The 117,830-nt window shown below is 46.9% G+C and overlaps 6 protein-coding genes and 2 non-coding genes across 10 annotated transcripts; 4 read left to right on the top strand and 4 right to left on the bottom strand.

The window, feature by feature from the left end:
• Positions 1-22,820: 22,820 nt before the first annotated feature.
• On the top strand, positions 22,821-22,893 carry trnat-ugu. The gene has a single exon. It is a non-coding gene; the product is annotated as a tRNA-Thr (tRNA).
• Positions 22,894-24,324: 1,431 nt separating this feature from the next.
• Positions 24,325-31,052, bottom strand: ino80c (INO80 complex subunit C). Its single transcript, XM_047050134.1, has 7 exons — positions 30,694-31,052; positions 27,336-27,377; positions 26,357-26,580; positions 25,962-26,078; positions 25,744-25,855; positions 25,597-25,664; positions 24,325-25,461 (listed from the first exon to the last, which is right to left on the bottom strand). The coding sequence occupies exons 3-7, from the start codon at positions 26,576-26,578 to the stop codon at positions 25,330-25,332; spliced, it is 651 nt and encodes a 216-aa protein (XP_046906090.1). The 5' UTR covers positions 26,579-26,580; positions 27,336-27,377; positions 30,694-31,052; the 3' UTR covers positions 24,325-25,329.
• On the top strand, positions 24,759-24,831 carry trnat-ugu. The gene has a single exon. It is a non-coding gene; the product is annotated as a tRNA-Thr (tRNA).
• A 266-nt stretch (positions 31,053-31,318) lies between the features above and the next one.
• On the top strand, positions 31,319-77,007 carry galnt1 (UDP-N-acetyl-alpha-D-galactosamine:polypeptide N-acetylgalactosaminyltransferase 1). 2 transcript variants are annotated; one of them, XM_047050132.1, is made up of 14 exons: positions 31,319-31,684; positions 44,643-44,754; positions 55,497-55,636; positions 55,854-56,022; positions 63,477-63,643; positions 64,343-64,470; positions 64,593-64,672; positions 67,511-67,681; positions 70,357-70,474; positions 70,685-70,865; positions 71,420-71,559; positions 74,003-74,101; positions 74,355-74,489; positions 74,767-77,007. In XM_047050132.1, exons 3-14 carry the CDS (start codon positions 55,498-55,500, stop codon positions 74,911-74,913), a joined length of 1,674 nt encoding a protein of 557 aa, XP_046906088.1. In that variant the 5' UTR covers positions 31,319-31,684; positions 44,643-44,754; position 55,497; the 3' UTR covers positions 74,914-77,007. The 2 variants fall into 2 exon arrangements, with proteins under 2 accessions (XP_046906088.1, XP_046906089.1); XM_047050133.1 differs by lacking the exon at positions 31,319-31,684 and adding an exon at positions 42,017-42,058.
• Positions 77,008-80,543: 3,536 nt separating this feature from the next.
• On the bottom strand, positions 80,544-93,987 carry tmem245 (transmembrane protein 245). The gene is made up of 17 exons (XM_047050160.1): positions 93,242-93,987; positions 92,437-92,554; positions 91,830-91,925; positions 91,543-91,653; positions 91,060-91,248; positions 89,630-89,799; positions 86,411-86,515; positions 86,107-86,189; positions 85,731-85,821; positions 85,441-85,539; positions 85,039-85,173; positions 84,642-84,764; positions 84,413-84,558; positions 82,448-82,548; positions 82,200-82,374; positions 81,925-82,119; positions 80,544-81,820 (listed from the first exon to the last, which is right to left on the bottom strand). The coding sequence occupies exons 1-17, from the start codon at positions 93,827-93,829 to the stop codon at positions 81,769-81,771; spliced, it is 2,577 nt and encodes an 858-aa protein (XP_046906116.1). The 5' UTR covers positions 93,830-93,987; the 3' UTR covers positions 80,544-81,768.
• Positions 93,988-94,010: 23 nt separating this feature from the next.
• On the bottom strand, positions 94,011-97,464 carry LOC124487818 (DOMON domain-containing protein FRRS1L). Its single transcript, XM_047050161.1, has 5 exons — positions 96,889-97,464; positions 96,254-96,338; positions 95,922-96,060; positions 95,361-95,607; positions 94,011-95,060 (listed from the first exon to the last, which is right to left on the bottom strand). Exons 1-5 carry the CDS (start codon positions 97,091-97,093, stop codon positions 94,888-94,890), a joined length of 849 nt encoding a protein of 282 aa, XP_046906117.1. The 5' UTR covers positions 97,094-97,464; the 3' UTR covers positions 94,011-94,887.
• Positions 97,465-109,043: 11,579 nt separating this feature from the next.
• On the bottom strand, positions 109,044-112,276 carry alg2 (ALG2 alpha-1,3/1,6-mannosyltransferase). 2 transcript variants are annotated; one of them, XM_047050152.1, is made up of 5 exons: positions 112,106-112,276; positions 111,610-111,781; positions 111,347-111,484; positions 111,081-111,248; positions 109,044-110,568 (listed from the first exon to the last, which is right to left on the bottom strand). In XM_047050152.1, exons 2-5 carry the CDS (start codon positions 111,778-111,780, stop codon positions 109,828-109,830), a joined length of 1,218 nt encoding a protein of 405 aa, XP_046906108.1. In that variant the 5' UTR covers position 111,781; positions 112,106-112,276; the 3' UTR covers positions 109,044-109,827. The 2 variants fall into 2 exon arrangements, with proteins under 2 accessions (XP_046906108.1, XP_046906109.1); XM_047050153.1 differs by lacking the exon at positions 112,106-112,276 and adding an exon at positions 112,003-112,094.
• A 300-nt stretch (positions 112,277-112,576) lies between these two features.
• sec61b (SEC61 translocon subunit beta) lies at positions 112,577-115,914 on the top strand. The gene is made up of 4 exons (XM_047050159.1): positions 112,577-112,722; positions 113,324-113,421; positions 114,326-114,430; positions 115,416-115,914. Exons 1-4 carry the CDS (start codon positions 112,720-112,722, stop codon positions 115,501-115,503), a joined length of 294 nt encoding a protein of 97 aa, XP_046906115.1. The 5' UTR covers positions 112,577-112,719; the 3' UTR covers positions 115,504-115,914.
• Positions 115,915-117,830: the final 1,916 nt, after the last annotated feature.

Genomic DNA, 117,830 nt, shown 5'->3' with positions numbered 1-117,830 from the left:
TGCCTAGGAAGGCCCTAGAGGCCCCAAAGTTGGCCTGGCCTGTTCATCAGGGTCCCCCCTACGGTCATATTTTCCATTGGATTTGGACTTTTTTTGAGCCATATTCGCCTTGCCCTTTTGCAAGGCCCATAACTCTGCCTAGGAAGGCCCTAGAGGCCCCAAAGTTGGCCTGGCCTGTTCATCAGGGTCCCCCCTACGGTCATATTTTCCATTGGATTTGGACTTTTTTTGAGCCATATTCGCCTTGCCCTTTTGCAAGGCCCATAACTCTGCCTAGGAAGGCCCTAGAGGCCCCAAAGTTGGCCTGGCCTGTTCATCAGGGTCCCCCCTACGGTCATATTTTCCATTGGATTTGGACTTTTTTTGAGCCATATTCGCCTTGCCCTTTTGCAAGGCCCATAACTCTGCCTAGGAAGGCCCTAGAGGCCCCAAAGTTGGCCTGGCCTGTTCATCAGGGTCCCCCCTACGGTCATATTTTCCATTGGATTTGGACTTTTTTTGAGCCATATTCGCCTTGCCCTTTTGCAAGGCCCATAACTCTGCCTAGGAAGGCCCTAGAGGCCCCAAAGTTGGCCTGGCCTGTTCATCAGGGTCCCCCCTACGGTCATATTTTCCATTGGATTTGGACTTTTTTTGAGCCATATTCGCCTTGCCCTTTTGCAAGGCCCATAACTCTGCCTAGGAAGGCCCTAGAGGCCCCAAAGTTGGCCTGGCCTGTTCATCAGGGTCCCCCCTACGGTCATATTTTCCATTGGATTTGGACTTTTTTTGAGCCATATTCGCCTTGCCCTTTTGCAAGGCCCATAACTCTGCCTAGGAAGGCCCTAGAGGCCCCAAAGTTGGCCTGGCCTGTTCATCAGGGTCCCCCCTACGGTCATATTTTCCATTGGATTTGGACTTTTTTTGAGCCATATTCGCCTTGCCCTTTTGCAAGGCCCATAACTCTGCCTAGGAAGGCCCTAGAGGCCCCAAAGTTGGCCTGGCCTGTTCATCAGGGTCCCCCCTACGGTCATATTTTCCATTGGATTTGGACTTTTTTTGAGCCATATTCGCCTTGCCCTTTTGCAAGGCCCATAACTCTGCCTAGGAAGGCCCTAGAGGCCCCAAAGTTGGCCTGGCCTGTTCATCAGGGTCCCCCCTACGGTCATATTTTCCATTGGATTTGGACTTTTTTTGAGCCATATTCGCCTTGCCCTTTTGCAAGGCCCATAACTCTGCCTAGGAAGGCCCTAGAGGCCCCAAAGTTGGCCTGGCCTGTTCATCAGGGTCCCCCCTACGGTCATATTTTCCATTGGATTTGGACTTTTTTTGAGCCATATTCGCCTTGCCCTTTTGCAAGGCCCATAACTCTGCCCAGGAAGGCCCTAGAGGCCCCAAAGTTGGCCTGGCCTGTTCATCAGGGTCCCCCCTACGGTCATATTTTCCATTGGATTTGGACTTTTTTTGAGCCATATTCGCCTTGCCCTTTTGCAAGGCCCATAACTCTGCCTAGGAAGGCCCTAGAGGCCCCAAAGTTGGCCTGGCCTGTTCATCAGGGTCCCCCCTACGGTCATATTTTCCATTGGATTTGGACTTTTTTTGAGCCATATTCGCCTTGCCCTTTTGCAAGGCCCATAACTCTGCCTAGGAAGGCCCTAGAGGCCCCAAAGTTGGCCTGGCCTGTTCATCAGGGTCCCCCCTACGGTCATATTTTCCATTGGATTTGGACTTTTTTTGAGCCATATTCGCCTTGCCCTTTTGCAAGGCCCATAACTCTGCCCAGGAAGGCCCTAGAGGCCCCAAAGTTGGCCTGGCCTGTTCATCAGGGTCCCCCCTACGGTCATATTTTCCATTGGATTTGGACTTTTTTTGAGCCATATTCGCCTTGCCCTTTTGCAAGGCCCATAACTCTGCCCAGGAAGGCCCTAGAGGCCCCAAAGTTGGCCTGGCCTGTTCATCAGGGTCCCCCCTACGGTCATATTTTCCATTGGATTTGGACTTTTTTTGAGCCATATTCCCCTTGCCCTTTTGCAAGGCCCATAACTCTGCCCAGGAAGGCCCTAGAGGCCCCAAAGTTGGCCTGGCCTGTTCATCAGGGTCCCCCCTACGGTCATATTTTCCATTGGATTTGGACTTTTTTTGAGCCATATTCGCCTTGCCCTTTTGCAAGGCCCATAACTCTGCCTAGGAAGGCCCTAGAGGCCCCAAAGTTGGCCTGGCCTGTTCATCAGGGTCCCCCCTACGGTCATATTTTCCATTGGATTTGGACTTTTTTTGAGCCATATTCGCCTTGCCCTTTTGCAAGGCCCATAACTCTGCCTAGGAAGGCCCTAGAGGCCCCAAAGTTGGCCTGGCCTGTTCATCAGGGTCCCCCCTACGGTCATATTTTCCATTGGATTTGGACTTTTTTTGAGCCATATTCGCCTTGCCCTTTTGCAAGGCCCATAACTCTGCCCAGGAAGGCCCTAGAGGCCCCAAAGTTGGCCTGGCCTGTTCATCAGGGTCCCCCCTACGGTCATATTTTCCATTGGATTTGGACTTTTTTTGAGCCATATTCGCCTTGCCCTTTTGCAAGGCCCATAACTCTGCCTAGGAAGGCCCTAGAGGCCCCAAAGTTGGCCTGGCCTGTTCATCAGGGTCCCCCCTACGGTCATATTTTCCATTGGATTTGGACTTTTTTTGAGCCATATTCGCCTTGCCCTTTTGCAAGGCCCATAACTCTGCCTAGGAAGGCCCTAGAGGCCCCAAAGTTGGCCTGGCCTGTTCATCAGGGTCCCCCCTACGGTCATATTTTCCATTGGATTTGGACTTTTTTTGAGCCATATTCGCCTTGCCCTTTTGCAAGGCCCATAACTCTGCCCAGGAAGGCCCTAGAGGCCCCAAAATTGGCCTGGCCTGTTCATCAGGGTCCCCCCTACGGTCATATTTTCCATTGGATTTGGACTTTTTGAGCCATATTCGCCTTGCCCTTTTGCAAGGCCCATAACTCTGCCCAGGAAGGCCCTAGAGGCCCCAAAGTTGGCCTGGCCTGTTCATCAGGGTCCCCCCTACGGTCATATTTTCCATTGGATTTTGGACTTTTTTTGAGCCATATTCGCCTTGCCCTTTTGCAAGGCCCATAACTCTGCCCAGGAAGGCCCTAGAGGCCCCAAAGTTGGCCTGGCCTGTTCATCAGGGTCCCCCCTACGGTCATATTTTCCATTGGATTTGGACTTTTTTTGAGCCATATTCGCCTTGCCCTTTTGCAAGGCCCATAACTCTGCCTAGGAAGGCCCTAGAGGCCCCAAAGTTGGCCTGGCCTGTTCATCAGGGTCCCCCCTACGGTCATATTTTCCATTGGATTTGGACTTTTTTTGAGCCATATTCGCCTTGCCCTTTTGCAAGGCCCATAACTCTGCCCAGGAAGGCCCTAGAGGCCCCAAAGTTGGCCTGGCCTGTTCATCAGGGTCCCCCCTACGGTCATATTTTCCATTGGATTTGGACTTTTTTATTCGCCTTGCCCTTTTGCAAGGCCCATAACTCTGCCCAGGAAGGCCCTAGAGGCCCCAAAGTTGGCCTGGCCTGTTCATCAGGGTCCCCCCTACGGTCATATTTTCCATTGGTTTTGGACTTTTTTTGAGCCATATTCCCCTTGCCCTTTTGCAAGGCCCATAACTCTGCCCAGGAAGGCCCTAGAGGCCCCAAAGTTGGCCTGGCCTGTTCATCAGGGTCCCCCCTACGGTCATATTTTCCATTGGATTTGGACTTTTTTTGAGCCATATTCGCCTTGCCCTTTTGCAAGGCCCATAACTCTGCCTAGGAAGGCCCTAGAGGCCCCAAAGTTGGCCTGGCCTGTTCATCAGGGTCCCCCCTACGGTCATATTTTCCATTGGATTTGGACTTTTTTTGAGCCATATTCGCCTTGCCCTTTTGCAAGGCCCATAACTCTGCCTAGGAAGGCCCTAGAGGCCCCAAAGTTGGCCTGGCCTGTTCATCAGGGTCCCCCCTACGGTCATATTTTCCATTGGATTTGGACTTTTTTTGAGCCATATTCGCCTTGCCCTTTTGCAAGGCCCATAACTCTGCCCAGGAAGGCCCTAGAGGCCCCAAAGTTGGCCTGGCCTGTTCATCAGGGTCCCCCCTACGGTCATATTTTCCATTGGATTTGGACTTTTTTTGAGCCATATTCGCCTTGCCCTTTTGCAAGGCCCATAACTCTGCCCAGGAAGGCCCTAGAGGCCCCAAAGTTGGCCTGGCCTGTTCATCAGGGTCCCCCCTACGGTCATATTTTCCATTGGATTTGGACTTTTTTTGAGCCATATTCGCCTTGCCCTTTTGCAAGGCCCATAACTCTGCCTAGGAAGGCCCTAGAGGCCCCAAAGTTGGCCTGGCCTGTTCATCAGGGTCCCCCCTACGGTCATATTTTCCATTGGATTTGGACTTTTTTTGAGCCATATTCGCCTTGCCCTTTTGCAAGGCCCATAACTCTGCCTAGGAAGGCCCTAGAGGCCCCAAAGTTGGCCTGGCCTGTTCATCAGGGTCCCCCCTACGGTCATATTTTCCATTGGATTTGGACTTTTTTTGAGCCATATTCGCCTTGCCCTTTTGCAAGGCCCATAACTCTGCCTAGGAAGGCCCTAGAGGCCCCAAAGTTGGCCTGGCCTGTTCATCAGGGTCCCCCCTACGGTCATATTTTCCATTGGATTTGGACTTTTTTTGAGCCATATTCGCCTTGCCCTTTTGCAAGGCCCATAACTCTGCCTAGGAAGGCCCTAGAGGCCCCAAAGTTGGCCTGGCCTGTTCATCAGGGTCCCCCCTACGGTCATATTTTCCATTGGATTTGGACTTTTTTTGAGCCATATTCGCCTTGCCCTTTTGCAAGGCCCATAACTCTGCCCAGGAAGGCCCTAGAGGCCCCAAAGTTGGCCTGGCCTGTTCATCAGGGTCCCCCCTACGGTCATATTTTCCATTGGATTTGGACTTTTTCTGAGCCATATTCGCCTTGCCCTTTTGCAAGGCCCATAACTCTGCCTAGGAAGGCCCTAGAGGCCCCAAAGTTGGCCTGGCCTGTTCATCAGGGTCCCCCCTACGGTCATATTTTCCATTGGATTTGGACTTTTTTTGAGCCATATTCGCCTTGCCCTTTTGCAAGGCCCATAACTCTGCCTAGGAAGGCCCTAGAGGCCCCAAAGTTGGCCTGGCCTGTTCATCAGGGTCCCCCCTACGGTCATATTTTCCATTGGATTTGGACTTTTTTTGAGCCATATTCGCCTTGCCCTTTTGCAAGGCCCATAACTCTGCCCAGGAAGGCCCTAGAGGCCCCAAAGTTGGCCTGGCCTGTTCATCAGGGTCCCCCCTACGGTCATATTTTCCATTGGATTTGGACTTTTTTTGAGCCATATTCGCCTTGCCCTTTTGCAAGGCCCATAACTCTGCCCAGGAAGGCCCTAGAGGCCCCAAAGTTGGCCTGGCCTGTTCATCAGGGTCCCCCCTACGGTCATATTTTCCATTGGATTTGGACTTTTTTTGAGCCATATTCGCCTTGCCCTTTTGCAAGGCCCATAACTCTGCCCAGGAAGGCCCTAGAGGCCCCAAAGTTGGCCTGGCCTGTTCATCAGGGTCCCCCCTACGGTCATATTTTCCATTGGATTTGGACTTTTTTTGAGCCATATTCGCCTTGCCCTTTTGCAAGGCCCATAACTCTGCCTAGGAAGGCCCTAGAGGCCCCAAAGTTGGCCTGGCCTGTTCATCAGGGTCCCCCCTACGGTCATATTTTCCATTGGATTTGGACTTTTTTTGAGCCATATTCGCCTTGCCCTTTTGCAAGGCCCATAACTCTGCCTAGGAAGGCCCTAGAGGCCCCAAAGTTGGCCTGGCCTGTTCATCAGGGTCCCCCCTACGGTCATATTTTCCATTGGATTTGGACTTTTTTTGAGCCATATTCGCCTTGCCCTTTTGCAAGGCCCATAACTCTGCCTAGGAAGGCCCTAGAGGCCCCAAAGTTGGCCTGGCCTGTTCATCAGGGTCCCCCCTACGGTCATATTTTCCATTGGATTTGGACTTTTTTTGAGCCATATTCGCCTTGCCCTTTTGCAAGGCCCATAACTCTGCCTAGGAAGGCCCTAGAGGCCCCAAAGTCGGCCTGGCCTGTTCATCAGGGTCCCCCATACGGTCATATTTTCCATTGGATTTGGACTTTTTTTGAGCCATATTCGCCTTGCCCTTTTGCAAGGCCCATAACTCTGCCCAGGAAGGCCCTAGAGGCCCCAAAGTTGGCCTGGCCTGTTCATCAGGGTCCCCCCTACGGTCATATTTTCCATTGGATTTGGACTTTTTTTGAGCCATATTCGCCTTGCCCTTTTGCAAGGCCCATAACTCTGCCTAGGAAGGCCCTAGAGGCCCCAAAGTTGGCCTGGCCTGTTCATCAGGGTCCCCCCTACGGTCATATTTTCCATTGGATTTGGACTTTTTTTGAGCCATATTCGCCTTGCCCTTTTGCAAGGCCCATAACTCTGCCTAGGAAGGCCCTAGAGGCCCCAAAGTTGGCCTGGCCTGTTCATCAGGGTCCCCCCTACGGTCATATTTTCCATTGGATTTGGACTTTTTTTGAGCCATATTCGCCTTGCCCTTTTGCAAGGCCCATAACTCTGCCCAGGAAGGCCCTAGAGGCCCCAAAGTTGGCCTGGCCTGTTCATCAGGGTCCCCCCTACGGTCATATTTTCCATTGGATTTGGACTTTTTTTGAGCCATATTCGCCTTGCCCTTTTGCAAGGCCCATAACTCTGCCTAGGAAGGCCCTAGAGGCCCCAAAGTTGGCCTGGCCTGTTCATCAGGGTCCCCCCTACGGTCATATTTTCCATTGGATTTGGACTTTTTTTGAGCCATATTCGCCTTGCCCTTTTGCAAGGCCCATAACTCTGCCCAGGAAGGCCCTAGAGGCCCCAAAGTTGGCCTGGCCTGTTCATCAGGGTCCCCCCTACGGTCATATTTTCCATTGGATTTGGACTTTTTTTGAGCCATATTCGCCTTGCCCTTTTGCAAGGCCCATAACTCTGCCTAGGAAGGCCCTAGAGGCCCCAAAGTTGGCCTGGCCTGTTCATCAGGGTCCCCCCTACGGTCATATTTTCCATTGGATTTGGACTTTTTTTGAGCCATATTCGCCTTGCCCTTTTGCAAGGCCCATAACTCTGCCTAGGAAGGCCCTAGAGGCCCCAAAGTTGGCCTGGCCTGTTCATCAGGGTCCCCCCTACGGTCATATTTTCCATTGGATTTGGACTTTTTTTGAGCCATATTCGCCTTGCCCTTTTGCAAGGCCCATAACTCTGCCCAGGAAGGCCCTAGAGGCCCCAAAGTTGGCCTGGCCTGTTCATCAGGGTCCCCCCTACGGTCATATTTTCCATTGGATTTGGACTTTTTTTGAGCCATATTCGCCTTGCCCTTTTGCAAGGCCCATAACTCTGCCCAGGAAGGCCCTAGAGGCCCCAAAGTTGGCCTGGCCTGTTCATCAGGGTCCCCCCTACGGTCATATTTTCCATTGGTTTTGGACTTTTTTTGAGCCATATTCCCCTTGCCCTTTTGCAAGGCCCATAACTCTGCCCAGGAAGGCCCTAGAGGCCCCAAAGTTGGCCTGGCCTGTTCATCAGGGTCCCCCCTACGGTCATATTTTCCATTGGATTTGGACTTTTTTTGAGCCATATTCGCCTTGCCCTTTTGCAAGGCCCATAACTCTGCCTAGGAAGGCCCTAGAGGCCCCAAAGTTGGCCTGGCCTGTTCATCAGGGTCCCCCCTACGGTCATATTTTCCATTGGATTTGGACTTTTTTTGAGCCATATTCGCCTTGCCCTTTTGCAAGGCCCATAACTCTGCCTAGGAAGGCCCTAGAGGCCCCAAAGTTGGCCTGGCCTGTTCATCAGGGTCCCCCCTACGGTCATATTTTCCATTGGATTTGGACTTTTTTTGAGCCATATTCGCCTTGCCCTTTTGCAAGGCCCATAACTCTGCCCAGGAAGGCCCTAGAGGCCCCAAAGTTGGCCTGGCCTGTTCATCAGGGTCCCCCCTACGGTCATATTTTCCATTGGATTTGGACTTTTTTTGAGCCATATTCGCCTTGCCCTTTTGCAAGGCCCATAACTCTGCCCAGGAAGGCCCTAGAGGCCCCAAAGTTGGCCTGGCCTGTTCATCAGGGTCCCCCCTACGGTCATATTTTCCATTGGATTTGGACTTTTTTTGAGCCATATTCGCCTTGCCCTTTTGCAAGGCCCATAACTCTGCCCAGGAAGGCCCTAGAGGCCCCAAAGTTGGCCTGGCCTGTTCATCAGGGTCCCCCCTACGGTCATATTTTCCATTGGATTTGGACTTTTTTTGAGCCATATTCGCCTTGCCCTTTTGCAAGGCCCATAACTCTGCCTAGGAAGGCCCTAGAGGCCCCAAAGTTGGCCTGGCCTGTTCATCAGGGTCCCCCCTACGGTCATATTTTCCATTGGATTTGGACTTTTTTTGAGCCATATTCGCCTTGCCCTTTTGCAAGGCCCATAACTCTGCCCAGGAAGGCCCTAGAGGCCCCAAAGTTGGCCTGGCCTGTTCATCAGGGTCCCCCCTACGGTCATATTTTCCATTGGATTTGGACTTTTTTTGAGCCATATTCGCCTTGCCCTTTTGCAAGGCCCATAACTCTGCCTAGGAAGGCCCTAGAGGCCCCAAAGTTGGCCTGGCCTGTTCATCAGGGTCCCCCCTACGGTCATATTTTCCATTGGATTTGGACTTTTTTTGAGCCATATTCGCCTTGGCCTTTTGCAAGGCCCATAACTCTGCCCAGGAAGGCCCTAGAGGCCCCAAAGTTGGCCTGGCCTGTTCATCAGGGTCCCCCCTACGGTCATATTTTCCATTGGATTTGGACTTTTTTTGAGCCATATTCGCCTTGCCCTTTTGCAAGGCCCATAACTCTGCCCAGGAAGGCCCTAGAGGCCCCAAAGTTGGCCTGGCCTGTTCATCAGGGTCCCCCCTACGGTCATATTTTCCATTGGATTTGGACTTTTTTTGAGCCATATTCGCCTTGCCCTTTTGCAAGGCCCATAACTCTGCCTAGGAAGGCCCTAGAGGCCCCAAAGTTGGCCTGGCCTGTTCATCAGGGTCCCCCCTACGGTCATATTTTCCATTGGATTTGGACTTTTTTTGAGCCATATTCGCCTTGCCCTTTTGCAAGGCCCATAACTCTGCCCAGGAAGGCCCTAGAGGCCCCAAAGTTGGCCTGGCCTGTTCATCAGGGTCCCCCCTACGGTCATATTTTCCATTGGATTTGGACTTTTTTTGAGCCATATTCGCCTTGCCCTTTTGCAAGGCCCATAACTCTGCCTAGGAAGGCCCTAGAGGCCCCAAAGTTGGCCTGGCCTGTTCATCAGGGTCCCCCCTACGGTCATATTTTCCATTGGATTTGGACTTTTTTTGAGCCATATTCGCCTTGCCCTTTTGCAAGGCCCATAACTCTGCCTAGGAAGGCCCTAGAGGCCCCAAAGTTGGCCTGGCCTGTTCATCAGGGTCCCCCCTACGGTCATATTTTCCATTGGATTTGGACTTTTTTTGAGCCATATTCGCCTTGCCCTTTTGCAAGGCCCATAACTCTGCCCAGGAAGGCCCTAGAGGCCCCAAAGTTGGCCTGGCCTGTTCATCAGGGTCCCCCCTACGGTCATATTTTCCATTGGATTTGGACTTTTTTTGAGCCATATTCGCCTTGCCCTTTTGCAAGGCCCATAACTCTGCCCAGGAAGGCCCTAGAGGCCCCAAAGTTGGCCTGGCCTGTTCATCAGGGTCCCCCCTACGGTCATATTTTCCATTGGATTTGGACTTTTTTTGAGCCATATTCGCCTTGCCCTTTTGCAAGGCCCATAACTCTGCCTAGGAAGGCCCTAGAGGCCCCAAAGTTGGCCTGGCCTGTTCATCAGGGTCCCCCCTACGGTCATATTTTCCATTGGATTTGGACTTTTTTTGAGCCATATTCGCCTTGCCCTTTTGCAAGGCCCATAACTCTGCCCAGGAAGGCCCTAGAGGCCCCAAAGTTGGCCTGGCCTGTTCATCAGGGTCCCCCCTACGGTCATATTTTCCATTGGATTTGGACTTTTTTTGAGCCATATTCGCCTTGCCCTTTTGCAAGGCCCATAACTCTGCCCAGGAAGGCCCTAGAGGCCCCAAAGTTGGCCTGGCCTGTTCATCAGGGTCCCCCCTACGGTCATATTTTCCATTGGATTTGGACTTTTTTTGAGCCATATTCGCCTTGCCCTTTTGCAAGGCCCATAACTCTGCCCAGGAAGGCCCTAGAGGCCCCAAAGTTGGCCTGGCCTGTTCATCAGGGTCCCCCCTACGGTCATATTTTCCATTGGATTTGGACTTTTTTTGAGCCATATTCGCCTTGCCCTTTTGCAAGGCCCATAACTCTGCCTAGGAAGGCCCTAGAGGCCCCAAAGTTGGCCTGGCCTGTTCATCAGGGTCCCCCCTACGGTCATATTTTCCATTGGATTTGGACTTTTTTTGAGCCATATTCGCCTTGCCCTTTTGCAAGGCCCATAACTCTGCCCAGGAAGGCCCTAGAGGCCCCAAAGTTGGCCTGGCCTGTTCATCAGGGTCCCCCCTACGGTCATATTTTCCATTGGATTTGGACTTTTTGAGCCATATTCGCCTTGCCCTTTTGCAAGGCCCATAACTCTGCCCAGGAAGGCCCTAGAGGCCCCAAAGTTGGCCTGGCCTGTTCATCAGGGTCCCCCCTACGGTCATATTTTCCATTGGATTTGGACTTTTTTTGAGCCATATTCGCCTTGCCCTTTTGCAAGGCCCATAACTCTGCCCAGGAAGGCCCTAGAGGCCCCAAAGTTGGCCTGGCCTGTTCATCAGGGTCCCCCCTACGGTCATATTTTCCATTGGATTTGGACTTTTTTTGAGCCATATTCGCCTTGCCCTTTTGCAAGGCCCATAACTCTGCCTAGGAAGGCCCTAGAGGCCCCAAAGTTGGCCTGGCCTGTTCATCAGGGTCCCCCCTACGGTCATATTTTCCATTGGATTTGGACTTTTTTTGAGCCATATTCGCCTTGCCCTTTTGCAAGGCCCATAACTCTGCCTAGGAAGGCCCTAGAGGCCCCAAAGTTGGCCTGGCCTGTTCATCAGGGTCCCCCCTACGGTCATATTTTCCATTGGATTTGGACTTTTTTTGAGCCATATTCGCCTTGCCCTTTTGCAAGGCCCATAACTCTGCCCAGGAAGGCCCTAGAGGCCCCAAAGTTGGCCTGGCCTGTTCATCAGGGTCCCCCCTACGGTCATATTTTCCATTGGATTTGGACTTTTTTTGAGCCATATTCGCCTTGCCCTTTTGCAAGGCCCATAACTCTGCCTAGGAAGGCCCTAGAGGCCCCAAAGTTGGCCTGGCCTGTTCATCAGGGTCCCCCCTACGGTCATATTTTCCATTGGATTTGGACTTTTTTTGAGCCATATTCGCCTTGCCCTTTTGCAAGGCCCATAACTCTGCCTAGGAAGGCCCTAGAGGCCCCAAAGTTGGCCTGGCCTGTTCATCAGGGTCCCCCCTACGGTCATATTTTCCATTGGATTTGGACTTTTTTTGAGCCATATTCGCCTTGCCCTTTTGCAAGGCCCATAACTCTGCCCAGGAAGGCCCTAGAGGCCCCAAAGTTGGCCTGGCCTGTTCATCAGGGTCCCCCCTACGGTCATATTTTCCATTGGATTTGGACTTTTTTTGAGCCATATTCGCCTTGCCCTTTTGCAAGGCCCATAACTCTGCCCAGGAAGGCCCTAGAGGCCCCAAAGTTGGCCTGGCCTGTTCATCAGGGTCCCCCCTACGGTCATATTTTCCATTGGATTTGGACTTTTTTTGAGCCATATTCGCCTTGCCCTTTTGCAAGGCCCATAACTCTGCCTAGGAAGGCCCTAGAGGCCCCAAAGTTGGCCTGGCCTGTTCATCAGGGTCCCCCCTACGGTCATATTTTCCATTGGATTTGGACTTTTTTTGAGCCATATTCGCCTTGCCCTTTTGCAAGGCCCATAACTCTGCCCAGGAAGGCCCTAGAGGCCCCAAAGTTGGCCTGGCCTGTTCATCAGGGTCCCCCCTACGGTCATATTTTCCATTGGATTTGGACTTTTTCTGAGCCATATTCGCCTTGCCCTTTTGCAAGGCCCATAACTCTGCCTAGGAAGGCCCTAGAGGCCCCAAAGTTGGCCTGGCCTGTTCATCAGGGTCCCCCCTACGGTCATATTTTCCATTGGATTTGGACTTTTTTTGAGCCATATTCGCCTTGCCCTTTTGCAAGGCCCATAACTCTGCCCAGGAAGGCCCTAGAGGCCCCAAAGTTGGCCTGGCCTGTTCATCAGGGTCCCCCCTACGGTCATATTTTCCATTGGATTTGGACTTTTTTTGAGCCATATTCGCCTTGCCCTTTTGCAAGGCCCATAACTCTGCCTAGGAAGGCCCTAGAGGCCCCAAAGTTGGCCTGGCCTGTTCATCAGGGTCCCCCCTACGGTCATATTTTCCATTGGATTTGGACTTTTTTTGAGCCATATTCCCCTTGCCCTTTTGCAAGGCCCATAACTCTGCCCAGGAAGGCCCTAGAGGCCCCAAAGTTGGCCTGGCCTGTTCATCAGGGTCCCCCCTACGGTCATATTTTCCATTGGATTTGGACTTTTTTTGAGCCATATTCGCCTTGCCCTTTTGCAAGGCCCATAACTCTGCCCAGGAAGGCCCTAGAGGCCCCAAAGTTGGCCTGGCCTGTTCATCAGGGTCCCCCCTACGGTCATATTTTCCATTGGATTTGGACTTTTTTTGAGCCATATTCCCCTTGCCCTTTTGCAAGGCCCATAACTCTGCCCAGGAAGGCCCTAGAGGCCCCAAAGTTGGCCTGGCCTGTTCATCAGGGTCCCCCCTACGGTCATATTTTCCATTGGATTTGGACTTTTTTTGAGCCATATTCGCCTTGCCCTTTTGCAAGGCCCATAACTCTGCCTAGGAAGGCCCTAGAGGCCCCAAAGTTGGCCTGGCCTGTTCATCAGGGTCCCCCCTACGGTCATATTTTCCATTGGATTTGGACTTTTTTTGAGCCATATTCCCCTTGCCCTTTTGCAAGGCCCATAACTCTGCCCAGGAAGGCCCTAGAGGCCCCAAAGTTGGCCTGGCCTGTTCATCAGGGTCCCCCCTACGGTCATATTTTCCATTGGATTTGGACTTTTTTTGAGCCATATTCGCCTTGCCCTTTTGCAAGGCCCATAACTCTGCCCAGGAAGGCCCTAGAGGCCCCAAAGTTGGCCTGGCCTGTTCATCAGGGTCCCCCCTACGGTCATATTTTCCATTGGATTTGGACTTTTTGAGCCATATTCGCCTTGCCCTTTTGCAAGGCCCATAACTCTGCCCAGGAAGGCCCTAGAGGCCCCAAAGTTGGCCTGGCCTGTTCATCAGGGTCCCCCCTACGGTCATATTTTCCATTGGATTTGGACTTTTTTTGAGCCATATTCGCCTTGCCCTTTTGCAAGGCCCATAACTCTGCCTAGGAAGGCCCTAGAGGCCCCAAAGTTGGCCTGGCCTGTTCATCAGGGTCCCCCCTACGGTCATATTTTCCATTGGATTTGGACTTTTTTTGAGCCATATTCGCCTTGCCCTTTTGCAAGGCCCATAACTCTGCCTAGGAAGGCCCTAGAGGCCCCAAAATTGGCCTGGCCTGTTCATCAGGGTCCCCCCTACGGTCATATTTTCCATTGGATTTGGACTTTTTTTGAGCCATATTCGCCTTGCCCTTTTGCAAGGCCCATAACTCTGCCTAGGAAGGCCCTAGAGGCCCCAAAGTTGGCCTGGCCTGTTCATCAGGGTCCCCCCTACGGTCATATTTTCCATTGGATTTGGACTTTTTCTGAGCCATATTCGCCTTGCCCTTTTGCAAGGCCCATAACTCTGCCTAGGAAGGCCCTAGAGGCCCCAAAATTGGCCTGGCCTGTTCATCAGGGTCCCCCCTACGGTCATATTTTCCATTGGATTTGGACTTTTTTTGAGCCATATTCGCCTTGCCCTTTTGCAAGGCCCATAACTCTGCCCAGGAAGGCCCTAGAGGCCCCAAAGTTGGCCTGGCCTGTTCATCAGGGTCCCCCCTACGGTCATATTTTCCATTGGATTTGGACTTTTTTTGAGCCATATTCGCCTTGCCCTTTTGCAAGGCCCATAACTCTGCCCAGGAAGGCCCTAGAGGCCCCAAAGTTGGCCTGGCCTGTTCATCAGGGTCCCCCCTACGGTCATATTTTCCATTGGATTTGGACTTTTTTTGAGCCATATTCCCCTTGCCCTTTTGCAAGGCCCATAACTCTGCCCAGGAAGGCCCTAGAGGCCCCAAAGTTGGCCTGGCCTGTTCATCAGGGTCCCCCCTACGGTCATATTTTCCATTGGATTTGGACTTTTTTTGAGCCATATTCGCCTTGCCCTTTTGCAAGGCCCATAACTCTGCCCAGGAAGGCCCTAGAGGCCCCAAAGTTGGCCTGGCCTGTTCATCAGGGTCCCCCCTACGGTCATATTTTCCATTGGATTTGGACTTTTTTTGAGCCATATTCCCCTTGCCCTTTTGCAAGGCCCATAACTCTGCCCAGGAAGGCCCTAGAGGCCCCAAAGTTGGCCTGGCCTGTTCATCAGGGTCCCCCCTACGGTCATATTTTCCATTGGATTTGGACTTTTTTTGAGCCATATTCGCCTTGCCCTTTTGCAAGGCCCATAACTCTGCCTAGGAAGGCCCTAGAGGCCCCAAAGTTGGCCTGGCCTGTTCATCAGGGTCCCCCCTACGGTCATATTTTCCATTGGATTTGGACTTTTTTTGAGCCATATTCGCCTTGCCCTTTTGCAAGGCCCATAACTCTGCCCAGGAAGGCCCTAGAGGCCCCAAAGTTGGCCTGGCCTGTTCATCAGGGTCCCCCCTACGGTCATATTTTCCATTGGATTTGGACTTTTTTTGAGCCATATTCGCCTTGCCCTTTTGCAAGGCCCATAACTCTGCCCAGGAAGGCCCTAGAGGCCCCAAAGTTGGCCTGGCCTGTTCATCAGGGTCCCCCCTACGGTCATATTTTCCATTGGATTTGGACTTTTTTTGAGCCATATTCGCCTTGCCCTTTTGCAAGGCCCATAACTCTGCCCAGGAAGGCCCTAGAGGCCCCAAAGTTGGCCTGGCCTGTTCATCAGGGTCCCCCCTACGGTCATATTTTCCATTGGATTTGGACTTTTTTTGAGCCATATTCGCCTTGCCCTTTTGCAAGGCCCATAACTCTGCCTAGGAAGGCCCTAGAGGCCCCAAAGTTGGCCTGGCCTGTTCATCAGGGTCCCCCCTACGGTCATATTTTCCATTGGATTTGGACTTTTTTTGAGCCATATTCGCCTTGCCCTTTTGCAAGGCCCATAACTCTGCCCAGGAAGGCCCTAGAGGCCCCAAAGTTGGCCTGGCCTGTTCATCAGGGTCCCCCCTACGGTCATATTTTCCATTGGATTTGGACTTTTTTTGAGCCATATTCGCCTTGCCCTTTTGCAAGGCCCATAACTCTGCCCAGGAAGGCCCTAGAGGCCCCAAAGTTGGCCTGGCCTGTTCATCAGGGTCCCCCCTACGGTCATATTTTCCATTGGATTTGGACTTTTTTTGAGCCATATTCGCCTTGCCCTTTTGCAAGGCCCATAACTCTGCCTAGGAAGGCCCTAGAGGCCCCAAAGTTGGCCTGGCCTGTTCATCAGGGTCCCCCCTACGGTCATATTTTCCATTGGATTTGGACTTTTTTTGAGCCATATTCGCCTTGCCCTTTTGCAAGGCCCATAACTCTGCCCAGGAAGGCCCTAGAGGCCCCAAAGTTGGCCTGGCCTGTTCATCAGGGTCCCCCCTACGGTCATATTTTCCATTGGATTTGGACTTTTTTTGAGCCATATTCGCCTTGCCCTTTTGCAAGGCCCATAACTCTGCCTAGGAAGGCCCTAGAGGCCCCAAAGTTGGCCTGGCCTGTTCATCAGGGTCCCCCCTACGGTCATATTTTCCATTGGATTTGGACTTTTTTTGAGCCATATTCCCCTTGCCCTTTTGCAAGGCCCATAACTCTGCCCAGGAAGGCCCTAGAGGCCCCAAAGTTGGCCTGGCCTGTTCATCAGGGTCCCCCCTACGGTCATATTTTCCATTGGATTTGGACTTTTTTTGAGCCATATTCGCCTTGCCCTTTTGCAAGGCCCATAACTCTGCCCAGGAAGGCCCTAGAGGCCCCAAAGTTGGCCTGGCCTGTTCATCAGGGTCCCCCCTACGGTCATATTTTCCATTGGATTTGGACTTTTTTTGAGCCATATTCGCCTTGCCCTTTTGCAAGGCCCATAACTCTGCCCAGGAAGGCCCTAGAGGCCCCAAAGTTGGCCTGGCCTGTTCATCAGGGTCCCCCCTACGGTCATATTTTCCATTGGATTTGGACTTTTTTTGAGCCATATTCGCCTTGCCCTTTTGCAAGGCCCATAACTCTGCCTAGGAAGGCCCTAGAGGCCCCAAAGTTGGCCTGGCCTGTTCATCAGGGTCCCCCCTACGGTCATATTTTCCATTGGATTTGGACTTTTTTTGAGCCATATTCGCCTTGCCCTTTTGCAAGGCCCATAACTCTGCCTAGGAAGGCCCTAGAGGCCCCAAAGTTGGCCTGGCCTGTTCATCAGGGTCCCCCCTACGGTCATATTTTCCATTGGATTTGGACTTTTTTTGAGCCATATTCGCCTTGCCCTTTTGCAAGGCCCATAACTCTGCCTAGGAAGGCCCTAGAGGCCCCAAAGTTGGCCTGGCCTGTTCATCAGGGTCCCCCCTACGGTCATATTTTCCATTGGATTTGGACTTTTTTTGAGCCATATTCGCCTTGCCCTTTTGCAAGGCCCATAACTCTGCCCAGGAAGGCCCTAGAGGCCCCAAAGTTGGCCTGGCCTGTTCATCAGGGTCCCCCCTACGGTCATATTTTCCATTGGATTTGGACTTTTTTTGAGCCATATTCGCCTTGCCCTTTTGCAAGGCCCATAACTCTGCCCAGGAAGGCCCTAGAGGCCCCAAAGTTGGCCTGGCCTGTTCATCAGGGTCCCCCCTACGGTCATATTTTCCATTGGATTTGGACTTTTTTTGAGCCATATTCGCCTTGCCCTTTTGCAAGGCCCATAACTCTGCCTAGGAAGGCCCTAGAGGCCCCAAAGTTGGCCTGGCCTGTTCATCAGGGTCCCCCCTACGGTCATATTTTCCATTGGATTTGGACTTTTTTTGAGCCATATTCGCCTTGCCCTTTTGCAAGGCCCATAACTCTGCCTAGGAAGGCCCTAGAGGCCCCAAAGTTGGCCTGGCCTGTTCATCAGGGTCCCCCCTACGGTCATATTTTCCATTGGTTTTGGACTTTTTTTGAGCCATATTCCCCTTGCCCTTTTGCAAGGCCCATAACTCTGCCCAGGAAGGCCCTAGAGGCCCCAAAGTTGGCCTGGCCTGTTCATCAGGGTCCCCCCTACGGTCATATTTTCCATTGGATTTGGACTTTTTTTGAGCCATATTCGCCTTGCCCTTTTGCAAGGCCCATAACTCTGCCTAGGAAGGCCCTAGAGGCCCCAAAGTTGGCCTGGCCTGTTCATCAGGGTCCCCCCTACGGTCATATTTTCCATTGGATTTGGACTTTTTTTGAGCCATGTTCGCCTTGCCCTTTTGCAAGGCCCATAACTCTGCCTAGGAAGGCCCTAGAGGCCCCAAAGTTGGCCTGGCCTGTTCATCAGGGTCCCCCCTACGGTCATATTTTCCATTGGATTTGGACTTTTTCTGAGCCATATTCGCCTTGCCCTTTTGCAAGGCCCATAACTCTGCCTAGGAAGGCCCTAGAGGCCCCAAAGTTGGCCTGGCCTGTTCATCAGGGTCCCCCCTACGGTCATATTTTCCATTGGATTTGGACTTTTTTTGAGCCATATTCGCCTTGCCCTTTTGCAAGGCCCATAACTCTGCCTAGGAAGGCCCTAGAGGCCCCAAAGTTGGCCTGGCCTGTTCATCAGGGTCCCCCCTACGGTCATATTTTCCATTGGATTTGGACTTTTTTTGAGCCATATTTGCCTTGCCCTTTTGCAAGGCCCATAACTCTGCCTAGGAAGGCCCTAGAGGCCCCAAAGTTGGCCTGGCCTGTTCATCAGGGTCCCCCCTACGGTCATATTTTCCATTGGATTTGGACTTTTTCTGAGCCATATTCGCCTTGCCCTTTTGCAAGGCCCATAACTCTGCCTAGGAAGGCCCTAGAGGCCCCAAAGTTGGCCTGGCCTGTTCATCAGGGTCCCCCCTACGGTCATATTTTCCATTGGATTTTGACTTTTTTTGAGCCATATTCGCCTTGCCCTTTTGCAAGGCCCATAACTCTGCCCAGGAAGGCCCTAGAGGCCCCAAAGTTGGCCTGGCCTGTTCATCAGGGTCCCCCCTACGGTCATATTTTCCATTGGATTTGGACTTTTTTTGAGCCATATTCGCCTTGCCCTTTTGCAAGGCCCATAACTCTGCCTAGGAAGGCCCTAGAGGCCCCAAAGTTGGCCTGGCCTGTTCATCAGGGTCCCCCCTACGGTCATATTTTCCATTGGATTTGGACTTTTTTTGAGCCATATTCGCCTTGCCCTTTTGCAAGGCCCATAACTCTGCCCAGGAAGGCCCTAGAGGCCCCAAAATTGGCCTGGCCTGTTCATCAGGGTCCCCCCTACGGTCATATTTTCCATTGGATTTGGACTTTTTGAGCCATATTCGCCTTGCCCTTTTGCAAGGCCCATAACTTTGCCCAGGAAGGCCCTAGAGGCCCCAAAGTTGGCCTGGCCTGTTCATCAGGGTCCCCCCTACGGTCATATTTTCCATTGGTTTTGGACTTTTTTTGAGCCATATTCCCCTTGCCCTTTTGCAAGGCCCATAACTCTGCCCAGGAAGGCCCTAGAGGCCCCAAAGTTGGCCTGGCCTGTTCATCAGGGTCCCCCCTACGGTCATATTTTCCATTGGATTTGGACTTTTTTTGAGCCATATTCGCCTTGCCCTTTTGCAAGGCCCATAACTCTGCCTAGGAAGGCCCTAGAGGCCCCAAAGTTGGCCTGGCCTGTTCATCAGGGTCCCCCCTACGGTCATATTTTCCATTGGATTTGGACTTTTTTTGAGCCATATTCGCCTTGCCCTTTTGCAAGGCCCATAACTCTGCCCAGGAAGGCCCTAGAGGCCCCAAAATTGGCCTGGCCTGTTCATCAGGGTCCCCCCTACGGTCATATTTTCCATTGGATTTGGACTTTTTGAGCCATATTCGCCTTGCCCTTTTGCAAGGCCCATAACTTTGCCCAGGAAGGCCCTAGAGGCCCCAAAGTTGGCCTGGCCTGTTCATCAGGGTCCCCCCTACGGTCATATTTTCCATTGGTTTTGGACTTTTTTTGAGCCATATTCCCCTTGCCCTTTTGCAAGGCCCATAACTCTGCCCAGGAAGGCCCTAGAGGCCCCAAAGTTGGCCTGGCCTGTTCATCAGGGTCCCCCCTACGGTCATATTTTCCATTGGATTTGGACTTTTTTTGAGCCATATTCGCCTTGCCCTTTTGCAAGGCCCATAACTCTGCCTAGGAAGGCCCTAGAGGCCCCAAAGTTGGCCTGGCCTGTTCATCAGGGTCCCCCCTACGGTCATACTTTCCATTGGATTTGGACTTTTTTTGAGCCATATTCGCCTTGCCCTTTTGCAAGGCCCATAACTCTGCCCAGGAAGGCCCTAGAGGCCCCAAAGTTGGCCTGGCCTGTTCATCAGACTCCCCTCTACGGTCGTGTTTTGCATTGGATTTGGATTTTTTTAAACCATATTCGCCTTGCGAATGGAATATGAAATGCAATACAAAATGGCTGAAAGGGTTGTATTTATGTAAATCTCCTCATTGCCTCAATATCTTTGTGTCAATAAATACAATATCATTTTGACTGATGGTTTTCAAATCTTCTTGGGTTCGAGATGACATCACTCTGAAGTACCATCAACAATTTAACCTTGGTATGTCAAAATATGATTGAATTTGAGTAGTTTAAACTTTGGCTGAATCTAACAACTCTTACTACAGAAGAAACAGCTTACTTTTTTACATAGTAACTGAACAAGACAATATTCAACATTGAGAATAGCTCAAAGGACTGAGACAGTGACCTGCAAAGTATAAGGTGATAGATTTGAATCCAGCCACAGTCTTTTAGCCTGTCTTAAATTTGAATATCTGTTAAGTTAAACAGGATGACATCATTATGAAATACCATACGTAATTTCATGCAATTCCACTTTGAAATATCAACCATTTCCTAACCTTGGTCCCAAAGCTGACCAAAGATAATGGTTTGCCCTTTCTACTTATATGTCCAACAGTTTGTGTGTAGCAGCGAGGATAGAGAGGCTGCCTTGTAAACTTATGCTCGTGAGTTCAAATCCCCATTCAGCCTATTGAACTTGTCCCATCATGAAGTAGTTTTGCTCTCTTGTTGTCCAACTCTTGACCTTCTACAATGTACATTTTTATAATATTTTGCCATTTTGCGGAGGAACCCGCATCGCTGCTTGCAGCTATATTTTCTGATTAATTCTTGTTACAAATGCTTTCAATAAAGTGAAATTGTGTTACAGTATTACAATGTATGACTATGTTTATCCTGTGTTCTGCACTTATGTTTTGCCAACCGTCTCTGGAAGAGGGGATCCCTCTTTTTTCACCTTTTGGTTATAATTTTCAAGTACTATATTCATACAAAAAAATGAAACTATGATTAATTCTTGATACAAATGCTTTCAATAAGGTGAAATTGTGTTAGAGTATTCTATATGAAAAACTGATTTATGTGGAAAATCATTACAATTTAAAAAAATGAAAGTTAATCAATTATGTAATGCTTCTTGTTGTTAATGTTTTTCAGTTCAGTATGTTATCAATGAAATGTGTGTTTCCTGAATGAGAATTGTTGCCAGTGTTATGTTGGTCTGAGTGAGTTTTGTAGGTGAGATTAATTGTTTGGCCAACATTCATGCTGGTAATGCAGACTGTGTGGAGAGTTTTGAAAATGTGGTTTCAGTATTGAACAATGCATGTTAGAAACTGGAAAAACACTTTCCTGTTGTATGACTATGTTTAGCGTGTGCTCTGCACTTCTGTTTTGCCAACCGTCTCTGGAAGAGGGGGTCCCTCACTGAATTTCTCCTACCAAGGTTTCTTACATTTTTTCTCCTCTAGTGAGTTTTTCTGGGAGTTTTTCCTTGTCTTCCTTGAGGGTTTAGGTTGGTTGAGGGGCAGTTCTATGGGCGTATGTAAAGCCCTCTGTGACATTGCTTGTAAAAAGGCCTATACAAATACTGTGCATTTGATTTGGTTTGAATATATTACAGTAACCATCACAACTTAGTACTGTCAACAAAGAAAAATGGGGTAAAAACCCTCTGGTGTGCTGGATCCAGCCTTGAAAACACTCCACACCTATGTCACCACAGGCCAATTCCATTGCCTGTAGGAGATTTACCCTGGTATATGGGTTTCGGTCATAAACCTTTCACCGCCACACAGAGAAAAACTCTTAAATTGGGTTGAGAAAAGGACTGTATGTTGGAAGGTAAACATTTACAGTAAAAAATGCTGGTTTATGTTGAACTATTCTTGTATATAGACACCACGGTGAAGGCTGACATTGTCCCAAACCACCATTAGGAAACAAGTGTGAACAATTTTGAGTCATTGTGTTTTACAGATGACAACTGTATTGTAGTTGTGTTTACTGTTTGCCCTCTGTGTTTACCATTTTGCAGCACAAGTACATCACAGTGTAAAAAGTGTTTAGTGAATGAGAATGGGTTTAGAGTTTTGCCAAAGAGTGTCTGATTTAACAAATTGGCTTAGTTCACCGAACATTTGATTCAGAGAATGGGGTTTAGTGTTTTAGCAATTGTGAAAAACTGTAAATGGTGGCAGATTACGTAAAAAATTGCGACAGTCTTGTTTTGTGCTCTACACAGTCCTGTACATATTTCCAACCATGTTCTTATTTTTGTAATGTTGCTCCGCTAACTTTACATTGCTGATTTGCACAACAGTCCCGCATTTTTCTGATTAGCCTTGAAAGGCCTCCATGCATGTCTACATTTTTTACTAAATTCGATAAGCAGCGAATTTCGTTATCAGTACATAACATTACTTGGTTTGGAGACATCGATCTACGTAACCGTAACCAAGTGGTGTCTCATTTAATAGGGTTATGTAGCCCGTGCCATAAACATAATAAAGAGTACACGCCGCATTGGGTGCTGAGTGCGAGAAACGCAGCCGCCATCTTGGGAAGGTCAAGTTCCTCGTTGCTTAGCATCAGAATAAACAAGATGCCAAATCGTCGGACAATCGCAAACAGGGCTCGGGGGATTACTTTTCACAAGTAAGATTTAACATGACCATACTATTGTTTGTATTTTGTGAAAATAATAACCATGTCCTGTATTATAGCTACATGTATGACCTTTGCAGCAAAGCAAACCGCGTGAAAATCAGTTTAGTATGATTAATTAAAGGCGCTGACAGCTCATTGCCCCTGCCAAACAGATTATAATGAGTGGAGCGAGTGACCTTTCCAAGATGGCGGCCCCACGGCTCGTCAGCGCCAGTAGGCAGTAGCGGTCGATGAGGCGTCTACTCTTTATTATTACTATGGCCTGTACCCCTCAGTTTCGAGGGACAAGGGCTAGGGGTAAACTACGCGGTAGGGATATATCAGAGTATTGGGATTCGGCCAAAGAATGGATGGCTGACGGAATGCATGACGATTGCATAATGATCTTTTAGTAAGCTACTATCAGCCATGTTTCGCACGGAAGGCTCCATAGCTCAGTGGTTAGAGCACTGGTCTTGTAAACCAGGGGTCGCGAGTTCAATTCTCGCTGGGGCCTTGGATGGAATTTATACATTTTGATCCGCAAGATGAAATCTGTAGTTATGATCAATCTAATATAGATAGTTCAACATTGAAAACAACTACATAATTGCACACAAAAAGCAAAATGAATCATTCAGACAAATGCATTTTATTAATGTGTTTCTATTGCCAATGAATCTTGGATAGCAAAACTCTCAATAACCAGTAGTCTTATAATTAAAAAGCAATAGGGATTATCAGTCATCCAGTTGTCCCTTAATGTAGATGGGAATGTAATCTAAGAGCGTCGGCTAAATGCTCTGGATAAAAGCGTCGGCTAAATGACTAAATGTAATCTTGCGAGTCTGTTCAGTTGAACACATTATCACGAGGAACTGGGAACAGGACATCACAGTAAAGAACAGGTACTGCACATTTAGAGTGGAGAGTGTGCAATCACAACTGCTTTTACAATGTAACTGTCGCCATAAATGACCTAAGAGTACTTACTCTGTGCCGATGTGCAAAGTACCCCCGTCAGAATCAAACACATCCTATACCAGTTTGTGGTAGCTGTTGTTCTCACAATGACAAAGGCTTCACTAAGCTGGAACACAGAGCCAAGAGCAGGAGAGAACTGCCCAGTTGCAGTTCTTTAGGGTTACAGTTCTTGCACTTACTATGTGTAAATTGCTTGTTGAAAAGGGAAGTGCTGTCTCTCAGTTTATAGATCCTAACACGTTCCTTATCTGTCTCAGCCTCAACTATTTCTGTTCTCTCTTTAGTCTGCTCCTTATGGCTTTACTCTGTTAAGAGTTTTTCACAATTGTTAACACACAAAGCAAAAGTTTGGCACAATTTTCACAACCTTAACTTCATGTACCACTTGCTCGACCCAATTTGGCCCTACTTCACACTCCTTTATCTGCATTACTTTGACTTTCCTTACACTGTCAATTACACATCACCTTGTTGTCAAAACACCACACACAATGTTCAGTTGTTGCACACACTTCTCAAGTAAAGTCTCAAAGCATCAACCTACAACACACACATATTCAAATCTCTAAACACTCAGGTCTGGTGAGCAATTTGCAATCAGGACTGCAGCATAAAAAGGGCCTGGAGCCTCTGTTTTGTTTGGTGAACAATGGAGAATTTACAGTAAGAACATATTGACAACCAGAAAAGGAGAGGGCTAAGAGTGAGAGGAGGACAAGAAGGAGGAGGACAACGGTGAGGAGGAGTAGCAGGTAGAGGAGGACAAGGAGGAGGAAGAGGAGGAGAAGGAGGATGAGGAGGAAAAGGAGAAGGAGGAGGGGGAAGAGGAGAAAAAAGGAGAATGGTTGTCTATAATGAGATTCGGGCCACCATGGTTGACCATGTGCTCAACCATGGTTTGAGCATGAGAGAGGCTGGCCAGAGGGTCCAACCAAATCTCAGCCACTTCACAGTTGCTGCCATCATTCAAACCTTCAGGATGGAGAACAGGTATGAATTATATTTGCGTTGTGTACTGAAATACTGCATATCAATGGACTAGTGTGCTCATTGTATTTGCATTTTGCAGAATTGAAAAAGAACCACACCTAGGAGGAAGAACATTCACTTTCACAGCCGAACAGGACACTGAAATTGTGAAAATGGTTCGTTTCATGTTTGTCACTACAATTAAGTGTCAGTGGTTCACACCTCTCTCATATTTTATGCCGGTTGGTTGTTTCCGGTAACTGTTAATGGTGGGGTGTAATGGAGACCGTAGACCATTGTTATCTCCTTTTGGGTCTTCTTTATTCTAGGAATGCAGAAGGTGCACTGCCTCTATGTAATATCTTGTGACATGGGTGTGGTTTTGTATTTAGTTATAGAACTCTAATAATAAATCACCCAAGCAGGTTGGGCTCCATAGCTCAGTGGTTAGAGCACTGGTCTTGTAAACCAGGGGTCGCGAGTTCAATTCTCGCTGGGGCCTGTCACACATTTTTGGGCTAGTAAATCAATTCCAGTTAGCCAGTGACGTATGTTGACACCCATCAAGTTTAATGGCAACTGTCAAAGCCAGCAAACATCTGTGTTAGATGATTTCTCTTGGACAGGATTTTATTGAACTAAATAAGGTGTATGATCCAACAGTACATGAGGCATTTAAACATTGGGAATGCTGAATATTACATGGAAACATGACAACTGCATGGGTTGTTCAAAAATTCAAATAAATTAGTTCCAAATGATATCTTCCCATGCGTCAGATGGGGAATGTACAAGTCTTACTATGATGCCTGGAAGGCTCTTTGTATTGACAAAGGCACTCCATGAGTCCATGCTGTCAAACACAGTTCATCCCTGTTTACGTCTCCCTCTTCTCAGGATACCATCAAAACGAGAAACGGTCCTTGAGCACTGATGCAGTGCCAGGCCTTTGGATTGGAGGTGGATGAGCTGGTCCCAGATCAGGTCCTAGCAAGAGTTGTCAGGGAACCACGCAGGTGGCCTTTCGGAGCGCCAGGTAGCCAGTGACCACGTCAGTAGGGAGCAGGCGGATGTAGGAGAACTCCTCAGAGGATGTGAACCGCAGCTTGGTCTGAGGGTCTGTGTAGTTAGCCTGCAGAAACACACAGGTCAAAACAGCTCACAGTGCCTCTATTGTTCCTCCAACCTGTATAATGAACAATATATGTCATGGCACAATGTGTTTGTTTAGGTTTAGGTGTAGTTAGGGTTAGGTGTAGTTACTAACAGGGAGTCCAGAGATGTCTGAGTATTTCTTGGCTGGTTTGAAGGAAGGAAGAGCATCAATGCTGTAGTCTGTGAAAACAGTAGTGGATCAATATCAGACAGTAAGTTATGGACATGGTGCACACATTAAAGAGGGTGAGAGACTCACAGTTGGGATCATTCATATTCCAGGGTAACGTCCGTTCCACAGCCAGAATTTGTTTTAGATTTTTCCATGTCCGGTTCTTTTTCCCTGCTGCTGCACCGCCAATCCCTGAATGCTGCAGAACAGAGTAGGCGATCGGAAAAAGATTTAAGATATTGGATCTCACCTTACTTATTAAACTTGGTTACATTAAAATGTCTTAAAAAATGTGTTCCTTTTACCGTAAAATTAGGATCTTTAAAAGTTAGGGGAATGGTAACGGGCTCCGTGGTGGTCGGTACAGCCACGTCTACCGCACTCGGTGCTTTCCCCTCGGATTGTGGCTCCATTGCTACAATCTAGGATTTAAAAAAAAACATTATTACGAGGCAACTTCAGTTGTTAATCTTAGGCTAAACGGTGGACCTGTGTCTTGACACAAAAATATATATTTTAACGTAAAATGTAATTATTGTAAATATATAATACAATCAGTAGATATCCATCAGCCTTGTCATTGTTTACCTCCTCTGTAACCTCAAAGGGTTAGACGTGCAGTAAAGTTTACATAACTACAAGCTAGCTCGAACAATGGTGCATTGTTTAGACATTTGTAGACAGCTTCACCTGAAAGTACCTGTGCTTGTGTTGGAGTTGTAACAGGTGTTGCTTTTCTTTTTTTGCTGTTGTTTCCACTGGCCTGCGTCACTGGGAAGGATGCAGGACTGGTTGGCCGCTTCTTCCTTCGGAACGTTACGGGACTTGCAGCAACAACACTCTGGGCTCGAGCTGCTGGTGTGGTCGTTGCAGTTACTGCTCCGGCTCTGCTCACTGTAGAAGCAGTGTGCTGCGAAGCCATGTCTGTGTAAATGGGTTAAATTGGGCGTTTAAGATGTGAAACGTAAGCAGTTTTCAAATAACTGTTAACCAGGTTACGGTTTACACACGTTGCCAAATAGCGGTATCAAACTGGTAAATATACGTTTGACCCGGAAATGGAACAGAGGAACGCCTACAATGTGGCGTCATCTCCCGCTGACCAAATTAGAACGATAGATTATTCTTTAAGATATTAGATAAGATAATATTACTGTACATGTCCCCCTAAAAATTGTTAACGAACAAGATACTAAATAATAATTTTGTATGGAGAAATAGCTCATAAAAAATCTAATAAAAAAAGAAACTCAAGATCAGGAAGGTATAAATGTTCTTCTTTTGAATAGCCTACTTCTAATATTATTTTTGAAACCAGATGGATAATTTTTTGGGGGATAGAATTTGAATTTCAGCACAAACTTGTTAGGGTTGGAGTTACTGAATTACTATTGAAATGAAATTTAGCTTTGCTTTGCAATTCTGACTACCAAAAGCAAGCATTGCTATCCCGGTGAGCTAGCATACTTATTCTCCTTGTAAGTGTCTGATTTTGAACAATTGAAATTATAAGATTTATCTATTCTTTATGGGAGGACAATGGAATTTTGTTGGTCAAGCAGTTATTCTATGAAAGTGGACAGGTGTTTGGGTAATACAGATCATTTAAACAAATATGGGATACCAGTGACAATAAAATAAAATAAATAAAAAACATGTTGTTGTGTGTGATACTTTACCTACTGAGAAGTTCCGTTGTTCTCAAGATCTGGAGTCAAGATCTATGACAAATAAAAGGTAGTGTGACCTTAGTTTTTCTAGATAAAAGGTTGTGTTTTCTAGATAAAAGGTAAATGATCCCAGGCTGTGTGAACAGCATTGAGTGTAAGAAAAAGTGCATGCAGTATTCTCCCTGGAACAGGGAGTGTATCTGTAAATATACTTTGAGCCTTGTTCAACAGAGAAGAACAAAGTGACTTCAACAACAAAGTGAAGGAGCAAACAGTGATGCAGTGGTATGTGAAAGAGCAGTTATGAAGAGGGAACATCCTATTCTAGCCTACTGGGTTTGTGTTTGCGTGTTTAATTAGAGTGTGTAGTTTTGTCCACAGTAAATCTAACTGCATAGATAGAACCAAGCAGGACCATGCAGCACAAGCCACATCATCAAAGCTGAGCACACATTTAACAGAACACTAAAGTAAACATCTAACCTGCTATCAAGGGCTGGTGTTGTAATACCTTTTTAAAGAATGGAGGGCCAGATAATATTCTATAGACTGTTGGTGTTGATAAAGATTAGAGAACCACCCAGTGCCCAAGGAGATACATGTGTGCACTGTAATTATTCAAACGATCAACTTTTCACAAACAGCCTGCAAGCAAAAGCCTCCAGCACATCAGTTCACTCTAGAACTCCGGGGAGAAGCCCACAGAGGCCTGTCATTAACACAGCCCAAAGAGGCCTGTCATTAACACAGCCCACAGAGGCCTGTCATTAACACAGCCCACAGAGGCCTGTCATTAACACAGCTCACAGAGGCCTGTCATTAACACAGCTCACAGAGGCCTGTCATTAACACAGCCCACAGAGGCCTGTCATTAACACAGCCCACAGAGGCCTGTCATTAACACAGCTCACAGAGGCCTGTCATTAACACAGCACACAGAGGCCTGTCATTAACACAGCACACAGAGGCCTGTCATTAACACAGCCCACAGAGGCCTGTCATTAACACAGCTCACAGAGGCCTGTCATTAACACAGCTCACAGAGGCCTGTCATTAACACAGCTCACAGAGGCCTGTCATTAACACAGCCCACAGAGGCCTGTCCATTACGTGTTTTTTTCCTGTCAAGCTCTGTTTAGGGACTGGGGTTAACGTGTGGGGATGTTTACTGGGGAAACTGCTGATTCAGAGGAGGGCTTCTCCTGACATCTCATCCATATTTCAGCATCCGGCTGCTGCCACGAGCTCCACATAAATAAAGTATTTCTAGAGACTGTTGCAGCTCAATTGCAAGCAGGTATTATTGTTTTATGAGTGGAGTTAAACTGTGTGCTGTAACTATGGGGTATTAGACCTCAGCAGTCTTTATAAACACATCACCTGTCACACTACCTTTATAAACACATAACCTGTCACACTGCCTTTATAAACACATCAACTGTCACACTACAAATGGGAACAACACAATTCCATATTTTGTTTAAAAATAATCATCCTGTTGAAGTATCATCCACATGCCGGGAATATCCACAGCCCAGGGTTCTATTGGCCCAAGACCCTTACACCCGCTGTCCACACGTGTCACCCGTGCTGCCCACACGTGTCACCCGTGCTGTCCACACGAGTCACCCGTGCTGCCCACACGTGTCACCCGTGCTGTCCACACGTGTCACCTGTGCTGCCCACACGTGTGTCACCTGTGCTAAATGGTTTTTGTTTTAATCATATTTAAAAGAGGGATGTGCCACACAGCATACATGCAGTCATTTTCCCTAAAGGTTGTAATTGAGGTTTTGATGATATAACAGATAGGCTTTAGTGTTCTGCTGTAGTCAGTCCCCCTGGAGAGTGCCCCATGATAGATTCATTTAATTTTCTCCTATGACATTCCTACATCTTCATCAGTTCTATAGGAGTAACACGTGTGATTTCCTTGCATCTATTTTAAGTGAATAATCGTATCTGATAAATATGTGATAACAGCAATATAACTAGATTGCATGTGCACCGCAAGCTAGCAGACACAATCTACCCTCACACACTCTGTTTCCACATTGATTACGTTACATTTACATTTAGTCATTTAGCAGACGCTCTTATCCAGAGCGACTTACAGTAAGGCAAGTAGGGTGAAGTGCCTTGCCCAAGGACACACCATCATTTGACCCGGCGGGGAATCGATCCGGTAACCTTCTGATTACTAGCCCGACTCCCTCACCGCTCAGCCATCTGACTCCCTACATTGATCAAAAAGGTGCTGTAAAACGACCCTTCTGTACTGAGTTCCATCAGATGTAATCAACCCTGGCTGGTAAGGGAGACAGACCTGGAGTGGTAATGCATACTATAGTTATGGATATGGCTCAAACAGCCAGACCCACTCATTTACTATGTATACAGCTGCTATGAGTGAAACGATGTTCCAGAGGCCAAAGAGATGCACGCCATAATCAAACCACCTTCACTGAGGTGACTTGTACGATGCTAGAAGATGATGGTACCAAGGCTAACATACAGGGTGGTGACGGATGCCAGACAGATCTAACATTTTCACCGACCCTATTTGACAAGCTCCAGACAAAAATGTTTTTGGAACAGAACGTTTCGGTGCAACATTAAAGTTATTGCCATTGAAGTGAAGTTCACGTCACGTAACCCGCTTATAAAACTGCATTTCTGGAGAAGCATATGTCTGTGATTGGAGACCTATAAGGTCAGTAACTCGTAGCTCAAAACAGCTTGAATTCAACCAATGTATCTGCTTCGCGACCACGTCGACAGCATTCGCTACACTGACTTTGTGATGACTATTAGGTTCCTCAAGCCAACTCATTTTAGAGTTGACGAAGTAGGCTTGTATAAATTCCCATAGATCTGCTGATGATTTAAGTAACAACTAGCTAAGCTTCCTTATAAAGGACCAAAAGCTAGTTCGAAAGATGTATGATCCCGCTGTTGTCGTGCCCGTCTAGGATGACGTTGTTTGCAGAATAAGTGGCCCAGTAATGTTGGCAGCAAACGGTACCAGTGTAGATTTCACTAACGTCGTTAGATGTACGGTAATACCGTTAGCTAGCCAACAAGCTATAACGGTGCTACAACGTCACAAAATGTAGCTGCTGTCGCCCTCTCTGCCAACAACAGCGAACCAAACCTTCTTCAGGATTGTACAGACAATATTGCAACTAAGAAAACTGGAACTCGATTTACCAGCAAACTAGCAGTGACACCAACCAATGTGTCTTTTGGTCGCGATAAAACGTATTTTCGTGATCTAGCTAGACTAGCTAGCTACGTACTATGGTATGGAGTGGTCCTCCAATCGAAGCTTGTCTGTTCTGAGATCAAGAGCCAACTGATACCTTACCTCAAAAATTAATCCGAGAATAGTGATGACAGCGAACCAAACCTTCTTCCATCCAGAAGTCTGACATATTGATGAGTGTAAGGGGGGCATCGACTAGTGCCAGGTGTGTGTGAAACACATCATGGATGTGTATGTGTGTGTTTTGGATGCTGTTGTGTGTGGTGTTATTTTATTTATATCAGATAGTGTGTATTATTGTGTATGACACTATAGTTGTTTAAGTGTAAAATCAGAAACATCATTATTGTGTGTGTGTGTGTGTGTCCTTGCCCTTGGAGTATAGAGCAGGCTCAGAAGATCATATTTCACTTAACTCTGCCTTTAACTCATATCAGTAGTGTTCTGAGGAAGACACATCTGTCCCACACAGAGCTGTACACTGCATCAGGGAGGGTATGACAAGTTCAATTAGAAATGTGTGAACACATTAAAAAAAAACTAGAATTGTATGGTTTGAGAGACTGAAAATCTATTATTAATTCTCAACCTACATTTCATTAAGGTAATGCTGTGACATGATGAGAGAGCGTACAGACAGATAGATTACCAGATTATATGAAGACTAAATAATGAAGATTATCGATGTATTGGAACATCCTCACATGAACATCCCATAAATCATTCTTAGCGAAAATGTGAATATATTTGATATGGTCGTTAAGGCAACCCTATGGATCAAAGAGACTATGCAGGTCTTATGTATTTCTTCCGGGTTGGGTCTGCAGAGGAAGGTTAGTATGGGATGTGGCTCTGATCTCAACCGACAGCAGTCAACGCTCTCGCAGCCAGCCCCTACCGTTGTAAACGGCCGCACGGAGATCTCTTCTACCAAACAGCGCGGCACGGAATATCTCCTGGGCGACGCAGAGGGACAGCAAAATATATTTTCAATGGACGCCATCTCGTATGACATATTTTGACCCAATTACGCTGTCCCCTTCGCTGTCTCTCACTGTGGAAAATCATCACTATTCTCGGATTAATTTTTGAGGTAAGGTATCAATTGGCTCTTGATCTCAGAACAGACAAGCTTCGATTGGAGAACCACTCCATACCATAGTACGTAGCTAGCTACAGTAGTCTAGTTAGATCACGAAAATACGTTTTATCGCGACCAAAAGACACATTGGTTGGTGTCACTGCTAGTTTGCTGGTAAATCGAGTTCCAGTTTTCTTAGTTGCAATATTGTCTGTACAGTCCTGAAGAAGGTTTGGTTCGCTGTTGTTGGCAGAGAGGGCGACAGGAGCTACATTTTGTGACGTTGTAGCACCGTTATACTGTAGCTTGTTGGCTAGCTAACGGTATTACCGTACATCTAACGACGTTAGTGAAATCTACACTGGTACCATTTGCTGCCAACATTACTGGGCCACTTATTCTGCAAACAACGTCATCCTAGACGGGCACGACAACAGCGGGATCATATATCTTTCGAACTAGCTTTTGGTCCTTTACAAGGAAGCTTAGCTAGTTGTTACTTAAATCATCAGCAAATCTATGGGAATGTATACAAGCCTACTTCGTCAACTCTAAAATGAGTTGGCTTGAGGAACCTAATAGTCATCACAAAGTCAGTGTAGCGAATGCTGTCGACGTGGTCGCGAAGCAGATACATTGGTTGAATTCAAGCTGTCTTGAGCTACGAGTTACTGACCTTATAGGTCTCCAATCACAGAGATATGCTTCTCCAGAAATGCAGTTTTATAAGCGGGTTACGTGACGTGAACTTCACTTCAATGGCAATAACTTTAATGTTGCACCGAAACGTTCTGTTCCAAAAACATTTTTGTCTGGAGCTTGTCAAATAGGGTCGGTGTAAATGTTAGATCTGTCTGGCATCCGTCACCACCCTGTATGTTAGCCTTGGTACCATCATCGTCTAGCATCGTACAAGTCACCTCAGTGAAGGTGGTTTGATTATGGCGTGCATCTCTTTGGCCTCTGGAACATCATTTCACTCATAGCAGTTGTATACATAGTAAATGAGTGGGTCTGGCTGTTTGAGCCATATCCATAACTATAGTATGCATTACCACTCCAGGTCTGTCTTCCTTACCAGCCAGGGTTGATTACATCTTATGGAACTCAGTACAGAAGGGTCGTTTTACAGCACCTTTTTGATCAATGTGGAACCAGAGTGTGTGTGAGGGTAGATTGTGTCAGCTAGCTTGCACATGTGTGCGTGTGCTTGCGGTGCACATGCAATCTAGTCATATTGCTGTTATCACATATTTATCAGATACGATTATTCACTTAAAATAGATGCAAGGAAATCACACGTGTTACTCCTATAGAACTGATGAAGATGTAGGAATGTCATAGGAGAAAATTAAATGAATCTATCATGGGGAGTGAAAGGAGGGTGGAGTATTATTATTCCTCTGTGCCTGTGTGTGTGGCCTCTGGCTCAGATAATAGGATAAAATGGTTAGGGTTAGTGGTGCTGGAGGGAAGCAATCCAGTACTATCTGTATGGTCGGGCCCTGATACACACAGCTGCAGTGTGGCCAGAGGGCACAGATAGCTCTGAATACGTCCAGCAGTCAGCTGTACAGAGCAGTCTGCTGTACAGAGCAGTCTGCTGGACAGAGCAGTCTGCTGTACAGAGCAGTCTGCTGTACAGTGCAGTCTGCTGGACGTCTTCTGTGTCCTCTTGCCACACTGCAGCTGCACAGCAGAGAACACCGGAGAGAACGAGCACAATAGATAGTGAGAGATGGAAAGAGAGAGAAAGTGAGAGAGAGAAAGTGAGAAGAGTGAGAGTTGTTGCCTTTCAGCAACAGATGACATGTCTCCCTCCCCATCTCTAAGTGTGTGTGTGTGTGTATGAGTGTGTGTGTGAGTGTGTGAGTGAGTGTGTGAGTGTGTGAGTGAGTGTGTGAGTGAGTGTGTGAGTGAGTGAGTGAGTGTGTGAGTGTGTGAGTGAGTGTGTGAGTGAGTGTGTGAGTGAGTGAGTGAGTGAGTGAGTGAGTGTGAGTGAGTGAGTGAGTGTGTGAGTGTGTGTGTGAGTGAGTGAGTGAGTGTGTGAGTGAGTGTGTGAGTGTGTGAGTGAGTGTGTGAGTGAGTGTGTGAGTGAGTGTGTGAGTGAGTGAGCACAGAGGGCTGCCTTCAGCCTCTCCATTCTCTTGTTTGGATAGGTTAAGTCATGATTTGAATCGTCTCTCCGTCATCTTAGTAAGCAAGACGCTGTTCTAGACCGTGACAGTCCAGCATCGACAGGAAATGAATCATGTTCTTCCATCCCAGGCCGGAGAGGTCTGGGTGATGTGTTTCCTGTCCTGCTGCCTGTTGGAGTCCTCAGTCAGCAGATGTGCCCCTGGTTCTTCTGGAAGTGTGACAGTGTGTGTGTTTGTTTTTGTCTTGAGTTCAGGTTCAACTTGTGTGTTTTTTTTTGTTTCTGGGTCTGTGATGTGTGTTTTGTGCATTGTCTATGTGGTGTGTATGTGTGTGTGTGAGGGAGAGAGAGAGGGGTTGGGTTTTAGTGTGTCAGTTGTTTGGAGTTGCCCTGGAACAATAGCTGTATTCTGTCCTCGGTCTCAGGAGAGGCAGCAGTGCTCCCTGTGCCAGGTTAGGGTTAGGAGGCTTGGGTTAGGAGGCTTGGGTTTCCACAGCCACCTGGAGTCCAAAGCACAGGAATGTTATTGTTTCTTCTGCCCACAACCGGATCACTCACACTCACACACTGCACACACACTGTACACACACTGCACACACACTGCACACACACTGCACACACACTGTACACACACTGCACACACACTGTACACACACTGCACTCACACTGTACACACACTGTACACACACTGTACACATTTACATTTTACATTTAGTCATTTTGCAGACGCTCTTATCCAGAGCGACTTACAGTAAGTACAGGGACATTCCCCCCGAGGCAAGTAGGGTGAAGTGCCTTGCCCAAGGACACAACGTCATTTGGCACGGCGGGGAATCGATCCGGCAACCTTCTGATTACTAGCCCGACTCCCTCACCTCCCACCACCTGTACACACACTGCACACACACTGCACACACACTGTAAAACACTGCACAGGCCAGCAGACTGGGAAAGAGAGTTCACACCATGCTTCCTGGAAGCGCAGACATGTGTATCTCCTACTGTCCACAAACTGGCAGAGTAGCTGTGCCAACCTGCATGCCTGTGTTTACTCCCCCAGACCCAGCACCCAGGCCTGAGACACAGGGTCTTCTCAGGTTAGATGTGATTGGCTGGCACCATCAAGGATGGCACCATCAAGGATGGCATAGAGAAGTCATTAGAGACCTGTAATGACCAACCCTATCCCTGTAATGACTGGCTTGTATTTCCTTTTTACTGGGTTTGTACTGGTTTTACGGATGCTACCTTTTTTGGCTGCCGACCATTGATTCTTAGCGGTGTATTGTAGCTATCAAACGGCCCAAAAATATTTCTCATTTTTGCTCTCTCGGTCTTCACTTCCTCTGGTATGGCCACAGTTATGGGTTTCTTGTGATGTGCAGGCCAGCCAGACTCCTTCATCTGAGACACTCCGGATGTTACTGAGCAGTGATATCAGATAGCAGCGCTAGCTACCTCACAGAGAGGGAGGGAGGATTATGTAGGAGAGGAGGCAGTTAGGTGTCAGCACCGTGTTGTAGAGTTTATTAAGTGTCTGAAATTGTCCTCAACCTTATAGCCTAGTCCTCCACCTTTGGCCTAGTCCTTTTAGCCTAGTCCTCAACCTTATAGCCTAGTCTTCAACCTTATAGCCTAGATGTTATAGCTTAGTCTTCAACCTTATAGCCTAGTCCTTATAGCCTAGTCATCAACCTTATAGCCTAGTCCTTATAGCCTAGTCCTCAACCTTATAGCCTAGTCCTTATAGCCTAGTCCTTATAGCTTAGTCCTCAACCTTATAGCCAAGTCCTTATAGCCTAGTCCTCAACCTTATAGCCAAGTCCTTATAGCCTACTCTTCAACCTTATAGTCTAGTCCTCAACCTTATAGCCTAGATGTTATAGCTTAGTCCTCAATCTTATAGCCTAGTCCTTATAGCCTAGTCCTCAACCTTATAGCCTAGTCCTTATAGCCTAGTCCTCAACCTTATAGCCTAGTCCTCAACCTTATAGCCTAGTCCTTATAGCCTAGTCCTCAACCTTATAGCCTAGTCCTCAACCTTATAGCCAAGTCCTTATAGCCTAGTCCTCAACCTTATAGCCAAGTCCTTATAGCCTAGTCCTCAACCTTATAGCCAAGTCCTTATTGCCTAGTCTTCAACCTTATAGTCTAGTCCTCAACCTTGTAGCCTAGATGTTATAGCTTAGTCCTCAACCTTATAGCCTAGTCCTTATAGCCTAGTCCTCAACCTTATAGCCTAGTCCTCAACCTTATAGCCTAGTCCTCAACCTTATAGCCTAGGCCAGGGGTCTCCAACCCTGTTCCTGGAGAGCTAACTGCCTGTAGGTTTTTGGTCCAACACAAATAGGGAACTTTAGGGACACCTAATCTGTTGCCCCGCTTTAGCTCTGAAGCTCTGATTGGGCCGCCATGGGTCAGAGATAGCTAGCAGCACTAAGGAGGAGCAGGGCTACCAACTTTTCCAAAAACGTTGGCGTGAGATTTGGTAGCCCCCCCCCCCCCCTTCATTCCCCCCCAACGCGAGTTTACACGGCTGTTTGCTCGTCAATGTTGCTTCACTCGGTCAAGCAATGTTGCTTCACTCGGTCAACCTTCGCGTCCTCCGTTACTGTTTACAACGTTAGCTTGGCTACTTGTTTGGCGTTGTCTTTTCAGCATGAGATATACAAGGTGTGGCGTTAGAGCGTGAAAAATGGTTGAAATGCGTGTGTCACACGGCGAAACCGTGAGAGTTGGCAGCTCTCACGGAGTATGGCAAGTGGTGGCGACCCACGAGAGATGGAGGACCCGCCGGTCTCTTTAAAATCGCAAGTTTGGAAAACTTAGGTTTCCCATTCAGTTCCAGTAGTACAGGCGAGAGAGTGGTGAATAAGACAAGCACTGTGTGTCGGCGTTGTTCAGCAGTTGTGGGGTATGTGAGTGGAAATACTTCTAACATGCTAACACACATAACACATCTGGATAAGAGCGTGTGCTAAATGACAAAAAATAGCGGACGCCATCACCCAGGTGTGCCAATAACTGGAACGAGACCAAAAAACTGTCCAACTTCTCCTCCCTACAGTGCTTAACCAGCCGTTAGATACAAATAGGGCCAAAGAAATCACTGACGCAATTGGAATTTACATGTCATCTTCAATGCGCCCGCCCGTATTCACTCTTAGAGGAACCTGGTTTGTTTTGCTTTTCCCTCCGTTGTACCGAACTCGTACCGAACCGAGCAAGGCTCTCAACGACAAGCCATTCACGTCTCTCCAGTCACTTTCAGCAACATTATTATATTGTCACTTCAACCAGCTGTTGGCTGTGTTTAACCCGTCTACTCCCAGCGCTCCCTAATGTGTTCCTCCTCCAGCATCTACTCCAGCAGGAGATGTAGCACCCCCACAGGAACAACATGGTTTCCATGGTAACTGGCCCCCACACCCCCCGGCAGGCCCCCACTTCTGCTGTAGAGGAAATGGAATGTGTCCAGTTTCTGCTGACACATGGATTCTCACTCTCTCTCTCTCTCTCTCTCTCTCTCTCTCTCTCTCTCTCTCTCTCTCTCTCTCTCTCTCTCTCTCTCTCTCTCATACACCTGTATATTGAAGTTGTTGTCTATATTTAATTTCCAGTTCTCTGTGTGTTTGAGGGCATCTGTGTCAACAGATAATATGTGAAGGTGAACCATGTGTGTGTGTTGGCTGGTTTCCCTGCTGAGCTCGTTAAGTTGACATATTTGGGCGCAGACAGGATTTATAGGGATAACTGGGAGTAGCGATGTACTATTCTACTCTCACTCTTGATAGGGATAACTGGGAGTAGACATGTACTATTCTACTCTCACTCTTGATAGGGATAACTGGGAGTAGAGATGTACTATTCTACTCTAACTCTTGATAGGGATAACTGGGAGTAGAGATGTACTATTCTACTCTAACTCTTGATAGGGATAACTGGGAGTAGAGATGTACTATTCTACTCTCACTCTTGAGATCAGAGGATAGACGAGGCCTTCGCACACCAACACACACAGATGAAAATATGCAAAAAAAAAACTATATGTAGAGGGGGAGAAGGAGAGGTAAAAGAAAGAGAAAGCAGATGTTTGGGTAGACCATGATCCTGAATGAAAGCTCCACTGTGCTGTCTAGGTCTGTAATCAGAAGACATGTTCAACCAAGGAACACCCCCCAGCCCTGGGTAACCCTGACCCAAGAACACACCCCAGCCCTGGGTAACCCTGACCCAGGAACACCCCCCAGCCCTGGGTAACCCTGACCCAGGAACACACCCCAGCCCTGGGTAACCCTGACCCAGGAACACACCCCAGCCCTGGGTAACCCTGACCCAGGAACAGTCCTTCATGTAGGACTGGCTGCCTAGCTGGTTTAGAGTCATCCATCTCTGGATGTTATCTAGAACCCTGCCTCTGTTTGCTGCCGTACTAGCCTGGCTACCAGCTAAACTTAGCCCCCACCAATTTTTTTTGTGTCGGTCTGGAGTTGCTCGGTACGGGAAAAACTAATGCCCGAACAAGAGCTGTTCGAACCAATCCAATTGTCAGGGCGGGCTTTATAAAATGATGGACAGATGATCAACAGTAACGTAACCAACCACGTCACCAAAGAGCGCTTGGGTTGAATTTGTTTTCAACAAACAACATATTACGCTGCTCTGATTGGTTGTAGGTCTATCCAATTTAGCGAAGAGGCATTTTTTTCCGGGTTCGGTTGAAACACGCCCCATAGTCACAGCCCAACGGAGCGGTTTCAGACTCATATTCTGACTAGAATTATGAGTATGACAACGTCAGGCTACTGCCGTACAGCTTCCCCACCCAGTGTGTGGGGGTACTTTCTCTGAGAGAAGTTGTCTAACCCGGCTGTTACAGCAGATACAACATATCTACCCTCACTGCTGGTGGACTGCAGAACAACGGGGCCCATTGTGCTTGTGTGTCAGTGTGTGTCTGTGTGTCAGTGTGTGTCTGTGTTTTTTAAGCCATCAGAAATCCATTCTGTGTGCCACAAATGTCAGACTCGCTCTGTGTACGTTGTGTTTGGGAGGCGCAGAGGGCACGGTGTGTGTGTGCGTGCGTGGGTGTGTGTGCGTGCGTGCGTGTGCGTGTGTGTGCGTGCGTGCGTGTGTGTGCGTGCGTGCAGGCCTACTCGTAATCTGCTCCTTGCTCAGATGTGGGTCAGCAGCCTAAATTTGAGGGCAGAGAGAGAAAGGGGGGTCGGAGAGAGGGGGGGAGGTTGAGAGAGGGGTTAGCGTTAGGTAAAGGGAGAGGGAGAGGAGAACAGAAGAGGGAAGGAGGATGGGGTACATGGAGAAGGAGAGAAGAAAGGATATGAAGGAGGGAGAGAGGAGGGAGGACAGAGGGACAGTTGCTGTCACTGTGAACTGGCTGGAGATCCACAGTCTAACAACCTATTAGTCCATTCCGGGCTTAGTATGACACAGCAAGAATGTATTACAAGGGTTAGGGTTAACCCAACATTGATTGTGGCTGATTTAACCTAAAGGTCTATCCACACTAAAACTAGAAACTATAAAATTAATGGAAAAATGTGGATATTTGTTGTCAGTTACAGTTGTCACAGTGTGGGCGCTCCTTCAGTCAAGTCTTGGAGAGAGCTAGAATTAGAAATGACAACTTCCAGAACAATATTTATTGACTAGTCTTTAAATAAAAAGGGTACAAATAGGGGTCAGACAATCGTTTGTTATTGTGTGTGTGTGGAGCTTATGACATGGTGAGAAACAGCTAAATGAAATATTGATACTGTTCTAATGGATGGGTTGTGAAGTGTGTATCTTTCCCTCTGACGTATATATGTCTATGAGGCTGACTGTAGCATAGACATAATGTCTATGGACTGTGACGTATATATGTCTGTGAGGCTGACTGTAGGCCCTGATCCTGTTAGAGAAGGGGGACAGAGCACAGGGGAATATGGCAGCAGGAACAAGACTGTTCAGTGCCAGATGTCGGGGAGGGGGGGGGGGGGTTAGGACTGTGTATGCAGGATACAGACAGGGCGAGTGTGTGTGCGAGTGTGTGTGTTGTCATCAGTGTCATGGCGGTTCCAGTGTCTCTAGCAGCTTGCTTCCTCTGCTCCTCTCTCCGTAAACAGGAAGCACATTTCTCTCTCTGTCCATCTTTCTTATTGTCTCTGTCTCTCTCTCTCTTTATCTCTCTGAGGTCCCCCTTGTCCAATAGGAAGATGGTCATTATTACCAACATATTCCAGGGTCCACCCTCCAGGACAGAACATTGATCTCCCTCTCTCTCCCCTCTCTCTCCCCTCTCTCTCCCCTCTCTCTCCCCTCTCTCCCCTCTCTCTCCCCTCTCTCCCCCCTCTCTCTCCCCTCTCTCCCGTCTTTCTACCCTCTCTCTCCCCTCTCTCTCCCCTCTCTCCCCTCTCTCTCCTCTCTCTCCCCTCTCTCTCCCCTCTCTCCCCCCTCTCTCCCGTCTTTCTACCCTCTCTCTCCCCTCGCTCTCCCCTCTCTCTCCCCTCTCTCTCCCCTCTCTCCCCATCTCCAACCCTCCCTGTATTCCTCTTGCTGTTCCCGATCTCCCTGTTAGACCCCACAGGGAGCTTTCCCAAGATGCCTTGGCAGGATTACTGACTACTGCTCTCCCTCTTTTCTCTCCATCTCTCCCTCTCCATGTTTCTCCTGTGTGTGTGTGTATATATGGTGTGTGTGAGTGTGTGTATGGTGTGTGGGAGAGGCTAGGGTTACTAACACTAACCCTCTAGCTACATACTAGCTCCATATATGCTGTGACATTGTGGTGACTTCCTCATGGGCAGACAGCTGCCTGAGGCACTCCCTCTTGATTCCATGTATCGCTCTCCTGCTTCCTTCTCTCTATTCTCTCTCTCTATTCCTGCTTCCTTCTCTCTATTCTCTCTCTCTATTCCTGCTTTCTTCTCTCTTGCTCTTTCTCACATTCTATCTCTGTCTCCCTCTGGCTAATTGTGTAAAGAGTCCAGTTTGGTATACGTGTTAACCTCTCCCCACCCTCCTCACTTTTATCCAGACTGAATGGAAACCGGCCTATGTGAGGGAGGGATGGAGTGATGGGGGAGGAGAATGGGGAGGGGAGGGTGTGTGTGCTGCTGTGGGAATTCTTTGTTGAGTAGGCAGAAAGTGAGAGGAAAGGAGGCAGAGAAGGATGGATGGAGAGAGTTGGAGGGGGAGAGAGAGGGGTGGCGGAATGGAGAGAGGGATGGGTGGAAGGAGGGAGGGAGCTATGGGTTGAGAGAGGGAGGTAGGAAGTGCTGTCATGGAGACAGAGTGATGTCACAGGGTGAAGGGATGTGTTTGACTCAAACACAGTGAACACACAGCTAAGGTCAGTAAACATTGCCGTGGTTTGGTTTTCGCTCTAATCTTTTTGCCTTCAGTTCAGCTTGGTGCTCATGGCCTAACCCTAACCCTTACCTCTGTGTGTTACTCTGATCCTCATCCCCATGTTAGGGTTCTGTCAGTATGTCATCACTGTGTTGCCGGTCCGCTGGGCTGGGCTGACTGGGCTAGGGTCACCATGCCTGTCTCCATCCATGAGTTGCAATATGTCTGGTTTGTCCCAATGAGTGTGTGTGTGTGTGTGTTGCATGATACAGATCTGTGTCTGTCTCATAGTATAGATCTTCATAGATAGATGTCATACTATAAATCTTCTCTCGCTTGTACTCTTGGGTTAGTATCCTCTGAAACTGTAATTTCTCTCAATACCTAGTGTGTGTGTGTGTGCGTGTGTAGCCATCCCAGTGAGGCTCCTGCATTGCTGCATGGTCTACTACATTACTACATAGTAGCCATGGTGACGCCAGGGATACATACTGCCAGTGTTCTGTTTTTGTTTCTAACTCACACACATTCACACACACATACATACACACACACACATACACACATACATACACACATTCACACACACACATTCACACACATATACATACATACACACACACACACATACACACACAGGCTGGCAGGCTAAAGCCTCTCTATAACAGACTGATGTATTGGCAGTAAGCAACTCACACATACACATATTGACTCTCTGTTGGATTTTTCAGAAGCCGCTGATTAATCCTCTAAAATGAGCAGTGTTGAGAATCTCTGAAGTCGTCTGTCTCTCTCCCTCCCTTGCTGTCCATTTCCTCTATCCCTCTTCCTATAGATAGATGGACAGATGGATAGATGGACAGATGGATAGATGGACAGACAGACGGATAGCTAAATAGGTAGGTCATATTTTCCCTGAACATAGGGTGTTGTTTAGTCTTGTATTTGTCTGCTCCCCAACTCTGAAAGACGTTGAATGACGCGTTTCCTGTCAGAAAGGGAAGTGGACCAGTGTGTGCATGGTAACCTGTGTAGTGACACTGGCGTGTGTGTACGTTTGTGTGTGTGTGTGTCAGGGTTGTTCAGGAAGTGGGTGTGTGTCAGGGTTGCTCAGGAAGTGTGTGTGGGCCTGTAGTGACACAGCGTTCCTCCTCTCTTCTTTCCCTCCGTGGTCAGGTGTTGGCTCGCTGGCTCGTAGAGAGAGAGAGAGAGAGAGAGAGACAGAGACAGAGACAGAGACAGAGACAGAGACAGAGACAGAGACAGAGACAGAGACAGAGACAGACAACTACTGGTATTGTGTCTCATGGTGTTGGGATTCACAACTACAGAAGGCATCTCTTTCTAACTTCCTGTTACTATCGGTAACAGTAGTAATACCGTTAAAACCTTAAGGATACCCATCCCTGGTGTGTGGCTAGTGGGGTAGGAAAGAGTCAGTGGAGGATCATCCTCTTCAGTGACATTTCTTAAAATGATAAATTTTGACATAACATAACATTTTGAAAAGTTACACATTATAGATAAAACAATACTAAATATATTAATATGTCACCGATACATTTATAAAAAATACAAAATATTGACCTGAAGGTCTTCGGTAAGTCAACAACACTGTCTGTGACAGAACCATGGTACATCCTGAGGGTTAGGGTAAGAGGGTTACGGTTACAGCTAGCCTCCATCCTCCTCTGGCTGCATTGACTTCAATACAAAACCTAGCGGCTGGTGGGCCGAACCACCCGTCCATAGACATGCATGGTAAATAATACTACTTCCGGAGGACGTCCTCCCACCAATCAAAGCTTCTGCAGTTTTACATTTAGTCGTTTAGCAGACACTCTTATCCAGAGCGACTTAAAGTAAGTACAGTGACATTCCAAAGAGCATTATTGGGGGTGAAAGACTTTGTGACATTTGTTGTTTAATAGCGACTGAGAGAGGAATAGCTGAGCATTTTAGTAATATTATTCAATTAAAATGAGGTATTCGGTGTTACAAGAGACTTTTGTATTTGCGATTGGTGTTCTGTGACTGAATTAAATTTGCGTTGCCATCATCATTAGCTGCGTGTGCAAGACCAAGCCCTTTTCTCCTCCACCATGACTAACCCTACCGAAAATGTGGATTTTCAAATGAACAATCCTTTTAGTTTCTGGGCTACACGGAATAAGTGAGAATGTTAGACTATAAGTGTTATAAGTATGAATGATCGAGGAGTACTGTACTGCGACCTTAGGAACATTGGGAACAGCAGGTAGCTTATAAATGCCGACATAAGATTCAAGCTTCTGGGGGAAAACCGCATTGACCTAATTTGCCTACCTGGTGATTAATAGAGAGCTATTGGCCGGGTTTCCCACATTCGTTAAGAAGCTCTTAACGCTAAGAGTGTCATAAGAATATTCTAAGGGCGCTCTAGAACGCTCTTAGAACGTTCTTAAGAAGATCTTAGCGTTAAGAGCTTCTTAACGAATCTGGGAAACCCGGCCATTATCTGTATCTTGTTTTTCCTTTTTATAAACAGAGGGTTTTGTTGTGTAAAATTTTCCAGAAAACGTCTCCCTTTTGGCATACAGCTTTGTGCGCCGTTTATTCAAGTAGGCCTGCAAAGACTAACCCTTTTGAACAGAAAACTTAGCAGGGTCCGGAGCGTTTTTTGTCTGGAGCCCTGAATAGTGTGTGTGTTTGTATACTAGTGTGTGTGTGTGTGTGTGTGTTCTAGGGTGGATGTTTGATGTGTACTAGGGTGGATGTTTACTAGGGTGGATGTATACTAGGGTGTGTGTATCTTTGTACAGACTGTAGACTAAGGCCAAATACTCCCCCTTAGTCCTTACCCTTAACCCCTTGCCCTTAGTTTACCCCTAGCCCATGGCCCTCGAAACTGAGGGGTTAGGGTTACCTATCCCTAAGAAATGGGACGCCACTTGGTTATGGGTACGTCATCTAGCACGTATCGATATCTCCAAAGCAAGTAGTGTTATGCACTGATATCAAACGAAATTTGCTGCTAAATGAGTTTACTTAAAACTGTAGACATGCTAGTCAGAGAAATGCGGGACTGTTGTGCAATTCAGCACTGTAACATTAGCGTACCAAACTAGCGAATTTTAGAAACGTTTCAATTAGGAAAATGGTTGCAAATATACATGTACAGGACTGTGTATACCACAAAACAAGACTGTAATAATTTTTTTATCGATTAATAAAGCCGAAAATATTACATTTTTCGTACTCTCTGGATGATCTGGCCGCCATTGTTGCCGGTCGCACAGTATTCACATAGCCCTAGGTTTCAAGTAATCTCCCGATTTTACTTGGTTTTAAGGGGTGTATATCCCTTAGTCTTAGCCCTACCCCTAGCTCAAAAAGAGTATTGGGACACCTCTAGCTCTCACGGGAACGCGCAAAACTAAGGGGGAGGGGTAAGGGGTAAGGGGGAGTATTGGGATTCGGCCTAAACCTTTTATCTATTTCCAGGGAAAATGTTTGATTGACAGACGAAGGAGGAAGTGGGATCTCTAAAGCTCCTCCCCCTGCTGGTGGAGCCCCTGCACATCTGGATCGGAGACCCCTTTTCTCTGCTAAACAGGTACCACATCTCTGCTGCAACTTGGGACTTGTAGTCCTAAGCACTCATGGCTCACTGACAGACTTATAGTCCTATGGTGGACATGTAGGCTAACTCATGTTGAAGCACCTGTCGAGTATTGACCTGTGGGCACAGGCCTAATTGGCAGAGATGTGTTGGTAACTGAGTTTGGTCGATGTGTGTGTGTGTGAGAGTATTTGTGTGTAATTAGTTTGATGTCATTCATTCCATTAGAGTGGCTGAGTGACCTGATGGCCTCTCTGGTGTCTGCATGACGCACTGTGTGTCCATGTGTACGTGCGTGTGTACGTGCGTGTGTATGTGCGTGTGCATGTGTGGTTATGCATTTTGCCAAAGCCCTGAGAGACACACTGTGGCCCAATTAGGAGTTGTTAAAAGAGCAATTATACTGGCGTCATGGAGACTGGGGGGAGCGGGAAGAAAAATAAGCTTTATAAGGGCTGAATGTGTGTGTTTATGGCCTGGTCTGTGTGTGTGTGTGGCCTGGTCTGTGTGTGTGTGTGGCCTGGTCTGTGTGTGTGTGGCCTGGTCTGTGTGTGTGTGTGGCCTGGTCTGTGTGTGTGTGTGTGTGGCCTGGTCTGTGTGTTGGTGGCCTGGTCTGTGTGTGTGTGTGTGTGTGTGGCCTGGTCTGTGTGTGTGTGTGGCCTGGTCTGTGTGTGTGTGTGGCCTGGTCTGTGTGTGTGTGGCCTGGTCTGTGTGTGTGTGTGTGGCCTGGTCTGTGTGTGTGTGGCCTGGTCTGTGTGTGTGTGTGGCCTGGTCTGTGTGTGTGTGGCCTGGTCTGTGTGTGTGTGTGTGGCCTGGTCTGTGTGTGTGTGTGTGGCCTGGTCTGTGTGAGTCTGCGGGTCCCCCCCCACTACATTGGTTTGGCATTGGGTTATGATTGGATATTATATATTGATTTGGGGCTAAAATGCCAGAGTGATTGAAGTGTTTCATTCCTCTATGAACTGGCCCAGCAAGTCTCTACAGTGCGAGTATTTCACTCGCTTTTGCGCCTAAAAATAGGTATGTGCGAACTTGAAAAATAATTTACGAGCACAGTGCGCTTAACTTCCTGCAAATGAGAGCGACGATTCGCAACCAATGGGCCAGAGCCATATAAAAAGAGAGTGACGACACTCTTTGATATCGCCAACACGTGATCACTTGGTTCAAGTAGCTCGCAAAATAAACACTGCTGGCAACCTGTTTGAATGGTTTTTGACGGGACAGATAGCAGCACCATCTCGATTTACTGACATTTTCGGTATATTAACACATTTACATTTATGCATTTAGCAGAGTCTTTTATCCAAAGCGACTTCCAAGAGAGAGCTTTACAAAAGAGCATAGGTCACTGATCATAACAACGAGGTAGTCCCAAACATTGCAAGCTGCCAAAACATGAAGCTAAAAACTAAGTGCCAAAAGGGAAGACCCATAAGAGCATGCAGGTATATTAACACATAATATCAATTGGTTACTGGTGTGTTGTATATGTCTGATACTTTATGTATTACATTAACTTATAACACTAGGCAGCACTATTGTCAAGCAGAGCTAGAAATGGCTATGCTAGCTACCATACTGTAGCTCACACCAGCTTAATTTAAGACAAGAAAGGAGTTTGGTAAATAGAACAGAATATACAAGGCAACCAATTGCATTCAATAAAACATTTTATTATACAATATGTCCAGTGAGAGGGTCTTTTGTTTTTGGTGAGTGGAACTGAAATTCTTGCCGAGCGTCGACAGCTAGCTAGACGATAGGGGACCCCTTAATCTGCAATTCATTGTTGCTAGCTCTAATCAGATGTACTAACGAGGCTAATAAGAGAAGACTTACTTTGTACGCCAACCAACACCAATAACTCGAAATAATTTGACAGACTTTAAACCAACGGACTTCTGGTTATGATACACTTGCTCTCAAGCTACAGTCTGCTAAATCCATAAATGTACAGTAAAGTGTAGGGCTGTCCCCACTCAGTCGATTAGTCGATTTTCTGGTCAATATGCTCTTGGTCGACTAAGATTTTTTCAGTCAAGCTGCCGTATGGCAGTGTGAGATCGATTTACATTTACAAAGTACCGGGTGACTCGAAAAACGTTGAATGCAAACTCTGCCAACAACGGTTTATTTTTCATAGTTCGACGTCGAATAGGATGTAGCCTACCACCTGAAAAACGCAAGTTGGCCCTTACAAAAAAGTTTATTTTGTAAGTATACTTAGTATAAAAGGTATACTATTATCATGTTACTTAAAGTGTACTAACAGTGTACTTATTTATATAGTATTTTTGTACTAAGTAAACTGAATTGGCCCACTTTTTAGGTCATTTAGTACACTTTAAAGTACACTTATAGTGTATTTCAAGGTTTACTTTTGAATACTGTAAAGTAGTCTGTATAGTGCACTTTCAGTTCATCAAGTATACTTCCCAAGGTACTTCAAAGTATACTTTGGAATACTCTAAAGTAACCTGTGTAGTGCACTTTCAGTTAATGAAGTATACTTCCTAAAGAGCCTCAAAGTATACTTTGCAATACTTTCAAGTGCACTTTCAATTAATGTAAGTACCTCAAGAACTAAATGTAATAAATTGAATTTTACTATGATTTACTATTAAATAAAAATGCTTATGGACGGTTATGCTTAAGCATAACCGTTTCATGACTCCAGCTCCTCTCATGAAACGTAACAGTCATTTTAACTCATGGTTACAATGGTAAACCATCACAACAATGACAATTACCTCGCAACAAAACACTACATTCTAAGCAGACACATTTAAAAAACGAAATTCATGAAGTTACATTTGTATTTCAAACAAACGGCAAACTTATCAGCACATTTTTACACTATTTACCGCCTTGCATCATGGGAATTGACTAGCCAATGAGCCACACTATCTTCATTATTTCGCGTCGTTATTTCGTTCTTCAGTCAGTTTGACAGTATAACCTTCAAATTCTCAAGTAGCTTTTTCGTTTTTTTCCCAATAATACTCCAATTGATAATATATATATAAGAGGATAGGGCTTCAGAATGTTTTGGCAGTAATTAAGGTTACAGCTTCAGTAACAAAAAAAGATTCAATGTGCAATGCATACATTTTCATAGACATGAATAATTAGAATGAGATGGATCTAAAAAATGTAACCTATAATGTACTTCAAAATTATTTTGACTGCTTAACTATTTTCTAAGCATACTTCTTAAACGTATATTATAAGTGAACTAAAAGTGTTCTATCCATATTTTAGTATACTTATAGTATACTTTAATATACTTCTTTTTTGTAAGGGGGCCTAGCCCTTCTTCGCTCATGCTAACGCACTGGGTTGAAAAATGAATATGCCTATTATAAGAATCACGTCCAAATCGAATGACATTATCTTCTCCGGCCATGACAACAAAATCTTTCTCTGTTGCACCGTTCCCCACTCAGCTTCTACATAAGTTCGCATGCTGCAAGTTTTCAGGCAGTGATAAGCGCGCTCTGATGATTCGCATGTTAAACAAACAATATTTTGTATTTGTAGTACCTTGTAAGAGATACTGAATACCATCGGCATTCGGTCACAACAGGACTGGTGATACGGGTCTTATTATTAGTAGGCTATGAGCCGCTGAATCTGCAATGTCCAGCAGCCATTGAGTCAGATCGGGAAAATGTTTGTATGTTTTTTTTTTTTCGGAAAAAAAGTGTTTCAAATTTCGATTAATCGATTTTCAGACGTTTTAGTCGAGTCTTGGTCGACCAAAGAAAATATTAGTAGGGGACAGCCCTGGTAAAGTGTTTCTTACGTTACATACTAGACCTACAGTTTAGCTCTAACTGCATTTAGAATCTAACAAGCTATATCTTAGGATAAACTTTAAGTAAACTGGCTATATAAAATATTACTAATGACAATTGATAAGAGGTCCACAAATGTGTTGAAATATGAAAAAAATGCAGTAATTTGATCAAAATACCGGCTAACTTGTTTCGTAAAAGACAACATGAATGGGGTTGAACGTTGGAAAATACAATGTTTGGAACTATAGGTCGCGTATGACACGATTTACTTCCGCATTCTTCGATTACAGTGGAAGTCTATGGAAGTGTCCGAACTGTCTTTTTAAATGGCTATGGGTCTACCTAGCTTTGACTACAGTGGCGATTTTAGACCCTTTTAGGGGTGCTCAAGCAATGTTATCTCAGCACCCCGAAAAATAATAATAACAAAATAAAAATTATTATTGTTTATTATAATTTGATGCTGGTACTTCATGAAGAAAGGGACATCCTTAGTTTTTTCATTCATTCAATATTTTTCATAATAATACATAAATGTATTAATGGTTATCCAGTGAAATTAGGGATTTATATTAGCAAGGGGGTTTAGCACTTTTGCAAAGGCACTGTATTCCTGTCACATCTCATTGGGGGCTGAGCACTCCTAAAGGTCTGATCCTAGAATCGCCCGTTTGACTACCAAGCCTTTTAATCCGTGGCGTGCTTTAATATACATCTATAATGTCCCAGTATTTTAAGAAAATATTATAAACCATATACATGTTTCTTAAAGTAGCCTATTTGTTTTAGTTCTATCAGAGTGAAAGTTGTTAGTTGTCTAACAGCATTAACTGTTAAGTTATGTTTAATAAACAAATACAATAAAATAAAATAAACACTGTGCTCCTAAATGTCTTTGTGTGCTCTTAAATTATTTCATTTAGGAGCACATGTACTCCTTGGGGAAAACATTAGCGTAGCGCCCTGCCCAGGCGTTGTATTGGTCATCCATCTACTTTAAGGCTCTTTCAGCGTCTGTGGGCATTTTTTCTCATGCGTTCTTTTACTCAGTGACTCAACAGAAACACACACTCTCTCTCTCTCCCTCCCTCATTCTCTCATTCTCTCTCTGTCCCTCTCTCTCTCTCTCTCTCTCTCTCTCTCTCTCTCTCTCTCTCTCTGTCTTCATAGAGAGAGGACACACACCCTGTTTCCCTTCAAACTACATAGAGGCTGGTGTGTGTGTGTGTTTGTGTGTGACTTCAGCTCCTTGGCCTTGACGTCTTCCTGTAAAACTTGTTGAGCCTATTCTAGGTCTAGTGACACACACATGCTGTGCTTTGATGTTGGTGTTGTGGCAAAGTTATGTTTTATAGCTCATCAGACTGAATATCTGGCAGGTAATATGAGGTGTTACAAAGCCATTTCCGCACAAACACACACCCACACGCAGACACACACACACCCACACACACACACTCACACACAGACACTCTCACAGGCAGAGTCAGAAGGGAGGTTCCACTCTATAAATTGTAAAACTCTTGTTTCTCTCCGTCTCTAAGCAGTTCTGCCAAGTGGTTGGGCAATCTCTCTATAGAGAGGGATAAAGTCTGTAGAGGAGGATAGGACATAGAGAGGGGGAGCTGGAGGGAGGGGGAGATGGAGAGAGGGAGGGAGGGGGAGAGGGAGGGAGGGAAGGAGGGGGAGAGGGAGGGAGGAAAGGAGGGGGAGAGGGAGGGAGGGAAGGAGGGAGGGAAGGAGGGATGGAAGGAGGGAGGAAGGGAGGGAGAAGAGCGATGTGAAGGGGGAGTTGTGTTCTCGGAGGGAGGTAGTGATGGCAACCGCTCTTGAAAGGAGAGGACGTCACTAAAAGAGAGGGGGGAGGGGAGTGTTCACAGGGAGATTAAAGAAGGTATGGAAGAGTGAGTGGTAAAGGCACAGATAAAATAGTGTTTCTGTGCTGTGTCAGCTTGTTTTTAAACAGACTTAAGTCACAGCATAAAGTTAACACAGCTCCCACTAACAGTGAAATTGAGACACGGAATAAATTAAACACGCAAACACACACACACGCAGAGAGAGAGCCTGAAGCTGGCGTGAGTGGAGAGAGCTCCTGGGTGTCCTCTGCCATGCCTGATTAGAAATGCAGTGTGCAGAGCAGGAAAGCTGAGAGACGCGTGTGTGTGTGTGTACACGTACACGCATGTACATCGACTCTTTGTGCTGTCTCCTCAGTTAAAATCCCTCTCATCTCACATCACCCAGAGAAACCTTCTGATGACCATATGAACAGAAGAGTATGTGTGTGATCATGTGTGTGTTCAAGTTCAAGTCTTTTATTGTCAGGTACACAGAACAACACAAGGTTAGACTGGGCACTGAAATTCTTAGGACAAGACAACGCAAGCACCTGGCATAACATAACATATAAGTACACGGAACACAATTTACATCAATGCTGAGCTTAAATAAGTGAAACTTCCTACATATACAGATAGCAATAAATATCGACTATACTAACCCTAATACTAAAACTTCCTAAATTACAGATAGCAATAGATAGTACACTATACTAACCCTAAATGCACAAGAAACCTGTTCCAACCCTATAACCTATTTTAACCTAAGTGGAGTACAGTACAATAGTGCCACGTCAATGACCATACAGGAGCCTGTTGGCGAGGTACAGTAGTGCAAGTTACTGATAGAGAAACCAGTAGCTGAAAGTGACAGTGTATAAGTGACTAGTGTGCAGAAAAACAATGTCCATATCAGTGTCCATTCAGAAGCCTGATGGCCCTTGGGTAGAAACTGTTGTCCAGTCTGCGTGTGCGCGACCGGATGCTGCGGTAACGCCTGCCAGAAGGCAACGGGGTAAAGAGACTGAAGGATGGGTGGGAACAGTCTCTTAGAATCCTGCCGGCTTTCCTTAGGCAACGTGTGTGGTAGGTGTCCTGTAGGGCTGGGAGCTTCCTGCCGATGATGAACTCAGCAGAACGGACCACACTTCGTAGGGCCTTGCGGTCCCGGTCTATGCAGCTCCCATACCACACTGTAATACAACCAGTCAGAATGCTCTCTATAGTGCATCTGTAAAAGTTAGTGAGGATGACTGAGTCCATACCAAACTTCTTCAGTCTCCTCAGGAAGAAGAGGCGCTTACTGGCCGCTTTGACCACCTTGTCCGTGTGAACAGACCAGGTGAGGTCATTGCTGATGTTCACCCCGAGGAACTTGAAGCAGCTGACGTGTGTGTGAGTGTGTGTGTGTGTTAGGGCTGGGTGATATATTTTTTTATCGATGTAATGACTTTCCTCAATAAAGATATCGTAACATTAATACATTTTCAATAATGTCGATAGAGAATAAATAGGAACAGCAGTCCTTTTAATTTCTGTGATGCAGCAGGATGTTGCAGAGAAATGGTAGCCTACGCTCACTAAAATATACTGACTGAGCACCTCGAGTGGAGTAGCTAATGTTAACCGCGGAAAATGAGTCTTATTGTCAAAAAAAGTGGCAGCGAATAACCATGGCGAGGGAGCAACTTCCAATGAAGAAATTATTGATAAAAAGGGTTTGTCTTCTTCAGTTATTTGGAAGTGGTTTGGCTTTTTGAAATCCAAGATAGAGCAGAGCAATGTTCGGTGCAAATTGTGTAGTAAACAAACAGGTGTCTACCAAGTCTGGTAATACGACAAACCTTTTTTACCACCTGAAGCAGAATCACTTGTTGGAACATGCAGAAAGTGTGAGTTTGCGCCAAGGTATTGATAAAAGTTCAAGTCAAGTATTTTATTTGTCAGGTACACAGAACAACACAAGGTTAGACTGGGCACTGAAAAAGCAAGTTACTTGACCCCAGGTACGTGCTCCCTGGCCGCAAACATTTCTCTCACACTGCTCTGCCTAAACGTTATGCCGAGTGTAGGGAAAAAGTTGAGGAAGAGACTTATTTTGCTACTACTACGGATCTGTGGTCTATCGTCTTAATTATTGTTATCGAATGGAAATATAAATATCTATCGTGATAATTTTTTACCCATATCGCCCAGCCCTAGTGTGTGTGTGTGAGCATGTGTGTGATGTTTGTGGTTAGGTAGCACCAGTCAGGTTACCATGTGGAGGTCAAGTAAGGTCTGTCACATACAGTTGAGTCAGAGAGAGTGGGGGGGAGAGGGAGTCAGAAAGAGAAGGAGAAGAGGAAATCAGAATATAGTAGTAAGATAGAAACTGAGAGAGAGAAAGGTAGAGGGGAGAGAGGAGGGGGAAGAGGAAGGGGGAGAGGAAGGGGGAGAGGAGGGGGGAGAGGAAGGGGGAGAGGAAGGGGGAGAGGAGGGGGGAGAGGAGGGGGGAGCTCTCTGCCCACGCTCCTACACCAACCTGACAAGAACAGGCAGCACAGAGAGAACACAGAGAACACAGGTGTGAGCAACACTCCATCTCAAACACACACACACACACACACACAGACTCACACACACTCTCTGACACACAGACTCTCACAGGACCCAGGGTTACTGGAACAATGCTCCAACATATGGGAGACAATATCAATCACTTTATACTCCTGTGGTTTCTCTACTGTTTTTGTTAACCTCATTTAGAATCTGCACACAAAAACAAAGTGATTCTTTCAGTCATTGTGACAGGGTTTTGCGCAGTGTGTGTGTGTGCGCGCGTGAGTGCACGTGAGTGTGCGTGCGGAGACTCAAAAGAAGAGAAGCTTAATCTTCCTTCATACAGTCAATCACACCTGGACAGACCTGGACAGATCTCCCACTTGGTCCCCAGTCTCTGCAGGGGACATGAGAGAGAAGGTGATCGAGCGAGAGAGGAGAGGGAACACTCAGTCTCTCCCCCCCTCTCCTCCCTTTACTACCCATCTCCTCACCAACTAACTGGGGGGGAGGGGAGGGTGGTGTTTAACATCACACCTACTCCCCAATAAAGTTTCCCCTAGATTAGGTAAACCTGCTCCTCCTTAGTCCTGACACTCAACAGCCATGTTGTCAACAGTTGTCCTCCTCCAAGACACATCTCTCCTCCTCCTCTGAGACACATCTCTCCTCCTCCTCCAAGACACATCTCTCCTCCTCCTCCTCCAAGACACATCTCTCCTCCTCCTCCTCCTCCAAGACACATCTCTCCTCCTCCTCCTCAGAGACACATTCCTCCTCCTCCAAGACACATCTCTCCTCCTCCTCCTCCTCTGAGACACATCTCTCCTCCTCCTCCGAGACATATCTCTCCTCCTCCTCCTCCGAGACACATCTCTCCTCCTCCTGCGAGACACATTCCTCCTCCTCCGAGACACATCTCTCCTCCTCCTCCTCCTCCGAGACACATCTCTCCTCCTCCTCCTCCAAGACACATCTCTCCTCCTCCTCCTCCAAGACACATCTCTCATCCTCCTCCTCCTCCTCCGAGACACATCTCTCCTCCTCCTCCTCCTCCAAGACACATCTCTCCTCCTCCTCCCAGACACATTCCTCCTCCTCCGAGACACATCTCTCCTCCTCCTCCGAGACACATCTCTCCTCCTCCTCCTCCAAGAGGAGGGAGGAGGGGCAGGGGAGAGTGAGTGAGTGAGAAAGGGAAAGCAGAGGGAGAGGGGTGTAGAGGAATTCTAATGTGGTTGTGTCTGACTCTGTCTGCCTGCCAAAGAAAAGCAATTACTACCACACCTCTCTCTGTGTGTTCTGTCTCTCTCTCTCTACCACAGCTCCCCCACCTCTCTGTCTGAGTGTTCTATCTGTCTCTCTACCACAGCTCCCCCACCTCCCTCTCTGTGTTCTGTCTGTCTCTCTCTACCACAGCTCCCCCACCTCTCTCTCTGTGTTCTGTCTGTCTCTCTCTACCACAGCTCCCCCACTTCTCTCTCTGTGTTCTGTCTGTCTCTCTCTACCACAGCTCCCCCACCTCTCTCTGAGTGTTCTGTCTGTCTCTCTCTACCACAGCTCCCCCACCTCTCTCTCTGAGTGTTCGGTCTGTCTCTTTACCACAGCTCCCCCACCTCTCTCTCTGTGTTCTGTGTGTCTCTCTCTACCACAGCTCCCCCACCTCTCTCTCTGTGTTCTGTCTCTCTTACCTCCCTCACTATATATTTATCTGTCAACAGATAACTCAACCCTCCATCTCTCTTTCTTTTCTCTGTGTGAATAACATACTGAAACCTCACTTGCACACCAAACAAGAGGACAGTGGGAGTATGAATGATTGTGTGTATCTGTGTTTGTGTTTTGGGTGTGTTAATCCCCAGAGTCACATGATACAGAGAGACTTGCACACACTCTTCTTGGACTGTTCAGATTTATTAAGGTGACCTCTAGAGAAGGCATCTGATAAGAAATGAAACAAACAGATAAGGGGACAGAAAGATAGAAACAGACCAGATGCGAGAGAGAGAGAGCAAGAGAGAGAGCAAGAGAGAGAGCAAGAGAGACAGAGAGAGAGAGAGACAGAGAGAGAGAGAGAGAGAGAGAGAGAGAGAGAGAGCAAGAGAAAGAGAGAGAGAGAGAGAGAGGGGGGGGGGGGAAACTCAGAGATCTCCGCTGAGTTGCAGTAAAGCTTGTATTTTTTTGCACTATTGCACAGTACTCCACTTAGGTTAGAATAGGTTATAGGGTTGAAACAGGTTTTTTGTGCATTAGGGTTAGTATAGCGTACTATTTATTGTTATCTGTAATTTAGGATAGGTGCTTGCGTTGTCTTGTCTTAAGAATTTCAGTGCCCAGTCTAACCATAGGTTGTTCTGTGCACCTGACAAATAAAAGACTTGAACTTGAACTAATTGTGTTTTGAAGCTTTAGAATTTACAGACAACTCAAGATCACGCTTCAGAATTCAGCTTTGCTATTCAGTTACAAGAGTAATGGATTGCTTCTTTGTGTTTGGCTTATCTTAATGCTGTCTCTTCCCCCGTGTGTGTGTGTGTGTGTGTGTGTGCAGCATGCGGAGGTTTGCCTACTGTAAGGTGGTCCTGGCCACATCACTGGTGTGGGTGATGCTGGACATGTTCATCCTGCTCTACTTCAGCGAGTGTAACAAGTGTGACGACAAGAAGGAGAGAGGACTGCCAGGGAGGGACGGTGAGTACACACACACACACACTCTCACACTCACACACACACACACACATGCACAGTCACACACACACTCTCACACACACAATGTTGTGTGTATAGACATACACCCCAACACACACAAATACCCCCCCCCCCACACACACACACACACACACACACAGTATCCTACAAACACTTGCACACACTTCTTCCTCATCTGACATGTATGTGTGTGTGTCAGATGTGCTGGCGAGGCCTCGGGATGGGCCTGGTGAAGGGGGAAAGCCGGTGGTGATACCCAAGGAGAACCAGGAGAAGATGAAGGAGATGTTCAAGATCAACCAGTTCAACCTCATGGCCTCTGAGATGATTGCTCTCAACAGGTCCCTACCAGACGTCCGTCTGGAGGGGTGAGTCTCCCGCCAAACCTCAATAATCTATCTCTTATATCCCACTACAGATCACTGAGTCAGCAGCTAGCTAGACCTCAATAATACATCACTCATATCTAAGTCTAGATCACAGAGACAGATTCTCCAGATCTAGATATCTAGTATCTTTCATATTGCATGGTAGATGAGTCTGTAGCTAGACCTCACCCAACACAAAATGGTGGGAGGACAGAGGTATCAGTAACAGGAAAGGTAGCTCCTGCACCACCTCCTAATCCCTCCTCCCCTCCCTGTATCCATCGAATACCAGTAGAGGTTTCCAGAAGCTCACCACAGACACATAACATCCGGGGACTCTAAGACAGACAGAAGATAAGAAAAGCTGGTTCCCTGTATGACTTGTGGTCAGCTTGCCCGGACAAAACCCTATATGGTAACCACATACCTGCAGTGTGTGGTGACACATCCCTGTCTATTTAGATTTGTCTCATCCAGCTAGCTCCATTCTGGCTAAACAGGGCTAAGCTAGCATGAGTTAGCATTGATGGCTTCCAGACATATTTTTGTTTCTTCACGGAAATGCAGACTAGCTAGGTGTTCTCTTTTAACGCAGAACTGATATCTGGCATTTGTCTGTCTGAACACCTGTAGCTAGTTAAACTGTACCAGGGTGTCCAAATCTGATACCTGTCCCTGTCCATCATTTTAACGTTGCAGAGTAATTGACAGGATATTAGACAGACAAATGTGCGCACGCACGTCACACACAGACAGACTTCAGAACAGGCAGGAACATTTTTACATTGATGCTTGAAATGAGTTTGAGTGCTGAGCAGGAGTTAATTACAGGTGTGTTTACCAGGTGTGTTTACCAGGTAGCGGGTTTAGTGAAAACTTTGAGTTGTTTAACCATGAACATGGGATATCCTTTCCTGGTTCAGCCGAACAATCTCAAACAAAATTTAATTTGCTTATGCTGGGGACACACTATACGATTTTTTTTATCTTTTAAGATTTTCAAACTGTGAGAGACCACAAACATGAGAATTTAGCCGTTTTGCTTCTACAGTGTGTGGTCACTCTTAACACACCTCACGCCAAGGGAACATCTGATAAAATAAATTGCGGAACCATCAAGATAATCGGGACATATGTTACCTAGGATTGTCGGAAGGGCCGAAATCGGCCCGATTATTCTGCGGTGTGGCCCCCCTAACCCTAACCCTAACCCTAACCCTAACCCAGCATTAGTTATAAGCCGGGAGAGGTCTTTAAGACTGTGATTCGATGTGCTTTAATTCCCTGAAGAATACCTAAGTTAACGTTACCGTTTCCCATCACAATCTGTAATTTATTTTAGCAACACTCTCAGCCCTTACATTGCTAATATTACACACCATGGATGTGCACTTAGAACCGACCAAATGCTTTTTGGCACTGAAATAAAGACAAATAATTGAAATTGTATTTGGTCTTCTTCATTGCCTACAAATAGAAATGCAACAATTAGTATTTTTATCAGCTATTGTTCCTACAATGAACATGATTCACCTGTGACCATGTACCGTCCTGTAACTGGTGTTTCAGCAAATCAATTTCAAGATTATAGGGGGTCAATATTGGCCAAACAATCAAAACCAATTCCCCTATGGTTTGAAGGAAGATGGGAAACTGAACAATGTATTAACATCAACCAAATAATGGCAATACCAAGGGATTTAAAGTTATTTGACTCTATGGGTTAAATCAGAGCAGGAATGGTCAAAGTAAGGTTAAATAAAATAGTCATTTAATCATATTGCAAATTTCTGAAATCAATGAAGGTTAACTCTTACCTACTCTACCATGATTATTGTAAACCAGACATAGAAATCAAGAGGTGAGGAAGGAGGAGTAGGACAAGCTAGAGCTGTGGAGAAGGTCTCAAGAGATCAAGAATCCACAGATCTTTCACAATTCCTTTTATACCCAAGAACAACTAATCATGTCACAATCTTGACCCTTACTTATCAACATGACCAGCAATGCTACAGTAAGTTACAAAATGAGATGTGAGAGCCATCAAGTTCAGACTCCATCCAGTAACTCCAGATTTTACCATATGAGAGGTGGGGGCAGGTTGATAGCCTTACAAGCTTTATTCTTCTGCCCAAAGTACACCATCTCTTGGCCAAAATAGAAATTCAGCAAATTCAACAATAAGTATTCATATAGGCTATTGTTCCTACAATTAACATCACCTGTTACCATGCACCCTACTGTAACTGGTGTTCCGGTAAATCTTTTTCAAGATTAGGCTTTATTCTTCTGCCCTAAGTATGCTTAGGTGATGACATGAAGTATGCTTCATGTTTTGGTTACCCGCGATGTTTGGGGCTATCTCGTTGTTATGATCAGTGACCTATGCACTTTTGTAAAGCTGTCTTTTGGAAGTCGCTTTGGATAAAATGCATAGATGCATTTAGGCTAAATGCATAAATGTAAATGTAAGTAGGCCTACACCATCTCTTGGTCAGTTTTTGGCACTTTATTCATGAGATGCAGTTTGTACAACTCATTTACTTGTAACTGGGAATACATGAGATTACATAAAATTTCACAGTTCCACATGCAGAAATTACCTGCCAATAAATGAACATCTCACTGTATACAGCATCCATGCTCTGTTCAAGAGGATCAGAATGTGCAAATCGTTTTTATATTCATTATTCTCATCATGTCAGTGCAACTGACGATTCCATACAAGCCTGTAAATAAAAGTAGATGGGGAGAGAACTACCAGTAGCTACCATACATCATTCTCTGCATCCATTTCTGCTGTCAATGTCTCTTCGTCATCGTAATCATCATCATCATTCTGTGATGAAAAGCATTCTGTTGGAGGTTACTGCTACTACAAGTTGAAATATGCAACAACTGATATTTACTTTGTATCATGTTGAATATGATTCAAACCAAGGTGACGTCGAGGCTACAACCACGAGCGTCTAAGCCTAAGCAAAATATGCCTAAACTGTTGGTAGTATGTTTTTATATTTAAAATAACATTGAACATGCTTTTTTATTAAGTCATTTTATTAAGTTATTAAGTAGTGGAGTCAGGTGGCTGAGCAGTTAGGGAATCGGGCTAGTAATCTGAAGGTCGCCAGTTCGATTCCCGGCTGTGCCAAATGACGTTGTGTCCTTGGGCAAGGCACTTCACCCTACTTGCCTCGGGGGGAATGTCCCTGTATTTACTGTAAGTCGCTCTGGATAAGAGCGTCTGCTAAATGACTAAATGAAATGAAATGAAGCTTATCACCACTTTTTCTCCTGTAATATTAACGGACAGTGGGGTTAAATGTTCAATGTATGGACTGGCTATTGCATTCAAATGTATGCATTGATTCGGCAGCAATTGTCTCCCACGCCAATTGTATACGCTGCTACAGCCGTGTTGCTTTTTCCCTTTCCCTGAATAGGCTCAATGTGCTCAGATTGACCATAAACACGTAATAAAACTTATATCTGAAGTGTGGTGAAGTAGGACAACACTTTTTGTCGCTGGGTGCAGTGGCGAAAATTATATACATTTTGGGGGGAACAATTATATGACATTTTCTCAAGAGCAATTCCTGAGGGGACACCAAAATTACTGCTGTAACACATAGCCTACATTGTAATATGTTAAATGTATATTATTAATAGTATTGAAATGTCCTTATGTTTACAGTGATTTATTGGGAGGGGACAAATCATATTTTTCAAAGGATGGGGGGGTCGTGTCCCCGGGGGGGGGACACCTCCCCAGGATTGAACCCGCTGGCCGGGTGCCATGGTGGATCCTAGTATCGGAGCTCCATTGATGTTGGCTTTTAATAGTTCTCATGCCCGCGCTTAACTCAGAGTGGACGTACTCTGAGTTGACTTAACAAATTCAAATCAGCTTTTCTGGAACCGAAAAGTCGGAGTTTCCCATTTTAGAGTAGATCAACTCAGAGTTCAGGGTTAGGCTCACAGTTTGTTAAACCCGCTACCTGGAATACCCCCCAGGTGTGTTTACCAGGTGTGTTTACCAGGTGTGTGTACCAGGTGTGTTTACCAGGTGTGTTCCCACAGAGGCTTGTTTTCCTCCTCTGCTTTTTCAATTAGGAGATAAAACAGATTCAATACCAGATGGGCTATGCCTGACTGTGTGTGTGTCAGTGTGTGTGTGTGACTGTGTGTGTGTGTGTCAGTGTGTGTGTGACTGTGTGTGTGTGTGTGTGTGTCAGTGTGTGTGTGACTGTGTGTGTGTGCATAATGTATTAATCTGTAAGGGGGTGGAGGGGGGTTAAGGTGTAGTTCAAAGACAGACTGACAGGATAAATGTATGCATGTGTTTGTGGGCGGGTGTGTGTGCATGTGTTTGCGTGTGTGTGCGTTGGGTGTACCAGACCAAACCCATCTTACTGAACAGTTTCCATGACCACACCTCTAGTCTCTGACTCAAGCTTTTTTATGTGTCCATATGGGTTAGCCAGCATGTTGTGTGTGAGAGGGGAGAGGATGTGTGTGTCTCTGTGTGTGACTCGGAGAGAGACAGAGAGGAAGACAGTGGTGTGTGCGGCTTTAATCAGGACCAGTCTGCTGTCCAAGCTGGCAACTTCCTCACAAACAGCCTGCTAGTCAGATCTTCCATTGTTCACGTCTCTACACACACTTGCACAAAAACATACACACTTATGCACACAATACACGCACACACGCACCACGCACACGCACCCATCACAAACACATCTCTCTGTCTGGATGTGTACACTGCAGATGGAAAGGTCAGGCTTTTACTCTCAGGAGCATTGATCATGTCTGGAAAGACCTGGTGTGTGTGTGTGGGGGGGGTGTCTGTGTGGGGGGGGGGGTGTCTGTGTGGGTGTGTGGGGGGGGGGTGTCTGTGTGGGTGTGTGGGGGGGGTGTCTGTGTGGGTGTGTGGGGGGGGGGGTGTCTGTGTGGGTGTGTGGGGGGGGGGTGTCTGTGTGTGGGGGGGGGGTGGTGTCTGTGTGGGTGTGGGGGGGGGTGTCTGTGTGAGTGGGGGGGGGGGGTGTCTGTGTGTGTGTGTGGGGGGGTGTCTGTGTGTGTGTGGGGGGGGGTGTCTGTGTGGGTGTGTGGGGGGGGTGTCTGTGTGTGTGTGGGGGGGGGGTGTCTGTGTGGGTGGGGGGGGGGTGTCTGTGTGGGTGTGTGGGGGGGTGTCTGTGTGGGTGTGTGGGGGGGGGGTGTCTGTGTGTGTGTGGGGGGGGGGTGTCTGTGTGGGTGGGGGGGGGTGTCTGTGTGGGTGTGTGGGGGGGTGTCTGTGTGGGTGTGTGGGGGGGGGTGTCTGTGTGTGTGTGGGGGGGGGGTGTCTGTGTTAGTGTGGGGGGGGGGTGTCTGTGTGGGTGGGGGGGGGGGGTGTCTGTGTGGGTGGGGGGGGGGTGTCTGTGTGTGTGTGGGGGGGGGGGTGTCTGTGTGAGTGGGGGGGGGGGGTGTCTGTGTGTGTGTGTGGGGGGGGTGTCTGTGTGGGTGTGTGGGGGGGGGTGTCTGTGTGTGTGTGGGGGGGGGGTGTCTGTGTGGGTGGGGGGGGTGTGTGTGGGGGGGTGTCTGTGTGTGTGTGTGGGGGGGGGTGTCTGTGTGGGTGGGGGGGGGTGTCTGTGTGGGTGTGTGGGGGGGGGGTGTCTGTGTGTGTGTGGGGGGGGGGTGTCTGTGTTAGTGTGGGGGGGGGGTGTCTGTGTGGGTGGGGGGGGGGGGGGTGTCTGTGTGGGTGGGGGGGGGTGTCTGTGTGTGTGTGGGGGGGGGGGGGTGTCTGTGTGAGTGGGGGGGGGGGGTGTCTGTGTGGGGGGTGGGGGGGGGTGTCTGTGTGTGTGTGGGGGGGGTCTGTGTGTGTGGGGGGGGGGGTCTGTGTGGGTGAGTGGGGGGGGGGGGTGTCTGTGTGGGGGGTGGGGGGGGGTGTCTGTGTGTGTGTGGGGGGGGGGTCTGTGTGTGTGGGGGGGGGTGTCTGTGTGGGTGTGTGGGGGGGTGGTGTCTGTGTGGGTGTGTGGGGGGGGGTGTCTGTGTGTGGGGGGGAGGGGTGTCTGTGTGAGTGTGGGGGGGGGGGTGTCTGTGTGGGTGTGTGGGGGGGGGTTGTCTGTGTGGGTGTGTGGGGGGGGGGGTGTCTGTGTGTGGGGGGGGGGGGTGTCTGTGTGGGTGTGTGGGGGGGTGGTGTCTGTGTGTGTGTGTGGGGGGGTGGTGTCTGTGTGGGTGTGTGGGGGGGTGGTGTCTGTGTGGGTGTGTGTGGGGGTGGGTGTCTGTGTGGGTGTGGCGGGGGGTCATATACAATGTGTTTGATTGTATATGACTGTGTTTGAGTAGATATGTGGACCCGAGTAGAAAGTTAGGGTGTTACTAGGGGTGTAACGATACACTCAGCTATACGTATCATTCGATACGTATCACAATACTGGGTGTACAATACAATACGTATCCCAATATTTTTTACAAAATTTTAAATTAAACTGAAATTCAATTAACAGATTTATTTCCAAAACATTAAACATTTTCAATAATCTTCTTTTTGTACATACAATTTAGTGAACTCAGTTCAAGCAATTTCTGTAAATGCAATGAATGCACGCATGACGCAGGTGCAGAGTAGGTCTCTTGCTGGTAGCTCAACAATAGTATCAAACGTGACGTCATATTGAAAAAATATTGCCATAACTCTACGATACATATTATTATACATATTATTGTATTGCGATATATTGTTCCACGATTTATTGTTACAGGTGTTAGGTGTTACTGTTTCTGAGTGAATCATTTGATGCCTTGGAATTGCTCACTCACTGAGATGCCCTCACGCACGCACACACACACACACACACTCACTCACTCACACACTCACTCACACACTCACTCACACACTCACTCACTCACTCACTCACTCACACACTCACTCACACACGCAGGGTAATGGATTCCAGAAACAGAGCACCGCTGAAGGAGGATAGATCCATCACTACATTCCTACTCTTCTGGGAAATGCAGTGTGTGTGTGTGTGTGAGGGGGGGGGGGGGGCAGTGTGTATATCCTGAGGACAAGGTGACATCCTGGCCCAGGGATCTAGGGTTAGGGTTAGGGTTAGGGTTAGGGTTAGGATCCAGGCTGTGCTGGCCCAGGGATCCAGGCTGTGTCCTGCCCTGTGCTGGCCCAGGGATCCAGGCTGTGTCCTGCCCTGTGCTGGCCCAGGGATCCAGGCTGTCAGAAATATGACTGTCCAGCCCTGATAATGACTCAATGCTGCCTGTAGGGTTAGCCCTAACCCTGTAACAGGATGTTATACTCCTCCCTCTATCTGCCACCCTTCCCCAATGCTCTCTCATTTCTTTCTGTTTCTCTTTCCCCTCTCTCTCTCTCGCTCTCTCTGTCTCTGTCTCTCTCTGTCTCTCTCTGTCTCTCTCTATCTTTCTCTCTCTCTCTCTCTTGCTCTCTCTCTCTCACCCAGATGTAAGAACAAGCTGTATCCAGATGACCTTCCTCGTACCAGCGTGGTGATCGTCTTCCACAACGAGGCGTGGACCACGCTGCTGCGCACCGTGCGCTCCGTCATCGACCGCTCGCCACGCACTCTTCTGGAGGAGGTCATCCTGGTGGACGACGCCAGCGAGAGAGGTGTGGACCACACACTCACCCACACATGGCTGTAGGACAGGAGGCTGGTAGAGGCTGGAAGCTGGTACAGACAGTAGGGCGGGAGGCTGGTAGAGGCAGTAGGGCAGGAGGCTGGTAGAGGCTGGAAGCTGGTACAGACAGTAGGGCGGGAGGCTGGTAGAGGCAGTAGGGCAGGAGGCTGGTAGAGGCTGGAGGCTGGTAGAGGCAGTAGGGCAGGAGGCTGGAGGCTGGAGGCTGGTAAAGACAGTAGGGCAGGAGGCTGGTAGAGGCTGGAGGCTGGTGGAGGCAGTAGGGGCAGGAGGCTGGTAGAGGCGGGAGGCTGGTAGAGGCAGTAGGGCAGGAGGCTGGTAGAGGCAGTAGGGCAGGAGGCTGCTGGAGGCTGGTAGAGGCGGTAGGGCAGGAGGCTGGTAGAGGTGGAGGCTGGTAGAGGCAGTAGGGCAGGAGGCTGGTAGAGGCTGTAGGGCAGGAGGCTGGTAGAGGTAGTAGGGGCAGGCTGGTAGAGGCAGTAGGGGTGGAGGCTGGTAGAGGCAGTAGGGCAGGAGGCTGGTAGAGGCAGGAGGGAGTTATTTGGTAGAGATTAAAATCTATCCAGGAAGGGGGTCCCTCATTTTAGAGAGCCATGGAATATCCAACTTATCCGACTTATTATGTGTGTGTGTGTCTGTCTGACTGTGTGTGTCTGTCTGTGTGTGTGTGTAGACTTCCTGAAGCGTCCGTTAGAGCAGTACGTGCGGAGGATGGAGGTTCCTGTCAGAGTGGTACGCATGGAGCAGAGGTCAGGACTGATCCGAGCTCGTCTGAAGGGAGCCTCGCTCTCCACTGGACAGGTGTGTGTGTGCATGTGAGTGAGCGCATGTGTGCGTGGGTCCAACTTTTAGAGACTCATGGGTCTGATTTGCCTTTAAGTGTCGTCTTATTTGTTCCTGTATGTGTGTGTGTCTGCTCACAGGTGATTACGTTTCTTGACGCCCACTGTGAGTGTACAACTGGCTGGCTTGAGCCCTTACTGGCTCGCATCAAACTGGACAGGTAACATGAACCAGGGCTCTAAAGTGCGACCAATTTGGTTGCATATGCGACCAAAATTTGTACGGGTGCGACTACAATTTTTCCTAGGTCGCAGGAATGAAGCGTTTGTTTTTTCTTTGACGGAACTCACACTCATCATATCGTGGTTTAAACTAATCGGAGACAGAGATGGGGAAGGTCTTTGCCTCTGATTGGCTCTGCTCCAGATATACCTGTAGGCCTACACAGAGCCATAGAAAAAGATTTTATTTTTATTTATTATAAATATTTTTTTTTCTATGGCTCTGGGCCTACACTGCACCGTGCTGTGTGATTGAAATTACGACCTGAGCACCAGAGAATCAGTTATGGCAGACCTGGGCATTGTACGGCCCGCGGGCCACAACCAGCCCACAGGCTGTCCCAATCCGGCCCCCGTGAGGTAAATCAAAAATTAAAAATAAATACATGTGTTGAGCGGTAGTAAATATGTAGTCCTGAAAGACTAGTGATCAGGCGATTTACATATGTGCGCTTGCGCAACCTCACAGACAGGAGGGTTAGCTGTTGGTTAGCCCTCGAAAATGAAAAACAAAAGGTTGATACAGAATGTCGAGTTTTTAACAAGACATGGACTTCTAAGTATCTATTTACTGAGGTCAAAGTCAAAGCTGTGTTCTTAGTTTTGGAGGTCGCCGTGTTGAAGGATTACAATTTGAATCGGCACTAAGGGACTAAAGAAAAAACTAACGCAGACATAATAAGAACTTGACTGATTCAGTGGGCGCGGGCTGATGGTTTGCTAGTTTAACTGCAGACCCTGATCGTCACCTGTCAGCTGTCCTTCACATATGCACCTCAGACATTCAGACAGACTTCAATGCACTTGTTCAAGCCCACTGGATTTCTCTCACAGAACAAAATTAACTGAAAAAAACTATTTATTTTTGTATAAAGTTGATCAATTGCATATCTTTAACATAATGAAAAATAACTTTTTAGTGTTTGTGAAGATTAACTAGTTATAAATAAAATGAAACACTGATGTAATGATTATTTTAGTTTTTACTGTTACTTCGATAGTCTTTTCCTTGTTGACCAACAAGTAAAATATTTATATAAATATTTACAGAACATCATTATTCTTCTGATAACCAGTTGCAACTAATCAAAATATATACTTTACTGCTTTTTACAATGGGTGAAAATGAATAGTAAGCAGAATTAAGTCCAAGTTATCGTTGATGCGGCCCTCTAACACATTTCAGGTTTCTCATGTGGCACCTTGTCAAAATTAATTGCCCCCCCTGAGTTACGGAGCTGGGCCATGGAGCTAACCCATGGAGCTAGGATTTTGATGCTAGAGAGTGTGGCAAGCTGGTTTAGCCAAGGCCAAAGGGCAAGAAAGCCAAATTACAGGTGTTGGCCATCTGAAGGGCATGCGACAGCAAGGGGGGACCCGCTATAAGACTTTGAGCCATGAAATGTTAGGTCTCAGTTCAGGGAAGCACTTTTAAACAGTAGCACTTTCTATTTTGAAGTGAAGCACTTAAAATATATATTTTTTTATATACAGTTTAATCATACTTCAAATAAAACCAATATTTACCTACACTTTATTCTTGTTTAAGGTCATTTACATAATATATATGAATGTATATGGAGCGTGATAAAAAGGTGACCTTGAAATTGTGGCGACGCAAGGAAAAATTTGGGTGCACCTAAATGTTGTGCTGGTGCACATAACTAAAAAAGTTGGGCGCACCAGTGCAACCAAGGGAAAAAGTTAGACTGGAGCCCTGTGAACACACACGTGCACACACACACCAACACACACACGTGCACACACACACACCAACCTAGAAGCAAGTACTGGGTAGAGACCTGAGGAAGAACAGACACACATTCTCTCTGTCACACACTCAGACACACTGACTCTAATGACACACACACTCAGACACACACTGACTCTAATGATACACAGACTCACACACACACTGACTCTAATGGCACACACACTCACTCACACACTGACTCTAATGACACACACACAGTGTTTCCCACAGATTAGAAAGCAATTGGTGGCGAGGGGGGGGGGGGGGGTTGTTTCATGTCAGACCGGTGGGGTGGGGGGGAGTTCAAAATAATTTCTTCGCTAATAATTTGTTACACAGAACTTTATTATATTAAATATTAATCCAAAATGATTCACACCTTCACAAAAGCTGTCTGTCTTACTAGAACGGCGTAGGTGTGCATCGTTGCTTACGTGTGCTGATGTTGTGACTGTGTGTGTATATGAGAGAGACACGTGAGTGACAGAGACGGAGGGAGAGCAGGGAAAGGAAATGCCGCTGAACAAATACGCTGCGTGTTTTAGCCTAAATAGTGTTAAAAACATTTTTATTGTGTTGATTCTGTGGCGCACCGCCACCAATTAGTCTGTGTGTGGGAAACACTGCACACACACTCACTCACTCACTCACTTACTCACACTGACTCTAATGACACACGCACACACACTGACTGATGACACACACACACACTTTTGGCAAGTTTGTAAAATCAATAGCTGCAGGGGGTTGATTTGATACTTAATGACAGATTCTCTGTTTGCTACCGTTACCTACAGGCTGGGACACACACACTCACTCACTCACCCACACCCACACGGCAGACAGGAGGAGAGATGGAGGCAGGGAGGCAGGTCATAGCATTGTGTGTGTTACATAGTAATGAGCTTTGCTCTGGAGGATACACCCCACTCTGCACACATAACAGTACCATTTAGTATTGTTTGCTAACAGTGTTTGTGTGTGTGTGTGTGTGTGTGTGTGTGTGTGTGTGTGTGGGAGGCAGGATGACAGTGGTGTGTCCCATCATCGACGTGATCAGTGATGACACGTTTGAGTACATGGCAGGGTCAGACATGACCTACGGAGGGTTCAACTGGAAGCTGAACTTCCGCTGGTACCCCGTCCCTCAGAGAGAGATGGACCGACGCAAAGGAGACAGAACGCTGCCCGTCAGGTACACACACACTCATTTGCATTTATTCATTTAGCAGACGCTTTTATCCAAAGCAACTTCCAAGAGAGAGCTTTACAAAGTGCATAGGTCACTGATAATAACAACAAGATAGCCCCAAAAACATTGCAGGTAGCCAAAACATGAAGCATATATTGTGAACAACCAAAATAAGTCCCAAAGGGAAGAACCTTAGAGCATGTAGTTAAACAAGTTACAATTAAACAACATGAATTGCTATAAGTGCAAGTGAACCTGTAGAAAAGCAAGCAACAGTAAATAAAAAAAATAAAAAACACAAACACATACTAACACACACACACACACACATACCAACACACACACTAACACACACACACACACACATACCAACACACACACTAACACACACATACTTACGCGCACACACACACATATTAACACACACACACCGGATTATTACAGCTGTTGTCGCCGTGTCCCAAGAGAGAAAGCCAGGGAACACAGGCTTGTTTTGGTTTGTCCATCATCCCCTCTTCCTGCTCGTGTTTCCCAGCCGAGGTCACCCTCACAACACAGTTGATGTAATCTGTGTCTTTATGATTGTGGTCATTTCCGAGGGCTGACATAGTTCTGTGTGGCCTTGCTTTCTGCACGGCCACCAACACAGTGAACAACAGGGCCATGTCACAACTGGCTATGATACTAATGACTGCTGCCATTATAAAATGGTGCATTAGTGTTGTACATCAATATCCATTCCAATACAGAAACCTCCATTCCAATAAAATGTGAGATTGAATAGACCAGCTACTTGTATGTGTGTGTGTGTGTGTGTGTGGATTTCATGCTATCTCTAATGTGTTAAAACAATGTTTATTTATTGTTGACACATTATCATTTCATTTGATGCTGGTAGTTCATGAAAAAGGGACTTTGAGTTTTTTCATTTATTCAATATTTTGCAAAATAGTAAATACATGTATTAATTGTTATCCATTGAACTTAGTGATTTATTAGCAAGGGGGTTTAACACTTTTGCAAAGAACTGTATCCATGTCACGTTCTCATTGGGGGCTGAGCCCCCCTAAAAGTCTGATCCAAGAATCGCCCCTGAAACACATACATTTTCTATATTGTATGGTTTAGTTTTCACCCGGTCCTTAATGCGACGCTGCAAAGGAGCGTCTTCTGAATCTGAGACGAAGGTCAAATGAGAAACTAACTTCACCTCCGTCATGCTAGTTCAGCTTTTTTTGCACTCCAACAATCTTGTAATCACCGTGTTGTCTCGTCTTCTATTGGATACGTAAGGGTAGCAGGGTCTAGCGTTACAGTTTAATGCTACAGCGCCACGCTAATCAAATCAATGGGGGTCAGATGGCTGAGCAGTTAGGGAACCGGGATATTAATCAGAAGTTTGCCTGTTCAATTCCCGGCCGTGCCAAATGACGTTCTGAACTTTGGCAAGGCATTTCACCCTACTTGCCTCGGGGGAATGTCCCTGTACTTACTGTAAGTCACTCTGGATAAGAGCTTCTGCTAAATGACTAAAAGTAAATGTAAAACGATTGCACGCCCTTAAAATAGGTCATATGAGATCAAACGACTAGTCGACAACAGAAATATTTTTTTGTTGTCGATATTGTCAACAAATTGTTTCCGCCCAAGTGTGTGGGTGTGGCAGAGAACAAGGCTGCCAGAAGAGGAAGACCAGTTCAATATTATTTAAATACATATTTGATTCTTAGTACTTTATTATCCGTTCCGGCTTATCAGTTAAGAAAACAGTGCGGTTAACAAAACCACCTGGCCAGTAGGAGGTGCTATAGAGCTGCTGCAGATGGCCATAGTACAGTAGAGTTTGACCCTCAGACCTGTCTAGTCACACTAGCATCCCTAGTGCATTGCGCCAGGCCCAGCTCTGCGGCAATGAACTCAGCTTCCTTAACAAGATGTAAACGTGTCACCATGCCGACAGCCAAGGTGTTTTTCACATTGTTGCGTTCCTCTTGTTCCCACGGCGACCTCTACACAGCGTGGGCTGGAAGTGTTGTACACAGCCGTCTCACACGCAGGGGCTGGCAGGGTGTGTTTTCCTCGTATGGTGTGTGTGTGTGTGTGTGTTGCCAGCTCAGTGCGTCTGACTCCAGCGCAGCTATATATGTGTGAGAACAGTCAGGAAAATAACCCAGTATTACCTACTGTCAGAGCAAAACAATACCAGGAAAAAACACCCAAATAGTAGCTTGTCCTGTCAATAGCAGCAGAGGGAGAGAGATGCGCTAGGGTTAGTCAGAGAACAGGAAGAACTTTGCAGAGAGGGGAAAGAGAGAGATGATGCTGTTATTGCTTTGTACTTCGGTGGACTATACTGCAGGGGTGTACATTGCTTGTTCCTTCAATTCAAATCTAAATGTATTTGAATAGGCCTTTTTACACGCAACCATGTCACAGAGGGCTTCACATACGCCCATAGAACTGCCCCTCAACCAACCTAAACCCTCAAGGAAGACAAGGAAAAAATTGAAGAAACCTTGGGAGGAGCAATTCAGTGAGGGATCCCTTCCTGAATTGAGAGGATCACCCTTCCTCTCATCCTCCCTTCATCCCTATATTCTCCTTCCCATCCTTCCTTCCCTACCTCCTTACCCTTCATCCCTCCCTACATCTGTTCATCCTTCCATCTTCCCCCCCAGGACCCCCACCATGGCGGGGGGGCTGTTCTCCATACACAGAGAATACTTCCAGGAGATTGGGACATACGATGCAGGAATGGACATTTGGGGGGGGGAAAACCTGGAGATCTCCTTCAGGGTGAGTCTCACTCTCACTCACATACTCACTAATATACACAAACTCTAATACATACACACACACTAGTCTCACACACACACTTATATACACACACACTTATATATATATATACACACACACACACTTATACACACACACATTTATACACACACAATGCCAGGAAATTCTCTTGGTCCCAGGCTTGTCTCAATTGTGCTTGGTGTGTTATAGATCTGGCAGTGCGGAGGGACATTGGAGATCGTAACGTGTTCTCACGTGGGTCACGTGTTCCGCAAGGCCACACCTTACACGTTCCCTGGGGGAACAGGACAGATCATCAACAAGAACAACCGGCGACTGGCAGAGGTCTGGATGGACGACTTCAAGAACTTCTTCTACATTATATCTCCAGGTGTGTGTTTGTGTGCGTGTGTGCATGTGTTTGTGTGCGTGTGTGCAGGTTAGGGTTAAGGTGTTTGTGTGTTAGTGTGCGTGTGTGCAGGTTAGGGTTAAGGTGTTTGTGTGTTAGTGTGCGTGTGTGCAGGTTAGGGTTAAGGTGTTTGTGTGCGTGTGCAGGTTAGGGTTAAGGTGTTTGTGTGCGTGTGCATGTGGTTGTATGTTTGTGTTAGAGTATGTGTATTTGAGGCTTGAAGCCAGGCTGCAGGTTTGACCCTAACCCTCTCCATTTAACAAAGGGACAGTGTGATGTTGTCGTGACGACCTGACAGAGTGTGGGGGGGGGGCAAGTAGTGGGAGTGATTTCACGCTACAAAGTCTCTATTAACCATTAAGCCATCTTACCACGGACACACAAACACAACAACAATCCCTGTCTTCCACTTCGTTTTAGCGGTTTGTTTAAGTGTACCTTAGGTATACGTAACGTGTGTTACGTTTGTGTGTGTGCGCGTGCGTGCATGTGTTTGTGTGTGCATGTGTGTGTGTGCGTGTGTGCTTGTGTCACAGGCGTGACAAAGGTGGACTACGGTGACATCACGTCCCGCTTGTCTCTGAGACAGAAGCTGCAGTGTAAACCCTTCAGCTGGTATCTAGAGCACGTCTACCCAGACTCCCAGATCCCCCGGCACTACTACTCCCTAGGAGAGGTACACACACCTTACAAGCCCCAACACACCAGACAGTTATGGGTTAGGGTTAACCCAGCCTAACCCTAACCCTTACAAGCCCCAACACTATTCCTGATGACTTGTCCAGACAGTTATGGGTTAGGGTTAACCCAGCCTAACCCTAACCCTTACAAGCCCCAACACTATTCCTGATGACTTGTCCAGACAGTTATGGGTTAGGGTTAACCCAGCCTAACCCTAACCCTTACAAGCCCCAACACTATTCCTGATGACTTGTCCAGACAGTTATGGGTTAGGGTTAACCCAGCCTAACCCTAACCCTTACAAGCCCCAACACTATTCCTGATGACTTGTCCAGACAGTTATGGGTTAGGGTTAACCCAGCCTAACCCTAACCCTTACAAGCCCCAACACTATTCCTGATGACTTGTCCAGACAGTTATGGGTTAGGGTTAACCCAGCCTAACCCTAACCCTTACAAGCCCCAACACTATTCCTGATGACTTGTCCAGACAGTTATGGGTTAGGGTTAACCCAGCCTAACCCTAACCCTTACAAGCCCCAACACTATTCCTGATGACTTGTCCAGACAGTTATGGGTTAGGGTTAACCCAGCCTAACCCTAACCCTTACAAGCCCCAACACTATTCCTGATGACTTGTCCAGACAGTTATGGGTTAGGGTTAACCCAGCCTAACCCTAACCCTTACAAGCCCCAACACTATTCCTGATGACTTGTCCAGACAGTTATGGGTTAGGGTTAACCCAGCCTAACCCTAACCCTTACAAGCCCCAACACTATTCCTGATGACTTGTCCAGACAGTTATGGGTTAGGGTTAACCCAGCCTAACCCTAACCCTTACAAGCCCCAACACTATTCCTGATGACTTGTCCAGACAGTTATGGGTTAGGGTTAACCCAGCCTAACCCTAACCCTTACAAGCCCCAACACTATTCCTGATGACTTGTCCAGACAGTTATGGGTTAGGGTTAACCCAGCCTAACCCTAACCCTTACAAGCCCCAACACTATTCCTGATGACTTGTCCAGACAGTTATGGGTTAGGGTTAACCCAGCCTAACCCTAACCCTTACAAGCCCCAACACTATTCCTGATGACTTGTCCAGACAGTTATGGGTTAGGGTTAACCCAGCCTAACCCTAACCCTTACAAGCCCCAACACTATTCCTGATGACTTGTCCAGACAGTTATGGGTTAGGGTTAACCCAGCCTAACCCTAACCCTTACAAGCCCCAACACTATTCCTGATGACTTGTCCAGACAGTTATGGGTTAGGGTTAACCCAGCCTAACCCTATCCCTTACAAGCCCCAACACTATTCCTGATGACTTGTCCAGACAGTTATGGGTTAGGGTTAACCCAGCCTAACCCTAACCCTTACAAGCCCCAACACTATTCCTGATGACTTGTCCAGACAGTTATGGGTTAGGGTTAACCCAGCCTAACCCTAACCCTTACAAGCCCCAACACTATTCCTGATGACTTGTCCAGACAGTTATGGGTTAGGGTTAACCCAGCCTAACCCTAACCCTTACAAGCCCCAACACTATTCCTGATGACTTGTCCAGACAGTTATGGGTTAGGGTTAACCCAGCCTAACCCTAACCCTTACAAGCCCCAACACTATTCCTGATGACTTGTCCAGACAGTTATGGGTTAGGGTTAACCCAGCCTAACCCTAACCCTTACAAGCCCCAACACTATTCCTGATGACTTGTCCAGACAGTTATGGGTTAGGGTTAACCCAGCCTAACCCTAACCCTTACAAGCCCCAACACTATTCCTGATGACTTGTCCAGACAGTTATGGGTTAGGGTTAACCCAGCCTAACCCTAACCCTTACAAGCCCCAACACTATTCCTGATGACTTGTCCAGACAGTTATGGGTTAGGGTTAACCCAGCCTAACCCTAACCCTTACAAGCCCCAACACTATTCCTGATGACTTGTCCAGACAGTTATGGGTTAGGGTTAACCCAGCCTAACCCTAACCCTTACAAGCCCCAACACTATTCCTGATGACTTGTCCAGACAGTTATGGGTTAGGGTTAACCCAGCCTAACCCTAACCCTTACAAGCCCCAACACTATTCCTGATGACTTGTCCAGACAGTTATGGGTTAGGGTTAACCCAGCCTAACCCTAACCCTTACAAGCCCCAACCCTATTCCTGATGACTTGTCCAGACAGTTATGGGTTAGGGTTAACCCAGCCTAACCCTAACCCCAACACTATTCCTGATGACTTGTCCAGACAGTTATGCGCACACACACCTCAACACACACACATACACATTTCCCTCTGACTTACAAACCCTAACACCACTCATGATTACTTACCCAGACAGTTATGCACACTCATCTGCCCACCTACCGTCTCTCTCAAAACATCTACAAACACACACACCAGTTATTCATCATGGGGTGATTGTTCCCTGTCAGATCCGGAACGTGGAGACCAACCAGTGTCTGGACAACATGGCTCGCAAGGAGAACGAGAAAGTTGGCATCTTCAACTGCCATGGCATGGGAGGCAACCAGGTACATATCCAGAGACAGGGGAAGAGGTTTTTAGGTGAAAATGTTGGAGCGAAACAGAGAGAAAGAGAGAGAGGACAAACAGAGAGAGAGAGAGGACAAACAGAGAGAGAGAGAGAGAGAGAGAGAGAGAGAGAGAGAGAGAGAGAGACCAGGTGAGTCAGAACAAGGTGACAGGACTGAACATGGGTAGGTCTCCTGTTGTAGAGTGGAGGAACACAGGGAGAGGGTTCACCCCTGACCCCTGCCTTTACAGGTGTTCTCCTACACTGCCAATAAGGAGATCCGAACGGATGACCTGTGTCTGGATGTGTCCAAACTCAACGGACCTGTCATGATGCTCAAGTGTCACCACCTCAAGGGGAACCAGCTCTGGGATTACGACCCTGTGGTGAGTGTGTGTGTGTGCATGTGTGTGTGCATGTGTGAGTGTGTGTGTGTGTGCGTATGTGCGTGTGTGTGTGTGTGTGAGAGAGAGTGAGAGAAAAAGAGAAAGAGAGATTGAGAGAGAGAATGTGTGATGAGTAAGTCTGTGTATGTGCGTGTGTGTTTCTTGGTTTCTGTATTTGGCTGGTCAACAAGTAGACCTGAGTATTCAGATTGATGGATGGATGTATGTTTGTGTTTTCCAACACTGAACTGTCACCCCTCCTCCCCCTTCTCTGCAGAAGCTGACCCTGGTGCACGTCAACAGTAACCAGTGTTTGGACAAGGCCAATGAGGAGGACAGCCAGGTTCCCAGCGTTAAAGACTGCACACACACGCGCTCCCAGCAGTGGCTGCTCCGCAACGTCACACTGCCCGAGATCTTCTGACTTGCCGGTCCTCACACACTCACACACACACTCACACACACACTCACACACACCGGCTGGCAGAGAGGGAAGGAGGATAGAGCACGATAGATCCAGGAGGAGGGTCAGCACTACCTCTAGAACCTTCTGTAGTCTGCCCCACTGGTGTGGAGACAGAAAAGGGGACTGAGGGAGGGAGGATGTGTGAGACAGAGACGAAGAAGCTGTGGAACTGTTCTGAGGAGGACCTAAGGTGTGGAAGAGAGTGACTTGATGTGTGCGACTATAAACATACTGTTTTTGAGGAGAGACGTCGTCTGTTGTCTCAACTTCCGGGGGACGAGGTGGAAGTCCCGACTCATCATGTCTGTTTACCTGACTGCCTCTCCAGCAAGAGGGCGGGCTGCAGGTTCATGTGTACGGCAGACGAGTGGATGTGCAAAGAGGGCTGTTTCTTTAGTATCGTTCTATTTAATTTTTTCATTAATTCAGAAAAGAAACCTGCGGTTAAAAACATATGAAGAAATTGCATGTGTGCGCTGAAAATGCCCTCTATTTGCAACACAGCTGTGTGTGTGTGTGTGTGTGTGTGAGAGAGAGCACCCCTCCGTCAATCCTCCAGCAGTGTCTGTCTCCCTCTAGTGTTTTCCTTTGGAGCTGCAGCATCAGAGTTAACAAGACGAGGAGGAACGGTTCTCCACTTAAGAACTCATCATGAAAAACAACAAACCCGTAACCCGTGTCCCGTAACCTGACTGGTCCGCTTGTGGTGGACAACAATAACATGTTTGTGATATCTAGAGATTTTTATGTGCAGTATGTTTTTGGTTGTTTTGTTTTTTTACATGGTATCTGTTTTTATGGTCCAGACCTGTCTCACTGACCTCTCTGTGTGTCATGGAGCTGTGACACGTTTCCTGTCTGTTTTATCTCAAAGGTGTAACATGTAGAGGATTCACGCACACACACACACACACACACACACATGATGTAGGCTGAGCTGGACTGTCACTTTAATCTATTCTGTCATATCTTCCTCTTTATATTTTACACTCCAAGGGCTCCTTCCTCCAATGGAGTGTGTGTGCGTGCATGTGCCTGTTTTTGTGTGCGTGTTTGCATGTTTGTCTCCAATGTCCACTTCATTCTATAAACCCAGCCCATCAACCTCCCAGTCTATCTAAACAATCAGATCTCCGATCAGATTCCTGCTGTATCTACTAGATTCCTGCTCAGCCCAGTGGAGCCACAGAGACTGATTCTAGATCTGATCTCGTTGTGTCTTACATCAGAACATTACAGGGGAGATGATGGGGGTGGGGTCTGTCTCCGTCTTCAACCAGGCAGGCTGGCCTTGGGCCCAGGCCTCAGGGAGAGGGTCAGGGTTAGGGTTAGGGTCGGGGTTAGGGTTATCTATATATCTACAGAGTTCCCAACCCGAGACAGGTTGGTTGACAGTTCTATCCATAAGCAGCTAAACTTTTACACATCTAGACAAAAGACTAGATCTGAAATGATTGTATAGTGAAAGTAAGATAACTTAAGTCCTGGGTTCATTCAGATCTGCGAGTGTACATGGAGTAGGAACTAGGCTCCAGACATATCTCACTTGGTTAAACACATATCTCCCTGACCTGAGAGGGGTGTGTGTGTGTGGAGGGGGTGGGGTGGGGGGGGATAACCAGAAGAACACTCCGCATATCTTACTTTTTACTTGTTTCTTCTGAACTCTTGGATCCCTCCCAGGCTAGAAAACCAGGACGTTACGTCTTCTTAAACTGAAACTATTTCAGCCTCCAATGGGGGAGGGCTTTACACACAGTTCTGACCATTGGGGGAGGGCTTTACACACAGTTCTGACATTTCATTTGTTCTTCTTTGTCGTGGAGGCGGGGGAGTGTGTCAGTTAGCGGGGTCATGTTAGACTGAATGACTGTATAGTGCAGATGAGTGTTTACTGATTTGGGGGTTTGACTGCTGATGGAGAGTGCCCACAGTCTGCCCCCATGGGCTGAGGTGTGTACGTGTACGACCATGCCTCCACACTGAGGTGAGCCAAGCGTTGTAGAAAACTTAAGTGAGAAAGTTTACAAAATAATACAACAACAACAACAAGCCTGACTCCTGTCTTTACTGCTCCTTAGCTGCTTGTGAGCATGTGATCATGTCCTGGATAGGAGGTTGGAGGGAGTGGCTTTTATAGCTTAATAAACAGCAACTTAGACAAAGACAGGGACCTTTAGCTCAGGATCAAATCAAACAAATACATGCAACATTTACAGTATATCTATATATATCAGATTACTGTCATAAAGAATTATATAGGATCAGATTATTGTCATAGAGTTGAAGTACTTTGGTCTTCCTTTTTTTTTTGCTGTTATCCAATGCTACTGTACGTGAAGATCATGGTCACGTGTCAAGATAAGAAGAGGAACACAGGTGAGAGAAACACAGGTGAGAGGAATTCATTACATTACATTTAGTCATTTAGACGCTCTTATCCAGAGCGACATACATTAAGTACAGGGACATTCCACGGAGGCAAGTAGGGTGAAGTGCCTTGCCCAAGGACACAACGTCACTTGGCACGGCCTGGAATCGAACCTGCAACCTTCTGATTAATAGCCCAATTCCCTAACCGCTCAGCCATCTGACCCCTGCATTCAGCAGACATCTTCATCTGAACATCACACTGCACATTCTGAGGAGCAGGAACCTCATGGAGTTTACTGATAAACTGGAGAACAGCAAGAATCCCTTTTGTCTCTGGAGGGTTTCAGTCTGTCTGCGCTGGTTGGTTAATTATGCTGTTCTAACAGGGTCATAATAACATTTGAACATTTCCAACATCATCCTTTGAAATGCTGAAAATAAAACAGTCCCATGTATATTTACGAAATCTTTATTGTAGGTGTTTTGGGTGAACTTGCCGTGTGTCTAAAAAGTCTAAAATTGACTTAATAGAAATGTGAAAGTATGTTTGAGTGAATTGCCAAGCAAAGAAAGCCTACACTTCTCAACAACATCTCGTCTGAGTTCACAGAAGGAGGAAGTGGTCAACCAGGAGCAAATGGTAAATGGATTGCATTTATATATCGCTTTTCTACCTTAGCGGGACTCAAAACGCTTTACAATGTTTGCCTCTCATTCACCCATTCATACTCACACTCACACATACCGACAGCAGCGAGCTGCCATGCAAGGCTACAGCCTGCCCATCGGGAGCAACTTGGGGTTCAGTCTTGCTCAAGGATACTTCGGCATATGACCTAGGAGTTGGGGATCGAACCGCCAACCTTGCTATTAACAGACAACCCTCTCTATCCCCTGAGCCACAGCCGCCCCAGGAGCATGAGGTACAACCGAACAGGGACCAGGAACATGACCCTAAAGGAGATACCCATCAAATACACAGACATCGTCAAACCCATTACTGGAAAGGACACACAGGTCATGACTGTTTTATCGAGGGGTGTCGCTGGCATTGGAAAAACCATGTCTGTGCAGAAATTCAGTCAGGACTGGGCTGAAGGACTAGACTATCAGGATTTACATCTAAACTTCTTCCTCCCATTTCGAGAGCTAAATCTGATCAAGGATAGAGAACTCAGATTCATGGAACTCCTCAATCATTTTTTCAAAGAAACTAAAGATTCAGGAAAACTATAAAGAGGACAACGCTCTGATCGTCTTTGACAGTGAAATTACACTATTACAGTTATTACACGGTTGTTACATGCTGGTTGAAATCAGCACTGGAACAATGTCAGGCCCAGGATCCTTTATATTACAATTTTTCTCAACTGCTAAAACACTAAAACCCCTTTGGCTAAACAAATTTCTCAGTTGCCTGAACTCATTTAGCTAATTGTGCAGTCTGTTGTCAATACTGTAAACTATTTCACATGGTAAGACACAATTTGCAGATTGCTGTATAGGGGTACAAGGAGGTAGCCTGACGTTGTCATACTCATAATTCTAGTCAGAATATGAGTCTGAGAACTCTCCGTTGGGCTTTGACTACGGGGGAAAACAAATGCCTCTTCGCTCAATTGGATAGATCTACAACCAATCAGAGCAACAGAGTATGTGACGTATGTTAAGCGCCGCATAGTTGTTTTCAACATAACTAAACTGAGAGACAGATAAATCTTTACTGACTAAACTGCAAGCAGACTTGAAGTATGCTTGAAGAATGAATACAAACGATTTTTGCCTGTGTTGTAAAATTAATTTAAGGGTAGGGGGAGTACTTGTTCACACGGTCAACCTTTTTGAGCGAAACAATAAAGGGCAATGCATATACGAACAAGTTCTCCGTTTAGGATTACAACTCCACAAAAGAAAAGGAGAAACCACAATGGCCACTGGGTTTTCATTGTGTCCCATCTTCTTCGCGACCATCGGGGCCAGCTGATAAATTAAACTTTTACCGAATCCCGTAGGAAGGACGGCAAAAACATATTTTCCATCGACAAATGCCTTGATTGCGTCTCTCTGTTCCTCTTTCAAAATTAATGCGCTGTCGATGTCTTCTAAAACAGACTCGATGGCAGAATCATAACATCCCAGATCTCCAGCGGTAGCCATGTTTGTTCAAAACAAATTCAACTTAAGCGCTCTTTTGTGTCGTGGGTGATTACGTTACTGTTGATCATCTGTCCATCATCGTATAAAGCCCGCCCTGGCAATTTCATTGGTTCGCCCAGATTCTGGTTTTCTGTAGTTGGTCCCCAATACGAGACCCTCCAGACCCAACTTCCCGACCAAATTTTTTTTGGGCGGGGAGAAGTTGGGCTGGCAGCCAGGCTAACAAGGAGGAGAAAGAACAAAAAACAATTTGAGCTACTATGATAGAACATGTTTTCGTTCATCAAAAGACAATGACGGATAAATATAAAATTTGTTTTGAGATTAAAAATGTACTTATACCTGACAACTATATGTTTTGAACAATGTGTTTTCAATTTTTTTGGTGTTTTGTTTACTGACTGCTTGATAGTGTATATCATTTTGATCACTTTGTTTATGATTTGAGAGCAGTGTTTGATTTTGAGCACAGGTAAATCTGTTTTGAGGTGAAAGTTTCATTTTGCAAGAGGATTCAGAGGTTTTGTAATTAGTGCTTGAAGATGAGGTTTTGTGTTTACAGTTTTGAGAAAATGGGTGGCTGTTTCAACAAATGTGTTTTATCAATCGTGAAAAACTGTAAAGGATATCACAGAGGGATATGTTTGTCTATTGTTTGTCACAAATACTGAACCATTCAACTCGTATCACTGCCAAAACTTTTGGTCACAACTGTAAGTAGGACTTAGCTACCAAAGACTGTTCAGGAAAGGAGGGAACTATTATTGTTTTCGGCTACAACGTTTCATAGAGTTTGTACTGCAACAACAAGTCATACGACGCCTTTCACAATTGTCAAGAGCACCTCCATACCACTACCCTCCTCACAGTGCAGACTCAGTCTTCAGATTGAACTCAGATTACAAGGTATTTCGGATGATCAACCGTTTGACTTTGTGTTCCATTTGTCTAACTTTCTGTTCATGATCAGCTAAAGTTCCTGATCAAATAAACTGTGTTGGTTGAGTTTGTTTCCAGGGATGATTCATTATATTACCCTGACACAGACAGACACCCTCTTAGTTCAAATTGTAATATTTATTAGCTCAGTGCATTTCCAGTAGAAAATACAGCAAAGATACATTACAAAGTACATAAGTCTCGGGTTAATGGCAAAGTCCCAAATCATACATCTCCCTACGTCTCTATCATTAGATTACAGTATAACCAATGTTACACTTCAGGCGGCTAGCACATTACCCATTTTTGCTGTGGATGTGGATTACAGATTATTTATCAGTACAAATAGTTTGACTGGTGTATACAAATGTATATTTGTAAGTGTTTTATAATAAGCATGGTGTGTGTGAATGTGATGCAGTTGATAAGTGTTGAGTGAGCTGTGTGTAGTCAACGTAACAAATCGATATGTCTGAGTGATAGATCAAAGATACACAGGGGCACTAAACAGGCCATGCCCAATATCAATCCTAACCTTATCAAAACATTCATCTGAGGTAACCGATATGCAGGGCCCAAACTCCACACAAGAGGTCCTGACTCCCAGAGCAGGCAGTGCCTGAATACAGAGCCAGTCACCATGCGAGGTACCTGCTTAACATGACACATCACAGAAACACATCAAAGAACAAGTTAAGAAACCACATAAATGTCAATGATATTTACATTTAACAGTAAACTTGATAAAGAATAAAACAAGCATAAAAACAGAAGCAACCAAGCCAGATCCTGGAGAGATGCAAGGGACAGCATTCTCCATGTTCCAGCCCAGCCTCCATCTCAGAGAGCTCGGCTGCTCTAAAGGAGGCCCTGGGACAGTCAGACTGATGGGACTGGAAACATGGCACATGGCTCTTCTAGGATCAGGCCTGATCACCGCTGGATGAGATAAGAGCACAGAACTAGTGCAACACTTAACGATGAACAACCTGTCTGAACTTTGACCTCTGGGTAGAAAGAGGGAGCAGGGCTAAGCCCCTCCCCTCTAGTTAGTCTGCAGAGCATTTTGTAGAGATACCCTAACCCACACATTTTACCATGATTTCGAGGCACTGAATTCAATGATATCACCCAACAGCAAACATTATGCCTAATGTGGGCGTTGGCCCATAGAAGTTGAGCTGAGGCACAGAGCACTCCACTGCTGGCAAACAGAAGACATCCAGGGTAACCATGGCTCCTGCCCCTGTGCCCCCATCAGGGAGACCCTGTAGCACAGAGATGTCAGGGATGGGTCTGTTTACTCCTAGAAAACCAACCAATGGGAAGTCAGAAACACCCCTCTCACTCATCGCTCGCTCTCTTCAGCACCGAGGGGGTGGAGTCAGTGAAAGGCCTGAAGACATGAATAGAAAAAAACAGTTTTTAAAAATGACAAAAATACCACGTTGTAGCTATAAAACAATGCATGTGTGTGTGGACGTGAGTGTGTATACACACCTAGCGGGATACACAGGCCAGCTTGCTTGGACGGGTGTTGGCTGAGCAGAACTGGGGCTCATAAGCATGGCACTGTAGATGTTGGCTGCCACCACCAGGATGCAGAGCAGGATGGGCCCGATGATGGCCCCCTCCAAACCCAGATAGTACGCTCCGCCAGCCACAGCTAGGCCTGTCAGGTAGGGGTGCCCACCTCTACATAGAGGGGACCAACGTGTCATCACAGAAGAGACACACACAAACACACACACAAAGATCCACGAACCCTCTCTTACCCTGATATGTCGGAGTAGATGGCAGTGTCTACAAAGTAGGTTGGTAGCAGATGGCAGAACAGCAGCAGCAGAGCCCTTACACCCTCTCCCTGAGCCAACCACAGGTCACAGACAGCAGGTAGCGCCGCCCAGTAGGTCCCCAGGAACGGCACGGCCCCCAGGATGGCAGCCAGAGCTACGGAGGGGGGTGAAGGGGGGTTCAGTTTCATCAAGCCAAGGTAACTATACCACACACACACAATACTTACCAGAAGGGATGAAGACTATGTTGATGCCAAAGATGGTGTGTGTGAGCCAGGTATAGAGGCCATAGAAGCCAGCCATCTTCAGAGACGCATCAAACACCCCTCTGACACACACACCACACACACCACACACACACAGTTATTATAGACACATGTTATTAGATGCATCAAACACCCCTCTGAGACACACAGTTATTATATTATATATATTTACACTGTATATGTGTGTGTTATTGATGTGTGTGTATGTATGTGTGAGTGTATATGTACAGTGCCCTCCAAAAGTATTGGAACAGTGAGGCCAATTCCTTTATTTTTGCTGTAGACTGAAAACATTTGGGCTTGACATCAAACGATGAATGTGAAACCAGAGATCAACGTTTCAGCTTTTATTTCCAGGTATTTACATCAGGATCTGATGCACAAATTAGAAAATATCACCTTTTTGTTCGAACCCACCCATTTGTCACGTGAGCAAAAGTATTGGAACATGTGACTGACAGGTGTGTTTTGTTGCCCAGGTGTGTCCTATTACATACATTATTCAATCAATAAATACCACTGAATGTCTACACTCAGGTTCAGATTGGGTAAGATAGGTTTTGTCTATGCAGACTGTATTCAGAGGTGAAAACAACATGAAAACCAGAGCGCTGTCTTTGGGTGAAAAACAAGCAATTGTGAGTCTTAGAGAAGATGGAAAATCAATCAGAGCCATTGCAGAAACATTGGCCATAGCCAGTACAACCATTTGGAATGTCCTGAAGAAGAAGAAAACTACTGGTGTACTAAGTAACAGACGTCGAACAGGTAGACCAAGGAAAACATCAGCAGTTGATGACAGAAACATTGTGAGAGCTGTAAAGAAAGACCCTAAAACAACTGTTAGTGAGATCAGCAACAACCTCCAGATGGCAGGAGTGAAGGTATCACTATCTACTGTTCGCAGAAGACTTCATGAACAAAAGTACAAGGGCTACACCAGAAGATGCAAACCACTCATTAGCAAGAAGAATAGGAAGGCCAGGCTGGAATTTGCCAAAAAGTACAGAGATGAACCTCAAAAATTCTGGGACAAAGTTTTATGGACTGATGAGACAAAGATTAACTTTTACCAAAGTGATGGAAAGGCTAAAGTTTGGAGAAAGAAAGGAACTGCTCATGATCCCAAACACACAAGCTCATCTGTGAAACACGGTGGAGGTAATGTCATGGCTTGGGCTTGCATGGCTTCTTCTGGGACGGGCTCATTAATCTTCATTGAGGATGTAACACATGATGGCAGCAGCAAAATGAACTCGGAAGTCTACAGAAACATTTTGTCTGCCAATTTAAGGAAAGATGCAACCAAACTGATTGGCAGAGCCTTCATCATGCAGCAAGATAACGACCCAAAACACACTGCCAAAACAACAAAGGAGTTCATCAGGGGCAAGAAATGGAAGGTATTAGACTGGCCAAGTCAATCTCCAGAAAACCCTATAGAGCATGCATTTTACCTGCTTAAGAGGAGACTGAAGGGAGGAACCCCACAAAACAAACAACAACTGAAAGAGGCTGCAGTGAAAGCCTGGGAAAGCATCAAAAAGGAAGAATGCAAAAGTTTGGTGACGTCAATGGGTCACAGACTTGCTGCAGTTATTGAAAGCAAAGGATTTGCAACTAAATATTAAGTCTTATTCACTTAAATATGTTTTAAGTATATCTGTTCCAATACTTTTGATCACATGACAAATGGGTGGATTCAAACAAAATGTGATATTTTCTTAGTTGTGCATCAGATCCTGATGTAAATACCTGGAAATAAAAGCTGAAACGTTGATCTCTGGTCTCACGTTCATTATTTGATGTCAAGCCCAAATGTTTTCAGTCTACAGCAAAAATAAAGGAATTCGCCTCACTGTTCCAATACTTTTGGAGGGCACTGTATGTATATGTGAGTGTGTGTGTCCGTATGTGTGTGTGTACCTGATGGCCTCCTCCACAGACTGGCCTATAATGTTGGAGGAGGCTCCGGGCTGGGACAGCGGGGTGAGACTGATCACCCACTTGACTGGCTTGTAGTTCTCTCCACTGGAGCTCAGCAGGTAGAATAGGGTGGTCAGGAAGATGACCTACACACACACACACACACGATATAGCAAAGCAACAAGAGAGTCGCAACACAATAGAGAGTGAACGTGTCTGTGAGACTCACAAGGCTCAGGACAAAGTTCAGCAGAGCCGTGCCGCTGTGGAACAGGACAGTGAGGAGAGTGGTTGTCGTGGAAAACAGCAGCCCAACGTTTCGACTCATCACTACCCACAGAGACTCCATTATCTAGGGTTAGGGTTAGAACACACATCACACACACCACTAGTGCACCCACCCACGCCACACACACTCAGAGTGTGCACACATCACACAAACTGAAACCACTCAGACAGGGTGAGAATACACTTCGAGAATACAGTACACACTTCCCACACACTGAAACCACACACACACACACACACACACACACACACACATACTGATTCCCACAGGTATACACACACAAACACAAAGCGAGAACACACACTACACAGACAGTATAGACACAGCACACACTCACAGAGAGCAACGTCTCGATGTTCTCCTGTACAAAGGAGGCAACATCCTGCCAGTCTAGGATGTCTCCCAGCCAGCTGCTCTGCCTCTGCAGGGTCAGCTTGTGGCCCCGGCCCTGACGCCCAGTCTGGGTAGTGTTCTGAAACACACACACACACACAAACACGTACACACACACACATATGTATACGCACACATACACAAACATGTATACACACACACATATGTATACGCACACATACACAAACATGTATACACACACACATATGTATACGCACACATACACAAACATGTATACACACACATACACAAACATGTATACACACGTACACAAACCCTGATAGTCAGACTCAACCAATATTTAAGCTGATCAGAAGGATGATTATGGAGTGTGTTTGTGTGTTACCTTGACGAACCAGGAGTGGTAGAGTCGGTCCCAAAGTTCTAGAACCTGCTTCTCAATGACAGCTGTGTGATTCACCTTATCCCCTAACATCTTATGGAGCTGCACACACACACAGACATCCATGAGGGTCTATAGACACTAACCTAATGTGCCCCTAGTCAAGCAGATGGCCTGTGCTACAGGGTGCCTGTGCTACAGGGTGCCTGTGCTACAGGGTGCCTGTGCTACAGGGTGCCTGTGCTACAGGGTGCCTGTGATACAGGGTGCCTGTGCAGCAAGGCAGGGCCCACCTTGTTAGTGATCCATTCTCGTCCGTGCTGGTAGACATTGGTGGCAGCTGAGTTCAGAGCCTTCTGGACCACCTGCGCCTCCGGAAGTAAGCTGGGACACACACACACAGGTATGGAGCATTTCAGACAGACGCTGTGAGTGTGTGTGTGTGTGTGTGTGTGTGTGTGAGAGAGTGACTGACTGACTGACTGTGTATGGGAGAGTGTGTGTGACTTAGTGAGTGTGAGTGTATGTGAGAGGAGTGTGGGTCAGATGGCTGAGCGGTTAGGGAATCGGGCTATTAATCAGAAGGTTGCCAGTTCAATTCTGATCTTCTGGATAAGAGCGTCTGCTAAATGACTAAATGTAATGAGTGAGAAAGCGAGTGTCTCATACTTGGCCCATTCTGGGTGGTTGGAGACCGTCTCATTGATCAGGTTACTGGTGACCTCAATAATATGGACACTTTCATGGTGGACCTGGGGAGCAAGCACACACAGCTGTCCAACACTACAGTGACCTGGTTAGGGTCATTACAGTGACCTGGTTAGGGTCACTGCAGTGACCTGGTTAGGGTCATTACAGTGACCTGGTTAGGGTCATTACAGTGACCTGGTTAGGGTCATTACAGTGACCTGGTTAGGGTCACTGCAGTGACCTGCGACCAGACGGTGCAGCAGCGAGGAACACAGCTCTGTACCATAGCGGTGAGCAGCAGAGCCATCAGTAGAGTTCCTGTGACCAGCAGGAAGATGATGAAGATGCTGATGAGTTTATCCAGAGAGCGCTCCAGCCACACGATCATCTACACACAGAGAGAGGAAAACAGGGAGAGGAGAGAGAGGAGGAGGGAGAGAGAGAGGAGAGGAGAGAAAAAAAAGGATAGGAAGAGAGAGAATATAGATATAATCAGCCAGTAGGAGTCTCTGGACATGTGCTGCTGGTCATATGGAGAAACCTGTGTTCCCTGCCTCAGGTGAACACTACTCTCACAAATCCTCCCACACAACCCTCATCAGTCTGGCATCTGAAACAAGGAGCTCGCAACAGCCAATCACATGATGTACATTGGCGGTCCATCACATTGCTGTGTGTAAATTGCTGAACCAATCATTCGTGGCAGAAGAGCACACCGATTGGTCAGTGCCAAAAGGTGGTCTCTCGGGAGCTGCCGGGCTGATTAGTGAAGACTGCGGGCATAACGACGGCGCTGCACCCTGACCCTACACACCGATATCCTCACACAAACCAGGCATGAAGGCATGCATGTTCAACCCTGCAGCTCTGTGAGAGTGTGTGTGTGAGAGTGTGTTTTGACTGCAGAGACTTCAAGCCTTTCTAAAAAGGTCATGATGCCGTTATTCATCATAACAATGTTTCTGGCCATTGCCTGGTTATGTTCGCTCCTGATAATAAAAACATCTTGCGCTTTCTTTTCCTCCTTCTCTCAGTTTATCTGAGATGAAAGGAAAGATGCTAATCACCCAGGTTTCTCTATGTCCCAACCATCAAGGATGCTTTCAAACCCTATTAAATTGTGTGTGGTTAGTTCTGAGAGGTGTGTGTGTGTAAACCACCAGGCGTCAGGAGGATAAGTGTGTGAGTTAGTGCACACAGTCACACACAGCCCAAGTATGGCTGCATCTCAATACTGATGCTAAGCTCTCTTCTGGCAGGACAGGACAGCTCAACGTACCACAGCTCTGTGTGGGATTTAGAAAGATAGTGTTTGTGAGAGCTGCCCAAATGATCCTCAGATTATGGAAAGGCACATCTCTCCTAATGTAGCTTAACTTAATATGCACATGTCAGGTAGCATGTCAGCATGATAGCTAGAGTTAGTAAGGAAAGTGAGCACTTTAAAGAGGTCATGGGACTAAGCATTGCTGGGACACTGGTGATCACAGTCACCACAATGGTCAAATGTATTTAACCATATTAAGTCAATATATGTTTGTGCACAACTAACCCTAACTCTAATAAGGAGTGTCCCAACCCATCCCCTCTCCTTTCCAGTGTAAAACCCACAATGGACCTGTTTTATCACAGATACGTATTCCCAGGACCCCCCTTTTCCCCCTCCCCTTGCCCTGTCAGGTGGTCAACATACTGTCCTGGTTACAGAAACCCCGCCCCTCATATAGCTACATGCAGCTCAAACACTCTGAAGCCGACCAGTCAAACAAGTCACAGTAGGGAGAAACTACGGAGGGCTGAGGAGCCAATGAGCTCACCCCACCGTAGCCTCAGCAGTATGTAGCAAGAAGCGAGCAGGAAATGAGGGCAGGGGGCTTAGACAGGTGGACAGGATGGAGGGATGATAGTGGATGGGGAGAGCGTGAGATCACGGTACAGCAGGGTGAGCTCACTGCCACGCACACACACACTTCTGCTCTTTCTCAGCTGCTCACTCCAGAACTCACACACACACACACACAGACACACGCGCACACACACACACACACACACACACACACATACATACATACATACATGTTTATAAACGCACGCATACACTTGCATGATCTCTCTCTCAGCACTCCTCCAGGTCATTACCTGCTTGTTAAGCCAACGCCACAGCTTTAGGAAGAGACAGAGACACATTCAGGGATTATTATGGGGCACATGGTACCCAAGCAACAAGAACTCAGCCTCTTGAACAGAGCAGGATACACAGACCAGGATACTGGTAGACACCAGGAGGATACTGGTACACACCAGGAGGATACTGGTACACACCAGGAGGATACTGGTACACACCAGGGTACTGGTACACACCAGGGTACTGGTACACACCAGTAGGATACTGATACACACCAGGATACTGGTAGACACCAGGAGGATACTGGTACACACCAGGATACTGGTAGACACCAGGAGGATACTGGTACACACCAGGGTACTGGTACACACCAGTATAATACTGGTACACACCAGGGTACTGGTACACACCAGTAGGATACTGGTACACACCAGGGTACTGGTACACACCAGTAGGATACTGGTACACACCAGGATACTGGTAGACACCAGGAGGATACTGGTACACACCAGGGTACTGGTACACACCAGTAGGATACTGGTACACACCAGGATACTGGTAGACACCAGGAGGATACTGGTACACACCAGGGTACTGGTACACACCAGTAGGATACTGGTACACACCAGGGTACTGGTACACACCAGTAGGATACTGGTACACACCAGGATACTGGTACACACCAGGAGGATTCTGGTACACACCAGGAGGATTCTGGTACACACCAGGGTACTGGTACGTGTGGTAAAGTAGGCGGGGCTTACAAAGGAGAATGGGGCAGGCAGGTTGTGATTGGGTGCAGGGAGTTTCAAAAGTTTTGAGAAGGATGCCAATCATTGTAATTGGATATCAGAGGTGTCAACAAGTGCTTGGACCAGAAAAAGAGTACAGGCGTGGACGTCAAGCTAGCGTGTGAGACGAGGAGGTGAAGCATCAGTGAAATCTTCAGAAGGGACTCTGACATGCAGCAGACAGCAATCTTATCAATGATTGAACATGTCATGTTTAAATTTCAATGTTTAATTTCCTCTAATCTACCTGGCAGAACTCACAGGGGGTACTTCCCCCTCAATGACCAATCAGCTGCTTCAAAAGACGGCTGTTCTCCATGACAATTGCTATGAACCATTTAGAAAACCTCCTTTCAGAGATACGAAGAAACACTGTAGTTACTAGTAATTAAACCTTCTGCACAGTGCAGACCTCAACAGCATCCGGTAAGCTACTTCTAATTATCAGTGATTTTAGACTTCTTCAACATTATAATCCTTATTCTATCAAAAAATGCAGCCAACTGCACACCAGTGGGGGACTGGAACATGCAGGTTTAGTGTATCGCTCAGTGAAAGGTTGTGGCATTTTGAGTGTGTGTGTTACCTTGGTGTCGACACGGAGCAGGAACTGAGCAAGGCCTTTGATTGGTCCAGGTAGGAGGGCTTCCTGTCGCTCCCAGCAGAACCTCTGCAGCACCTCCCACCATGACATCAGCCTCCGCTTAGCAAATCCCTTCAGGCCAAAACGCACCACTATCTTCTTCAGTACCCATACTACAAAAAACACAAATACACTCAGTCTGCCATATGTAATAATTAGATTTGCAAACTGTCAGGTTCTGTGCAGGAGCATGTGCATTAGGGCTGGGCAATATGGGTGAAGAATTATCAATATATTTATATTTCCATTCAATAACGATAATTAAGACAATAGACCACAGATCGGTAGTAGCAGCTAAATAAGTCTCTTCCTCAACTTTTTCTCTACACTCGGCATAAAGTTAAGGCAGCAAGGGAGCACGTACCTGGGGTCAAGTAACTTAAGCTTTTTAAAACCTTGCTTTTTATCAATACCTTGGCGCAAACTCACACTTTCTGCATGTTCCAGCAAGTGATTTTGCTTCAGGTGGTAAAAAAGGTTTGTCGTATTACCAGACTTGGTAGTCACCTGTTTGTTTACTACACAATTTGCACCGAACATTGCTCTGCTCTATCTTGGATTTCAAAAAGCCAAACCACTTCCAAATAACTGAAGAAGACAAACCCTTTTTATCAATCAATTCTTAATTGGAATGGAATGGGATGAGCACGGAGCTAAATCAATGTCCAAACATGATCCAGTTTAAAAGAAGGTTCAAATCAATGATTTTCATAAGGTAAAGGGATGAGGGTGTGAATTAAGAAGGAAATTATAATTATATGGATATAAATACTGATTGTATAGATATGTATGTAGATATGGATATATTGATTGTTTATAAATATAAATATAGATATATGCATTGTATAAATATATAAAATATAAAAGATTTATAGTATATTGGGTTGTATGTAAATGGCAAGTGTGGTGTGGAGGAAAGGGGCAGGATTAAATAAGTGTAAACTTCTTCCTGCTCCTTTTCAGGCATATCTCAACAACACAGATAATTTGTTTGGTTTTGTTTTTGTGAAAACATAGTTTTGTTTGTTGTATTTCCATGCTTTTCATTTTGTTTTGTATGTGGATATGTCTGAAATAAAACTAAATCAAATTCAAATTCAATTGGAAGTTGCTCCCTCGCCATGGTTATCGCTGCCACTGTTTTCGGCAATAAGACTTATTTTCCGCGGTTAACATTAGCTACTCCACTCGAGGTGCTCAGTATATTTAAGTGAGCGAAGGCTACCATTTCTCCGCAACTTCCTGCTTCATCACAGAAATTAAATGGACCGCTGATTTTTATTATTGAAAATGAATTAAGGTTACGATATCTTTATTGAGGGAAGTCATTACTGATTTTTTTTTTTACATTTTTGTGTATAGAGGAATATTACCAGCCACAGGGATGGGTAGCAGCTGCAGGATCCACAGGTTGAGCCACACCTGCACCAGCAGGACAGCCCAGAGCAGCAGGACAAAGTAGATGTCGCTGGCTCTCTGGGAGCTCTTCTCACGGTAGAACAGCCCCCCGGCCTCAGGTCTGGGGGCCCGGGAAGAGAGGGGGCTGGGGGGGGGCACACCCCCTACCCAGGGAGGAGACGGGGGGAGGACAGACGGGGGGGAGGAGAGACAGAGGGGGGAGATACAGAGACAGAGGGGGGAGGAGACACAGAGGGGGGAGATACAGAGACAGAAAGGGAGATAAAAAGGAGAAACATTGAAAATTGAAAAAAAGATGATAGAAGAAAAAGAGGTTGCAGGGAACTCAAGAGAAAGAAAGAAAAAAAAAGGAGGGAAAGAATGAGGAATAAGTTTAGTCGTCACACGGACAATGACCTGCGCTGAGCATGCATGAGAGGTAATGCCTGTAGTCTCACCTGTAGGGGGCGCAGATCTGCTGGCCCCTGGGCTCATGCGCAGGTTGCTGCAGGAAATGGCCATGTAGATGGTGTTAGCAGCAAACGATAACACCTGACCAGGTAACTCACCTCCAGAGAGAAGAGAGGTGGGAGAAAGGAGAGGAGAGAGGTGGGAGGAAGGAGAGGAGAGAGTTAAGGGAAATGGTAGAACAAAAGCAGATGGAGTGTTCAAAGTGCCAGTATTTGTGATGGTTTAGTTTCACTGTACTGTGTGTATAAGTGAGTAAAAGAGAGAGAGATTACACCTTTTCCCGGGACCGGTGGTTTTTCTTGGGAACCCACTATCAGAAGAGAGACAACCACCACACATATGGGAACTCTCCATGACCCAGTTAGAGACACTGGAGGGGAGGGTGGATGGACAGAGACAGTAAGAGTGTTATACAAGAGTTCCACTACAAAAAACTCATAAACAACAATACCACCACTTTGGAGTCCTTGGTGTTAGCTTTAAGCTTTTCCATCAATCTTCTCCTCAGAACAGTCTTCTACTCTCAGATGCATTTAACATTTCAGGATTAAAGGTTATCACCTCTCCTCTGCAACAACCCCGCTGCTATTAATACTCAGGACAGCCTTGAAATACACACTGAACAGTGCACGTGTGTGTGTGAGCAGTTTATCTTCTAACAGCAGCTCTAGGCTAGCTGGTTGCAGTTTATCTTCTAACAGCAGCTCCAGGCTAGCTGGTTGCAGTTTATCTTCTAACAGCAGCTCTAGGCTAGCTGGATGCAGCTTCTCTCTCGGCCAGGCTGAAGAGGATAGTCCGCCATGGAATGCATGGCTCACTGTCTCCTGGTCTTTTCAGAATTAATCTCCAATATCTCTCCATCCCCTCCCCCCTCCCCTCACCCAGGAAGAAGAGCAGGATGGCCCAGACAGGAACAGACAGAGTCCTCAGGCTGCGCTTCGTACTGGGGCTCCACAGGAAGACCACAGCTAAAATGTACCCCACCACTACTGTACACACCTGGGGGGAGGGAAGAGAGAGAGGGGAGAAAGAGAAAAGAGATTAAAAAGGTGCAGAGGGAAGGAGAAATACATTGAAAAGCATCTTGAAAAGAAATAATCTCAACGTCTGCAAAGGTTCACAATAGGGGTGGGGGATATATTTTTTTAAGTATATATATATATCTTTCTTTTTCAAAAAATCTCAGAAAAATCGTTAATAGATTTGTAATCAAATCCTTACCCCAAAAATCGAATCGTGAGGTACCAAAAGATTCCAACCCCTAGTTCACACAAAGACTACATTAGCTGATGAAATCCAATACTGCTCGGGCGCTACTTGGTTATTTTTAGACGCAGTAGCATTAGAAAAGTCTGAGACTGAGAACAGTGTCTAATTACGTAACAGGGATCCTGATAAAGTTGACTTTTTGTCAACTTGATAACATTGATTAGCCCAGTTCAGATTCATTTGAACCTTCTAGAGTATGTTTCCTATATTGCAGTTCCATAAATGTACTATTAATGAATTGTTAAACAGAAAGCAAGTTCCTGTGTTTTTTCTACATATTAATCGTGACAGTTATGGTTTGTAGTAACCCTGCCACGCCTACCGTCTGATCCAGTGTAATGTACCTTCCTGTTGTTGAGTGTGACAAGTTTGTTGCTGTGGCCGGGGCGTGCCCCGCTGTCTCCCCCTGTCACTCACCAACATGGCGTGGAAGCAGTCCAGCACGCTACCGATGATGTCACCCGCTTGCCCGAGGATCAACTGCATGCCGACCAGCCTCCAGAGCCGGTAGAGCAGGTAGAGAAGCGGCGCGCCCACCCCGAGCACCATAAGCACCACGAGCCTCTCCAGGACCAAGGATCCCAACGCCTCCACCCCGTGGTTCACGCACCACACAGGCACCAGCAGAGTGCCAACAACTATTGGCGTCCCGGTATCTTGGAGACTGTTGAGCCAGGAGCGGCCGAGGCGGGCCAGGGAGTGCTTGAACGGGTGGAGGAAAGTCCCGCAGAGCACTGCCCATAGAAGCGGCCGGAGAAACGCTTCCAGGATAAAGTAAACCAGGACAGCAGCTCCACAACAGATTGCCACAAAGATCATAGCCCCGGTGTTGTAGAAGGCCTGTTTGATATTTTTGTCAAATTTGAGGGACGAAGGGTGGGTTAGCAACTGGCTCACCATGCCTACTGCAGGTTGAACACTCTCGGAGAAGGAGACGTAGTGAGGCCGGGCAGGTTGAGGGCTCTCCGGGGGAGCTGCCTCGGGCCCCGAATCCTCATCTGCCATCTTCCCTGGTCTGCCTCAGTCTCCTGCTTCCGCTACGTGAACAACGGAGCTCACCACGAGGGAAAAAACAAAGTCGACGTCACGTTGCAGTTGACGTAACCGTAAAAGGGCATTATGGGTAACGTAGTGTATAATGTGTCCATGCCGCGATATGTCTTCCACGTAATAAAACAAAAGATAATTATTTTCTAATGACAGTTTAATTGATAACAAACACTAGCATGGTAAATAACACAGGCAGTTTCAATGGGAAGCATTTCCGAGCAAATAACTAGTTTAGTGAGAGAGATTCCTTAACTCTTATGTACAACAGGTCAAACGGGGCCAGTGAACAACCCTCACCCTCTAGACAAACTCTCAGCTCTCCTGGTCTGTGTGGCATCCGTTTCACCATCCGTTTCACCATCCGTTACACCATCAGTTACACCAACCACAGCAGACCTACAAGTAAACAACTTTTCCCAGACACACCTACTTTCCTCATATGCTGAACACAAAAGTTGGTATGTAATTGTAGCTTGGAAAGACAAATACAGCAACGCACTCTCTATCTGGACAATATTCTACGGGCAGCTTGATATTTCAGGCCTTAGTGTATCATTAATGATCCTTACATGGGCTGGTCCAGACTGATCCAACAAGCAATCTTCTGCATGCATTAGAATGACAAGTTATGAGAAGACGAATACGGGCTCACTGGGAAGTGTGTTGGTTAATCCTTGTAGTGGTTAACATAAATATAGCAAATCAAATACCTGCTAAACCTATATGCTACTGATCTCTGCTATCTACAGTGGCTGGAACCATTGTCTGACTAGGGTAAGGGTTAGGTTGTTATGATAACACTAATTGTTGGCTTCATGATTTCTCTCATTTGTGCCAGGCATTAATAATATTAATAGACATGATTCTGTATGTAATAGCTTATGTGTATTTCTGTTCAAAGTGCACCCCGTATCCAGGATAAAAACAGGTCTTATTGCTGATTCTCCATTTCTCTTCTGTTCTCGTCTTTCCTCTTTCTCATTATGGGCTGTCCTGCTTATAGGCTGTCCTGCTTACGGGGTGCCCATGAGGAGGTAGAAGGTGAGAGCCACGATGAGCAGTAGGCAGAACGGAGAAGAGAAGGTCTGGTAGGCTGTGGAGGGCATGAAGATGTCCTCATACTTATAGATGCTGATCATGTGATCACTGACGGGGGGAGCGTCAATGTCATGTCTGGTGATAGAGCCTGGGATGGGGAGGGGTGGGGAGGGGAGGGGAGGGGAGGGGAGGGGAAGGGAAGGGAGGGGAGGGGAGGGGAGGGGAGGGGAGGGGAGGGGAGGGGAGGGGAGGGGAGGGGAGGGGAGGGGAGGGAGGGAGGGGTGGGGAGGGGTGGGGTGGGGTGGGGTGGGGTGGGGTGGGGTGGGGTGGGGTGGGGTGGGGTGGGGAGGGGTGGGGATGGAGTGTCAGGAGGAGAAGAGAGGTTGATTTAGTTTCATTTACGTAAACATTAATTTTCTGTCCATTCACTTCCCAACAACCCACTGACCTTGTATGGCCGGGCCCCAGGCAAACAGGTAGTACCAGGACAGGTGCAGGTCCACCAGAGTCTCCTCGCGGGGGACATACAGCGGGCGCTTGAAGCGACAGGTAACCCTGTTGTTCTCAAACAGTCCCTCCTCATCCCGTGCCGGGTTCCTCTTGATCTCTTTGGCCCACTGGCCCACGTTGTAGAAGTGGTGGATACGCACACGCCCGTTATCGTCATGGACACAGCCCATGACATCATCTCCTCCCTGATAAAGAATAACGTGTTTATTATTTTTTTCAACTTTGTGTTCTTAGAGCAACATTGACCTGTATTAATTTTTGCAGATGCTGTTATCCAAAGCAGTGTGCTGTTCAAAGAGTATTACAGTAGTAAGTGTCATGGAATTATTTGTATGATGTATGACATGGTGCATTAATAGCTTTCCCCATTTGGAATATTGCAGATTTTCACAGACAAGACAGTGCTAAATGAATCAAATGAATGTAACATCAAGGATGCAAACACCAACATCTTCATCAAGGTCAAAGTGTGTGGTTTGGCACCATGACAGCAGCTCACCATCTTCTTGTCGGAGGAGAAGCCCACAGCCACCCAGCCGTCTGTGTCTGCGCTCATCTCGTACTCCACATCTGTCCCGATCCTGCGGTAGCTCAGGAAGTAGTCACACGTCTCTGCATCGCAGCCCGGCTTCCCATACCTGCAGAGAAAGAGCGAGCAGACTCACTGACACCTAGAAGAAGAGGGAGGAGATCCTGTAGCTTCTGTGAACATGAGCCCTAAGGCATGCAGCTGGGAACACACACACACACCCCCACACACACCCACACACACCCCCCCCCACACACACACACACACACACACACACAGACACACACTGAAACGGTTCTAACCTGATGCAACCCTTGGTTACTCCACAGTCTGTAACCTTGATCCTGGCAAATGGATCAACAGGAGGCGCTGTGGGGAAGGGGTAACCTGGAGAACAAACCAGCACACATTTAGAACAGACACTGAAGCATAACCAACCTAACTAACCTGGCAGTAAGGTAGACAAATGTTTGAGGCCAGGAGATGTGTGGGAAAGATTGTGCACGCCCTTTTAGAGAGAGAGAGAGGAGAGAGAGGAGAGAGAGATGGGGAAGAAGCAGGGAGCTGCCCAGGGTGCTGAACGTGATCTGTGTTCTGACCATACGAATGGAAAGTTAAGAACTGGCACAAAGACACAGTGGTACACCGAGTGGTTTGCCATGCTCAAATGACCTTGTGTTTACACGTCGACACACCAAGTCATCATTATGAGCCAACGGTTACGGTTAACGTTTACGGTTACCGTAAAGTAATGCAGACTCGTATGTTTGTGTGAAATAGCTCCTTCACCATAAACAAGCTTGTTTACATTAGTGAGACAGAATGGGTGAGTAAAATACACTTCATGCCAATTACCAAAAACGCCTGACATGCTAATGCTGTCACAAATGGTTAGTGTCATCGGGAAGCAAACAGCGCATCCTACAGTGATGCTCACCATCGTCCGACAGATAACGGGACTCCAGAAACTCGGAAGCGAAGGTGCTATATGAGTCCTTGTGAGGCTCTTTATGGCCCGGTTCTCCGTGGTCTCCGTGGCTGGCCCGAAGTGCACCCTCATCGGTGGGGCTCGGATGGACCCCCCACCAACAGCCGTGATTCAGTAGCAGCGTTAACTGAAGAAGGCTACGCAGAGATATCATGGCCAAAAGAACAACAAATTCTAGACAAAAGAAAAATCTATCGGAATCTTCATTGTTGATCGTTTTCGAGCTTCTCTAATTTATATGAGAGATTGATCTCGTCACTGAATCATTTCCGCATCGCAAATGCTTGTGTCGTAGCTTGCTTTCAAACGAAGAGTGAGGGACGGGTTCAGCGGATGATAAGGTTAGGCTTCTAAAACCGAAATTAGTAAAATTTGTAACAGAGCGCTTCTGTTTGGGCAATCCATTTAATCCCCGTGAGATTCCTTGTTTTGCTGGTCCAAGGCCGCAATCTTCAGATATGTGATAAAAGAAATCAGACGTAAACACGAATGGTCTCGTCCAGGTCACTCTGACTCTACCATCATATTCACTCACGTTGCCATCCAATAGGAAACCACGACGTGCAGCGGCCGTGATCAATCTCTTGGATTTTGAATTTCCTCTTAATTCCAACCACCAACATTTGTGAAAATATGTTTATTCGTTACTCAGGATGAGTTCCTATGCACCTTGATATAACCTGGTGTACTCCTGCTATAAGCATATTCTTATCCAAAAGAGTAGAGAGGAAAATAACCTTAAATCAAAAGGAGTAGAGATTGACGGAAAAGCAACATTATGATTTAGTGAGGAGAGTGAGATAATCTAGTCAGTCTAGTCTAAATCCACGTGTCAGTTGTTTATAACATTGTGTGCAGTGTGCAGAACACCAAACTTAAATGTACTGGGTTGAAGGGTTCGAACTGTATGTAAATCATGTGCATAATAGCTCGGATAGATCACATGGGTACATTACATTTACATGTATGCATTTAGCAGACACTTTTAACCAAAGCGACTTCCAAGAGAGAGCTTTACAAAAGAGCATAGGTCACTGATCATATTAACGAGGTAGTCCCAAACATTGCAAGCAGCCAAAACATGAAGCATACATTGTGAAAAAACTAAACAAGTGCCAAAAGGGAAGACCCATAGGAGCATGCAGTTATACAAGTTACAAATTAAAACAACATGAACCACAAAAAGTGCAGGACTGTACCTGTAGAAGAACAATCAACAGTAAAATATTTCAAAGCGAGTACAAGACTTAACTTCGTTATTGGATCAAAGCTGACCACTGCCCTACAGTACATAGGGGTCTACAACCTACAAAGGGTATTTTGGGAGACGCATCACTTGAGTGCTAATGTCTGTGTTTGACTTCATGCAGCGGCGGCGGTGCCGACAGTCGGCTGCAGCCGGCTGCCTTGAAGCTAAGAATGCCATTGGCTGCTTCAAGTCAGCCGGGCTGCAGGCGCCTGCAGGCGACGCCGGCGCTACATGAAGTCAAACACACCTATTGCCACATGGTGGGAGTATAGGAGTTGTAATCCCAGATTCCATTGTCTGATCAGCAGGGAGCCTGGACAGTGGACACTCTGACCAGTGAGCTGTCGGTATATGGAAGCAAATCAGTGACTTGATCTTTGAATTTCAAAAAGCATCAGGTCATATCTCTTAAACACAACCGATGTATCCATACAGCTGGAGGTTAGTTACCCTCGTGTGTCAGTCAAGCTCTACTAATATTCAGGTGATGAAAGACCCTGTATGTCCATGACCCAGAGTCCTGCAGAACATCCGAGGGGCTGCTGGCAGAGAGAGGTGAGTCTAGGAGAACCGTTACACCCAGCCGCAGGTACATCTGGAACTGAGCCATTGTGTGAGTAAATGGAGGGATGCTCTGCTGTAAAAGACAGGGTGTTGTTCCGGGAGTACAACGGTACTTAGAAATGGTTTGCTGGACCCAATGTTAGATTCCTCAAGGATCACAAATCAGTGGTAACTGATTTAAATTGTTGTGCTCGCTGTGAATTTTTTTTTGTTGCTGTTGCTTGCTTTTCTACAGGTACACTTGCACTTCATGTTGTTTAATTGTAACTTGGGTAACTACATGCTCTTATGGTTCAGGCAGGAGGACTCAGTAATGTTCTGTTACTTGATACTTTATTACACACGTTACAATACATTATTGTAATATTCGATTTGGCGTATGGTTGTGCTCGCAGCGGCTCCCTGCCGCACCCAACTGAGACACCGTCTCCTGAGACATCGTCTCGACATCCGTGCAGAGAGCAGCGACGCATTCGCCCTGAGAGGAAGAAAAAGAAGAACCAGACAAAAGGGGGGAGGACGGGGAGGTGGAGGCCACAGGAGACCGAAAGCATGTGTTGCACTAGCAATGCAGGAGCTGGGATCCCTGTTATATACCCCGCCCTATTAGGAGGGTGTGCCTTGACGCTTGATGACAATTGCTGTGACGCGCTAGGTCTCGCGTCCCGCTGCATGAACCTGCTCCGCTTATTTCTTCCCTTTGGCTCTTATTTTGGTTGTTCCCAATATGTGCTTCATGTTTTGACTACCCACAATGCTGTGGGGCTATCTTGTTGTTATTATCAGTGACCTATGCACTTTGTAAAGCTCTCTCTTGGAAGTCGCTTTGGATAAAAGCGTCTGCTAAATGAATAAATGTAAATGTAATGTGTCATGGCCTCCATCAAACTGTAGGGGCTGCTGGTGTAACACTGAACTAAAGACAAATTGCTGTATGGAAACAGACTTTATGTCCCTCACAGTACCAGACCCAGCTAATTATGTGTATGAAGAGAACGGAACAACTGCCAAACCGTGTGTGTGGCGCATGTTTAACACACACTTAGACAACCCTGCACACACAAACCTGTCTCTGACCTGTCCCCATAATCAATCACCTGACACTTTTCTCTCCAACTCTCTCAGTTCATCTCTCTTTTTCTCACTTTGTCTCTGTCTTTCTCTCTCTCAATCCCTATATATCTTGATTTCTTTCACTCTCTACTTTTCTCTCAGTTCATTTCTCTTTCTCTCTCTCATTCCTCTTTTCTAACCAATTACCACTCCATGCAGGGGGCAGTGCATGCTGGGTTATGAGAGACTCTGGGCATACCTGTCCTATCTTAATAACCTTAAAATGGATGCTCATTAACACACACAAACACACTCTCTCACACACACAGAGATTGCTGCTCTCACTCCCACACCTAACCCTAACCCAGGATTTAGAAAGAGAGAGTGACACATAGAGAGGGAGAATACGAAAGTAAAGAGTGTTCTAAAAAAAATGGAGAGGGAGAGAAGAAAGGCGAGAAGGGAGAGCGATAGAGAGAGACTGCGAGAGAGAGAGAGAGAGAGAGAGAGAGAGAGAGAGCGATAGAGAGAGACTGCTAAATGTCAGCACAGTGTCTCCTGGGTCTGAGAGACAAGTGAGTGACAGGAGAACAACGGCCTGCGGATCCATTCAGAAACACGGCCCCTGTGTGTGTGTCTGGGTTTGTTTTTTATTGCAACACACACACACATACACAGTAAGCCCTAAACGTTACGGGGGATCAGCAGTGATGGGGTTGGCTTAGTCATTGCTGTCAGTCAATAATGGCCACTTGAGAATTTTGAAAATACTAACCTATTGAACATAGTACTCCTATCTGCTCACTCAAGGTCCTATGTCTCCTCTCTCCATTTAAACCTTTGTCTTTATCTCTTGCTGTCCTCTCTCTCTCTCTCTCTCTTTTTCTCTCTCTCTCTCTCTCTCTCTCTCTCTTTTTCTCTCTGTCCTGTCTGTAGTCCCAGTTGGAGTAGAAGATGGTTTGACCAATTGGAGAAGAGTTGATCACATATTGATTCCAACACACACACACAGACACACTCACATACTTAAAAAGCAAAGCCATTTGTCTCTCTCACACACGCGCGCACACATGCACGCAAGCACACACACACACTCAAAGACGCACCACATAGGGCTTCATTTAGTAGCCGTCAGAAATCACTTGAATCACGAGGAAGGAGTACAACTGACTCCCCCCACCCACTCTCACCACCCACTCACCCCTCTCTCTCTCACCCCTCTCTCACCCTTCTTTCATAGATAAAGTCACACATACACACAATGTTACACATGTAGCTGTCAATTTGCGAACTGTGTTGTGTTCAAATGTTCAATACACTTGATCAATAAACTGTCAATGAATGCAGACATACAAGTCTATCCCTTTCTCTCTTTTTCTGTCTCTCTCTTTTTCTTTACTCCTTTTATTTCTCTCTCTGTTCTCTCTTTCTCACACTTCATCTTTTTGCTCCCAGGTAATCTAATTTGACCTCTCCACCCTCCTCAGAGATTTCAGGTCGTTGGCATAGCTTCTTTCAACACAATCTTAAATCCACATGAACATCCCACCAACAATGGTCACCCCCTCCACACACACAGACACACACACACACACACACACACACACACACACACACACACACACACACACACAGACACACACACACACACACACACACACACACACACACACACACACACACACACACACACACACACACACACACACACACACACACACACACAGGTGCAGCTTTAATTCAGGTCACTGAGTTGGATGCTGCTCCCTACTCATTCAAACAAACAAACACACACACACACACGCACACACACACACACACACACACACACACACACACACACACACACACACACACACACACACTGGAAGCTGGATCCTCTCCAGAGGCATGGAGGAGAGCAGGCCTCCATCTCTGGGTGTGAGAATGATAATCTGCTGAGAGACACTCTGGTCCTCAATGGAATCCTCCATTAAGCAGTGACATTGCTCTCTACGACTGGTAGACACACACACACAGACGGAAAGACACTCAGACTGACCCTTAAGCAGTGATTATGGTGTTGGGCCCTGGGAGCTTGGAGCTGCTCTGTCATTAGTCTGGTTAATCAAAGCTCTGCTCCAGGTTAAGCTCCACACCCTCCAGAGACAGGCTGATGAGCTGAGAGCCGTGCCCAGCCTACACAGCCTCGGCCTGGGCTACAGTGACTCCCCCGGCCCTTGCCAGCTCCAGCCACACACCGTAATCTATAACCCTACTCTGAAGTACAGGGCTGGGGCTGGTGCCTTCTGGACACTGTGGACACTCTCTGCATGGTAATGAGACACACACTACATTACGCACACACACGCACACACACACACTCCACACACACATGCACACACGCACACACACTCACACACACGTTCATGGTGGACAGACAGAAACCAAGATTCAGAAACAAGTTCCACATCCGTCGGTGTTAGGGTTAGGTGTTTGGACTAGGGTTAGGGTTAGGAGGTTAGGAGAGTGTAACAACCAGGGTTAGGGTTAGGAGAGTGTAACAACCAGGGTTAGGGTTAGCACCTCAAGGATTTACGGAGAGTGGAGAGAGCAGTCCATCACAAACACACCCTCTCTCTCTCACACACACACACACACACACACACACACACACACGCATGCCCAGGGGACGAGCACTGTTGTGTCCCTCAGAGACCCTCCAAAGAGGTGTATCTGGGTCTCCTGGCTCCTGATTGGACAGGCCCCCCATCTCCCAGAGTCCCCTGTGAGCTCATTAGCCCCAATCATCATAGCTGGATTACACCCTCAATCTATCACTAATGCACACACACACACACACACACACACACATACTCACCACAACACACACACACAAATGCACTCAAACCCACTTTCAGCAGGGTGGTGTGTGATTGTTATCGTAACCAAGGTCAGAGAAAGAAAGAGCCCCTTTAGTCTCTAACCAAACGCCTCCAACACCACACCAGGGAGAGGCAGAGGGTTAGAGGCAGAGGGTTAGGGTTAGAGGCAGAGGGTTAGGGTTAGAGGCAGAGGGTTAGGGTTAGAGGCAGAGGGTTAGAGGCAGAGGGTTAGGGTTAGAGGCAGAGGGTTAGAGGCAGAGGGTTAGGGTTAGAGGCAGAGGGTTAGAGGCAGAGGGTTAGGGTTAGAGGCAGAGGGTTATGGTTAGAGGCAGAGGGTTAGGGTTAGAGGCAGAAGGTTATGGTTAGAGGCAGAGGGTTATGGTTAGAGGCAGAGGGTTAGGGTTAGAGGCAGAAGGTTATGGTTAGAGTCAGAAGGTTATGGTTAGAGGCAGAAGGTTATGGTTAGAGGCAGAGGGTTAGGGTTAAAGGCAGAGGAACGAGGAGGCTATTTATCCAAAGCGACTTCCAAGACAGAGCTTTACAAAAGTGCATCGGTCACTGATCATAGCAACGAGATAGCCCCAAAAACATTGCGGGTTGCCAAAACATGAAGCATACACTGTGAAAAACTAATAAATGCCAATGAGAAGAACCATAGGAACATGCAGTTAAAAAAATTATATTAAACAACATGATCCTCAAAAAGTGCAAGAATGTACCTGTGTAAAAAGCAAGCAACAATAATATAATTCAAAGCGAGTACAAGAAGTTAAATCAATTACAACTAACCTACAAGAGCAACAAGTCCTTCAATAAGAGTCATTGTGTTCCTGGAGGAAACTAACATCAGATCCAGCAAATAATTCCTAAGTACCGTTGTGCACCTGGAACAAGTGCGACTTGAGCCGTACGTACATTTGCAAACGTAGCATTATCAGCGCCATGGCCAAACCGCTGATTGCGCACCCTGTGATACTTCAGTTTACGTCGTATTTACAAAACCTGCAGTTTATTGAAAAATCAGCGCCTTTCCCCGCCCACTATACCGTTGCGAGCATTTAAATGCGCAATTGAATGGGCCTCTTTCTCTCTTTCTATCATGGATCAGCCATCAAAGTCAAAACAGTGAAAACAAAGATTTAGTGATAACGAAATTGATGTGCTTGTTCATGAGGTAACTGCGAATTTAAATATTATAAAAGGCCGGAATTCCACACCGACACAAAAAAATGCAATCTGGACCGAAATAACAAATTCCAGTAACTGTAATATGGCTGCTTAATCTGTAACACGTAATGATTTTGTGTTCACTCAACTGAAAAAGTGTGATCCTTGTGGCAAAAATCCTTGTCTTCATCTTGCTCGGATTACTGCTGTCATTTCACCAGGAGGCATATGCGAGGGAACCTACATCTAGGTTTACACCTATTTTCAAGAGGCGCAGAATTTTCACCGCAAAAGAGTGGCGAGGTTTTTGTACATACTGCGGAATACATACTTAGGCGCACTTTACACATCCCCTCCCATCTCTTTATGGGAAACTCCCACTTTCCCCTTAACCCTCCCGTGAATGCATGACACAGAAAAGACACAATTTGCAATTTTCAGTTCCCGCGACAGGCAGTCTGCGCTTTTACCTCAGTGCGGCATGTTTGTACATACCTCGCCATGCTTTTACGAGCAAATTGCTAAACAAATAAGGCTGAAGTGGGCGCAAAAGCATTAGTACATGAGGCCCTCAGTGTCTCTGATGGAGGTGGGGAGTTGATTCCACCATTGGGGGGCCAGACAGGAGAAGAGTTTGGGTTGGGAGTGGGTGCTCTTGAGAGGTGGGACCACCAGATGGTTGTCAGAAGAAGACCGTAGGTGGCGGGTGGGGGTGTAAGGCTGGAGCATAGACTTGATGTAGTCGGGTGCAGTACCGTTCACCGCTCGGAAGGTCAGTACCAGGGTCTCGAATCTGATACGGGCCGTAATGGGAAGCCAGTGGAGAGAGATGAGGAGCGGGGTAACATGGGAGCGTCTGGGTAGATTGTAGACCAGGCGTGCCGCTGCATTCTGAATCCTCTGGAGAGGGCGGGTTGCGCATACTGGGAGACCGGCGAGCAGCGAGTTGCAGTAGTTCAACTTGGAGAGGACAAGTGCTTGGACTAGCAGCTGGGTGGAGTGCTCAGACAGGTATCTCCTGATCTTTCGGATGTTGTAGAGGGTGAATCTACACGACCGGGAGACTGCAGCAATGTGGGCTGTGAGGGAGAGCTTGTCATCCATGGTAACCCCAAGGTTCCTGGCAGAGGATGAAGGGGTCACCGTCGCAGATCCCAGGGTGATTGACAGATTGTGGGAGATAGAGGGTTTGGCCATAGATGTAGAGAGAGATGAGCTGGGACTCGGTTGTTATGGTGATGAAGAGAATGTTAACTGATGCTGCAGCTCAGGACAAGAGATGCTGACAGAAACTTTGTCGTCCACATCTCACCCCAACCCAAACCCCAACCCTAACCTGACCCTAACCACCCCACCACTAATCACACACCCCACCACCCTAACCACACACCCCCACCACCCTAGTCACCCCCTCCCCTGTACACAGTACTAAACAAATACACATTTAATATGTGGCACTAATCATCTTTCACTTAATGAGTGCCTCCCTCCCTCCCCCCCTACCCTGGATGATACCTGATACTCCCAGTTTTTTTTCTCATCAGCCATTTTATAGATAACAGATAACTGACGTGGAGTGTGTGTGTTTGTGTGTGACTGAGGGGGGGCAGCATTTGACTCAGTGACCTGAATTAAAACGTCACCTCTGCCCCCCCCCTCCCCCCGTCAGTGTGTGTATTGATAATGGTCATTAGCATATTTATGATCATCGCCAGCCTCTTATTGTTTGTGTGGTGCATTAATCTTCATCTGCTGCCTGGCAACTGACAGCTCAATCTAACAGACCATCTCTGGGCACAGGCACACACACATACAGCCACACACACACATGCAGCTACACACACACACACACACACACACACACACACATACAGCTACACACACACAGCTACGCACATGCACACACACAGATATTGTCTCCTTACAAGGCACACAGACGGATGCACAGTCACACATAAAAGCATGCACATGCAGTTCCGAACAAACACACACAAAGCTAAGAAGACGTCTCACTGCATCTTGGGGGGGGGGGGCACCCAGGGAGGTGTGATCCTTCTGTGCCACTCTCCTCAGGAGAACCCCCCCCCTCCCCCCTCCAGTACCCATGCCCCCCAGCCGTCTGCACAGGTTCAACCCCCCTCTCTTACATTTACATTTAGTCATTTAGCAGACGCTCTTATCCAGAGCGACTTACAGTAGGTACAGGGACATTCCCCCGAGGCAAGTAGGGTGAAGTGCCTTGCCCAAGGACACAATGTCATTTGTCACTGCCGGGAATCGAACTGGCAACCTTAAGATTACTAGACCGATTCCCTAACCACTCAGCCACCTGACTCCTGACTACTTGCATAATTAATGTTTCTTTTTTCGGTGCCATAAAGTGTGTTTTATAGAGCCCAACTCTAATACACCCCCATCAGACACTATTGATAGCTTTATTAAAACCTCCCAGAGAGAATGTTGTCCCTACCGTAAATCACTCCTTCCCAAGTTTATGTGAAAGAGAGGAAGACAAGAATGTGCAAGTGAGTGTTAGGTGTGTGTGTGAGAGTGTTGGGTGTGCGTGTGTTTGTGTGTGTGTTGGGTATGTGTGTGTGTGTGTCCTACTCTGAAAGTAGTGCTAACAGTTACGAGGTGAATACTTTATGGAAGCTGTAAAATCTGAAATCCATAATTTGTTAACATGTTCCATGTAAAACAGCTCTAAGTGACGGCGTTTGAATACAAATGCAGATTTGCTTTGTTTAAAGATCAACCATCATTCACTCAGAAGCTCAGTGTGTACTGTCTCCTCACCAAGTTAACCCTTCACATTCACAACAAGGCTCCATCACTGTACCACAACACCAGGGCACAAATAGAACCTGTGTAAAAAAAAACACACAGTTACTGTAACTTATTAACAGACTATAGAATGTTTTACTCCCTATTAATATTCAATTCAGTTTGTTTCAGTTGTTTCAAGGATAAGTGGTGCATTAGCTCCAAACAATGAAGCCAGGTGAGACAATGAGGGTGTGTTCTGTTAAACAACCAAGCACAGCACAGTGTGTCCGTGACCTGGTTAACTACAGATCCAGGTGATCTACCACACACAAACACACCCCAACTGTGATTTGGTCATCAGCTTCATTTAGCCCATGATTAACACCCAATCACTGGGCATGATTAAAAACAGGACACTGGTGTAAAAATATGCAATTCATATTTAATATTCCACTAACGAGGGCACAAGCTCCCAAACTGCCAACAAAATAGATTTACACCCATAAAACACGCACGCTCACATACATCTCTCCTCTGGCACCCCCCCCCCCCCACAAACACACACACCTGAACATCTCGCTACCTCTGCCCCATATCTCCCCCCACACCCTGGCCCCTCCCTCTGGCCCTGGTTAGAATTAGAAAACCAAGCCTGCGGTCTCATTAAGTCATTAAGCGTCCCTGTCAGCCCAGTGGCATCTGGGTGCTGGTTATCACCACCACTCAGATCCATCCTCGGCTCATCAGCACCACTCACATCCAGCCTTGGCTCATCACCACCACTCACATCCAGCCTTGGCTCAGCCTGGACCCCCACAGGCAGGGGGGGGGCACTTTGATAATGACTGAGGGACAGACAGGCAGACGACAGAGAGAGACAGAAACAGAGAGAGGGAGAAGAAGAGAGAGAGAGAGAGAGAGAGAGAGAGAGAGAGAGAGAGAGAGAGAGAGAGAGAGAGAGAGAGAGAGAAAGAGAGATAGAAGGAGAGAGAGAGAGACAGAGAGAGATAGAAAGAGAGATAGAAAGAGAGAGAGAGAGAGAGAGGGAGGGAGGGAGGGAGGGAGGGAGGAGAGAGAGAGAGAGAGAGAGAGAGAGAGAGAGAGAGAGAGAGAGAGAGAGAGAGAGAGAGAGAGAGCGAGAGCGAGAGCGAGAGAGAGAGGGAGGGAGAGACTGGTGCAAAGTTCACTTTTAGATCTCCATGCTTTACAGTCGAGTGTGAAGGCTGTAGGTCTCGTCTTGCGTACCTTCCCAATGGTTCCAAATGTGTGTGTGTGTGTATAATGTGTGTTTGTGTATAATGTGTGTATGATGTGTGTGTGCGTATAATGTGTGTATGATGTGTGTGTGTGTAATGTGTGTGTGTGTGTAATGTGTGTGTGTATGGGTGTAATGTGTGTGTGTAATGTGTGTGTGTGTGTGTGTAATGTGTGTGTGTAATGTGTGTGTGTAATGTGTGTGTGTGTGGGTGTAATGTGTGTGTGTAATGTGTGTGTGTAATGTGTGTGTGTGTGTAATGTGTGTAATGTGTGTGTGTAATGTGTGTGTGTAATGTGTGTGTGTGTGTGTAATGTGTGTGTGTAATGTGTGTGTGTAATGTGTGTGTGTGTGTGTGTAAGTGTGTGTGTAATGTGTGTGTGTGTGTAATGTGTGTGTGCGCTCCCTCCTCCCACCAGTGGCTCCAGAGGGCCTCTTTATCATCTCGCCTGACACGGCCCCTAAATCACCACGGTAACAGCCCTCCTCATCATCTCCAGTTAATTCCTCTGTTTGATGAAACACACACACTGACTACACTTGTCACTACCTGGTTTTGTCCTGTAAAAAGAGAAGTACAACAAAAATCAGAGAGTTGAGCACTACATCCCAACCCTACACTAGATCCGAACCCTACACTAGGTCCTAACCCTACACTAGATTCTAACCCCCACTCTACACTAGATCCTAACCCTGACCCTACACTAGATCCTAACCCTACACTAGGTCCTAACCCTACACTAGATTCTAACCCCCACTCTACACTAGATCCTAACCCTGACCCTACACTAGATCCTAACCCTACACTAGGTCCTAACCCTACACTAGATTCTAACCCCCACTCTACACTAGATCCTAACCCTGACCCTACACTAGATCCTAACCCTACACTAGGTCCTAACCCTACACTAGATTCTAACCCCCACTCTACACTAGATCCTAACCCTGACCCTACACTAGATCCTAACCCTACACTAGGTCCTAACCCTGACCCTACACTAGGTCCTAACCCTACACTAGATCCTAACCCCCACCCTACACCCTAACCCCCACCCTACACTAGATCCTAACCCGACCCTACACTAGGTCCTAACCCCCACCCTAACCCTCCTCCCTGCTAAGTCACACCCCCTAACCCTCAACAAGCACCCTCAAAGGCCAAACAAACTTCAAAGCAACACACGGGTAGTTAGGAAACTATGCGTCATGTTGTTTATTAAGTCTTCAGGAATGTCAATAACAACAGGTCTATAGCGGGGCTGTGGAGTGGGCGATGGTGTTGGTAGGCTGGCAGACACAATGACCTTCTGCTGCGTACATCCTCATAATGACCCAGACAGTCCATAAGAAGGGCTTCTAATAACCCACTCCATCCCTCACAGAATCTGGAGCTCCACGTTCTCCTATTGTGAAGCTGCAACAAAGCTGAGAGGACAGAGGAAGTGGACATCCTGCTCATCGATCTGCTGCTGGAGAACAATCTCCTTCTGGCTCACATTCACAGATATAGAAACAGTGCAAGGACACACACACACACATTTACAAATCAATCTTAGCAGTGCCTTCGTTCATTAGGCCCTTAGAGGTCTTACACTCACACACACACAGTCACACACACACTTCTTTAGCCAAGGATTGGTGCGGGTATTGTTCCGCGGGGCCCAGGGGCAGATGGGTAAACTCGTTACTCTTTTCTTAATTGGGGTTGAGATTCCGTCCCTTTTCCCCTCAGCAACCTCTCTTGGGGAATGCTGATTAATTGCCCTCAGAGTCCTCAGAATGCCCCCCCCCCCCTCCACCTCCATAAGAATAGCATCCCCCCACCCCTGATCCTCACACCTACACAAGCTGTCCCTCCCCATAGCCTCAGCCTCACAGAGGAAGGTCTAGTGTTCACAGACACTGCATCTACTTCCATGGGCCTGGTCCCCTTCCCACCCCCATGTCCTATCACTGCCCTGGCCTCAGTGTCACTGGGTCAGCCTGAGGATGTACCCATGCAGCTGGTCTGAGAAGGCCTCCAGGGAGAACTTGTCCTGCACCCTCCTCCTTCCTGCATGTCCCATGTCTCTGCGGAGCTGCGGGGCCCTGAGCAGCTTCTCCATGGCCCTGGAGAAGGCCTCGGCTGTGGGCTCGCACAGGAAGCCCGTCTCCCCATCCGCCACACTCTCCAGCGGTCCCCCCGACTGCACAGCGATGACAGGGCAGCAGCAGTACATGGCCTCCACAGGGACAATCCCAAAGTGCTCCCTGCTGGGCGTGTAAAGCACCGCTGCACTGCCCTGCAGCAGGCTCACCTTCAGGCTGTCCGAGGGGGAGCGCAGGAAGGAGACACAGGCCTCTAGGCCCAGCCCGGCAGCCAGCTCCTTCAGCTCAGCGTAGTGCTGCACGTTCTCAGACACACGCTCGTCATACCCCCCCGCCACCACCAGGTGGAGGCCTGTGGTGAGCCCTGGAGCCAGGCGGGCCCTCAGGGCGGCCAGGGCCTCCAAGGCCAGGCCCAGGTTCTTCTTCCTCTCATAGCGGTTCAGGGACAGGAAGGTGCAGCTGGTGCCCTCGGGGAGCAGGCCCTGCAGCCCGGGCTCCTCAGTGGGGGCCTGGTTGAAGGCGTGTGTGTTGAGGGAGGGGTACAGGACGTCAGTGTGAACCCCCCCCAGACTGCGGAAGGTCTCTCTGAAGACCCCGGCTGTGAAGTGGCTGTTCACCAGCACCTGGCAGGAAGCACACAGGGATTAGGACTCAGCAGCTGGGGGTTCTAGGTGGGCTACTACCCTTCTATCAGCCTCTCTTCAAAATCCACAGTACCTGTGCAATCAAAAGGCTTTCTATTACACACAGGAGTCCAAGGCCTGCTGCGCTGTTCAAGCAATCGATGTAATCATCTCAAACCCATGTGATCTTCTAGTTATCATTGACACTAGTCAATTAGACCCTAAACACAGCACAGGACATATAAGCAGGTCCACACCATGTCAATTAGACCCTAAACACAGCAAAGGACATATAAGCAGGTCCACACCATGTCAATTCGACCCTAAACACAGCACAGGACATATAAGCAGGTCCACACCATGTCAATTCGACCCTAAACACAGCACAGGACATATAAGCAGGTCCACACCATGTCAATTAGACCCTAAACACAGCACAGGACATATAAGCAGGTCCACACCATGTCAATTAGACCCTAAACACAGCACAGGACATATAAGCAGGTCCACACCATGTCAGCCATGCCGGTGGTGATCTCTTCCAGCCAGTCTACGGGAGCACGGTACAGCTTCCTCAGAGCCCCGCCCCGCCGGCTCAGCAGCTGGTCTGGGAAGTGGCAGTAGAACAAAACCTTCTTCCTGGGACGGGACAGTCTCAGCACCGGGATACACACCGACACCTGTAGGGGGGGAATCAGGCAGGGGGAATCAGAGTGGATTCAGACATGTGTGTTGTGGTTCACAGGTGTGAGGAAGGAGGACGGTGTGCAGGTCTCACCTGGTCACAGACTACCACATCGTACTCTACTCCGCTGAGGAACACCAGGTAGAAAGCCAGGTAGATCATCCGCAGGTAGGCACACAGGGCATGCAGATACCCAAACACACTGGTCGGCAGCCAGTCACCCACACACTCCTGCAGCACAAGACACCATGCCAGAGTCAAACACTGGTGGCCCACTTTAGGAAGGGTAGGAATTCCCCATTTGAGAGTGTGTGTGAGTTTGTTTGTGTTTGAGTGTGTGTGTTGCAGATACCTACCACTGGCAGGTCAGGATCAAGGGTCTCTGAGAAGCAGTGTGTCGGGTCATGATGGGCTGTCCAGATCTGAACTCTACAACCTCGAGACCTCAGAGCCACAGCTGCATCCACTACCAACCGCTCTGCTCCACCTATACCCAAGTCTGGGTGCAGAAACACCACCCGCGCCATCCTATACACAATACAAACACACTTTAGATACCTTCATACACATAATTTCACACCAGTATAGAATTGACGACAGCAGAGACAGTCTACTTATCCTCGCTGAACAAAGAATACTAACATCAATAATAGGCGTACTTTAACCTTTATTAAAGCAAGAACATCAATAACTAGCTAGCTAACTAAGTACTGTACATTAACCGTACCTGTCATTAGATGTGTACTTACTGTGCACAGAAAGAACACAAAACAGGCTATCTTAATACCCTGGTCCCTGGCTATTCCCTGGATTAGCTCATGCTTGAAATGGATGATAAATACTGAAATCTACCTGTATATCCTTGATAATGCCCTGATAATCTCTTTGGTAGTGCCGAAAGAAGTTTCACTTGGTCATTAAAGCAAACTACCTAGTTAAGTTGTCTAAGAGAAACGAGAAACTGTACTGCTTAACCACCGTTGTGGTTCAAATTTTCAACGGCTACAAATGTGGAAATAGCTCTGGGATGAACCAAAATGGCGTCCATTTCCGTGAACACGCAGTTCGAGCTTCCCGTCATACACGTCACCACTGTGGGTTTATGTGTCTTTTATTTTCCTGTTGTTTAAACCATGAACAACAGCACACGTTTCTTTAAAAATAAACAACAGTCAACATTTATGAATGTATATATCTAAATACAATTCAATAAAAATGTTTCGCTCCAAACTGAGCACATTCACTGTTGCATTACTGCCATTTATAGAGACGCTTATCCTAGGACTCCTTATAATGGGTCTTCTGATTTGCAGTCGTGTCCTTCTCAGACAGGCGTCATCTCTCCGAGATCCTCTCTGGAGTTGTGGCGATTTTCTACCGGACTGCGATTCATTTGACGTGGACATCAGGTTAAAGAACGGTTTCATTTATACACCAGCTGAATATTATCAGACGAATAACCCAAGATGGTAAGTTTCTTTATACGTGATTTATTAGTTTATCACCATTCTAGTTTTGTTCTCTCTTGCCTAGCAAATTGTGCCTGATTTGCATGCTATCCGCAAGCTAGCTGCCACGATAGCATTAATAGTGTACCTAGCTAAGTAGATGGCATGACTTTTGATCTTACTGTAACATCCTGTCAAAACGATCATATCAACCCATTGTCTTAGTCAACACGGACGGAGTTGTGGATGTAAAACGTTACAACTTTATCCACTTTTCAAGCAACAAGATCCTGCGTTAAAATACAGACGTACCTTAAACTGTTGTAACAGATTAGGATGTGAATAACATTAGACACAAGTTTTAGATTACGTTTCGGTTTGTACAAAATGATACATTATTCACTAAGGAAATGACTCACTTACACCCGTCTGTCTTTGTTTAATTAGCTACTCTGGTCACAGCAAGGCCGCAGTTTGTACTTGACTCATGATAATCATGTTAATACTAGCTAGATCCAAACACTAACACAACAAGCGTGCGCAGTGAGACCCACTACACAGTGGTTATTGAGCTGAACATGTATTTGGTCCTTTGTAGTTAACGGTGTCCTTTCTCACACAGCCTGGTCCAGCAGCAAGTGCTACCAATGTCGGGGCCTCCAGCCGCTCACCCAGCAAGACTGTAGCTCCCCGGGCGGCCGGGTCCACAGTCAGACAACGGTACACTGCTGGGTGCTTGTTGGGGGGGGGGGGGGGGGGGGGGATTGGCACTCACAATGGCACATTAAGAAAAACTGAAATCTTTGACTGGATCAACCCTAAATGACAAGGACATATGAATATATACACTTTCCCCTTCTCCATACCCCCACATGCACACACACAAACCTGGAGTTATCTTTACGGGGAGTAAATTACAGTAGACAAATGTTGTTGCTTTAAAATTAATCAGTGTCTAATCACCCCACCCCCCCACCTCCCATGTCATCACCTACTGACTGAATTACAACAATCTGGCTGCTTACTCATCTGCAGTTGGGTAAAGCAGCCATTAATCATGACTACTGGTAGTGATGTGTTGGGTGTCATGAAGTTCTCCCAGAGTAAATGACCAGGAGACACACACACCAGGATACACTCACACCAGGAGACACACAGGTTTGTCTCTGACGTCCACAAGGTCTGAGGCTAAACTGTATTACATTAAACTTCTGTAACGTGTATATTTGAGGATTCATAAGAGAGGAAAAAGCTCCTACACTTTCAATAAGTATGTGGAAGCTGTGTACATGTAGTGGAGTCAGGTGGCTGAGCGGTTAGGGAATCGGGCTAGTAATCTGAAGGTTTCCAGTTTGATTCCCGGCCGTGCAAAATGACGTTGTGTCCTTGGGCAAGGCACTTTACCCTACTTGCCTTGGGGGAATGTCCCTGTACTTACTGTAAGTCGCTCTGGATAAGAGCGTCTGCGAAATGACTAAATGTAAATGTACTGAATCATCTGAACTAGGCTGAACTGAACCCTAGATGGTGTTGGGCTTATGGCTCACGTGTGTGTGTGCATGTATGTACGTGTGTGTGTGTGTGTGTGTGTGTGTGTGTGTGTGCGCGTGTGTGTGTTCCACAGGAAAGCGACGAGCAGCGGAACTCGTAGCGCTGGCAGGACCACAGCATCAGCAGGAACAGGGGGCATGTGGCGCTTCTACACTGAAGATTCACCAGGACTCAAAGTGTGAGTACACACACACACAATAAATATATCCAACATTTATTTTCCCCCACACAGGTCGTCACACACTGTGCTTGTTACAGTTTCCACACCAACTCTCTCTCTCTTTCGCTGGCTCTTTTCTCCCTCTCTCTCTTCTCTCTCTCTCTGGCTCTTCTCTCTCTCTCTCTCTCTCTCTCTCTCTCTCTCTCTCTCTCTCTCTCTCTCTCTCTCTCTCTCTCTCTCTCTCTCTCACCCTCACCTTCCGTTGTCGGGGTGTATTCATGTTTGAGGAATAACATAAAGGTTTAATGTCTCTGGGGCAGAACACCTGACCTCTGACCTGCTGAAACCCACACAACCTAACCTCCCCCCTGAGTGTCTGTATGTGTCCTTGCATATGCTTATGTTATATTTATATTATCTTGTTGTCTACACACCCATTCAGTCATCCTATCCCAACATCCCGTTCAGTTCAGCTTCTCAGCACACCTGACTATATCCAGTCTTGGTTGTCACCACAGGGGGGGGGGGGGGCGGGGGGGTTAGGCTGTGGTATTAGGCTGTGGTATTGAGTCCAGCTCGGTGACTGAAAGTACACTGGTGTGTATCGAGCGAGCTGGTGTGTTCCTGTCAGACTCTGGTCTCAAAGCTTCATTAAAAGATCTGCTCTGAAAGGTCAACTCAATTACAGCCTTCTGACTGGGGGAGGAGGGGGCAGAAGGGGATGGTTGGCATGGCAATGCTCATGCTTAGAAATGCCCCCATACACATACACACACACACACACACACACAGCCCTTCTCCTCTCCTCCCTCGGGGAGAAGAGCCCTTCTTCAGGTCTCCCTGATGACAGGGACAACCTGTCAGACCCCCCCACTGTAGGGCCTCACCAGAGAGCCGAGTCCTGCCTCTCCTCCGCTCCCTTACTGTGTGTGTGTGTGTGTGAGAGGGAGAGGGAGAGAGAGAAGATAGATAACAAATGTAACCCTGTGTTCCCCTCCTACAGAGGTCCTGTCCCTGTTCTGGTGATGAGCCTGCTCTTCATTGCGTCTGTGTTCATGCTGCACATCTGGGGGAAGTACACCCGCTCCTAACCTCTGACCCCTCCTGTTCGGCCTCTTAACCCTAACCTGGACCAAACCAGCAGAACAACGACCCTCGTCCACCCTCCAACACTTACACTAACTGTTTCTATGCATCTCAACAGCAGATATATATCTGTAGTGATGGTGTTGGTTTTTGGTATTTTCCTTGTTGCATTGTCCCTTTCAATGTTCATTTGGAGGAAGTCCCACTAGACTGTAACCTTGCAGCCCCCTCCAGTGGAAGTGTGTCTGGGCCCGCTCACCCCCTCTGCTGTGTGGGTTAGGGGGCTGTTAGTAGACACCACCACCACCACATTTATCTCCTGCCGGAATTAGGACATGAAGATTTTTTTTTTTTTTTTTACATCATTTGTACACAAATGTTATTGTGATATTGCACAATAAAAATTAACTCAAGTATTTTGCCGTGCGAGTTTTTGTGGGGGAGGGAGGCCGAGGGCATAACAGATATTTGCATTTCCACTGCAGCCGTAATAACTTTCCTTTCAGATGGTTCTGATGCCGCCCACAGGCATCGTGGGATACCTTGTCTGCAGTCAGTTATGGAGCATGTCTGCACCTACCCCAGAGCATGTTGGGAAGCCTGTCCAACACGTGAATCTGCTCCTACCTTCAGCTGGGTTAACGTCACACTGTTACACACCTAACCCTTACACACTGTTACACACCTAACCCTTACACACTGCGCAATGAAAACACAAGGACCCCCTTCTTGTGGAACAAAAGAGGATAATTCAACACTGACCACTTGGAACACACACACACATGGCTGGTTTTTTCATGGTGTGAAATAGATGGAGTGGTGAGATCACTGGGCTAGTTTTGATGACATTTATGCAATGGATGATGGGGGGGGGTAAAACTTCTGATTGTATTACATATATCTGTTGTATTAAAATGTGTTAATAATCAGAGAGCATGAAACCCATCTCGTGGCAGCCCTGTGTGAGAAGATGGATGGATGAGTGGACTGATGAATGGATGGACTGTTTGAAGAAGACCCTGGACTGTGTTTGAGGAAGACCCTGGACTGTGTTTGGGTCTTCTGGATCTGTTCAGATGAAGAGCACCTGAGATGTCTGGTGGGGTCTGTGCTGCCAGGGGGGCTCACCTACAGGGGGCGCTCAAGACTTTCCTGTGCTCCTGTCAGTGTTGAGACAGCTGCTCATATGCAGATGCACACAGACAGTTTAATTATCCAGTAGCCTATCTATTGTTCTGCAGGTGTCCAGTATAGTTTGTGATGGAAATGCACACTGCTACATCTTATATAGTGTAGCCAATGACTTCTGTGAATACTACTATATCTAGTGTAGGTAACAATTTGAATGTATACTAACATAGCTAGAGGAGTATGGGTAATAACTATAATGCAGACTACTACAACTAGTGTAGTCTAGGTAATAATAATGGATGTCTTATTGTCTGATCCACCGGGGTCGTCCCAGAGTTGAAAGGAAACCACGCTGACTGGCTTGAGTCTGTGTCAGTTCCCTGGTTCGTAGTGTTTAACGTAGCGTCCAGATCCTGTTAATTTATTCATCCTGTCGCTGCAGTTCTGCTTTCCCAGGCTCCCAGCGTTCGTGGCAAATTCAGGCATCTCTGCCGTGTAACACCCAGTCCTCCAGCCCAACACGACATCACGCCAGGCTGGTTAAATATGGAGGAGGCCTGGATGGACCCTTGACGCATCTGACAGCCCAACTCACCCAGTCAGCACACACACACCACGCTCCCCCCCCACCCCCTCCTCCCCACGCCCAGACAGGTGTCGTTCCAAACTGGTTCTGGCACGTTCCACTGAGGCCCACTAGACCTGAAGCATGTTACCTAAAAACTAACCATAATCTTAAATAATAATAAACTCCTTAATGAAGAAAGCAACTTCCTGCCAGTTTAATGAAGACTCTGCAAACCTGGATGTTGCTCTTGCTTTATATTAGGGCCTAAATAGTTCCTTAGAATCCCAGTAGAGCAACGTGTCAAACTTTTGATGTTATTTTGCGAGGACTGTGAGACTGAGGAAGAGAGATGATCTGACTGGGTTCAGCTCTGCTCCTGCTCAGACCCAGCAGTGAGACACACCAGGTCTTCTGAGATGGGTTCTTCTGGAAACTGGAAGATACTGTGAATAGTCTTCCTCCATCCTGCAACACTGCAACACTGCACAAGAGCTTTATTTTTGCTTTGAACAATTTCCTGTGCAGATACCAAAACCACAGCCTTTAACTGGGGACTGTCCCCATCACACACACACACACACACACACACACACACACACACACAAACACATACACACACTTCCACACACACAT

The sequence above is a fragment of the Hypomesus transpacificus genome, unplaced genomic scaffold (genome assembly GCF_021917145.1).
Source record: "Hypomesus transpacificus isolate Combined female unplaced genomic scaffold, fHypTra1 scaffold_101, whole genome shotgun sequence".
NCBI classification, from domain to species: Eukaryota; Metazoa; Chordata; class Actinopteri; order Osmeriformes; family Osmeridae; genus Hypomesus; species Hypomesus transpacificus.
Note: the sequence above shows the minus strand (reverse complement) of the source record. Positions and strands in the feature narration are given on the sequence as shown.

What these genes read in the sequence shown, in the direction of transcription:
- sec61b (XM_047050159.1), top strand. An exon ending in GGGTCCACAGTCAGACAACG is followed by an intron (nt 113,422 to 114,325) that starts GTACACTGCTGG and finishes TGTGTTCCACAG; the next exon opens with GAAAGCGACGAGCAGCGGAA. An exon ending in GATTCACCAGGACTCAAAGT is followed by an intron (nt 114,431 to 115,415) that starts GTGAGTACACAC and finishes CCCCTCCTACAG; the next exon opens with AGGTCCTGTCCCTGTTCTGG.
- galnt1 (XM_047050132.1), top strand. Translation starts at nt 55,498, where the DNA reads ATGCGGAGGTTTGCCTACTGTAAGGTGGTCCTGGCCACATCACTGGTG. An exon ending in GGACGACGCCAGCGAGAGAG is followed by an intron (nt 63,644 to 64,342) that starts GTGTGGACCACA and finishes GTGTGTGTGTAG; the next exon opens with ACTTCCTGAAGCGTCCGTTA. An exon ending in CCTCGCTCTCCACTGGACAG is followed by an intron (nt 64,471 to 64,592) that starts GTGTGTGTGTGC and finishes GTCTGCTCACAG; the next exon opens with GTGATTACGTTTCTTGACGC.
- ino80c (XM_047050134.1), bottom strand. Translation starts at nt 26,578, where the DNA reads ATGGCTTCGCAGCACACTGCTTCTACAGTGAGCAGAGCCGGAGCAGTA. An exon ending in TTAAAGATCCTAATTTTACG is followed by an intron (nt 25,856 to 25,961) that starts GTAAAAGGAACA and finishes TCTGTTCTGCAG; the next exon opens with CATTCAGGGATTGGCGGTGC. An exon ending in GAATATGAATGATCCCAACT is followed by an intron (nt 25,665 to 25,743) that starts GTGAGTCTCTCA and finishes CTGTTTTCACAG; the next exon opens with ACTACAGCATTGATGCTCTT.
- alg2 (XM_047050152.1), bottom strand. Translation starts at nt 111,780, where the DNA reads ATGGCGCGGGTGGTGTTTCTGCACCCAGACTTGGGTATAGGTGGAGCA. An exon ending in TTGATCCTGACCTGCCAGTG is followed by an intron (nt 111,485 to 111,609) that starts GTAGGTATCTGC and finishes CTTGTGCTGCAG; the next exon opens with GAGTGTGTGGGTGACTGGCT. An exon ending in CCACCGGCATGGCTGACATG is followed by an intron (nt 110,569 to 111,080) that starts GTGTGGACCTGC and finishes GCTTCCTGCCAG; the next exon opens with GTGCTGGTGAACAGCCACTT.
- LOC124487818 (XM_047050161.1), bottom strand. Translation starts at nt 97,093, where the DNA reads ATGATATCTCTGCGTAGCCTTCTTCAGTTAACGCTGCTACTGAATCAC. An exon ending in TCTCCTCCGACAAGAAGATG is followed by an intron (nt 95,608 to 95,921) that starts GTGAGCTGCTGT and finishes ATTCTTTATCAG; the next exon opens with GGAGGAGATGATGTCATGGG. An exon ending in CTGGGGCCCGGCCATACAAG is followed by an intron (nt 95,061 to 95,360) that starts GTCAGTGGGTTG and finishes TCCCCATCCCAG; the next exon opens with GCTCTATCACCAGACATGAC.
- tmem245 (XM_047050160.1), bottom strand. Translation starts at nt 93,829, where the DNA reads ATGGCAGATGAGGATTCGGGGCCCGAGGCAGCTCCCCCGGAGAGCCCT. An exon ending in GAGAATGGATCACTAACAAG is followed by an intron (nt 85,540 to 85,730) that starts GTGGGCCCTGCC and finishes GTGTGTGTGCAG; the next exon opens with CTCCATAAGATGTTAGGGGA. An exon ending in TGAACTTTGTCCTGAGCCTT is followed by an intron (nt 84,559 to 84,641) that starts GTGAGTCTCACA and finishes GTGTGTGTGTAG; the next exon opens with GTCATCTTCCTGACCACCCT.